The 144179-nt window shown below is 44.4% G+C and overlaps 1 protein-coding gene across 2 annotated transcripts; it reads right to left on the reverse strand.

Moving 5' to 3' along the window:
* Positions 1 to 2913: 2913 nt before the first annotated feature.
* LOC307222373 (tetraspanin-15-like) lies at positions 2914 to 104533 on the reverse strand. 2 transcript variants are annotated; one of them, XM_079987591.1, is made up of 8 exons: positions 104341 to 104532; positions 78178 to 78363; positions 48621 to 48695; positions 43902 to 43997; positions 33928 to 34041; positions 18209 to 18262; positions 17023 to 17139; positions 2914 to 3443 (listed from the first exon to the last, which is right to left on the reverse strand). In XM_079987591.1, exons 1-8 carry the CDS (start codon positions 104422 to 104424, stop codon positions 3213 to 3215), a joined length of 957 nt encoding a protein of 318 aa, XP_079843717.1. In that variant the 5' UTR covers positions 104425 to 104532; the 3' UTR covers positions 2914 to 3212. The 2 variants fall into 2 exon arrangements, with proteins under 2 accessions (XP_079843717.1, XP_079843718.1); XM_079987592.1 differs by lacking the exon at positions 48621 to 48695 and having other exon boundaries at positions 104341 to 104533.
* Positions 104534 to 144179: the final 39646 nt, after the last annotated feature.

The following is a 144179-nucleotide window of genomic DNA, read 5'->3' on the forward strand; positions in this document are numbered from 1 at the left end:
CCTTATATCCTTGGCATCTGATGGTGGGTGGGTGCCACTCTCAAGAAGGCCCTCTGCCTGGTTCTCTGGAACCTCACATCTTTCAGTGAGGGAACCACCAGGAGGCCCTTGGAGCTGGACCTCAGTGTCTGGGCTGAAAACACTCCTTCAAGTAAACTGGGCCTCTGTTGTAGAGCATCTGTTGTACATGCACAGGATCCCATGTTTAGTTGCTGGCACCTGTAGGTTAAGGGGTGGCCTTACCCCTCTGAAACAATGGAGAGCTGTTGCCAGTCTTAATATAATAATAATTTATTATTTATAACCAACCCATCTGGCTGGGTTTCCCCAGTCACTCTGGGCTGCTCCCAACAGAATATTAAAAATGTGATAAAACATCAAACATTAAAAAATTCCCTAAACAGGGCTGCCTTCAGATGTCTTCTAAAAGTCAGACAGTTGTTTATTTCCTTGACATCTGATGGGAGGGCATTCCACAGGGAGGGCACCACTACCAAGAAGGCCCTCTGCCTGGTTCCCTGTAACCTCACTTCTCACAGTGAGTGAACTGCCAGAAGGCCCTCAGTGCTGGACCTCAGTGTGTAGGCTATGCTGAGCTAAATGGACCAATGGCCTGATTTAATATGACCAGTGAGTGCCACTGCAGAGGTAGGATGAATCCAGAATTCCCCAGTCTGTGTTCAACTACTTACTCACTTGACCAGCATATAGCATCTGTTTAAAAGGGCCTATTTGCTTTATTGGGCACTGATCAAATAACACCAGAGTGTTTGTTTAGCAGTGCTATGTATGCTAGAACGTACCAGATGTTTTCCATAACTACAATAATTTGTTACTACAACTCACTGGGAAAGCCCAAGGCAAAGCACTTAGATCTGGGCAGGGATCCAAGATCTGGATCCAAGTGCAATTTAAATTAGCATTCTTGGTCTATTTAGACCCAGGGTTGTACCAGCCACCACTGCCCAGCCACTCAGGGACCTCCTGCTGCAACAAGCGAAGCTCCTTCTTTCTGTTCAGTCCCATAGCCTGGTGGTGCTGAGGACTTCTAAGAATGTCAGGAGAACCCTGCTAGATTAGACCAAAGGTCTAATCCTCCAGCCATTTCCACAGATAATGGCCAACTAGACGCCTCAATGGGGAGCCCACAGGCAGGGTGTGAGTGCAACTCTTGTGATTTCCAGAAACTGGTATTCAGAGGCATACGGTTTCAAAATATGGCTGTAGAACATAGACCTATTTTCCAGGGTTACTCCCAGATTTATATAAGCCATCCCATTTCTGATTTGATCCCAGAATGTCCCACTTGTCTTTAGGACGTCCCTATTTTCATCAGAGAAATGTTGGAGGGTGTGGAATTATGCGAACCCTGAACTAAGGAAATAAGTAACTATACAACCAGGGCTTTTTCAGCTGGAACTCACTGGTACTCAGTTCTGACATCTCTCAGGTGGGCTCCATTGTCATTATAAGAGGATGAAGGAAGTGTTCATGGTGAGTTCCGGCACCTCTTTTTCTAGAAAAATAGCACTGAAGGTGGTCCTGTAAAGGGAGGTGTTTTGTTTTGTTAATGTTTAATGTTTTTATATATGTTGGAAGCCAGAATGGCTGGGGCAACATTTTATCAGATAAATATTGTAGGGTGTGCTGGTAGTCATTGCAGACCTGATCCTCTTGTAAAGCCATCAAAGTCTGTGACTATCACTACACCTTATGGGAGCAAACTCCATCATTTAACTATGTGCTATGTGAAGAAGTAGCTCCTTTATGTCTGTTCTGAAGCTCCAACCGTGAAGGCAAACTCTTCCATTGCCTCCCAAGACAGATGGATGCCAACCAATGTGAATGTTCCAATAGTCAGCACCATTAGATAGCTCCGAATTCTAGTAATATGAGAGAATGAGAAAAACTGATTTCTGCCCACTTCCCCCAGACCATGCATATATTATGTGTCAAAGATGTTACAGTTAGAGCTCCACAGCAGCCCACATCAATGCTAAGCACAGATACACATTTGCTAACAACATTGCTGGTGGATGGCGATATCCCTAGAAGGTGTACATCAGTGGTGGACTGGTTGTGGGTGAACAAATTTCAACTTGGTGCAGATGAGATGGAGCTGCTGGTGCAAGGGGTCTCCCCATTCCACCGGTAAGCTGGAGAAATTCCTGCTCTGAATGAGGTCACAGTCTCCTGTAAGGATGAGGTTTATAGTTCTGTTAGGTCTTGCCTTATATTATTATCAGGATATCTTTCTCTCTCATAAAATGGTAGAGTTGGAAGAGACCCCAAGGATCATCATGTCCAAGCCCTTCTGAGGTAGCTCATTCCACTGTCAAACAGCTCCTCCCCTTGGAAAGTTCTTGTAATTTGAACCCATTGGTTTGGGTCCTGCCTATATATATAATATTCGATACACACAAAGACCAGGTCAGATCTGTGCTTAATAGATAACTACTCTGCACCTATTTGGTGGTTTGGGAGTGTGCAGCATGTGATTATTGCTGAGCTGAATCAGGGTCTTCGTTGCCAAGGCTGACACCCACTTTTTGCAACACTTTGTTGTAGTAAAATTGCCAGAGTGCCAAGAGGAAATCCCTTCGATGTTTTTTGGCAGCACAGTGACACCAATTTACATGAAGACATGCTTGTTCCTCAGTGATGCCCACAAAGGCAGATCTGATGACTATACAGCTATGACACCATCCTTATCCCTGGTTGACTGGGTTTATGTGGCCTTTAAAATGGTGTGAAGTCAGAGCTGCAGATAAATATAGGGGATTTCAGGGGACCAGATGCATCTGGGTGAGAAAAGAGGAGCATTTTGGAATTTTACACGGGATGCAAACATGTGCGACTTTCATGTTGTACCTGCTCCTACATTCCAGGATGCTTTCAGTGGAAGATATTGGATAAAGGCAGGAACATATTTTATTTCCAAAAAAGACATACAAAAAAAGTGTGGAATCATAAAATAATAAAAAATGCTATCTCAGGACACTCACCAAACCCAAATTAACCCACATTAACACCAACCAACCACACCCTTCTGAAGACTGTGTGAGATTTTAAAGACATAGCACCCTTTGTCATACCTACTTCTCGCTTTGCTAAATGAAACAAATCACAATGCTACCCTGCATCTACGGATGCACTAAGCCTTGACCAGACTCTCTCAGAAAGCCGGTCTTGCAGACAGTCCCAAAATACAATCAAACTTTACTCTGGAAGATGTCATCATTTACTGTGTCATCCTCTTTGTCAAGGACTGGTAAGTAGCCACCTTCACGGGGCAAACACCAGCACCAACCAGCACCAGTGAGGTCCAGAGAGGCAAAGTCAAAGTCAGCCATGTCTAGTGCCTTGAAATCCACAGTGTCCAGCCTGTAATGAATCTCGTTGAGCTTTTGCCAGTATAACCAGGCCATCACCAAACCTACTGCCTGCAAGAAAAGATGGAGACAAAATTACTTGTTAACATGTGTGCTTTAAAATACAATTATGACAGGGTATGTATGTGTACAGCCAGGGTTTCCCTAATACAACAGTGTGAGTATGCGTAACCCAAGCAAAGCTGCTTTGATAGAAGAACCTGCAGGGAAAGTTCACAGCAAGTAAGAACAGCTGTGTTTACCTTCCATGGTCCAGCACAGCAGCCAACGTGCAAAAGGCAATGGGTTCATTTGGGCACTCTAGGAAGCTAACCTTATTAGCAGCAGAGGTACCTTTAGTCGGTCCTTGCAAAAAAGCTAATGCAATTCTAAGGCTGCATCAGCAAAAGTCAAGTGTCCAGGTCAAGGGAAGTCATAAAGGTAAAGGTAAAGGGCCCCTGACAGTTAAGTCTAGTCGCGAACAACTCTGGGGTTGTGGCACTCATCTTGCTTTATTGGCTGAGGGAGCCAACGTTTGTCCACAGACAGTTTTTCCGGGTCACATGGCCAGCATGACTACACTGCTTCTCGTGAAACCAGAGCAGCGCACGGAAACACCGTTTACCTTCCTGCCGGAGCAGTACCTATTTATCTATTTGCACTTTGACGTGCTTTTGAACTGCTAGGTTGGCAGGAGCAGGGACCGAGCAATGGGAGCTCACCCTGTCGCGGGGATTCGAACTGCTGATCTTCCGATCAGCAAGCCCTAGGCTCAGTGGTTTAGACCACAGCGCCACCCGTGTCCCAAGGGAAGTCATAGTCCCACTCTATTCTGCCTTGGTCAGACCACACCTGGAATTCTGTGTCCAATTCTGGGCACCACAATCTAAGAAGGATGTTGACAAGCAGAGGAGGGCAACCAAGATGAGGAGAAACAGTTAAGGACTTTAAAAGTACAAACTTGAAGGCCTGATACAAGGAGTGTGGTGTGTTGCCCTTACAGAAAAAATGACTCTCAAATTAAGAATGGCAAGAAGAACAAAGCATGAAGATACCTTTGTGGGAGAATTGCAGATCTTCATTTCGTTCACAAATTCTCCAGAAAACCAGAGATCAGTTTTGTTTATACTAGCTTGTAGATCCCTTAATACCATGTTTTATAGATGCGTAGTTTTATTAGTTGTGATGTATGTGTGGGAATGTAGGTTTTCATAATGTATTTTTTTGGGGGTATTTGGTTTATTTTATTTAAATAAGGATCCTGCGCAGTGGAAGCTCATTTTCAAAAAGATTGCTCATATTGCTTAATCACTCTAAAACCTACAGAAGCCCGATATATAATATTAGATTGAAAAAGAACTCCCTTTATTGCCTCTGCCAAGAACAGCCCAGTTTATGATTCAGTCTGTTAACCGTCCCTCTGATGTGGTAGTGCACACATCCCAACTCCCTGAGCAGTGAGAGGTCGAAAGGCAGCGCCATGAAGGCTGTGCAGCATAAGCCTGCTTATATTTACTCAGCAGTAAGTCCCAATGCATTTAATGTAAAACTAGGGGTTTAGCAACTAGCACAAGCTGAAATGAGCCTGGTGGGTGGGATTCTGGCTCACACATCAACTTTAAACCATTGGGTTATGAAGCTGGTTTGTTCAACTAACTGCAGCTTGTAATAAATGACAATCTCTGGTTTGTATGAAGTAACAAGCCCGATTCCATGAAAGCAAAACTAACTTCTGTTGAACACTTTCCCCAAGGAGTAGGGGCGTGGAAGCTCAAGACTTGCTTGGGTTTGTAACAGCTAATGGACGTAGTATTTAACCATGGTTTACTATTACAGTGGTACCTCGGGATGTGAACAGGATCCGTTCCGGAGCCCCGTTCGCATCCTGAAGCGAACACAACCCGCATCCGCACGTCGCTGTTTCCGCGTGATGTCATTTTGACTGTATGCGCATGCGCGCGCAGCGAAACCCGGAAGTAACGCGCTCCATTACTTCTGGGTCTCTGTAGAGCACAACCTGAAAATACTTAACTTGAAGCACAATTATCCCGAGGTATGACTGTACATGCGAATGCAACTACTTGCTTCACTGGGATTTATTTCTATGACATCACATGAATGGACTGCTGAAATCACGTTGATGGACAGTTCTGTGGGCACAGTGGATCCCTGCACTCAGCAGAATTCAACACCCTCGCTTCCCACCAGCTAATGAGCAGGGAGAGCACAAGTTCTACTTGCTTCAGATGTGCACAGAGTCAGTCCTGTGGGGAACTAGTGCATGCAGTCTGTTCCTGCAGAAAGCTGTTCAAATCTGCTTGGTTTGGCTGTGTGCATCTGGCTGGACTGATCCCACCCGCCCATCCGCTGATCGATGAGGAGTTCAATCCTGCTTGGTCACTAGCTCCCTTCACCCCTGCTAGCCAACTTTGACAGGTAGGTGGACTCGCCCACCTCTCAAATCTTGCCCGCCTGTCAAAGTTGGCCTAGGTGCAGGGGGCAGGTAATTAAATATCTGGCGCATGGGGCCAAGAAGGTTTCCCATCCCTGTACTCCAGTATACTGTCAGAATAACTGTAATAACTACACAAGGTATAATCCTGCCCACCCTTCACCGTGTGATCCCAGGTTGAGTTGCAACAATTTAAAAATACAGTATTAAAATTAGGTAAAACTAAATGAGTAATAGTGCAATGCTATGCATAGGAGCCAACTCCTAGAGGCGAGGAATCTTTGCTCTCCCCAAATAAAATATTTGAGGGGGTCACTCCCCCCCCCCAAGTTGATGGGCATTGCCATTCAAATGGTGTGCATGCACTGCATCATGTGACTGATTACGCAGGGCGGGGCTTACCCCTCATGTTATGCATGTATAAAAAGGTAAAGGGACCCCTGACCATTAGGTCCAGTCGTAGCTGACTCTGGGGTTGTGGCGCTCATCTCGCTTTATTGGCCGAGGGAGCTGGCATACAGCTTCCGGGTCATGTGGCCAGCATGACTAAGCCACTTCTGGCGAACCAGAGCAGCACATGGAAACGCCATTTATCTTCCCGCCAGAGTGGTACCTATTTATCTACTTGCACTTTGACAGCAGTGCTTTCGAGCTGCTAGGTTGGCAGGAGCAGGGACTGAGCAACGGGAGCTCACCCCGTCGTGGGGATTCGAACCGCCGACCTTCTGATCAGCAAGTCCTAGGCTCTGTGGTTTAACCCACAGCGCCACCCATGTCCCCTATGTATGTATACTCTGATGTAAACCTCCTTGTGGCTTACTCACTGGTGTGCTTAGGACTGCAGTCTTTGGTGTAATGCTTGGGGTTGGATTATGGCCTGCTCAGCCATGAAGCTCACTTTACAGGGTTGTTGTGAGGATAAAATGGGGAGGAGAACCATGTGACCACCTTCAGGAAAAGGTGGTATATAAATGTAATATTTATTTTTTTAAAAATGTAACAAAAGCTCTGCTTCAGTGTATAATATGCCAAACATATTTGGCATAATATGCCAAGAGCTGAGGCAGTGTTGGGTACCAGCACCTAACTTATGACAGTAAAGAAGGATTCGACAAATTCATGGAGGATATATTATATATATTTGTGTGTAAACACATGAAAGCTCATACCTAGAAAGCTTATACTTAGTTGGCTTTGAAGGTGCTACTGGAAATATAACACACACACACACACACACACACACACTGGTACCTCAGGTTAAGTACTTAATTCGTTCCGGAGGTCCGTTCTTAACCTGAAACTGTTCTTAACCTGAAGCACCACTTTAGCTAATGGGGCCTCCTGCTGCCGCCGCGCCGCCCAAGCACGATTTCTGTTCTCATCCTGAAGCAAAGTTCTTAACCCGAGGTAGTATTTCTGGGTTAGCAGAGTCTGTAACCTGAAGCGTATGTAACCTGAAGCGTATGTAACCTGAGGTACCACTGTATATATATGGAAATATTCTTCTAAAGACTGTCTTAAGACAAAAAGACTTGATTCTCTTAAGGGAGTTCTTTTTGGATCATCTTTTAATAATTTTTTTAAAAAATCTTTCTTCTTGTTATTTATTACAGTGGTACCTCGGGTTAAGTACTTAATTGTTCCGGAGGTCCGTTCTTAACCTGAAACTGTTCTTAACCTGAAGCACCACTTTAGCTAATGGGGCCTCCTGCTGCCGCTGTGCTGCCAGAGCACGATTTCTGTTCTCATCCTGAAGCAAAGTTCTTAACCTGAAGCACTATTTCTGGGTTAGCGGAGTCTGTAACCTGAAGCGTATGTAACCTGAAGTGTATGTAACCCGAGATACCACTGTATTACTATGACAAACCAACATGGCTACCTACCTGAAACATGGAGGATAAGTTTGCTAGCAACTACTAGCCATGATAGCTATGCTCCAGTCCTACTGCTGGAGGCATTACGTCTTCAAAGACAGTATCTGTTTCTAGGGATCACAAGTGGGGAAAGCACAGTTGCAGGCAGGTCTTGCCGGTGGGCTTCCCATGGGCATGTGAGCACAGGATGCTGCGTGAAATGGACCTTTGCCCAGATCCGTCAGCCAGTCTCTTCTCGTGTTCCTGCGTTCCAAGCATAATAGGAGGACACAGACTCCTGAAAACAGGTAGCTTCCTATTATGTGGGCCGCTATTCGTAACGTAGATAACCGTCTGGAGAAGCGCTGACAGAGGCTGAGATTCCAGCAACTGCCAGATCAGCCTAAAAATCTATAAACGGGGCCTTTGTTATTTCAGATCGAGAGAGAGCTCAATATGGTATACTGTGAGCAGGAAAATGTATTCATTAGTGACAAGCGCTACTTCTTCATTCGCAAAGTGGGCTTATTTATAACTTTCCACCTGATATCTCCCTTGATAACGGTCCCAATGCAGCAATTGCAAGCAATATACTATAACAGAGAATGTGTTCTGTTCTTCAAAAAATAATCAGGTAGAAGCTGTTAGCTAGGAAACAGATGCTGATGATAAATAATGATTGTAAGAGCATTAATCAGCACCATCCTGTGTGCACTAGGAACAGCAGGCATTCAGGAAAAATCAGAGAAGTTGCTTGATTTGCGTTAACTCCTTGATCACTCCAATGACAGCTTATTTGCAGGAAAACAGCTTGAACCAAATTCAATGAAACTATGGCCTACAGCAGACACGTCTCTTCTCCCTCCCCCAGATATATTGTTTAAGAGTCACTGCCACCCATTATATGTGCGCTCATAATTTTAGCCCATAAAATTTTAGCTCATAATTTTATGGTTCTGAGATCAGAGAGGTTGTGTGCATGTCTGCATGTGTGTGCTTTAAAAATCTGCAGTGCCTCTTTGATTAGACAATCTTAGCCAGGGAAAAAATCAGTAAGTGTTCACATCAGTCTATCATACTGCCTTCAAGTCTCTTAAAAGTTGTCCTGTATCTCCAGGTAATGATGTTTTTTTGATGCCACCAGCTGTGATGAAGAGCAGCTATGGTGAAGTTGTTTGGCTCAACTTCATTCAGCTTTTCAAGCTAGTGAGGTTCACATAAAAGGCACCAACTATTTCTACTTACAAAGGGTAGTTGGGGATTTTCTGGTAATTGTCCCTGGAAAATCACCCTGCCTGGTTTTCTTTTTCTTTTTGCCTTAAAAACCTTTGAAAATTGCACTAAGTTGCACTGCTGCCATAATAAACACACCCCAAACTAAAACCAATCCCTGCAGCCTCTCATTCTTATAAAATACTGCTATACTTAGAAGCTATTCCAACTCTAAACCTCCGTGGGTAGCACCAGCAATCTGGATATTATGGTTGGTTGTACTCTATGTATGTTACCTTGGCAGAATCTTTGTTTTGAAAGATAGGATATAAAGAAACAAGCATCTGCATGAAAACCTCTACTTGCAACATAATTTTGCAGTCATAGATGATGACATTGTATTGCTAGCATGTCTATTTGCATACCTGCTGTTCTCCTAAGAAATTATTTCTGGTGTGGTAGGTCTTTGGAATCAGTAAGTTTGGTGCTGTGCTGAATTATCCAACAGGCAGACCACACATATAGTTAGGGATCCAGCAAAGCAAAAAAAATGAGAAAATTTTGAAAGAATTTGACATATTACAAATAAAGCGGCTAAGTATGAAGTAATCACCATGGGGAAAATCAGAACTCTGATTTCCTTATACTCCACACTCCTCCCACATTTTTGGCCCTCTTTTTATTACTAATATCCACCTAAACCAGGGAGACATTAACAAAATAATGCAAGAAAAATGGATCCTGTCATGTGCTGCACATGACATACATGCATGCACATTTCAGCACACATGTAAACTTTGTCATTTCAAAAAATAATTTTTTTTTGGTTTAGTATTGGTTTTATTTTGAATTACACACAGGGGTTGGGCACCACAATCTTTTCTGTGCTTAGGACCTCTAAAGGTCTTTATAGAGATTCAGGGCAGATAAAACAAAGTCTTCATGAAGTGCATAGCTAAATGATGGAACTTGCTCCCACAGAGGGCCGTGATGGCCACCAACCTCGATGTCTTTAAAAGATGATTAGGCAAATTCACGGAGGAGGAGAGAATGCTCTCAATGGCTAATAGCAATGATGGCTATGCTCTGCCTTCATAGCTGGAGGCAGCAATGCTTCTGAATATCAGCTGATTGAAACCGGAAGTGGGGAGAAAGAGAGAGTGCTCTTGCCTTCCAATTCTGCTTGCAGGTTTCTCATTGGGGCATCTGGTTGGCTACTCTTGAGAACAGGATGTTGGGCTAGGTGGGCCTGATCCAGCAGGCCCTTCTTAAGTTCTTATTTCTCAATTTGGCCCTGGCTTGGTGAGATGCTTTCACGCAACAGTCAGTTTTCAGATTAATACCAGAGACGGCTCCCAGACAGGATGGTCACTGGTGAAGATAGATTTGTGCAATGCATACAAGCTCAATTTGCTTGCTCAGAAGTACAGTGGTAGTTTGGGTTACAGACACTTCAGGTTACAGACTCCGCTAACCCAGAAATAGTACCTCGGGTTAAGAACTTTGCTTCAGGATGAGAACAGAAATCACGTGGCCGCAGCGAGAGGCCCCATTAGCTAAAGTGGTACTTCAGGCTAAGAAAAGTTTCAGGTTAAGAACGGACCTCCAGAATGAATTAAGTTCTTAACCCACTCTATCTGCGTGTAACAGTGTTGGTTGTGTTTTTTTTTTTAGCATAGCAATTCTCAAGGGTTTGAGTTGCCTAACTTTAGATTGAATAAAATAATTTGAATTAAATTGAATGAAGCTGTGACTGATGGACACACACCAACTGCTAATTTGCTCCAGGTGCTGTAAGTACAGCTAGAAATTAGCATTTGGCTAGAAAACACAACTGTCTCTATAATGTGACCACCCATCTACGTGGAGATGTCACAGCAGAGGAGAAACACCCACAGTGTGGTCTAAACAGGTGCATGCAAAATTGTAGTTTCTGCTTGAGGCATGTTATGTGCTCTCCATGAACAGCGAGAAAATGCAGTTTCCCTACTCAGGCTCTTCTTAAGTCTTAATCTGGCCCTGGGCTGGTGGGATACTTTCAAGCAACAGCCTGTTGGCAGATTAATGCCATTGACTCTCATGGCTCAGTTTAGCTACATTTGATTTCTAAAGGGCTCTCACAGCTGTTTCTTCAGAGCTTCTGAACTGTCACTTTCTTGAAAATTAGATTTATACCAATGGCGATTAGTGTCAATATGAAGAGAACTAAGTGACAAGAGCAATATTTATTAAGTTAACCTGAACAATTTCTGTTTCGTGTTGGCTTTGTTGTGTATAAACAATACTAATGACTTTCTTTAGTGCTAATCGATCTGGTAAACAGCCTTGTAAACTGAAATGGGTGAAGAGAAGAGTTTATATGAAGTGCTCTATCAATTAGACAACACTGTCTCTGTTAATTGCAAGGGAACATACAGAAGTCAGGAGATGGGCTGAACAATTAGCTGCTGACAGCCATATCCACTTAACTATGAATTAACAGGTGAATGTTTTCACTGACAAATCCATTTACACCCTGGAGAAGCTGGGATGCACTCTTATGATAGTCACTGAATTCTCTGTGATAGTTCAAGTGAAAAAAATGTCATCTGGTTTTACATTACCCAGTTAAAAATAAACAATGGTGTGTCGAGATGAGAGCTCTTAAAGGTACCATGTGCTCCTCTGGTCCCATTTTGTAAAGTATATGTGTGAGACAACTGCAGTAGTGCTGTGAACTGGGCTTGTGTATTGCAGGACATAGCCATAAGGACAGAAGAGCCTGCGGGATCAGGCCAAGGGCCCATCTAGTCCAGCATCCTGTTCTCACAGGGGCCAACCAGAGGCCTGTGAAAGACCAGGGAGCAGAACATGAGCAGAAGACCACTCTCCTCTCCTGCGGTTTCCAGCCACTGGCATTTGGAATCATTGCTGTCTCCAACTGTGAAGGCAGAGCAGAGCCATTGTGGCTGAATTTAAGCCATCCAAGTTGGTGGCCATCCCTGTGTCCTTGGGGAGCAAGTTTCATAGTTTGACTATGTGCTGCATGAAGGAGTCCTTTTTTTATATGTCCCAAATCTTCCAATTGTCCTAAATCTTCCAACATTCAGCTACACGGAATGTCCATGATTCCAGTTACAGATAGGTAGCCGTGTTGGTCTGCCATAGTCAAAACAAAAAAAATTCCTTCCAGTAGCACCTTAAAGACCAACTAAGTCAGTTCTTGGTATGAGCTTTCGTGTGCATGCACACTTCTTCAGATACACTGAAACAGAAGTTTCCAGACCCTTCTATATAGTGAGAAGGTGGGAATGTCCATGAGTTCGAGTGTTATGAGAGGGAGAAACAACTTTTCTCTGTCTACTTTCTCCATGCCAGGCACCATTTTTTAAACTTCTAGCCTGTTGTATCCCTTCTATCAAAGCGATACAAGGGAGCCATTATTGCCTGTGGTGTGCAATACACCACACTGCTGTCTCAGGTCAAACACTGGTGACAATGGTGAGAAAAAAGGCCCATTGGCTGTAGGTTCACCACCACTATTTTAAGCTGTATGTAGCTGTGGTGTAGTGGTTAAGAGCGGTAGTCTCGTAATCTGGGGAACCGGGTTCAATTCCCTGCTCCTCCACCTGCAGCTGCTGGGTGACCTTGGGCCAGTCACACTTCTCTGAAGTCTCTCAGCCCCACTCACCTCACAGAGTGTTTGTTGTGGGGGAGGAAGGGAAAGGAGAATGTTAGCCGCTTTGAGACTCCTGAAGGGGAGTGAAAGCCGGGATATCAAATCCAAACTCTTCTTCTTCTTCTTCTTGTGCACAGCATTTACCAAAGACATAAAACTGAAAATAAGGCAAGCTGCTGGGTTTGTTTGTTTGTTTTTAATATAACTACCTCCCCTTCATCCCTCTGCCCCACTGGTGGTAGCACCATGGGAAGTGCAGGGACTGGGGAAGGTTAGGGGGAAACTCGTAGGCAAGTTGTTTCTCTTCTCTTCTCTCTCCTACACTGTCCCCCACGATGGGAAAGCTCCAGGGGCCATCATAAGGCTCAAATACTGGCTTGTAGCTGTGGATTCTTACCAAAAGAGAACCATCTCCCTTGCAAAAAATTATGAAGGATGCCAGCATAATGGATGGGATCAGTTTGAGAGCAACCAATAGAGTAACACTTGCAATTCAACAGACCGCTGTGGGGAACAGACACTGTCCCCCTGGTTTTCACCTCCCTAACCACCTACCCAGTCTGCCCAGTTTGCATGAGTGTTACCCAGCAAGATGAACACTCTCCTTCACTTCCTCTAATTTTAGGGATGGATATTGATGACTTGGAGAGAACACAGACAAAAGCTTTTAAAACATTTTCTTCCTTTTTTGGTTTTGTTAACAGTTATACAGTCAAAGTGCACCGAGTCTTGTGATGTGTGAAGACCAAAAGGCCAGAAATTGTTTTTACTGTCCTATAATATTAATAAAGCATCCAGAATATGCTTTTCTCTAAAGCCATGCAGATTCTGGCTAATGCAGTGCAAGTTATTATTACTGCATCTGAATAATCTACTTAACAAAACTATATTGACATTTGAAAGAAGAGAGCTCAAGTTTGTTTATCTTGGCAAAACCATCACTAACAATTTTTTTGCTTAATGTGAATAATGTGTTTATTGAAGCAATGGACAGTTTTCAGTTTTATGAGGTGCTAAAGAGCATTCATTTCCTTCTTTTAAAACACTTTGTTTTTGTAAATGATATGCTAAGTGCCTCCCTGTCACTTAGCAACCTTCCCTGATTTTCAGAAAGTCTTCTTTGAGGATTATAAATGGATGTTAATCAGCTGGGGGGTTGGAGGGTTGCTATGGCTGGAGAGGACTTTGTGTGCTTCGAGGAAGAGAGACATTTCACCTGCTTATGTTAAGGGGAACAGAAGCAGTGAATGGGAGGAGGGTGGCATTCCCCTGCTTGATCACAGCAGCCATTGCAAAGGGAGAGGGCAGCGCCACAGGGGCTCCCTGCCAGCTCTGCCGAAAGACCCCCAACTCCTCCTCTCATTGAAACCTTTCTGCTCCAGCTGCTCTTCGAAAGAATTCTGTTACTATGAATCAGTGCCTGGGTTTTCTTTTTTCCTCTGCTCGCGCAGTCCCTTTTCCTTTCGTGGAATTCCGAGCAGGGACTGTCCAGCACTGGCATATATGTAGCCTGTCCTGGAGACTCTTTCTGGCTGAAGAGTGGGATAGAAATAATTCAAAAAGTTGTGATTAAGGGGCTTGTGTGGTACTGCCATGCACTCCACCAACTAGGTTATGCGATCCAATGCGGCCAGGGAGTGGCCTCACTGATTAGCTTCCAGAAAAATGCCAGCTAGCATTATGGCTTCCGTTTCAAACCAGAGCTCAACGCCAGTGCAGTCCATGGCTCTGTTCCCGAACTGCTCAGTGCTTGGAGTTCCCCAGCTAGGCTGGAGCCCTGGCTTCCCTCCGCACTCTAGTTAGCCAACCTGCAAGCGCCAATCCTGGTGCACCCAGCTGTGCCTTTTACCAGCTGCAACTGGTTTGACAGCTATGGCCATTCCTGGACTGGGAGAGCCTGGCCACAGTAGTTCACTGGTTATTTCAAGCTTGGATTACTGCAATGCACTCTGTGGGGCTTCCCTTGTGCTTGGTTCGGAAGTTGCAGTTAGTGCAAAATGCTACAGCATGATTGCAGCCCTGTTTAGGGAAGCTTTTAATGTTTAATAGGTTAATGTTTAATGTTTAATAGGAAGCCACCCAGAGTGGCTGGGGAAACCCAGCCAGATGGGCAGAGTATAAACAATAAATTTATTATTATTATTATTATTATTATTATTATTATTATTACTACTACTACTATTATTACTACTACTACTACTACTACTACTGACAGGAGTGAGGACTTGTCAGCATAGAACAACTGTGCTCAGAAATCTCGGCTGGTTTCTGATTTGCTACTGGGTCAAGTTCAGGTCGTTACTATTAGTATAGGGCCTTTAACAACTTGGGACCAGTTTACCTGCAAGATCGCCTTACTTCATATGCACCCATTCACTGCTTTGATCAGCAGAAATGGCTCTGTTTCTGGTGTCAATTTGTAAGAACTCCCTTCCTGCTTATGTCAGCCAGGCACTACACTGTACTGCCAAAAATATTTTTGCTTAGACAAGCCTACCCAGAAGCTTAGAAAGTTCATGCGAGTGTTAGTCAGTAATTTTAACTTTCTGAACATTTTAAATTATTGTTGTTAATTTTTCTTATTGATAATTTTATTGTTTTGTCGTTTTTTTGTCAACAGCTTTGTGGTTGTGGTTGTTTTTAGTCATCAAGCGGCGTATCAATGGAGACCACTCCCCATGCTTGCTCTGCAACTTTCACATGTGGAAACAGCTTAAGCTTCCACTCCCCTCTGATCCAACGATCTGCTTTGGATCCTGATCGCTGCCTGGCTTGGATTGTGCATCCCTGATGTGAGCTTCTGAATCTTCTCTCCTGCTAGAACATGAATCTGCTTTTGGCTCTGTTAGCATGAGGTTGACTCTGGCTATTCAGCCTAAGTCTCCAACCAGACTACCTGAAGACAAGACTGGCATCCAATGAATTCACAACTGTAGATGCTCAAAAACAGCCTTCCACAAGATGGTGCCCTCCAGATTAGGCTGCATCTCCCATCAGATCTACTCAGCATGGTGTGGACTGATGAGAGTTGCCATCCAAGACAACTGAAGAGGTTGGAGAAAGCTGCTCAACAAACTTGTGGAGTATTTGCAACCCTCCGAAACACAATACAAACCTCTGCTCAACTGGCTTAATATTTATTCATCACACTTATACCCCACTTTTCCCTTCAAGGAGCTCAAGATGGTGCACACACTTCCCCCCTTTCAATTTTATCCTCATAACAACCCTGTGAGGTAGGTCAGGCTGAGAGACAGTGACTAGCACAAGGTCATCCGGTGAGCTTCATGGCTGAGCAGGGACTTGAACCCTGGTCTCCCAGGTTCTATTCTGACACTCTAACCACTATGCCACAACTGGCTCTTTAGGATAGTTAACGACACACATGATGTGCGTGCTTGTCACCAACATCATCTTTCTTCATCAGTGTGAAGAGCCTGAAGCCTCTGACTCTCGTGTCCCAGTCCCTGTTGGATACAAAGGTCATGGCACTAGCTGACTGGAAGGAGTCTGTGGACACATTAAAAAAGGCTGTAGGGCTCCAACCACATACAGGATTTCCCAAGGCAGAATAAAGCAATATTATGACTTCCCTTGTGTTAGTTTCCTAGAGATGAAGAGACAGAGTGGTTTTCTGATATGTGTAACAGATTGGAAACACAACTGAAAGCTAATGAAATATGATTAATTCTCCATTTGTAACAGCCATGGCATAAGTGGCTGTTAAGCAGTAACAAGAGCATTTTTGGGTACATGACTGAATAATTTTATGATATATGAACCGGAAGTATGATAAATTATCTGCCCTGATCAATTATCTATGTATCTGAATATGCATTTAAAAGAGGTTTTACTGGATAAGAAGGTTAGGAAACTTGAGGTCCATGAGCAATGAAACAGAAAACAACAGCAGGAAGCTTTTGATTAAAGGTACAGGAGACCTACAAAACTTCAGCTGTGTTTTGCCTACCCACTCTGGATAGATTGGAGTGTAATTGGGGTTTACTGCAACCCATTTTCAGTGCCACAAATCAAGTTGAAAAAACATGGAAGGAAACTCTGGCAATTTTTCCATGTTGCTATCTGGAGTCTCTGAAAAAACGAGGTAAGGATCAGAATTCCAGAGAAAGAAATCAGGGGCTGTCAGTTAATGCAAATAGCCATACTGAATAATTTGGTGAGGGGCTGAGAGATTAGATATAGTTATAATGATTTTTTAAAAATAAAATAAAATCAGAAGTGGTTGTCCTGCATTTAATAATAATAATAATAATAATAATAATAATAATAATAATAATAATTTTATCAATACCCCAACCATCTGGCTTAATTAATGCAGAATTCTGTCTCTAAAAAAAGTATTTGGAATGTAGTTTCATGGTGATATATAGTAAATAAGTAATGTCTTCACCTCTGTTTTGGGGAAAAACACACACCTCTGAATAGCCATCCAGGAGCAACACATTGTTTACATACCTGTGGAAACAGTAGAGAGCAAACAATTCCAAAAGTGGCTTCAAAATTGTCTTTAAGCCACAAGCCGACCGCATGGATGCAGCCGCGTACGTGAATAGTGGCCACCAGCTCCAGGCGCTACAAAGAGAACAAATCACATTAAAGGCAATATTTTGAGTCTGAGTAAGTCCCTCAGCTCTCCTTGTAAATTACATGAAACTAACAGGGATCTCATGGGTCTACCAAAAACCAATTAGAATTATAAGATTTGATTCCAACATAGTGAGTCCAAAACAGCGTGCCTTGGAATCCCAGTTGCTGGGAATTGCAGGATGAGAGAGAGCTGCGGTTGAGCTCCATTCCTGTTTGTGGGCTTCCCCTGGGGGCACCTGGTTGGTCACCATGAGAAGAGGAGGCCTGATCCAGCAGGGCTCTTGTGACATTTTATTTTATTATAATTTTTAAACAATCAAACAACATTTCAAATTTAGCAATCATTCTACCTCCGACTTCCCCTCCCTCCATCCATGGTTCCCTAAAAATTTCAATTTATGCTGCATATTATAGTTACTCTATACCTTCACCTTATCTCACAATAAAAACAAAAATTTCGCTCCCACTGCTCTTCTTACTCAAATCCTATTTGTGTTCTAACTTTTTTACACTGAGTTTTATAAGTATTCTGCAAACATTTTCCACGGCTCTTCTTACACTCTTATTCCAGAAGCCAGCCAGATGCCGCAATGGGAAACTCACAAGTAAGACACGAGTTCCAGCTTATGATCCCTGGCACCTGGTACTCAGGAGGTAGCCCACAGGTGTTGGCAGCCTTGTTCCCCATGAATTTGTCTAGCTTGCATTTAATGCCAACCAAGATAGCTGCCCATCCTGTGGAACCAAATTCCACACCTGAACTATGTGCTGTGTGAGGAAGCCTTGCCTGTCACCTGTCCTTAAGCTCTCACTATTCGGCTTCATTGGGTGAGGACCTTGGTTGGTTCGACTATTACACAAGGGAGGAACAAAATGCCTCTTTATCTGCTTTGCTCCATGCGTATGTTTATAGCCTCCATGATGTCCTCTTCCCTTACTAAGCATCCCTTACTCCCCCCTCGTCTGCCCCACAAAGCACAACCTCCTCCCTCCACAAATGTCTGCTACCTAATGCCCGACTCAGCCCTCAGGTACCTTAAAAATATGTGGTTACCTCTTTATTTAGTGTCTTGTATCCACACAGTGTGTTAATGACTTCTCCTGGGGCCTATTAAGAGAGGAGGAAGAAGATCCAAGCTCAATAACAGTGCAGGTGGATGGTGGGAATTTGTTGTTTTTAAAAGTCACAAGAAAGGTAAAAGAGGGTAGGATTCTCTCTCTTTCTCTTAAGACTTTTCACCAGACCACAAAAATTGTTGACAAACCAAGCCACAAAGGAGTTTAATAAAGGCCACTCTCTGACCTTTTGAACACTTGCATTTGGAGAGTCAAAACTTTGCACTGAAAGCATTTCAGACTCTGCAGCAGCTTTTAAGATGGCTGGAAGTCTCCTTTAGATACTGTATTTTTCACTCTATATGACGCACCAGACCCACAAGACGCACCTAGTTTTTGGAGGAGGAAAACAAGGAAAAAAATATTCTGAATCTCAGAAGCCAGAACAACAAGAGGGATTGCTGCGCAGCGAAAGCAGCGATCCCTCTTGCTGTTCTGGCTTCTGGGATAGCTGCGCAGCCTGCATTCGCTCCATAAGACGCACACACACTTCCCCTTACTTTTTAGGAGGGAAAAAGTGAGTCTTATAGAGCAAAAAATACGGTATATTTGGGTCTTCCCTCTGGCACGTCAATCCCCTGACCCCCGGTTGTCACAGCGGTGGGGAAATAGGTATAACTGCCAAACATTTTGCAAAATTCCAAGAAGTGATGAGGGTGATGCAAGGGGGGTGGGGACAGCCTGAAGGTACATCAAGAGTACATGTGGAAAGGTGTCTTTTTTCAGCCTTTGCTCCATTTGCTAAGGTAGATCTATTCACTTCCAGTATGCCACCTCCATTCACAGAATCATCAAACTCCATCTACTCCAAACTCCTCCTATTCATTCAAGGAGAAGGCTGTCCTATGGCCACGTCTGCATTAGAAATTTGAACTATTATAACATAGAATCCTGGGAGCTGTAGTTTGTTAAGAGCCTAAGAGCAGTTATTAGAGGTCTCCTAACAACTAATGGACACGGGTGGTGCTGTGGGTTAAACCACAGAGCCTAGGACTTGCTGATCAGAAGGTCAGCGGTTCAAATCCCTGTGACGGGGTGAGCTCCCGTTGCTCGGTCCCTGCTCCTGCCAACCTAGCAGTTCAAAATAGGTACTGCTCTGGCGGGAAGGTAAACGGCGTTTCCGTGCGCTGCTCTGGTTTGCCAGAAGCAGCTTGGTCATGCTGGCCACATGACCCGGAAGCTGTCTGCGGACAAACGCCGGCTCCCTCGGCCAATAAAGCGAGATGAGTGCCGCAACCCCAGAGTCGGCAACGACTGGACCTAATGGTCAGGAGTCCCTTTACCTTTACCTTTAACAACTATTAGCATCCTTGACAAACAACAGCTCCCAGGATTCTCTGGGGGAAGCCCTTTAAATGTGTAGTGTGGGCCTAAGTAGCTGGGTAGGTGGTGAGTTGTGATTATCTCTTTTTTATTTAAACAATTTATATACCACTTAACTACAATAGTATCTAAGCGGGTTACAAAGATACTATACAAAAATATAAAGATCAGTTAAAAATACAAATTCCAACTTTAATTAAAATGCCTGCTGGAATAAAAAGAGTCTCCAGCAGGTGTCAGAACTTCTGTAGGGAGGGTCCTGCTGAACCTCAGCTTGAAAGGAGAGCCATAAAATTGGGCCCACAATGCTAAACACACAGCTACTAGCGGATATGAGCCACACATCTGATCATCTAATTCCTTATATCCCAGCCCAAAGAAATGCAAATTGCATCTTTTGATCATTTTCTTTCTCCTCCATGCCTTCAAGGCAGACTTAATTTTCATTTTCAGACATTGTCTTTCTGACAGAAAAGGTTTTCCATAAATAATGATGTGTGACGTCTTTGCATAATCCTGTATTCCTTTTGACTCTTGCGGAACCCAAGGTCCAGGAACTGAACACGCAAGTCATGACTGGGCCTCCAGAAAGCAAAGGAATCCCTTTCCATTGATTTCCTTTGTCAGCCAAACACATTTGTAGTAGAGCCAAACAGAGAAGTAATATCAGTCCTCCTCATAGTAAAACCGAGGAGTTCTGAAGAACAAAGAAATCTAGAAGTGATTTTTTCCCTTTTCCTTTTTACTAACCACCATAGAATATGATTGAAATGCTCTTGGGGCTAATGCATAAACGTGAAGTGACTGCGAATTTCTATCTGGGTTACATTTCAGGCAATTGTCCCTTGTCAATGGCATTTAAGCTAGAGGCAAAGAAGGGAGGTTTGGATCCCAAGGCCAAAATGAAAGCAATTCCATTAAGGTTGTATCCTAGCAGGGGAAAGTTCAGGCATTGGTTCAGGGTAATTGTTACCCTGGCAGTTGCAGTAACTGAAATGCTTTATTTACCACAGGCCACGGGTGATATTAAATATGAAAGGTAGCAATTGGTCGACTAAGAAGGTGGGAGACAGCAACACAACAGAGGTTTATAAAATTATGAAATGTGTGGAGAGATAAATTATTTCCTCATGCTACAATTTGCCACAGATGAGAAGTGAGCAATGGGGGGCCGCCAGAGGGGCATAAGGAGGAGCTGAGCAAGCATTTAGGGCAGCCTTTCTCAACCTGTGGGTCCCCAGATGTTGTTGGACTACAACTCCCATCATCCCTGAGCTCTGGCCTTGCTAGCTAGGGGTGATGGGAGTTGTAGTTCAACAACATCTGGGGACCCACAGGTTGAGAAAGGCTGATTTTGGGTTTAAGAGCTGTATAATGAGTATGGTGTCCCACACAGCTGGCTGTGCTGTCATGATGTTGCCCTCGTGGCAAGATGGTGAGGGAGGCACTCAAAACCAATGACTCGTCTGGAGGGAAGCTTTGAGAAGCAGACTGAAACCCTACAAACCACAATGGCTTCTCCTCTGCAACCCCCAAGTCTACGTCGGTGCCATACGAGATACCCTGTGAGAAAACAACTCTGGGTTCATCACCCTCCAGAGTTAATGCAGACCAGCTCAGACTCCCTCACTCATAATCAAATTGTGGATGACTTGATTTCTGAGGCAAAGGACAACATTCTCCACCCTCATTCAATGTACAAAAGCTGAGTAGACAGGCAACGGAACCTTGGTGACAGGCACAAGGCAGGGCTTCCAAAACAGGCCTTTTGCAGCTTTCTTCTCCAACATATTGCTGCTCTCCACACACCCTGCCAGCATCTGGCAACTAAAGTGTCCCCCCGACTAGTGGTAGGTCCTGAAAACTGATGCCTTGATATATACTGACCAGCACCAAGTATGGTGTAGTGGTTAGAATGTTGGGCCAGGACCTGGGAGCCTGACGGTCAAATTCCTACTTGGCCAGTCTAAGATACCTTGCAGGGATGTTGTGAGGATAAAATGGAGGGGGAGGAGAACCATACACTCCACTGTATGTTCCTTGGAGGAAAGGTGGGATATAAATGTAAAACAATAATAATATAGCACTTAAGACCTGAGGGTAGGTTGGTGTGACTGTTGAGAACACTGCGGTTGAGCAAGGGACTGAAAGGTGGCACAGGCCACCACATCCAGATGCTTATAGCCACTGTAGGGGTGGCCCTCCCTGCTCCCTGCTGCATTTTCCACATAGGATCTCAGGCACATAGTGCAAAACTAATCAAGCAGTTTGATTATATATTTTTCTCTGTGTAATGTGGTCTCCTCCCTAGGTCTCATATGTCAACATGGTGACTTGCTGTCTCCTTTGGCCTCCACACTCCACTCTCAAATATGTTGCAGTGCATGCAATGAATTGTTCAGAAAGTGCTCCAAGGAGCTGGTTTCTTGTCTGACATGACCAGCACATATACTTCAACAATACACCCGCCCCAGGCTTTTCTGGTTTCATGCCAGATGACAGACCTTCCAACTCCATTATTTTAAGTATAGTCAAGATGGAGTGACAATCAAACTTGCTTTTCAATTCTATAGAAACCAGATGTCGCACCTCAACCCAGCTCAGAATAGCATGAATGGACCAAATGGTCTTTCTGCCAGACTTTTAACCAGTGCTGTTTTTCTAGAAAAAGAAGTGCTGGAACTCACAATGAACACCTTCCTCATTCTCTTAGAATGGCAATGGTGTCCAAATGAAAGATGTCAGAACTGAGTTTTGGCGAGTTCCAGCTGAAAAAAAGCTCTGATTTGAACAATAGAGTCCTTGGGCCTTAGCACTGCCAGGGAGCAACAGGGAGACCAGCAAGCCTGTACTGTTCCCTCATAATGCATATCACCAGATATCATTTCCTTGGACACCAGATGCATAGGAAACTAAGATTAGTTCCATTCTATCAGCAGAAATGATGCTTCTTTGTTCTTTGGATTCCAAATGAGCATGTCCTTTTTCTTAATGAATCTCATTGCTCCAGAAAATTCAATAGTTCCAAACCTTTAGGCGAGCCAGAGTTATAGCCTCTGAAAACAAAAACCAAATAAAACTGCTTGTATATGCATCACATAAGGAGTTGTATACCAAATTTGCATATCATGTTTTCTTTTGCAGAAGCCAACAACCATCAGTCATGTATATGCATGAATGCAGGCTGTGTTTAATGGTTGTTGGATCAGTAATCTTCTAAATTGCATCTTCTAATGATACTTTGCTCACCTGGTGAAACACTTGGACTGGAACAAAGCTAGGCAACTAACTCATAAGCCACAATTTATTTGATCTCTGTGTGGGCATTCATTGCTAGTGATCACTGCCAAGTTCTGGAACAGATCTTGGACAACATGTACTTCCTTGCCATCAATTTTCACTGCTTTCTCTGATCTCAGAGTCACAGCTCTATTCTTCTTTAAAAAGACACAAATATAGGCTAATTTCCCAGTCATGTTCCTCAGTATTCATGAATCAGTATCCTGGCTATATTCACACCCATGCCACCCAGCACTTACTCTCACTCAAGTTACAACGTTGTTCTGGTTTTAGCATTGCAAGGATGGTCTGATACATCTTTGTCCATGCACAAACATGAGGACTCAACCTGCAGTTCCCTTGTGGAAGCAATTTCATCTAGAAGGGGGCTTGCCAGGAGCCACACCACACCCAAAGCAGGGCTGGCCCAAGATCAGAGTCCAAGCAAGTGGAGCACACAACAAAGAGTCAGGTGAGAGGCAAAGTCAGGGCAGTTCCGTGGTCATTTTTTACACAGGCAGGAGATTCAAAAGCAGGCAGAAGCACAGAGCCGGTAAATATACATTGTTCCAGAAGTTCTTCAAGCTCAGCACTGGGGTTTTTTAAACTGGAGCTGGTGGACTGAGTCATGACAGTAGGGGAGGCCACTAAGATTTTGCATGGACTCACTTAGGCACTGTCAATGACTAGATCTACCATAGAACCTTCTTCATACCACATCCTTATGCTAAGGCCCAGCTGTTCATCTCATGTTCCTCATGAAAGCCTGTGCTGGACTCCCAAGATTCTTCCCAAAGTGATAATTTATTCTGTCTACAAAGGGCCCTCCTGAAACATTGAGTAGAGTTCAGGTTTCCTTTTTGGAGGTCAGTCATATTCCGGAGATGAACACATAACTGCTTTGGTGAATTGAGTTTCATTTGCTGCTGCTGTGTGTAAATATAGTTTAAGACCTTTAGGTGTGTTTTTCTGCCCTGGAATGCAGAATTTGCAAAATTCAGCACTGTAAAGGACATCTTTCTCTTTCTCTTAGCCTCTTTCCTATCCAGGGGATCCACTGGTCACCAATGGAGGTGGAGGCCAGACCAAAGTTGGGGAGACTCTTCACCGAGCAGCTGCAGTTGCATATATCACCACATGGGGCAACAGTCAGCAATTCCTGATACCTGCTTCTTAATGGTACCACTTGCAAAGCAGTAAATTGGTGCAGTGGTACCTCTAGTTACAAACCTAATTCGTTCTGGAGGTCCATTCTTGTATATGATACACTTCAGTTAATAACTGAATTATTTGCACCCCCATTTTAAAATGGAACAACAAAAACCAAATTAACCAGAAGTGTACTTTAAGATTTTATTTCCCACCCCCCCCTCCAACATAGTTGTAGTCATATTCCAAAACTAGCACCTTGGTATAATAATAATAATAATAATAATAATAATAATAATAATAATATCTACACCCTTCCCATCTGGCTGGGTTTCCCCAGCCACTCTGGGCGGCTTCCAACAAAAGATTAAAAATACATTAAAACACCAGTCATCAGTATTAAAAAATAAAACCAAAATATTATTTTAAAAATATATATAAACCGAGGTTAGAATTTCTCATTTGATATTACCCAAGTATCTATATTTCAAAAAACAAATGAGGCATAACATGCAGGAATAACAAATTAACCCCCAAAGCCTCATTTGAACCCATAACTTGGTGTTCAGGAGGTCAATGTTGAACAGCTCATTTTTTCTGAACATTTTTGTATAAGACACATTTGCACTGTCATTTTGTCTTTTCTGCCCTGGACTATTGTGTTAAGGGCTAGTTCTGCTGTAAGGGTCTGATCTAGAGACAACACACTCCCCAGCCAGCTGTTATTGCAAGCCCATCAATTTGTTGGAGATCTCAGAAGACAAACGCAAAAATGTTTGAATGCACTACTGGTCTCAGGTGTTCTGTTTCCTCCAAAAAGATATTGCCTCTTATCGCCATTGTTAGAATGATGCCTTTAGGTGTGAGAGTCACATTAAGCAATGAAGTCCTTTACCAATAATTCTCCCTTCCTAAGTGCTTAGAGAAGAACACCCCAGAAAATAAGACTGAGCAGAACTAACAGAGTTACAAATTCCCTCAGTGGTACTCTGCTGCCATTCAGAACATCAATGGGCACAGCTGAAAAACTCAGATTTCCCTTCCATGAACAGTTCCAATGCCTTTAAATATATAATGTATCAATGAGTTTTAGATGTTTTAATCTATGTGTTTAATTAATTAATACGAATACTATTAATGTGCAATGCAAAAAATTCTTAAAGGCCTGGCAGCAAGGTGGCAGGCAGAATATTTTTATTCACTGATTTTCCAAGCGTGTGATTCCAGACAGCTAGCCTTGGAGAAAGGCATATTTCATGTCAGGGGGTGGGGGTTGGTAGAAAGAATACTGGATTGTCAAACTGATTGTATTGGATACCTAAGACTTGTGGACAAATTACTCATTTAAAAAACCCCAATTAGTTGAGGTCCTCCAGATTACAGTGGGGCCTCGCAAGACGGAAAACTCGCTAGACGAAAGAGTTTTCCGTTTTGGAGGGCTTCGCAAAACGAATTTCCTTCGCAAGACGAAAATGTCTTGCGAGTTCCTGCGGGTTCCCCCCCCCTTTCCCCAAGCCGCTAAGCCGCTTATCCGCTAAGCCGCTAAAAGCGCTAATCCGCTAAACCGTCAATGGGCTTGCTTCGCAAGACGAAAAAACCGCTAGACGAAGAGACTCGCGGAACGGATTAATTTCGTCTTGCGAGGCACCACTGTATATATTTCCCATGTGACCAATGGCTTTGAACGTAATCCATCCCAGATCTCGTGAATACATTTCTGTTCCTAGGAAGTGACTATTGAATGTCCTTGAAATATATCATACTTCCTCACCTGACTAAAGCCAGATATCATAATCGTCTCCTGATTCTTTTGGGTGATTATTTATTCATGCATACCTCTGATGTTTTATGCACATTGATCTGCATGCAAAGGAGTTAGAAGGACTTGAGTTCTAGCACCTCCATTAAGAAATACTCAAGGATGGTTTGGAGCGGAGGGGGTGGGGAGCCTTCCGCCATGTAAGCAACATTTACTTGTATGCCAAACCCAGGCTGAACATCATTTCAGGGAGAGAGAACTAGGGCAGGCAGTCCGTTGATGGAGGAGCACACTCTGTGCCAACACGGAATGCTTAAACTCTCTCTCCCCCGCCCTCTGCAAAGAGGAATCTGGGTACCTTCTGGCTGCAAAGTAGATAGTGGCTCACAGACACACACACACACACACACACACATGCACCCAAGAGAAATCCCAGCTGTTTTGTGATTACTTCTGAGGCAAGACAATGGGATCGAGCCGCCGTAAACAATCCAGCAGGAGCAAGGCACTTCTAGAACTGGAGAACTGAAGCAAATCATCCTGGCATTATTCTCCTCACTTGCTCTTCCTTGGTGGAGAAGGGATCCATGTTGTCCGCACAGAAAACAATTCAGGTGTCCCAGGATTTTAGTGCACTGTGACTATGGATTAGTGGGACATCCCAGGAACAAGAAAAGTAGCAGCAAAGACAGGCGTTTATGAACTCTATAGATGAAGTCATGTTTTAGCTAAAAAATGTGACCTCCCCTTTCTTAGTTTGGAAGCTTCCTGAAATTTGTTCTGCCTGTGCCATTGCAGATATAGGTAATAATTACCATACCCCTATTTCAGGGAGCAGGGCTGGTGTTTGTTTTATTTCTTTATTAGATTTATATACCACCTTTACCTTCCAGGTTGCTCACTGTGGAGCATGTAGTCCTCGTCCTCCCAATTTCACCCTCACAACGGTTCTGTGAGTTAGGTCAGGCTAAGAGATCACACTGACTGGCCCAAGGTCACCCAGCGAGTGCCATGGCTAAGTGGGGATTCAAACCCTGGTCTCTCAGATCATGGTCCAACACCCTAACCATTATGCAACACTGTCTCTCTGGATTTGAGAGGGTGTGGGTAATGCCAGCCTCCCTAATGTAGCCCAGTGCTGTTACACCAGATGGATGAGAACTTAGAGTAGAATGGGGGGGGGGGGGCAAAGACTGTGAAGCTGAGTTGTCCTCCATATTCTGCCCCCTTCCAATATTGGGATAGACTAAATCACTGCACAAAACACAGAGAACACCAGAGACAGTTAGTAAAGATGGCACTGAATTCTGCATTGCAGGGGCTTGGACTAAAACTCTCAGCGTCCCTCCCAACTCTAGTTCTATGATTCTGTTTTTCTTTTTTAAAATGGCTATATTTATCTGGAAGCATTGGAAAGAAAGCCATCCAGGCCAGGTGAAGAATGTAGCTTCAGAAATCAATTTCCAGCCCAATTCACAAGCCATTTAAACTAATGTGATTCAGTTTAAGTGCTATTTTTTGAATCAAATAAAAATAAGCACTCATTGCGCTTGCCATCTTGCAAGTTTCCAAGAATGAGGAGGCAGAAGCTCTGCCCCTGGTGATAATGACAAGTTAAATATGGCCCTGGTGGGATGCAATGCTTGTCATAATGAAAAAGCTTGTTCAATTCTTTCTGGCACATCTAGTGGATCTCAGTGTGGAAATTAGTTCACTCGCCTTTGCAGTAAAGGCCAAGGCAGGTTGCAGTGTAAAAGGTAAGTCCTCTCCTGCTCTGACAAGCCGCTGGTTTTGAAAAGTCACCAGTAAAAACAGCTGGTCGTGTTCTGAGAACGGTCACACAAATTATCTTTGGGATGTGAATTAATGGCTTCTATTTCAAGGGAGATATAATCCCATGCAGAATTTAGTTCACAGTGTCAATGGAGCATGTTATTTTGATTGCCCCATTTCTTTTATGGATGCCATGAAGCTTGGCCATCAGTCTGAGCTGAATCGGGAGCCGCTCTTAAATCTACAAGAAAACTGCAAGTCTGGCTCAGCTGCCCCTTCCTGAAACACAGAGTGGAGTGAAAATGCAACACAGGAATGCTTGGTGTTCCAGGAAGGGGCAGCTGAGCCACACTTTTGCAATTTCCCATCTAGCACAATACAGTGGTTACAGATGCTTCAGGTTACATACGCTTCAGGTTACAGACTCTGCTAACCCAGAAATACCATTTTTTTGCTCTATAAGACTGACTTTTTCCCTCCTAAAAAGTAAGGAGAAATGTGTGTGCGTCTTATGGAGTGAATGCAGGCTGCGCAGCTATCCCAGAAGCCAGAACAACAAGAGGGATTGCTGCTTTCATTGCTGTTCTGGCTTCTGAGATTCAGAATATTTTTTTCTTGTTTTCCTCCTCCAAAAACTAGATGCGTCTTGTGGTTTGGTGCGTCTTATAGAGCGAAAAATACGGTAGTACCTCAGGTTAAGAACTTTGCTTCAGGATGAGAACAGAAATCGTGCTCCGGCAGCGTGGCAGCAGCGTGAGGCCCCATTAGCTAAAGTGGTGCTTCAGGTTAAGAACAGTTTCAGGTTATGAACAGACCTCTGGAACGAATTAAATACTTAACCTGAGGTACCACTGTACGGTAGTATTGTCAACACTGGCTGGCAATAGCTTCCCAGGATTTCAGACCCAAAAATCTTTTCCCAGCCCTACCTTGAGATGCCAGGGATTGAATCCAATATCTTCTGCAAGCAAAGCGCTTGCTCTATTTTATTGATTTTTTATATTCATTCTTGCATATAAAGGTAAAGGTACCCCTGCCCGTACGGGCCAGTCTTGACAGACTCTGGGGTTGTGTGCCCATCTCACTTAAGAGGCCAGGGGCCAGCGCTGTCCGGAGACACTTCCGGGTCACGTGGCCAGCGTGACATCGCTGCTCTGGCGAGCCAGAGCCGCACACGGAAACGCCGTTTACCTTCCCGCTGGTAAGCGGTCCCTATTTATCTACTTGCACCCGGAGGTGCTTTCGAACTGCTAGGTTGGCAGGCGCTGGGACCGAGCAGCGGGAGCGCACCCCGCCGCAGGGATTCGAACCGCCGACCTTTCGATCGGCAAGCCCTAGGCGCTGAGGCTTTAACCCACAGCATATACACCCCACCTTTTTCTTCAAGGATCTCAAGGTGACATCATCATCAGTTATTATTATTGGTACCCCATCCATCTCATTGGGCTGCCCCAGCCACTCTGGGCAGCTTTCAGCATATGTAAAAACATAGTAAAACATTAAATCTTAAAAAGATTCCCTGCCTTCAGATGCCTCCTAAAAGTGATATAATTACTTTTCTCCTTGACATTTGATGGGACATCATTCTACAAGGTGGGTGCCACTACTGAGAAGGTCCTCTGTCTGGTTCCCTGTAGCTTCACATCTCGCCGGGTGGGAACCACCAAAAAGCCATCAGTGCTGGTTCTCAGTGTCCAAGCTGGAGACATGGTTTGCCCCCTCTTTAATCTGTTAATCCCCAGAACAACCCTATGAGGTAGGCTGAGGCTAGGCTGAGAGGCAGCAACAGGCCCAAGGTCACACAGGGAGCTTCATGGCTGAGTGGGGGATATGAACCCTGGTCTCCCAGGTCTGGGTTTGACACTCTAACCATCACAGCAGGCAGGCTCTTGGAAGGGAGCTTCCAAGTTCTTCTGAGGCACATCTAAAAAAATCCACTCCCCACCCGCATGAATGGAGAAAGCGGCCTTTGCTCTACCTTAGTATTGCCTGCACTGACTGGCAGCAGCTCTCCAGGGTATCAGGGAATCTCTTCCAGGCATATGTGAAGGTGCCAGGGATTGAACTTGAGGCCTTCTGTGTGCAAAGCAGATGGCTTGCCACTGAGCTACAGTCCCTCTTCTTAAATGAATGGGAGCAGAGTGCCATTCACTGCCCACAAGGGTGGTCCAGTCCTGCAACTGTGATGAAGCTCAGTTTGGAAGCAGGATCCCACCCCCAAACTGAGAAGGAAGAGGCTCCCTCTGTCTTCCACTCTGTTACACCTCTCCCACCACTAGACTGCCTAATGTCTGCAAAGCACGTGGATCCTTGGACAAAAGGTCTCACTGAACTGTACACAGCAATTGTGTAGCAGGGATCACGTGCACCCAGAGAACTGCACATGGAGGGGACTGACAATGGGATTTAAAACCCCAGGAATACCCCCCCCTCATGTGCCTTTCATGTACCAGCTTGGCACCCCGCCGCACTCTGAATCACAGAAGCTAAAACCCAAGGAAACTCAAAAGCAATGGCAGAGCTGTGCCGGCTCCCACAGAGAGGTGACAAACACAGCACTTTTTCAGTCAGCCACATACTCAGAGCTCTTGCTACTGCTAACCTCCATGGGACTTGATCTTCATTAATGTTGTTAGCCGCTCTGAGCCTGGCTTTGGCTGGGGAGGGCGGGATATAAATTATTATTATTATTATTATTAAACCCATAGCGTTCTAGCCTGCACCAAAAATAACTTTATCTTGGAGGCAGAGTGACCAAGTGATCACTTCAACTAGGCTGCGCTGGGTCACAGAATCATAGGCTTGGAGGATACCCCAAAGGTCATCTAGTCCAACCCCCTGCAATGCTCAAGAATCCCTGACAGGTGGCCATCCAACCTCTGGTTAAAATCTTCCAATGAAGGGGAGTCCACCACCTTCCCAGATAATCCATTCTACCGTCTAACAGCTCTTGCCCTCAAAAAGTTCTTCCTAATGCTTAGGTGGAATCTCCTTTCTTGTCATTTAAATCCATTGTTTCACTTCAAGCTTGCTCCATCTTCCATGTGGCAGCCTTCCAGTATTTGAAGATGACTCCCAGTCTTCTCTTCTCTGGGTTAAACATACCCAACTCTCTCCAGCACTCCATGTAAGACATGGTTCGCAGACCCTTCATCATCTTGGTTGCCCACCTCTGAACACATTGCAGCTCATCATTGGACACAATGAAGTTTACGTATTTTGGAGCATGGGGGTGGGGTGGGGGGACATATTTGCAGCCACATAGAAGTGCCAAAAATAAATAAGCAGTTTTCCTAATATGTACAAAGAATTAAGGAATAGAAAAAACCCACCAATAGAACATTATTGGGAGGGAAGTACAATGGTCCTGTGCTTTGAAAAACAACTTAAATCTATTTATGATGGGACTATAAACAGTCATTGACAAGTTTCCCCTGTGTAGTTCTGGGCTGCTTCATCACCATTCTCCTGATCATTGCAACTCCACGAGATGAGATCTTGCATGGAGCCCCAGACCAAGGAAGGTTGACAGTTATTTTGTGTTTCTTCCATTTGCGAATTATTGCACCAACTGTTGTCACTTTCTCACCAAGCTGCTTCGCAATAGTCTTGTAACCCAGTCCAGCCTTGGGCAGGTCTACAATCTTGTCCCTGACATCCTTGGACAGCTCTTTGGTCTTGGTCATGGTGGCTACTTTGGTGAACTGATCTGCTGAATTGATTGCTTCTGTCGACAAGTGTCTTTTGTACAGGTACTGTAACGAGCTGGGATTACAGGTAGGTGCTTCTAATCTCAGCTCCTTACATACAGTGAAGATACCAGGTAGCCTGACATCTGGCTGGTTGACAGGGGATCAAATACTTATTTCACTCATTATAATGCACATCAATCTCTGACTTTTGTCTTCTGGGTTTCTGGGGTTTTTCCTGTTGTTATTCTGTCTCTCACAGCTACAATAAACCTACCATTAAAATTACGGACTGGTCATTTCTTCGTCAGAGGGCAAACGGGCAAATTTAACAGGGGATCAAATACTCCCCCCCCCACTGCACAATACTGAGTGGATTTCAGAAAGTCAGTGGGGAATGAGTACCACATGGTCCAGAGGGTGCAATCTTAACTGGTTAATTTTGAAGGCATTTCTTGAAACAAAAACAAACCACTGAAATCTCTGTGGCTGGAAGTTTTTGTTTTGTTTTTTAAGACCCAACCAATTCATGAAAGGTAACGATATCTGCAGATATCTGGCAGGATTGTCTGAACTCCAATAACCCCTTTGGTAGAAACTCTGCAGCAACCCTCCCCTCCTCCAAGTATATCTTGCCTTGCCCTCAGGCGCCTAAGATCAGTCATTATATTAAAAACACAGTCTTATAAACAGCGGATAAAAGCAGCCAAGAATCAATAGTCATTCAAGGGGAAAGACTAAAACTATTAAAACAATGAAATGTCATTAAAAGCTTATGTGGATCACATCAAGTTCATATATATCAGCTTAATGTGCTTTGTCCCCACTTTGTCCCCAAAAGCCATCAGATGAAGGATTTGGAATTGTTTTCAGGAGGGTTTGGTGGCATGGTGTGACACAGAAGAAGGAAGCAATATTGAATACTGGATATAAAGGGACAAAGTGGCAGGAATCAGGCGGCTGCAGAGGAAGGGAAATGCCTCAGACAATGAGCTAGGCTGAGAATGTGGGGATCTTGGAGTTACTGGTTTCAGCATCCAGAGCTGGACAATACTAGGAGCAGCAGGACCCATCCCTTGTAAAAACTTATTTAATTCTGGAAGATCGATGTCACAGTTCATGGGGACAAATAAGTTATAAATACAGGTGAAGAGGGAAGGGGGGGGATACACCTGAACTGCAAAAATCTATTTAGATGCTAGTCTTTTGGGGGCAACTCACATTCACCAAACATGCTAAAACTTGACAAAGTTGCAGCATGTGATAATCACAGTCACTATGCCTGTTTAACGTCTCTCTCATGTATATATATTCTATGAACTGTATATGCATTCTATATGCATAGAAATAAGGCTATTGTCATGCTGCAGTTCACATGGCTGCCAACAGGTGGCCACACCAACTGCAGCATGACAAATGGCAAGCAGACAAGCAAGGAAGCAGCATGGGGGGGGCAGGAGGCTCAGGCGAGCTGTTTAATGGAGGAGGGGATGCCCTTTGCACAGTGGTTTAGCAAGCTGCTATGTGAAGCCCATCTTCCCTCCATTAAATGCAGGTGCAGCAAGGTTTAATGAAGAGGGTGGAGGCACCACATAAGGGCTAAGCAATTATGTGAAATGCCTCCTCTCTCCTTTAAAAGAATTGGGGTGAGCTGTGAGGAGTGTGTTGGGATATCAAGCCCTTTATCAGAGGAACTGGCAACAATCCTAGGCATCCGGCTTGATTCCCTGTTGACCTCCCTGGCTGCATTCCCCAGCAGGTGCAGGCAAGGTCTCGATCGGCGATTCTTCTCAAACATGAGAAGAACACCCCCCTCTTTCCTGCCCCCCCCCCCCCGGGCAGGGGAAAGAGATAGACAGAAACGTATTTACATGCCTTTATTTCTGTCTTTGCAGCGTTACAAAAAACATGACTGCTCTCTTCAAGCTCCAGCAGTGAAGAGACAAAAACTTCCTGTACTTCCTGTACAGCTCATATTACACTCTGAGGTAATTCCGGTGCTTCGCACTGTGAATTGACTGCCCCTCTGATTCCCACAGGCAGTCCCAACATGCTTACTTTTCAAGCTAGCACTTTGCAGCTGCATTGCATCCATATCGTAACAGAGAGGAGCAGGGAATAGGCAAGAAGGTGGCTGGGGTGTAAAGGGAAAAGGGTTCGGCCAGTTGTGTGGGAAGGGCAAATGGCAAAGCTGTAGGCAGAGTTGGAAATTGGAGCAAGACGCTGTAGTGCATCTGTAGTACAATAATATACAGGCAACTCCCCATCTGTGTGCGATCAACATGTGTGCGCCATTTTTGGCACTGCAAGGGGGCGGAACAGGTTGGCACACATGGTGCCTTGGAATGCAACTTCTGAAAATGGGGAGTTGCCTGTATTTATTAACCAACTGCCTCTCTCTTCACCCCTATCAGATTGGAGATGCTTCAGGGGGCTCTGTGGTTAGATGTGTATTGCTGGGGCTGTAACAGTACCTAGGGCTTCTGCCTGAAGTGAAGCAATGCAAGAAAGCCACTGAGCCACACCACCATCACCACCAGGAGTCTTCAGCAGGAGTGTTGGGTGCTTGCCAGTGACCCACAAAAAACTGTACCACTGCAGGAAGCCCATGACGTTGGAGAGAGGTCCACCTAACAACTTCCTTTTTCTTTTAGAAACTCACAGTTTGCACTTCTTTCATCTCACCTTCTTGATACAGCATGTGTAGGGCACCCCACAGGAGAGAGGACCGCTGCTGTTGCAGGAATGGTATGGATTCACATGCCAGTCTCTGAATTCATCGCCTCCGCAGCAGGAAAACTTGGGGGGGGGGGGAGAAAGGAGATAGATAATTGATAAGAACATGTGAAGAGCTCTGGGTGGATCAGACCAAAGGCCCATCCTGCCCTTACAGTGGCCAACCAGGTGCCCACTTTCAGAAGCCCACAAGCAGGGTACGAACACAATGCTCTCTTGACTCACAGAATTTTAGAAATGTGGAGTTGGAAGGGACACCTGGGGTCATCTAGTCCAATCCCCTGCAATGCTGGAACGAAAGCTAAAGAATCCCTGGCAGGTCGCTATCCAACCTTTGTTTAAAAACCTCCAATGAAGGAGAGCCCACCACCTCCTGAGGCAGCCTGTTCCACTGTCAAACAGCTCATGCTGTTAGAAAGTTATTTCTAATGTTTAATTGGAACTCCCTTCTTGCAATTTGAATCCACTGGTTTGGGTCCTACCTTCCAGAGCAGCAGAAAACTAGCTGGCTCCCCCCCCCCCCCACAAGTAACAGCCCTTTAGATATTTGAAGAAGGCTATCACATTGCCTCTCAGCCTCCTCTTTTCCAGGCTAAATATCCTCAAATCCCTCAACCTTGTAAGGCCTGGTTTGTTTGCGTGCTTGTTTTACATCTCAGGAACAGGAGGACCCAACAAGAAGCTTAGAGCCAGTGCTATTCCCTTGTATTCTGCACCCATGTTCAGAGGCAGCTGGCGATTATGAGGAGAGCTTTGTTGCCCTCACCTCTTGCTTGTGGGCTTCCCACCTGCATCTGGTGAGCAAGATCAAGATGCTGCACTAGGTAAGCCTTTTCATCCTCAAGCATCCCATCTCAGCTAACCTTTGCCACTGCTTATTTTATCATCATGGAGACCATAGTGGAATGGAGGCGGCTTTCTTTCTCTTTAGCAAATATCTGCAAAAATGTGCAGAACTGAATTTAAAATGGGGGGAAATGAGAAACTGAGAGAACTAAAACTACAAAATCCTTCTATCCTTGGTCTCCAGTGAGCTCTTCTCCAAAAGAAGTCTTCTCACCTGCCAAAAGAAGTGGGGAGCACATAACAGTATAATATATTTCAAGTACCATGGGCATGAATGGTGTTCCCAAGAAGAAATCCACAGCACTTAGTTGACTTGGCACTTTATCTGCACTTCAGTGAGCGTGGTTTAGATCAATTATATTCTGTACTGATTGTTTTTCCCTCCCTCCAGTCTTCACATGGCCTATCCCTTGATCTGGGACCCAGTTAAAGCCATTATCTCCTTGCCATATTCAAAAACTTTGCAAGGAGGTATAAGGGATCCAGAACTAGGGTTGCCACCCTTGTTCTGGCAAAATATAGGGCTGGGCAGGACGGGGGTTGGGGGCGATTTTTTTTAAAAAATCTGATGCTGAAATTACTTCAAAGCAATCTATTACAATCTATTGCTGCCTAACAGGATGGCCTCTCTGGAATTTGTCACATGCACACACAAATTTGTAAATCTCTTTGTGCTTCGCCACCCAGAGCTTAAATGAACAATCTTTCACACACATACAGTGGTACCTCTGGTTACGAAGGCTTCAGGTTACGAGCTCCACTAACCCAGAAGTAGCTGCTCCTGGTTGCGAACTTTGCCCCAGGATGCAAATGGAAATCGCACAGCGGGAGGCCCCATTAGCAAAAGCGCGCCTCATGTTAAGAACGGTTTCAGCTTAAAAACAGACCTCCAGAACGAATTAAGTTCGTAACCAGAGGTACCACTGTACATTTGGAGAGGATCCCTAACTTGGCCTAGAAAGTGGTGTGTGTGTGTGTGTGTGTGTGTGTGTGTGTGAAGAAGAAATACAGGACAAACTACATCCTTTATTGAATCAATACAGGATGTAGCGTTTTACACTGAAACACGGACGATTGATCCTCTATTATACAGGACAGGTGGCAAGCCTAAATGGGTGAACATCATTTGAGGCCGTTCTCCGTGTGCCTGCTCCACATGAGGTTCAGAGGGTGGCAACACAGGAACAGGCCTTTTCTGTGGTGCTTTAGACTGATTAAACAAACAATCTATGGCCTTTTAAAATGTGTATGTGGGAGAGAGCTTATTGGTTTGTTTTTGTATTTTGCAATGTATTTTGTGTTCTCATTTTGTATTTGTAAACTGCCTTGTGATCTTTGGATGAAGGGTGGTATACGAATAATAACCCCAGCTTGGTCCCCTCCAGACGGCTTGGACTACAACCTCCTTCAGTCTCAAGATCATATAGCTGTGCTGCTTGGGGCTGATGGGAGTCATAGTCCAAACTAATCTGGAGGGCACCAGGTTGGGGAAGGTTGCCTTGCGTCCTAATTTCCTTGCCACTCATCATTATGTCTTCACATCTGCAAAAAGAGGGAAATGTTTGCCTTCTCTCCTTTCCCCTCTCACCCCATGAAAATCCACACAAGCTAATAGCATGCAAAATCATTCATACTATATTGGTTCTCCGATTCACAGGGCTGAAATTAAATCTGCTTCATTTGCTTTGAGAATACATTATTTCTGCAGGCAATCAAGATATTTCAATGCTGGATGCAGAGACTTATCGCCTTCCACCTGTCTCTGTTCTCATTGGCCGGCGCTTGGGTACATCCATCCTCCTTGTAACTCACCTGCTGGGCTGCATTTAAACACCAGCAGTTTTATGGAGCTGGTGTAGTTGGGAAATTAGACTGAACCAGAGGCCTCTAGGGAGTATGTGGGAAATCAGCCACAGCGGTCACAGCAAATGAACAAAATGAGCATCCCTTTCTCCAGAAATGGTTTGTGGCAGGTAGATCCAGTTACGTGTTTCAATTCTGAAAGATAAACAGCTCACAACAGGCAGCAGACATTGGTGGAGACCAGCCAGTCTCCAAGGCATGTTTCCATGAGTGTATGAAGAAGTGAACCTATGGGACTCTGTTTGCAGGTGGTGAATTGGGGCAGCTGCTTCAGCTCCATTTGGGGGGACATGGTTCAACAGCTCTTGGGAAAGGACTGGCAGCTGTGGGCAGGTCTTCTCTATCCTCTTAAAAAAACAACAACAGCTGTGAAAGCTGCTACCTTCAGTGGTGCAACAGCATGAACAGTGCTATGGCCACAGCCTGCCTGCCTGCCTTCCTTCCTGAGCAGCTAAAGCTTTGCTGCCACCGCCACCCTATCTCTGTGGCCAGTAAGCCCTGTCCTGTCTCCACTGACATTGTTCCAAGGATGGAATTGCAACCCCTGAAACAGTCACCCCAATAGGAAAAATAGGGCAGCAAATTGGGAAATGGCTTTCTCAGTCCACTCCATCCTTGGACTTAATTCAAAGTGCCAGTACTGACCATTTCAAGCCCTTCACAGCCTGGGTCCCACTTAGAGGCTGCCTTTCCCTTTGCTCCGATGCTCTTCTAACTTTGTGCAAGGTGGAAATTGTCCCAGGGAGAAGCTGGACCTTCATGCCAATTGCCCCAAGGCAGTGGAACTGCTTCCTGGAGCACATAATTCTACTCTTTCTCATTGGGCTTCCACAATTGTGTGTGTGCAAAGCACATCTCTTCTGCTTGGTTTTTGGTTTGACTGGATGGTTTGCTTAGGTTTTTGTTGGCGGTGGTGCTGCTGCTGTTTTTTTTTGCTCCTTTTCACTAGTCTGTTGAATTTATTAAAAAAAAACATATTTATTTATTATGGTACCCCAGCATCAGTGCTGAAAAAGTGGTTGATAAATGTTTTAAATAAATAAAATGGCTGCAGGCTGGTCATCAGGGGGTCTGTTATACTGTCCTCTCCCTCAGACCGCACAGCCAAGGAGACATCCCCACAGCGCTCTGAAAGGGAGAATTACACAGCACAAACCAGAAAAGTGTCACAAGATGGATTTGGGGGTGGAATGAGGAGGGATGCGTTTGACACCCCAATCCTTGCCTCTCAATAAGAAAAGACATTTCAAATTCAGCCTGCTATGGACATGCACTGTGGAGTCTGCTTGATATGCAGATAAGAAGTCAGTCATCAAGGGAGACATCTCCCAAAATTGTAGCCATTAAACTGTCTGGATAAAATAAGCAGAAATCAAGAAGATTTATGGACTCAAGACAACCACTCTCTCATTGGACTATAATTTGTACTATTTATTGCTTTTGAAATTGGTCTTTTCCTTTCATACTTGGCTCCTCAGTCAAAGGAACTGGAGATGGCCAAGACCCTTTGCAAAAGAATGATCTTAAGAACTGCAAGAACCTGAGAATTTTGGTTTCAGATCTATACTTTATCTTCTTGGTTTTTCAAATACCCAAATGAACTTTGATCCCTGACCAGTTTTTCTCAATATTAAGTCTCAACAGGAAAGCAAATATCATTTTGTTGACATAAATCTGCTCACCCCAACCTGTAGCCGTTCAGATATTTTCAGCTATAACTCTCATCTTGGTATATTATTTGCACAAAGTCCTGCAAAAATTGATTGTATACCTATGAGACTTAGCTCCTGCATCTTGTGTTTCAAATCAGGGTATGTTTTCCCATTGATATAAGAATAATAATAATCTTGATTTATCTTACAAGTAAGCTTGTAAAATTATCTCTCTTCCATAGATGAAAGGATCTATTTAAGCAGAGTAAGCTGAAATGAATAGCAATTGTAAAGGTATTAGCCTTTTAACAGAAAACTAATCAAAGGCTTAAGCTGTTCCATATGCAATAAGCACAATTAAAAAGTCCCCAAATCTCCAGTTCTCCCAAATGTTCATTTTCTAAGCTTGAATTAGGAAGCCTGCTCTGCCCCAGAGTTTCTGCAGTACTCCTGTGATCCACACATATCTGGTACCAAAACCAATCTGGTGCCCTGTGATTAATTCCCAGTGTTCCCGGATGTGCTGAGTGAGTGCTGCTAAACAACAGGAGGTCATCTTTTAAAAAGCATATCACCCAGACCCAACTTGCAGCATTTCTAGCCAACAGCAACTCACACACCTCTGAGAAGTAGCTGCCACCATGGAAGTGGTTTGGACAATATCCCAGAAAAATCAGCTAGATGGGAGACCAAGAACATAAGAGCTATCCTGCTGGATAAGACTGGGTGGGTATCCTTCATGTCCAACAAGGGCCTGCCAGATTCCTCTAGGGAACTTATAATATGGACATAAAGGCAAGTACCCTTCCTGTTAGTTCTCTACAGCATCTAATGCTCACTGTCTTTGAATGGGGAAGGCTGCTTTGAGTTATCAGTCCATACTATGAAGCCTATGAATTGTGGGGGGCAAGAAAGGAAGATGCCCAAAGTAAATGAGACAGCCCGAGGCAACTTCTAGTCCAGTTCTCCAAGTCATCTCTCAGCAAGGAGATTCCCATGAAGAACAATGCTATTCCAATTTCTGGTGCAGTCTTGGGGCAACAGCAGGGTCTTCTCCAGCCAGGAGCAGCCAGGATTCATGGCAGTGGCATTGCCGCTGCTTCTTACCTGGATGGGGCAGGGCTGGGGTTGGGCGCCTCTGTGGGAGCACCAGATTGTCTCCATCATTGCTCCCACACAGTGTCCTGTCTCCCAGTTGCCGAAGAACAAAGACTGGACAGAAAGTTCTTTCCAAAAGCCTAAATGCTTATATTACTGTGGTACATGGGAACGGTTGGTTTAAGGCCCTTCAGAGGTAATCCTAAATACAGCTACAACAAAGGCAGGTTCTCTAGCTGGCAAGCTCTGAAAGTTGATATGACACTATCACAATCCTTGGCTTTCCTATAGATAGGAACAAGGAGGACTTTTCTTAAGGCTGTAAGCATTTCTGCAATCTCCTGCTACATTTGTGTTCCCTTCTCTTTTGACTCCTTCTCGACCTAGGTAACAGGACAGGTGTCTCCTCCCCCCCCCCAGGAGGTGGCTGGGACCATTGAAACACCCCTCTCTGGGCAGGCAGAGCTACTCCCAGGATAGGATGGTGCTGGAGTGGGCATGCCAGAAAGTGGCTCTGCCAAGTTTGGAGAGGGTAGCGGGAACACAGAGGGAGGTGACACTCATGGCTCCCATTGTGGGGATGGTGAAGGCAAGAGAGCAGCTGAGGAAGGCTGCTCTCTGCCGCAAAATCCTAGCAGATTCCTCTACATCCCTACTCTTGGCCAAACCTCCCTCCGCAGCGTTCTGACTTGGCCAGCCCCTGTCGCGACTGCCAAGGTAAATACTGATGGTGCTGCTGTCACCAGCCCATCCGCCACTCCAGCCTGCCTCCAGCTCCTGTCTCCATTTACATGTGCATATCCTGTTAAAATATCAAACTCTGCTCACTTCTGGATTCTGTCTCTTGGACATGCCAGAGTATGACAGGATGCTGGAGTTGGCTTTTATAAATAGGTTGTCACTGTCAAATTCCTGCATTGAGATTTTAATGGCTGCCATGGCTGTGACCAGCTGTTTAGAAGATGGAGATGAAACAGAACGAGCCACAAAAGGAGACAGAGGGAGCCATGCATCCTGCTAGCTGGACTGTAAGAGAATCGTCTGGGATGTGTGTTAAGGATGCATTTCAATTATATTCCCGAGGAAAATTCTCCTGTAAGATGCAGAGCTCCAGAGGTGAACCTATTGTCAAAGCAGTTTATATTTATGAGATACAGCAAAATAGTTTACTCAATTCAAAGGGTGAAACTGAATGCCGTTCTATTACTATTGTTCCATTACTGAAAGAATGTCAATTTGCCAGACTGAATCATCTCATTGCACTGGTTCATGCTAGCACAACAGTTTACTTGAATCTGACCCAAAGTTTTTAAAATAATGGGTGGTATTCAATAGGTTTTACTCCAGGTAGACCCACTGAAATGAATATGACTAAATTAGGTCCATTCATTTCAATGAGTCTACTCTGAGTAAATCTTAGTTGACTACCACTCATTATTTTTTTTATTTTTTTTTTGCAATGAGGCATTCCCACTCCTTTGATTTGTTAAGAAATGAGTTTTGGAATGCAAAGTACAGTGACCAGTTAGGTATATAAGGGGTTATTCCTACATTGCAGGGGTCAGCAAACTTTTCCAGCAGGGGGCCGGTTCACTGTCCCTCAGACCTTGTGGGGGGCCGGACTATATTTTGGAGAGAAAAAATGAACGAATGCCTAGGCCCCACAATTTAGAAGGCGATTGGGCGGGATCCGGCCCCCAGGCCTTAGTTTGCCTACCCATGCACTAGATGACCCTTTGGGTCTCTTCCAACTCTGCAATCCTATTATTCCATGAGAATATTCTAGGTATCCTTGTACACCAGCACCTTTAACCTAAGCCCAGTAGCTAACAGGCTGCCTGTGCGAGTCTTTCAGTAGTGGTGTGACACTTAAAGGATTACTGATAAGCAAATTGAGACTTCTAGTAACCGGCCTTGTTTTAGGAAGGCAGATTACCTCATCATCATCATCACTTTTAATTTGTATACCATCTTTCTATTTTACAATACCCAAGGCGGTTTACAAGCTGAAGAAATGAAGAATGTACACCTTATAACAATCCAATCCAATACAAAAAGATGATAATAAAACATACATTTAAAATAAGCAACTTATATCAAAGAAATATTCAACAATCCATTAGAATAGTATAGAATATTAAATATCAGCATATAAAAAATTAAACAGAAATCCACTCTTAACAATTATAATAAATAATTTCTAAACTATAATCAATAAAACAATGGCAAGTCACAGTGCATAAAATATACAATACAAATTGAGAAGCAGAGACTGGAGGGTGGTGCAAGGCAGGTGGAAGAATTCAAATTCTGCTCATTTGAAAAGAAGAAACTCCTCACACTGCAAGAAGATCAAACCTCTCCATTCTGAAGGAAATCGGCCTTGAGTGCTCACTGGAAGGACAGATCGTGAAGCTGAGGCTCCAGTACTTTGGCCACCTCATGAGAAGAGAAGACTCCCTGGAAAAGACCCTGATGTTGGGAAAGATGGAGGGCACAAGGAGAAGGGGACGACAGAGGACGAGATGGTGGGACAGTGTACTCAAAGCTACAAACATGAGTCTGACCAAACTGCGGGAGGTAGTGGAAGATAGGAGTGCCTGGCGTGCTCTGGTCCAGGGGGTCACGAAGAGTCGGACACGACTAAACGACAACAACAACAACAACCACCACACACACACACACACACACACACACACACACACTTGCATTGGCAATCACAGGACTTCGTTTTTCCACAATATTTGCTCTACTGATGAAAGATGAAGATGTCAAACTTTATCATGTACTCAAGTGGTAATTAATGATATACACAAGAGCAAAACAAAGCATAATGTTTGCTTAGTTTTGTTGGCCAGTTTTGAACACAGCAGCAATTGGCAGCTGCAAAAAACATTGTTGGAGTAATCTGGAACATTTCCTCCCAAAATGCTTGATTGGCTTATCTCTTTGTAAAAGAGTGAAGGAATAGTCACTGGGAGTTGGGATGGAGAAATCGGTCAATTTCAGTTTCTCTTGGTTTTTACTTTCCCCAGTTTTTAAGTCTGTTCCCTGAATTTCCATGTCAGCTTCCAATTTATGCTCTTGGAAATACCTGTCAGCATTCTAGTGCACATCTTTCCTACTGTATACATTTCTGTGGATAATCTTGCAAGCAATTCCCCCAACAATGTTTTTGTATGTTATTTGGATGCGGAGTGTAAGGCAAGGCTTAGTGTGGGCCCAGAGAAGTCCCCAGTTCACCTAATACACCCCTGGTGTGTGCACAGTCGACTACAACAACCTGGCACTGGGCTTAGAGGCCTCTAAGCATTAGTGGAAAACTGTGCACATCCCTGCCTCACCACACAACATTTGACGCCGCCTCTGTTATACCTGTGCTGGATACTCTACATGTGCAGAAAGCATTTCAGAGCCCAGAATGGATGTCAGAATCCATCCTAGATTGTACAGTCCACTCTAGAGGAACCAGCAGGACAATCTCCATTTGTTCTGAGGTCAGTCAAAACACCTTGTACACAGCCTGCTAATAACTGGGAGCGGCCGCCGAGACCATATAACACCGGTCTTGAAAGACCTACATTGGCTCCCAGTACGTTTCCGAGCACAATTCAAAGTGTTGGTGCTGACCTTTAAAGCCCTAAATGGCCTCGGTCCAGTATACCTGAAGGAGCGTCTCCTCCCCCATCGTCCTGCCCGGACACTGAGGTCCAGCTCCGAGGGCCTTCTGGCGGTTCCCTCACTGCGAGAGGTCACGTTACAGGGAACCAGGCAGAGGGCCTTCTCGGTAGTGGTGCCCACCCTGTGGAATGCCCTCCCATCAGATGTCAAAGCAATAAACAACTACCTGACATTCAGAAGACATCTGAAGGCAGCCCTGTTCAGGGAAGTTTTTAATATGTGACATTTTAGTGTATTTTTCATCCTTGTTGGAAGCCGCCCAGAGTGGCTGGGGAAACCCAGCCAGATGGGCGGGGTACAAATAAATTATTATTATTATTATTATTATTATTATTATTATTATTATTATTAACAGAATTGTTATTAGTTATCTATTCTAACCTCATGTGATGTTGGAAACATAGCTAAGGTTGGTAGATGGCCTTCCAACTTCTGTTTAAAAACTTCTAATGAAGGACAGTCCACCACCTTCCCAGGTCATCTGTTCCACTGTTGAACAGTTATTGCCGTCAGAAAGTTTCTCCTAATGTTTATTTGGAATCTCTTTTCTTGCAACTTAAATCCAGTTGTTCAGGTCCTACCCTCTGGGGAGCAGCAGAAAACAAGCTTGCTCCTTCAATGTGACAGCCCTTTAGAAATCAGAGGATGGCTCTCCTATCACCTCCCAGTCTCCTCTTTCCCAGCTAAACATACCCAACTCCCTCACCAGCCTTGGTTCCCAGACCCCACCCTACCCAGACCCACCAATACTTTATGCTCATACTGAGAAAAACAAAAACTTACCTTTTGCTGGACAAAGTCCAAAATATTCTTGAAGTCCAAATCATCATAGTAGTGTCTTATCCCATCCTGCACAGTGGAATGGAAAACTGAATTCATCTGGAAAGAAGCAGAGTCCCAAATGTGAGAAATGCTCTCCAACAACAGATAGGAGGTTAGCAAGGAAAGGCCTTCACACAACATTGCAAGGCGTGGTGCAATCTCCCTTGCAGGGACAACAAATGATGTGCTGTCAGAGCATCAGTTGCTAAACAACTCCCACCCTCAGAAAGGAGTAGTGCAGTGGTACTTTGGTTTAAGAACAGCCCCGTTTACGAACTATTCGGTATATGAACTCTGCAAAACCGGAAGTAGTGTTCCGGTTAGCAAACTCTATCTTGTCTATGAATGGAATCTGAACGGTGGAAGGGCCATGGCGGTGGGAGGCCTCATTAGGGAAAGCACACCTCAGTTTAAGAATGGCTTTGGTTTTAGAGTGGACTTCTGGAATGGATTAAGTTCGTAAACCATGGTACCACTGTACTGGCTATAGAAAGGCAGTGCTTTGAAATAATCACAGTCCATTTCTCTTTGACCTTTTAGACAACAAGCATTTTCATAAACACAACAGGAAGAGACTTGGCACTTTCTACAGAGATGGTGCCCTGAGGCCATCAGGGTGTATTCTTGGTGCAATGGAAAAGTGCTGGAGTTGCAAGTGCTCAGCACAGCTCCTCTTCTGACCAGGCAGAGACTTTGTTATGTGCCCAGTGAGATTTGTGGGGAACAGAGCCTGGAACTGAGGACAGACAACTAGAGGCAGGTAGCCTGCTGCCATTCTGCCACTGACCAGGGCCAGCATTGGAGGACCTGGGAAAGGTCTCAATACAGAGACCTGGACTTGTTCCCATGAAGCCCAAAGCCCAGCTGAGCTCTTATATTCCAAAACATGCCAGAGCCCCACCCAAAGAACTTAAAGCAGGGAAAGCTCTTTGGCCTGGAGCAATATACCATATTTTTCGCTCTATAAGACGCACCAGACCATAAGACGCACCTAGTTTTTGGAGGAGGAAAACAAGAAAAAAAATATTCTGAATCTCAGAAGCCAGAACAACAAGAGGGATCGCTGCGCAGTGAAAGCAGCAATCCCTCTTGCTGTTCTGGCTCCTGGGATAGCTGCGCAGCCTGCATTCACTCCATAAGACGCACACACATTTCCCCTTACTTTTTAGGAGGGAAAAAGTGAGTCTTATAGAGCAAAAAATATGGTATTTGTGGTGCTGTTCCCTTCAAAAACAGAAAGACCTGAAAGCTTTTCCTTTGTGAAGGGGTCTCCTTTGTGTTTGAAAAATGGGTCACAGGACACAGTGCCTCTGAAGAAAGCAAAGGGTCTCTCCTGTAACTGGGCACAACTAAGCAACTAAAACTCAGTCCCTCAAAGTTCTCATGTGAAGGACACCATGTTTTTTTTTTTTTTAAAAAAAAGACACCCATATTCTTTCAACAGCCTTGATTCTGCAAAAGAGCCTCCTCTTTCCATGACATCCTTGAACACATTTGTAAGAATCCACACACTGTAGATCCTGTGCTGCATTTTGTGTCCTGAATCCAACCATGAAAATTAAGAAAAATATGCAAATGAATAAGCAAAATGATGGTTGGGGGGAAGGCTGCTCTGCATGGGGCACTGACATTGCTTTTCAATTTTTAAGCAGTTGCTTTTGATAAATTTAATTATGCACATAGCAAAGTTTACTAGAAAAAAGATACATATAGAGAGAAAAACCCAAGATGGGTGCAATCAAAGATTCTTCCCATATATTCCTAGAGAACATACCCTTGGGGTTATTTTGATACGGCAGATGCTTCAAATTAAGCAGTAATTGAATCTAAAATGCATTTCACAAATACTTCAGAAGGTTCCTGCATCCCTCAAAGCTGAGCCCCTAATGCCGGAGGAGTTACTTTCTGAAGGAACATTTGCCATCTGACTTCTGACAAAGCCCCACCAGACACAAACCCCGAGAAATATTAATGAAAAGAAGCTGTTTGGGGTTTTGTTTTTTTGCTTAAACACACAAACTCACCAACTTACTTGGCCTAATTAATTCTGACATGAAAATTACAGAGGTTGGGTGAGCAGGAGAATAAATGTGAATACAAAGAAGAGGAATCTGACAGAGCAAAGAAGGCAGAGCCAGGGAGAAGTGAAGGCATGTCAAGGTGGAAAACACAAAGAATATTTTTTTATGAACCCCCCCCCCCAAAAAAAACCCCTGTATCCCAAACACAAAATGTCACGTTTCAACACTTCCATACTTCAGATGAGGCTGACAGGTATTCCCCCCCCCCCCTTAAATCCCCAACATTAACTTAAAGGAAAACCACATACAAAAAAATTCATAGCTGACAACCTTGCCAACCTTCTAAAAAGACAGTCAATCTCCTGCCCAAGCAGTTGACTCCCCCAGGGCAGTTCCTACATTCATCTGGAGAACAGAGCCATCACACATTTTGTTTCCTAGTCAGGCATGAACAGTGGGCAGCACAAAAGCTCAGTTGCAAATACAGGCTAGAAATCTGGATGGATGAGATTTAAAAACACAAGAACCTAAGTTGAGTCTGCTAAATCAGGACAGTGGCCAGTCTAGTCCAGCATCCTTTTCTCACAGCAGCCAACCAGATCTGAGCACAAGAGCCCTCTCACTTGCTGTGGCTTCCAGCAACTGGTATTCAGAAGCATTGCTGCCTCCAACCATAGGGGCAGATCACAGCCATTGTGGCCAGTAGCTATCTGCATGGGGAAAACCCTGAAACCCTCCTTGCTGCCTTTCTAGATGTGTATTCCCAACATGATGGGGCTTCTGAACATGGGAAGAGGAGCTGGCACCCTCCCACACTGCTTGCCTCACCTGAAGCAGAGCAGCTAGACTCTGGACTCCTGGACCTGTTTGCCACAAAATATGTCAGCTACCTAGAGCTATGTGGGGCTGGCTCTTAGTGCTGCCGCTTCCCCTCTCTAAGACTGTGTTTGTCATTAAAAATAAATAAATGCTGGTTAGGTAAAGGTAAAGGGACCCCTGACCATTAGGTCCAGTCGTGGCCGACTCTGGGGTTGCGGCGCTCATCTTGCTTTATTGGCCAAGGGAGCCGGCGTACAGCTTCCGGGTCATGTGGCCAGCATGACTAAGCTGCTTCTGGCGAACCAGAGCAGTGCACGGAAACACCGCTTACCTTCCCGCCAGAGCGGTACCTATTTATCTACTTGCACTTTGATGTGCTTTCGAACTGCTAGGTGGGCAGGAGCAGGGACCGAGCAATGGGAGCTCACCCCGTCGCAGGGATTCGAACCGCTGACCTTCTGATTGGCAAGTCCTAGGCTCTGTGGTTTAACCCACAGTGCCACCCACGTCCCAAATGCTGGTTAAATTTACATTATTTAATTCGGTTAGAAAGCTAGAGTCTGAAAGGTAAATTAAAAGGTGGGGGGAGAAGTAACACCTTTAAATAAATGTTATTAATTGGAAGGAAAGCGTCTATGGGATGCTAAGCAGCAAGACTGGTCTGCCTGGCAAAATAGTGTGTGCCTTGCACCTCTGTTTCTACAAAGGCAAGATGCTTCTAAAAACAATGAAAACCATCTAACGCCCTAAATAGGCACCAGAGAGCGTGTCCAGAATCTGACCAAATTAATCTAACAACTCTAACCTGCAGATTCTGCTGTTCAGTGCTCACCTCTGCTCTAGGCAAATAGATATAAAACAAGCCATGTAATTTGCAGAATTATTAAGGACTTGAGAGTGAAAAGCACCCTGTGATTGTTGCGGTCTCAGTATTTGTTACACACTTTGCATCCATGAGAACCTGAAGCTCCTTGAGAAGAACATAAGCAGAGTCTGGTGGATCAGGCCAGTGGCTCATCCAGTCAAGCATCCGCTTCTCACAGTGGCTGACCAGATGCCTGGGGGAAACCAGCATGAAGGATTTGAGCGCAAGAGCCCTCTGCCATCCTGGGGTTTCCAGCAACTGGGGTTCAGAAGAACTGCTGCCTCTGAATGTGGAAGGCAGAACGTAGCCATCATGGCTAGTAGCTACCAGTAGCCCTCTCCTCCTCCGTGAATTTGTCTTAGCCTCTTTTAAAGTCATTCAGATTGATGGCTCTCACTGTCTCCTGGGGAAGCCAGTTCCATGGTCTAACTCTGCATTGCGTGAAGATGGAAAACAATGAATGCAACTTATGGAGTCATTTTGAGCTTGGGAGTGATTTTGGGAGTCACGGCATTTGTGACACACTTTGCATCCATGAGGACTTGGGGCTCCTTGTTCTTTTTGTTGCTTTTAAGAAGGAAGATGGGTTTCCATGGGCAGGGCAGGTGCTGTGCTATGGAGCAGGATCTGTGCACCCCTGGTGGTGCAACACCTGCTGCTCCTGTCTATATCCTGGTGCCAGCCTGAAACAATGCAGAAATGATTTCTCCAAGTTCTGCAGTTTCATCGGGCAGAGATAAATTTCAGTCTGAAAGAAGAGGAGAACAAAGTGTGGAGAAAAGAGCTCGGCACTCAATCATACACCTAATTGCTCTGGCATGGCTGTTAAGTTATGCACACACAGAAAAATTACTTGGGTAAAAAAACAAACCTGCCAGTCCTTCTGAACATTCACAGTCCACTGAACAAGATGATCTCCAGTCTCTCCCAAAGGGGTCAAAACACACATTGTAATAACTCGTGTGGGAGGCTCACCTGCTTTTCAAAGATTATTTCGATACACAGCAGCAGCAGCTCAGTAATAAAGATGGCCAGCAGAACCCAGAAGAACTAGGCAGAAAAGAGAGAAGGGTGGGGAAGAGAAGGGGATTTTGTATTTCTTTAAAGGTAAAAGTAAAGGTACCCCTGACCGTTAGTCCAGTCGTGGATGCTTTAAGAGGTCACAAAAAAAAAACATGAATAATTCCCCACCCCTGATGCTATAAGTCAGGCCAACACCAAACTGGATGTCCATCAGTCCTAGCTGGCATGGCTGGCATCCTGTGGCCGTGCTGAAATATGAACTAGACACAGAACATTCTCCCCATCCCCCATCCCCTCTGGGGGGCAGTTCAGCTCCACACATTTCCCCTCCTACCCACCCTTGGCTTTTAAACCAGGTGACAGCAGAATAAGATAATTCAGCACGCAGTGTCAAGCCTTCATCAATGTGAAATAGGAGAGAGAGGGAGTGATGCCTGGTATGAAAACTGGGATGAAGGTAGGTCCACTTTCACCTGTGCAATGTTGGAGGACAGGGTTGTATCATCATTGTCACCCACCCAACCTGTACCAGCAGGTACAAGGGCATCTTACAATGATTTAAAATTCAGAATTAAAAACCATTAAAACAGATTACAGTCATGGGAATATAATGGGCTGAGAAAGCTCTCATCATGGGAGTCAAAGGCCAGGGAAAAGAGGTTCAGCACCCCTAAACTCCTCAAGAAGGAACTGGTTCCGCCTTCTTATTTCATCCTTGTCAACCCATCCCAAACATGTTGCTTCCCTGCCCCCCCCCCAATCCTTCCTGGGCACAGGCGGGGACATCATTTTATTTGTGTCTTGGGCAAAGCTTGGGGCTTCTATCCTCCCACCAGCAGAGGAGTATTTAGGAGAGCAAAACCATTTTGGTCCACTGGGCACAGATCCTCAGGGGCACTGCAATTATGATGCAGATTGAAAGGCAAGAGGTGGAGGGGGCGAATTTTGGCACTGCACAGGGTGCCACTGAAATTTAAGACCCCAAGGTCTGCCACTGCCATCAGCCCCAGCATTCTATGGTCACCCTGGTTGAGGGTGCTGGGAGTTGCACTGCAAAGGATCCACCAGGGATCCAGGTTGGGTATAAACTGGATATAAACAGATTAAGACCAACCAAATTGGTCACATTTTTCTTGTGCTTACATCAGACTAACATTCCTAAGAAAATGCAAACATTAGCACAAGCCAAGACACATAAATTAGGGCACTCCCAAGTTACCTTCCCATTACTGCAAATTCAGCATGCTGTGGAATGAAAAGAAACCTCCTACATAAAACCCAAAATGAGATGTTGAAGCACCAAATTGCCAGATGACACCAAACTGGGAGGGGCAGCTAATGCTGTTTAAGGCAGAATCAGGATTCAAAATCACACTAACTGGAGAACTGGACCAAAAATAACAACATGAATGTTAATAGGGGCAAATGTAAGGTTCTTAGGAAGGAAGAAACAGCTGCACAAATATAAAATGGGGGACACCTGTATTGCCAGTAGTACATGTGAAAAGGATCTAAGGGTCTTGGGAGATTACAAGCTTAACATGAATCAACAGTGTGATGCAGCAGCAAAAACAGACAAACAAACAAACAAACAAAAAACAGAACAAGGGAAGTAATAGTACTGTTCTGTTCTGTTCTGTTCTGGTCAGACCACAGATGAAGTCGTATGTCCAGTTCTGGGCACCACAATTTTAAAAGGATATTGACAAGCTGGAAGGGCGACCAAGATGGCCAGGGGTCTAGAAACCAAGCCTCATGAGGAATGGATAAGGGAAATGGGTGTATTTAACCTGGATAAGAGGAGAATGAGGGGAGTTATGGTAGCCATCTTCAAATATCAGACCATAATCCAGTAACAATACATATGGAAATTAAAAAGCAAACAAAGCTAAAGTGGAGGATGAACGATGAGATATGGAGAGACGACCAATGGGTGACGCAAGCAAAAATCAAGTTAGCGGAATTTTTTGAGATAAATGGGAAACAAAATACAGATATAAATGTAGTTTGGGACGCAAGTAAAGCGTACATGAGGGGTCTTGGAATACAACAAATGGCAAGGCTGAAGAAGATTAAAGACAATAATATCCAAGAGCTAACTAAACAGATAAGAATTAATGAAAAAGAGTTGATCAAAAATCCAAAAAGTCATGAAATATTACAAAAAATAAATTGCAATCCCATATCTCTAGTATATTAAATAAGGAATTAGAAAATAAAATTAAATGGGCAAAGCAAAGGTATTTTGAGTCCGCCAATAAGCCCGGTAAATTGTTAGCATGGATGGTAAAGGAAAAGCAAACAAGAAAAGTTATAAATAAAATTTTGGACCAAGGGGAGGAAATAACAGACCCAGTAAAAATAAAAATAAAATTCCTAAACTTTTATAAAGATTTATAAAGATTTGTATAAACAAGAACATTTAGAGGTTAATAAAATGGAAGAGTATTTACAACAAAATAAATTACCAAGAATTGAAAAAGAAGAAGTTGAGGCCCTAAACTCCAATATAGAAATAGATGAAATAGCACAAGTAATAAAAAAAATGAAGAGTGGCAAATCGCCAGGTCTTGACGGAATCACACTAATGTACCATAAGAACCTGGAAGAAGTAATCCTCCCTACATTACAAAGAATAATGAATAATATACTGGGAGGGAAAGATACACCACAATCATGGAAAGAAGCACTGATCACTCTAATCCCAAAACAGGAAGTGGACTTGACAGACATGAAAAATTATAGACCAATCTCCCTGTTGAACACAGAGTATAAAATCTATGCTGGGGTGATGGCTAATAGATTAAAAAAGATTCTAAACAAAATAATCAGCAGAGACCAGGCGGGCTTCTTACTGGATAGACATATAAAAGACAATACAAGAATAATAATTGATCTGTTGGAATATGTGGAAATGAAACCAAATAAAAAGATGGCCATGTTATTGGTTGATGCAGAAAAAGCTTTTGATAGAGTATCATGGAATTTCCTATTGGAAACTTTCAAAGGTCTGGACACAGGGGAGAAAATAATTAATGGAATTAGGGCGATATATGATAACCAAAAAGCAAAATTGCTAATAAATAACGAGATCACTGAAGAGTTCAGCATTGAAAGGGGGACAAGACAGGGGTGCCCTCTCTCCCCACTTCTTTTTATTGCCACCCTGGAACCACTTTTAATAGCAATAAGAAAGGATAGAAATATAAGAGGAATTAACCTAGGAACTTGATACTACAAAATTAAAGCCTTTGCCGATGATGTACCGTATTTTTCACCCTATAGGACGCACTTTTTCCCCTCCAAAAATGAAGGGGAAATGTGTGTGCGTCCTATGGGGCAAATGCAGGCTTTCGGTGAAGCCTGGAGAGCGAGAGGGGTGGGTGCACACCAACCCCTCTCGCTCTCCAGGCTTTGCTCTCACGTCCAGGCTTCGCGGACCTCTCAGCAAGCAGCAGGAGCCAGCACTGGGCTCCCACAGCTTGCAGAGAGCTGCCTGTTTGGGGGCTGGGGTCGGGGGAAGCTCGGGCGGGCCTCCTCGCCCCAGCCCCGCGCCTGGGGGGGGGAATAATTTTTTTCCCTTTATTTCCCGCCCAAAAAACTAGGTGCGCTTTATGGGACGGTGTGTCCTATAGGGCAAAAAATACGGTAATTGTAACCACTGAAAATCCAGTGGAAAGTATCCAAAAAACGCTTGCACAATTGGAAGAATTTGGGAAGGTCTCGGGGTTCAAACTGAATAAAGGAAAATCCAAATTATTAACGAAAAATTTATGTAAGTTGGAACAAGAGGAACTGGAAAATACAACAGGTTTAAAGGTAGCCAATAAGGTAAATTATTTGAGGGTTTGGATCACCAATAAGAATATAAACCTATATAAGGACAATTATGAGAAGACGTGGAAGGAAATAAAAAAAGAATTAGAGACTTGGGGAAAATTGAATTTGTCCCTGTGGGGGAGAATATCCACAGTTAAAATGATGGTATTGCCAAAGATGATTTTTATGTTCCAAACAATACCTATAATTAGAGGCGTAAAGTGTTTTATTTATTTTTTAAAAATAATTTTTTATTAAATTTTACACAAATATCTCCAATTAACAATACCCAATTAATATATTTTTCTCTTTTGGACTTCCCTCAGCTTCTCTGACAATCATCCGTATTTAAATTTATTATCTACGCATTCCCAAAATTAATATCGCCTTTTAAGATCCCTTTACAAACATATTTGCATTCTTGCAATATTCCTTATTCTTTCACAAAGCTTCTTTAAAACCCACTAGTGTTGTTTGCTCGTCACATACACTTTTCAAATACTCAGAAAATTTTCCCCAATCCTCAATGAACTTGTGATCTTGTTGATATCTTATTTTTTCAGTTAGTTTATCCAGTTCTGCATAGTCCGATAACTTCATTCTCCATTCTTCAAGCGTTGGCGTAAAGTGTTTTAAGGATTGGCAGAAAGACCTTGCCAAGTTTATTTGGCAAGGGAAAAAACCACGCATAAAATTTAAGCTACTAACAGAGTTGAAGGAAAAAGGAGGCTTTGCGGTCCCTGACCTTAAACTGTACTTTGAGGCAGTGTGCTGGACATGGATTAAGGACTGGATATTAATTAAAAACACAGAAGTCCTAGATCTGGAGGGATGGGATATTGTGTACGGGTGGCATGGCTACATAGGCTATGACAAGGTTAAATCCCACAAAGGATTTTTAAATCATATTGTGAGAAGGGCATTATATGAAGTATGGGAGAGGAGTAAAAAATCAGTAGTAACCAAAACACCATGGTGGCTGTCACCAATGGAATCTATGTCGGTTCACAGGATGAATATGAACAGCAATTGGCTAACATATAAGGATTTAGTAGAGGAAACAAGTAGTGATCCGAAAATAAAGAACCTAAGTGAATTGAAACAGAAGGGAATAACCTGGCTGGAGCATTATCAATAAAAGCCGCCCTTGAAAAGGATAAAAGAACCAAAGGATTTGACAAAAAAATATCCTATCTGGAGAAGGATATTTTATATAATAATCAAAAGACACTTTCTAAAATGTACAAACTACTTTTGAATTGGCAAAGAAAGGAGGAAGATATCAAAGAAATTACAGTAAAATGGGAGAGGGACCTGGGACATACGATCAAACCCAATATTTGGGACGAATTATGGACTAAAAATATAAAATTCACGGCTTGTTTCCTTATAAGGGAAAATCTTATGAAAATGTACTATAGGTGGTACCTGACCCCTGTAAAACTTGCAAAAATAAATAAATCAAACAATAACAAGTGCTGGCGATGTAAGGAACAGATAGGAACATATTACCATATGTGGTGGTCCTGTCTAGAGATACAAAGATTTTGGAATATGATTTATGAAGAGATAAAGAGATTGATAAAAACTACATTTAGCAAGAAACCAGAAGAATTTTTACTAGGAATGGTTTCAGATAATATTCCCAAAAACAAAACTAGGCTATTTATGTATGCAACGTCAGCAGCAAGGGTTATAGTGGCAAAACACTGGAAAGATAAAAATATACCCACTAAAGAGGAATGGGTAGTCAAATTGTGCGAGTACTTGGAGCTCACAAAGCTGACAGATGCAATAAGAGATAAATCTAAAAAGTTTGTGAAAGAAGAATGGGAATGTTTAAATAATTATTTAGGGGACAAGGGCTCAGCAAGAAAGATCTGGCTATGTTTAGAATGATGCCGCATAGATACCTGATACCAAGATGAGGGATTCCTTTGGAATGCAGATAGAGTTAATTGATAAGAATAATGATCTGTTGTGAGCTTGACGGAAGTGTGCAATTGATGAGCTTTCCTGCTTTGGCTCATCTTCCTTTTTTTTTTTTCTTTTTTTCTTTCCTTTTTTCCCTTTTCTTTTATATTTCCCATAGTTGCTTATGTTCTGTGTCATGTACTTCGATATTTTTTGTAGTTTCTTTTCATTACTATTAAGGAATTTTCCTTTGTAATTTTTGGTTGTTTATATTTATATGTACCTGTTTAAGCAAAATAAAAGCTATTTAAAAAGAAGAAGAAGAAAAAGAAACCAAGCCTCATGAGGAATGGATAGGGGAAATGGGTGTATTTAACCTGGATAAGAGGAGAATGAGAGGAGTTATGGTAGCCATCTTCAAATATCTTAAAGGCTGTCACATCGAAGGTGGAGCAAGCTTGTTTTCTCCTGCTCTGGAGGGAAGGACCCAAACCAACGCATTCAAGTTACAAGAAAGGAGATTCTGACTAAGCACCAGGAAATATTTTCTGACAGTGAGAGCTGATCGACAGTGGAGAAGTTTCCCGTAGAAGGTGGTGGACTCTCCTTTGGAGGTTTTTAAGCAGAGGCTGGATGGCTATCCATCATGGATGCTTTAGTTGAGATTCCTCCCTTGCAGGGGGTTAGACTAGATCATGGGTAGGCAAACTAAGGCCCGGGGGGTGGATCCGGCCCAATCACCTTCTAAATCTGGCCCACGGATGGTCCGGGAATCAGCGTGTTTTTACATGATGTGTAGAATGTGTCCTTTTATTTTAAATGCATCTCTGGGTTATTTGTGGGGCACAGGAATTCATCCCCCGCCCCCCCCCCAAAAAAATATAGTCCAGCTCCCACAAGGTCTGAGGGACAGTGGACCGGCCCCCGGCTGAAAAAGTTTGCTGACCCCTGGACCAGATGATCATCAGGGTTCCTTCCAACTCTACAATTCTATGGTTCAAATGTTGTTTTAAACTGCATTGACTTTGCCTGAGGAAACCTTTTACTCTTCACTAGCTGAATTCTAGCATTATCATGGTCGGAACAGGGAGAGCTGAAAACATTATTGCCTTCATAAGGCCATAGCCGTAACTTGGGCTCCAGCTTCTTCCTGGACTTGACATAGTTTACAAACTGAGAGCTAGTCTTGGAAGCAGACTCCCTCATTCTTTTCCTTCCCCTCCTCCGGCATTGAGTCACATTACATGATGTGCACCAATCACAAATCACAGCTCCCCTCAAAGCCACAGATCCGAACCATGTTTTGAAGAGAGTTTGCAAACTATGGTTATGAGGAAACAAGGTATCTGTAACAAAATAGCTTGTTAACATGTACAGTTATACCTTGGTTTTTGAACAGCTTAGTTCTCGAACATTTTGACTCCTGAACGCCACAAGCCTGGAAGTGACTGTTCTGGTTTGCGAACTATTTTTGGAAGCTGAATGTCCGACAGGGCTTCAGCGGCCTCCAATTGGCTGCAGGAGCTTCTTGCAGCCAATCAGCAGCTGTGCTCTGGTTTCCAAATGTTTTGGAAGTCAAACAGACTTCCGGAACAGATTCCATTCAACTTCCGACTGTACTGGAAAGCTGTACGTAACGCTGGACCAAGAAAGAGGGTAAAGAGAGTACATGTTCATTAGGCTGATTCTTAATTGTTATTTGCTTCAACCCCACTTGACAGTGATCCTGGCGTGACCTTCATATTTGGCTGGAACCCTCTAATCTTTGCATTCTTTTGTGACAAGAGACATCATCTTCTATTTGCTAAGGGGGCCAAATTCAACAGAGCTTCTTGGAGGATTAATTTGGCTCAAGTGCCTGGCAATAACGTCACCTGCTAAGTAAGGAAAAGAAATTTGGCTCAAGTTCAAAACAGACGAGATAGTTAATAAAGGGTTCAGCTACCAATTTATCACATTCTCAATGGGACAGGAGAACAGGAACAAATCCCTCATTACATTAAACACAAACTGCCATCCATCAGCCATCCTTAAGAAGCCCATCAGTTCCAGATTCAACAATAAATTACTGTTCCAGCACCGAGTTCGGGGCCAAAATTAATCACTTTGTGGTGCCTGCTTCCACAATAACCCAGGGAGAGTATTTTAACTGCTTGCTTTTAATTTCATTTAACTCGGATGGGTTTACCACAGGAGAAAAGAATTCAGCAACGGGGAGAGAAGCTTGTTGTCAGACAGAGATGCAACTGAACATGGCTCAAGTAACATTTTGATATGAGAGTAAAAGCTGTTGCTTAGCCTTGGAAAAGCATTTGTGTAAAGAACAGCAGGGGGTGGTCCCTTTACAGAACCTTCAGCTAGAAGCAAACTGGATGAAGGGCCTTGGAAGTCCCCAGTTCACCTCCAGCCTCCATTGGAGCAAGTTGCTCACTGTGGAGCTGGAAGCACCAGCCTATCTTGCTGTGTAAAAGGTAAAGGTACCCCTGCCCGTACGGGCCAGTCTTGACAGACTCTGGGGTTGTGTGCCCATCTCACTTAAGAGGCCAGGGGCCAGCGCTGTCCGGAGACACTTCCGGGTCACGTGGCCAGCGTGACATCGCTGCTCTGGCGAGCCAGAGCCGCACACGGAAACGCCGTTTACCTTCCCGCTGGTAAGCGGTCCCTATTTATCTACTTGCACCCGGAGGTGCTTTCGAACTGCTAGGTTGGCAGGCGCTGGGACCGAGCAGGGAGCGCACCCCGCCGCAGGGATTCGAACCGCCGACCTTTCGATCGGCAAGCCCTAGGCGCTGAGGCTTTAACCCACAGCGCCACCTGCGCCCCATCTTGCTGTGTAGGCACGTGCAAAAGCCAAATCAGAACAGCACATTCCTTTGTGGGTGAAGTTTGATACCATGGAAGCAAAGGTGGTTGGGGGACACAGAGACATACAGGGGACTTCAAAGTCTTTCTGAAGATACATTTTATTAAAACAAGGAATACAGATGCGAGTCTGGAGGAGGGTTCAGCTGTTGGCAACTCAATGCCTTTAGTGATGTTGCATACAAGGTGCTCTACATCCAGCAGACACAATGTCACACTGTGTTGCAGCTGTTGGTGCTTGATTAGACTGGTGTTCTTTTAAAGTAAATATTGTAAGTTTTCTAGTTCAGTTTGTCCCAGTAAATAGGCTGTGCTATTTTGTTCTTTTTGGATCTTCATGAAGGCTTCTGACATTATCATTTAAAGTGGTCTTTTCAACTTATTAAATGGATTCTGTAAATTTTTTACAGTGTCCCTGCAGAGTCTTCGACTCAGAATGTGTGCATCTGGGACCATTAAAAGCATCTTCAGAATCAAGACCAAACTCCTCTCCCTATTTAAAACCCGTTGCACCCTTGTACTTTTTCCTTGCACCCATTCCACAGCCTTCCCCAAACCTGAAGCCCTTCGGCTGTTTTGTGCTAAAGGTAAAGGTAAAGGTACCCCTGCCCGTACGGGCCAGTCTTGACAGACTCTGGGGTTGTGCGCCCATCTCACTTAAGAGGCCAGGGGCCAGCGCTGTCCTGAGACACTTCCGGGTCACGTGGCCAGCGTGACATCGCTGCTCTGGCGAGCCAGAGCCGCACACGGAAACGCCGTTTACCTTCCCGCTGGTAAGCGGTCCCTATTTATCTACTTGCACCCGGAGGTGCTTTCGAACTGCTAGGTTGGCAGGCGCTGGGACCGAGCAGGGAGCGCACCCCGCCGCAGGGATTCGAACCACCGACCTTTCGATCGGCAAGCCCTAGGCGCTGAGGCTTTAACCCACAGCGCCACCTGCGCCCCATCTTGCTGTGTAGGCACGTGCAAAAGCCAAATCAGAACAGCACATTCCTTTGTGGGTGAAGTTTGATACCATGGAAGCAAAGGTGGTTGGGGGACACAGAGACATACAGGGGACTTCAAAGTCTTTCTGAAGATACATTTTATTAAAACAAGGAATACAGATGCTAGTCTGGAGGAGGGTTCAGCTGTTGGCAACTCAATGCCTTTAGTGATGTTGCATACAAGGTGCTCTACATCCAGCAGACACAATGTCACACTGTGTTGCAGCTGTTGGTGCTTGATTAGACTGGTGTTCTTTTAAAGTAAATATTGTAAGTTTTCTAGTTCAGTTTGTCCCAGTAAATAGGCTGTGCTATTTTGTTCTTTTTGGATCTTCATGAAGGCTTCTGACATTATCATTTAAAGTGGTCTTTTCAACTTATTAAATGGATTCTGTAAATTTTTTACAGTGTCCCTGCAGAGTCTTCGACTCAGAATGTGTGCATCTGGGACCATTAAAAGCATCTTCAGAATCAAGACCAAACTCCTCTCCCTATTTAAAACCCGTTGCACCCTTGTACTTTTTCCTTGCACCCATTCCACAGCCTTCCCCAAACCTGAAGCCCTTCGGCTGTTTTGTGCTAAAGGTAAAGGTAAAGGTACCCCTGCCCATACGGGCCAGTCTTGACAGACTCTGGGGTTGTGCGCCCATCTCACTTAAGAGGCCAGGGGCCAGCGCTGTCCTGAGACACTTCTGGGTCACGTGGCCAGCGTGACATCGCTGCTCTGGCGAGCCAAAGCCGCACACGGAAACGCCGTTTACCTTCCCGCTGGTAAGCGGTCCCTATTTATCTACTTGCACCCGGAGGTGCTTTCGAACTGCTAGGTTGGCAGGCGCTGGGACCGAGCAGCGGGAGCGCACCCCGCCGCAGGGATTCGAACCGCCGACCTTTCGATCGGCAAGCCCTAGGCGCTGAGGCTTTAACCCACAGCGCCACCTGCGTCCCTTGTTTTGTGCTAGGCCTGCCATTATCAGCACCAGCCAGCTAGAGATCTGCAGAGCAAACAGAAGGCAATAAGGGGAGGGCAGCCAATGCAATGCTCTGGGATGCCTTTTCTAGCCCTCTCAAGTCAAGTCACAGGCAACAAAGGCTCTGTGCCAGCAAGGCAGACCCACAGCCATGGATTGCCCCCTACAGTTCCACCCACTGTTTTCAAGAGGAGAGCTGGACTGCTCAGTCTTCATTCAGCTGGAGGGAATCAGACATGCTGCTGCCACTTTAACTGTGGGAATTCACATACGAAGCTGCCATTGGTCCATCTTGCCGAGCATGGCCTCCACTGATGGAAAGGAATTCTCCAGGGTCTCAGGAAGGGATCACAGATACATCAACAAAGGGCAGCCTAACTCATGGGTCACCCATGTGGCCCCTGCACGCACAAATGTGCCCTCAGAGACCTGCACTGGTGTAATTGATATACAGCTTTTTTCAAGTCTGATTTGGTGGGACAGGTGTGTGAGAGATTGAGTGTGTGTGAGAGAGGGGGGGGGGGTTGGGGGTGGGAGAGAGAGAGACTCTCTGTGCTTGTTGGTTGTACCTGTGTGCATGGTACCCACAACAGCTCCTTCAGTTTGCAAATGTGCCCCAGTAGGTTGACCTCTGAGATTGCAAGCCTCACTCTGTACTGACTTCAGGCCCTTAACCTTGGTACTTCTCACTTATTATTTGCCCCCTGCAACCACTTGTATGTTACATGATTATATGTGTACTCAATTTGCATCTAGCTTCTTTGCTAAACAGATACAGATCCCATCTTTTTTCAAAAGTGGTGGAGTACTTGTTTTCTACACAAAGGTGCCAATCCCCAAAATCTCCAGATATGGGTCAAATTCAAGGGCAGGCTGTTTCACCTTGCTGAAAATTGGGGCATAATTTCAGGAGGGTTGACTCCAGGGACTATTTCATGATGCCTCCTTGGAAAGAAGTGCTTACGGCAGTGACAGGGACCAGTCTTTCCCCACCTGGCATGTTCTCTGGCCTCAGAAGTGGGGGGGGGGGAGGTTTTGCCTGGTGAGCCACCATCCCTCATCCCTGGACCACCCAGGTCAGAAGTTGGGCCTGGGAGATACCTGGTTTTCAACATAATGATTTTTCACCAGCTAACCATCATGATATACAAGCAGTATATCTTGATGTCTGAAATAAGGAGGGGTCACTGGGCTGTCCTTCCCAGCAATGTGCAGGATTGTGGTGCCTCAGCTGAGGGAGGGAGGGAAGGAAGGAAGGAAGGAAGGACAGAAGGAAGGAAGGAAGGCACAGACAGAGGGGCAGCACTCTTTCTTAAAGCACCAATATTGTGGTTTAGGGGAGGTGCTGAGGCTGGCACTGTTCCGCCATAGGAGGGATTGGGGAGGGGAAATGCAGCTGAAAGGGAATGCAGCCAGCTAGCCAGAGGGAGCCAGCTGTGACAGAGCATGGTCCATCTCAGCACTTCCCGCTCTCCTCTCCTTCCTGCCGCTTGGAGGGAAGCAGCCAGCCAATCACACTTTGGGGGAGGCAAAATGGTTTTTGGAAGGCGGCAGCCAGCAATCAGCACACACAGGGACAGGACTTCTCAAATTGCTTGCAATTATACCACCCTGTGGCATTTTGAAGGCTGTTCACAATTCATTGCCGGTTAAATATAATGAAACGGTTATCATGATGTGGGCTTCAAACTGGTTTTGAATGATGCCTACACAGGCCTAGCTGGGGCTTTGCTCTAGTCCTCTGACCATGCACTCCTCACTGGCCCCCTGCCACAAGAATGAATGGCTGCAGACCTGAGCAATGTCCCTTTAAAAAACAGGCAGTTTCTCCCCAGACCAGCCAGCCTTCAGAAGGCCTCAGGATGCTTCACGGTGCCCCTTGGGTGAGTACCAGCAGCATCTGCCAGAGTGCCCAATGCCTGCTGTTATCTGGCATGACCTACACTGACTTAACGTATTAGGCTCAAGCTGAATTAAGGCCACATTCACACCATACATATATGGTGCCACTTTAAATAGTCATGGCTTCACCCAAAGAATTATGGGAGCTGTAGTTTAAAGGTGCTGAGAGTCATCAGGAGACCCCTAGTTCCCTCCCAGAGCTATGGTTCCTAGAGTTTCCTTTGATGTAGGGTTAGTTGTCAGACGCTGGGAACTGTAGCTCGGGGAGCAGAATTAGGAGTTTCCTAATAACTCTCAGCATTCTTAACACACTACAACTCCCAGAATTCTTTGAGGGAAGCCATGACTGTTTAAAGTGGTATCACAGCAGGAGTGCTGGAATGGCTCCGCTGGTGTGCTTGCACAGAGCCAGCCTCACCCTGCCTTAAACAGGAGTTGCATTTCTTGTGGGAGACTATTGATGTGGCTCCATCACACCATTTCTGCCCTTTCCACCAGTAACATGGTAAGCACATCCTTAGTTTGGGGCCCAAACAGTGGCTGACTTGAAACACATTTTCTCAATTCACCACTGAAGAACTGGGTAGCAATTTGGGCAGGTTCTTCTCTCAAACACACATCCCTTCCGTAGAAGCACATGGCAGCACTCACTTCATGAGAAAACAACTTCAATCCAAGGAAACTGAAGCTGAGTAAATTTCTGTAACCCCTGGAGTCTCTCACTGCTTGGAGGTTGGGGTGCTGTGTAACAACACTAATATAAGAAGCCCAAGAGACATCATCTGAGACTGATGACAATAAGGTACAAATTCAAATATGGATGTGGAAAGGGCAGTGAGATCTTTCCACAACCAAGCAGAGAACAATGGGTGTTTATACTTTCAGCTGCCTTGAAGGATCAGAATCCTGTCTCCAAGATGTGCTTTAGATTTGAAAAGGTGCCTATCACTAGCTCATTTCTGTCAGGCTTGTCTGTTACTACACTTGACTTGGCTGTTGCAGCCTTTAGAAGGAATATTTGAGAGCGAAGGCAGGCAGGCAGGCTGCTGCCCATTTGCATCTCACAGATCTCCACACTGAAATAACGAGTGAGGAACACTTTTCTCCTTCATTACACATTTGCAGCTGGAGGCCAGCTAGAATGAAGGAGGCGGGCCACATCAGACTGACACCAAGGACAAGCAATGGAACTCTAAAATCCATTATTTATGAACAAGACACCGTGCTGCTTGCAGAATCCAGATTCTCACAAGGTAGGAGCAATCCCATGACTTTACAAAGATCAACCACCTCTGAGATTTAACAACAAGATCAACTAAAAATCTAGAGACACATCTTGTGCTTTTTCACGCTGTCCTCCTGTGTGTTGGAAAGGATTGCTTCACACAAAGTAAGAGCCAACTCTAAAGAAGGAGTGGGAAAACTTGGGGCCCTCTGGGTATCGCTGGACTACAATTCCCATCATCTCTGAGCGCAGGCCATGCTGGCTGGGGCTGGTGGGAGCTGGAGTCAAAATCTTCTGAAGGGCACCAACCTGGTTGGTGAAGGCTGTTGCCCTGCATCATAAATCAAGAGACCCAAGGAAGCTGAGGCCGCCTTGACACGTACCCAGAGAGATGGAAGTTACTTAGGAACATAAGAAGAGCTTGTTGGTTTCGGCCATCTTGTTCAGCACCCTGTTCTCTCCGTAGCCAGTCAGATGCCTGTGGGAAACTCCCAAGCAGAACCTGAGAACAAGAGCGCTTTCCTCTCTTGTGACTTCCAATTACTGGTATTCAGATGCATTACTGCCTCTAACTGCGGGGGCAGAGCATAATAATCCTGGCTGGCAGCGACCAAGAGCCCTCTCCTCCATGAATTTGTCTCAGGTTACATACGCTTCAGGTTACATACTCTGCTAACCCAGAAATAGTACCTCGGGTTAAGAACTTTGCTTCAGGATGAGAACAGAAATTGTGCGGTGGCAGTGTGGGGCCCCATTAGCTAAAGTGGTGCTTCAGGTTAAGAACAGTTTCAGGTTAAGAATGGACCTCCGGAAAGAATTAAGTACGTAACCAGAGGTACCACTCTAATCCTCTTTTAATTCCAAGCTGAAGGCCATCAGTGCCTCCTGTGGAACTAGCACCTTAGAAACCAACTAGGTTCAGCCCTTTCTGTGTCCCCTGTTTTATGACATAATAGGCATCACTGAAACCTGGTGGGATAAGTCCCACAACTGGAATGTAATAATGGAGGGATACAATCTATTTCAGAGAAACAGACCAGACAAGAAAGGAGGAGGAGTGGCATTATATGTCAGGGATGTGTATACCTGTGAAGAGATCCAAGATTTAGAACCTCAAAGCCAAAGTGAGAGCATTTGGGTCAAAATTAAGGGAGAGAAGAATAACAGAAGAATAACCTCATTGTGGGAGTTTACTACAGATCCCCAAGCCAAACGGAGGACATAGATGATGCCTGCCTGGAACAGATGGCCAAGCATGCAAAAGGAAAGGAGATAGTAGTAATGGGGGACTTCAATTACCCGGATATTTGCTGGATGTCAAACTCAGCCAAGAGCATAAGGTCAAACAGATTCCTCACTGGCCTTGCAGACAACTTCGTTGCCCAGAAAGTGGGAGAAGCAACAAGAGGAACAGCCATTTTAGATCTGGTCCTTGTTAGGGTGTGAAACCTAAGACGCTGGCAAGTTAGCAATGTCATGTGACTTTAAGTAGTCAAGCTCGTTAAGTTGTTAAGTTGCTCAGTATATAAAGAGTGTTTGTCTTCTGTGCCTTGTGGGGTGTGAAGCAAAATGTCTGAAAGCTCCGGAGGTGTTTCTGTTATCTTTCTGCAATAAACCTGTCTTTGGAAAGACAGGCTTCCCTGTGTCGTTATTTCCTTGCTGCTAAGACTCTGAAGCTTGTACTGCAACAAGAATCTCTGCACTGGACTTAATTAATGCTCTGCAAAGAGAACTGTTGCTGGTTGCGCAGCGGAAGCGTTTACTGGACCAGTACACAGACTCTCTTAGGTTATGGATCCTTCTACGTTTCTACAGCTGTATTGTGTGCAGAGAAAGTGAAAGCAGCTTTCAGATGAGAGAAGACCGGCTTGGTCGTAAATCCAGCTCTTAAAGGAACTGAGAGGCTGCAGAAAGTTGAGAGAGCTGCGTAAGTGAAGATTTACAGCTTCATTAGGCTGCAAAAGGCTAGCTTGACCTCCCGTTGTGTTTTTGTTTTGTTAATAAAAACAGAAGACGGTGGTAGGTTGCTAGTGAAGAGACGGAGGAAAAAAAGTTTAAAAGGCTTCAGAGGAGGCTGGAGGCGTCTGAAAAGTGAGTAAAACAAATCCCAAGGGGAAAGAGAAGCAAGGGCACACAGAGGGAGTAGCAGCCGACCCCAAGAATGGCAGTGGAAAATTTCCAGGTTCCCTTTACAAAGTTGAACTCTGCTAATTACGTGCAGTGGTCTAAGAGGGCTCAAGTCTGGTTGGAAGCCAAAGAAGTGTGGGCTGACTATGTCCAGAGGCGAAAGCCGTTTGTGGCTGTTGCAGCAGATGCCACAGCAGAGCAACAGGCTGCTGCACATGCTCAGAACAGGGAACATGATAAAATGGACACTAAAGCTAGATGCATGTTGATGGTATCAATAGACGATTCCCAATTACCTCATGTGGAAAATTTAAGGTCTGCATTTGAAATTTGGGAAGCTCTTAGGCGAATTCACCATAGAGCCACCATAGAGCGTGGGGGAACTAGCAGGCAGAGCTGTAAGGAAGCCTCACAAGTGTCTGCTATGGCCAGCAAGTCATGTTTTCGATGTGGCAGCAGGTTTCATTTGATAGCAAAGTGTCCAGAAAAGCAACAGGAATTTCAACAGTCCAAGGCCAGTTTCCGGAGCTACAGGGGAAGACGAAGTGAGAACTACAAGAATCAACGATCCAGAGGGGGAGCAGGTGCTGATAAGGGACTATCTGCAATGGCAGCACAAAAGAGTCCTAAAAGGAACCAACAAACCTTGAAGTGGATAATTGACAGTGGAGCAAGTCACAATTTAGTTCCAGCGACATCTAGTGGCAGCTTGATGAACTGCAAGACATTGCCAGTTGCAAAAACTGTGACTATAGCAGACAATAGTAAACGAGAAATGAACCTTAAAGGCACAATTTATGTTAATTGTTTGCAAACTAACCTTCCTGTTTTCGTTCTTCCAGGAATGAAGAATGGACTTTTGAGTGTGTCATGCCTGGTAAAAAGTGGTTTTAAGGTTGAGTTTGAAAATGATGTGTGCACCATTTCGAAACAGGGGAAGAAGCTAGTTAAAATTCCCTGTGAGGATGGGCTTTTTGTTTTGGATGAAGAGCAGTTAGCAGCAGGTAGATGTTCAACAGGTGAAGCGCAAGCTAAGTGTGTAAATAAGGCTCCTCATACAGGTTGTGCACATCTACTACACAGAAGGTTAGCTCATATATGCTTTAAGTATGTAAGCAAGATGCCAGATTTAGCTGAGGAGTGTAACATTAAACCCTGTCCAAATTTTCTGGATTGTTGTGCTTGTAAACATGCTAAGGTTAAGACATGTAACTATCCTAGATCTGATAGAGTAAGCAAGAAACCCTTTGAACTTGTGCACACAGACGTGTGTGGCCCTATGCCAGTCAAATCGCTTGGAGGTGCGAGATTTATGCAAATTTTGGTGGATGATTTTTCAAGGGCTAGTTGGGTTTTCTTTCTGAAAGAAAAATCACAAGCAGCTTCCATCCTGATGGATTGGATTGAAGAAGTCGAATGTAAATTTGACACCAGGGTGCGTAAAATACAATCAGATCGTGGTGGGGAATATGTGAACCACACGCTGGAGACGTGGTTAAAAAGGAAAGGTATAGTTCATAGACTTACCAATCCCTATTCACCACAGGAGAATACAGTTGCCGAAAGAAAATTTCGAACATTACAGGAAGCCATTACTGCTTTGCTGTTTGATTCTGGACTTCCACAGCGGTTTTGGGCTGAGGCTGCACTGTATGCGAATTATACTTTTAACAGAGTGTACAATAGCACAGTAGGCAACACTCCTTACTTCATGCTATTTGGGAAAAAACCAAAAATTGATCATCTAAGAGTTTTTGGATGTCGTGCTTATGTGCTGGTGCCTAGGGCACAACGTAGGAAAGGCGATCCTAGATCTAAAGAAATGCTTTTCTGTGGTTATCAAGCAAACACAAAAGGTTGGAGATTTGTGAATGTAGAAGGCAATCAAACAAAAATCACAATCAGCAGAAGTGCAGAATTTTGTGAACAGGATGGTTGGAATAAAATTCATGGAAATCCTGACATACTATTTGATGTGGTGAACAGTAACAATGAAACTCAGGCCCCAGGGCAGGTATTAGTTCCAGAACAGGCTGAGGAGTTTGAGTCTGAGGACGAGGGTGAGAAATCGCCCAGTTCACCCAAGTCTGTGAAGTCAGAATCTTCTAGCTCTAAAAGTTCACCCGTACAGCAAGAGAGACGTGTAAAGTCAGAATCAGAAAGTTCTTCAACTACTAGTGACAAACAGGTGATGACTAGTGATTCTGGGTCAGAGGGGGAAACTGAAGGAACATCACAGGAACCGTTAAGGCGTTCCAAGCGTGCCAACAAAGGTATACCTCCTGAAAGGTACCAAGCTATTAGTGTTTGGGCTGGTTTGGCAAATTGCGAACCTGAAAGCTTTCAAGAGATTGAGCAATTACCCCAGGAGGAGGCCAGTAGGTGGCGTGAGGCCATGCAAAAAGAGTTGAATTCTATGAAAGAACTGGGTGTGTTTTCCATCACTAAACTGCCAGAAGGTACCAAGACAGTAAGTTGTAGGTGGGTGTACAGTATAAAGACAACAGCGATGGGGAAACCAGAGTACAAAGCAAGGCTTGTAGCTCGAGGTTTTACGCAAAGAGAGGGGTTACATTATTCCGAAGTCTATGCACCCACTTCAAGGAGTGAAACCCTTCGGGCACTATTAGCAGTTGCTGCTCAGAAAGGGTTCAAAGTGAATCAATTTGATGTCTCTACAGCTTATCTTCATTCAGACTTGGCTGAAGAGCTCTATATGGAGCTACCGCCAGGATTGAAAGTTGGTAAATCAAATCAGGTATGGAAACTACATAAATCTATTTATGGACTCAAGCAATCTGCTCATAATTGGAATGAGTGTTTGAATGACGTTTTGGTAGGCATTGGTTTTAGCAGGAGCAAGGCTGACAATTGCTTATATTTCAGAGGTTCAGGAGATGCCCAAGAATCTTTGCTTGTTTATGTAGATGACCTGATTTATACTTCAAAGACACAAGAACAAGTAAAAAAACTAGCCAAAGAGTTAAATAAACACTTCAAAGTTAAGAATCTTGGTGATGTGAAAGTCTATCTTGGTGTTCAGATAGATAGGACCAAAAATGGCAGTTTTCTACTGAATCAAAAAGGCAAGATATTGCAAATGTTGAAAAAGTTTGGCATGACGGAGTGTGCAGGTGTTAGAACACCAATGGAAATGGGTTTTGTAAAAGACAATGAGTTCAAGGATAGTGCTGAATTCAAGCGTGCTGAAATCTTTCAGTCAGCACTGGGAAGCTTACTTCATCTTTCGCAATGGAGTAGACCAGACATTGCTTACGCTGTTAACTTACTCAGCAGAGAAGCTTCAAAACCTAGTGTAAATGCATGGAAAGGAATTCAAAGAGTGTTAAGATATTTACAATACACCAAAGATTTTTGCCTTGAATTATCTTCTGAAGGACAAGCACAGATTACTTGTTGGGCAGATAGTGATTGGGGAAATTTAAAGGATAGAAAATCAGTGTCTGGCTGTGTAATAAAATTTGGTAACTCTCTGATTGGGTGGAGATCCAAGAAACAGAACCTGATTGCTTTGTCGTCAACAGAAGCTGAGTTCTGTGCCTTATCTGAGTTATGTAGAGATCTAGAATTTTACAAATGCTTGGCACAAGAGATGTATGAAAAGGCCATCACTCCAATCACTGTATGGGGTGATAATCAACCGTGTCTTAAGTTAGCACAAAATGGGCAGTTTAAAGGTCGTACAAAACATTTGGATATCCGCTTTCAAAATGTTTGTCAAACGGTAAAAGCAGGAATTGTTAAATTAAATTACTGTCCCAGTCATGAAAATCAAGCTGATGGTTTTGCAAAACCGCTTGGGTTTCAGCGGCATGAAAACTTTTGTGAAGAAATGGGTCTGAAGTAATTTTGTTTTTGTATTGCCAGCGAGAGGGGGTGTTAGGGTGTGAAACCTAAGACGCTGGCAAGTTAGCAATGTCATGTGACTTTAAGTAGTCAAGCTCGTTAAGTTGTTAAGTTGCTCAGTATATAAAGAGTGTTTGTCTTCTGTGCCTTGTGGGGTGTGAAGCAAAATGTCTGAAAGCTCCGGAGGTGTTTCTGTTATCTTTCTGCAATAAACCTGTCTTTGGAAAGACAGGCTTCCCTGTGTCGTTATTTCCTTGCTGCTAAGACTCTGAAGCTTGTACTGCAACAAGAATCTCTGCACTGGACTTAATTAATGCTCTGCAAAGAGAACTGTTGCTGGTTGCGCAGCGGAAGCGTTTACTGGACCAGTACACAGACTCTCTTAGTCCTAACCAATGTTGATGACCTGGTTAGTGGGGTAGAAGTGGAAGGATCATTAGGCGCGAGTGATCATGCTCTTCTGAAGTTTACTATACAGCGGAAAGGAGCAGCCAAGCATACTAGGACTCAATTTCTTGACTTTAAGAAAGCCGACTTCATAAAACTTAGGGAAGTGCTGGGTGAGATCCCATGGACAGTAGTACTAAAAGGAAAGGGAGTTCATGATGGCTGGGAGTTTGTTAAGAGGGAGATAGTAAAAGCACAACTTCAGGCAATACCAATGAGACGGAAACATGGAAGGTGCCTAAAGAAGCCAGGGTGGCTATCTAAAGAACTTTTAACTGAGTTAAGATTAAAAAAGGATGTGTACAAAAAATGGAAAAGGGGGGAAACCACCAAAGAGGAATTCAAACAAATAACCAGCACGTGTAGACACAAAGTCAGAAAAGCTAAAGCACAGAATGAACTCAGGCTTGCTAGAGAGGTTAAAAGCAACAAAAAAGGCTTTTATGGGTATGTTCGTAGCAAAAGGAAGAACAAAGAAACCGTGGGGTCACTCAGAGGAGAAGATGGTGAAATGCAAACAGGGGACACAGAAAGGGCTGAACTCCTCAATGCCTTCTTTGCCTCAGTCTTCTCCGATAAAGAAAACAATGCCCGACCTGAAGAATTTGGAGCAAATGATTCAGCAGAGGAAACACAGCCCAGAATAACTAAGGGGATAGTACAAGAATACTTGGCTAGTTTAGATGTATTCAAGTCTCCAGGGCCAGATGAACTGCATCCAAGAGTATTAAAAGAACTGGCAGATGTGATCTCAGAACCACTGGCAGTCATCTTTGAGAATTCCTGGAGAACAGGCGAAGTCCCGGCAGACTGGAGGAGGGCAAATGTTGTCCCTATTTTCAAAAAGGGGAAAAGAGAGGACCCAAATAATTACCGCCCAGTCAGTCTGACATCAATACCAGGGAAGATTCTGGAGCAGATCATTAAGCAAACAGTCTGTGAGCACCTAGAAAGGAATGCTGTGATCACCAATAGTCAGCATGGATTTCTGAAAAATAAGTCATTTCAGACTAACCTGATCTCGTTTTTTGACAGAATTACAAGCCTGGTAGATGAAGGGAACGCAGTGGATGTAGCCTACCTTGATTTCAGCAAGGCATTTGACAAGGTGCCCCATGATATTCTTGTAAAGAAGCTGGTAAAATGTGGACTTGACTATGCTACCACTCAGTGGATTTGTAACTGGCTGACTGACCGAACCCAAAGGGTGCTCATCAATGGTTCCTCTTCATCCTGGAGAAGAGTGACTAGTGGGGTGCCACAGGGTTCTGTCTTGGGCCCGGTCTTATTCAACATCTTTATCAACGACTTGGATGATGGACTCAAGGGCATCCTGATCAAATTTGCAGATGACACCAAACTGGGAGGGGTGGCTAACACCCCAGAGGACAGGATCACACTTCAAAACGACCTTGACAGATTAGAGAACTGGGCCAAAACAAACAAGATGAATTTTAACAGGGAGAAATGTAAAGTATTGCACTTGGGCAAAAAAAATGAGAGGCACAAATACAAGATGGGTGACACCTGGCTTGAGAGCAGTACATGTGAAAAGGATCTAGGAGTCTTGGTTGACCACAAACTTGACATGAGCCAACAGTGTGACGCGGCAGCTAAAAAAGCCAATGCAATTCTGGGCTGCATCAATAGGAGTATAGCATCTAGATCAAGGGAAGTAATAGTGCCACTGTATTCTGCTCTGGTCAGACCTCACCTGGAGTACTGTGTCCAGTTCTGGGCACCACAGTTCAAGAAGGACACTGACAAACTGGAACGTGCCCAGAGGAGGGCAACCAAAATGGTCAAAGGCCTGGAAACGATGCCTTATGAGGAACGGCTAAGGGAGCTGGGCATGTTTAGCCTGGAGAAGAGGAGGTTAAGGGGTGATATGATAGCCATGTTCAAATATATAAAAGGATGTCACATAGAGGAGGGAGAAAGGTTGTTTTCTGCTGCTCCAGAGAAGCGGACACGGAGCAATGGATCCAAACTACAAGAAAGAAGATTCCACCTAAACATTAGGAAGAACTTCCTGACAGTAAGAGCTGTTTGACAGTGGAATTTGCTGCCAAGGAGTGTGGTGGAGTCTCCTTCTTTGGAGGTCTTTAAGCAGAGGTTTGACAACCATATGTCAGGAGTGCTCTGATGGTGTTTCCTGCTTGGCAGGGGGTTGGACTCGATGGCCCTTGTGGTCTCTTCCAACTCTATGATTCTATGATTCATTTTGGTTGCCCTTTTCTGAACACTTCCCCAACTCTACAATAGTGAGGTGACCAGAAATGTCATCCAAATGCAGCTACGGCACGGATTTGTATAATGGCATTATGATACTGGCAGTACCTTTCCTAATGATCCCTAGCACAGAATTTGCTCCCCTCACTTCTTCTCACTGACAAAATTTCCACCCAACCCCAAACTGTCATCCTTTGTTACATTAAACCGACCCTCCTGCTTGGCACACACCTCCTTCCTCCCAAATCTGGTTCACTCCAACTGGACCGAAAGGGGCACAAGAGAAAGCTCACCTGGAGGCAAGCAAGGCAAACACAAGGCAGCTCCTGAAGCCTGCCAGCTGCTAAACAGCAAGAGCATCTTCCATCTCATCAGTTCTCCAGAAGAACACAGTGACAAAACATGTCACACACAGCTCTCCTGCGGCTGCCGGGAGATGCAGTCACATCATCTCCACAGCATGTCAACAAAACCAGCTCAAGGAACCTAGTCCCCCCACCCAACACAACTGAAAGCAGAGGTTTGCAGTGTATACAAACACAGCTCAGCTTGCAGTGGAGCAGGGATGCTAGGAGACAGGAGGTGAAACAACCTCTTAGTATTGCTTACAAAAAAGGGAAAAGCAACAGCACAGAAATTGCAAAGCACAAAACACATTTTCAACATTTTTTAAACCTGGGTTCTGGTGCTGGTCACTTTTCACTAGCATTGCTGAAAATTTCTCCTGTGTTTCCTCCTCCCACCCCTGACCATTCTCCATCATTTAATGAGAACATAAATTTAATTCAAAAATAATCAAAGGGGAGAGAGATAATGAATTCATGTTCTGGGTAGGCTGCAGTGTGTTTGTTTTGAGGTGGCCAAGAACTGTAGAGTTGGAAGGGACCCCAGGGGTCATCTAGTCCAACCCCCTGCAATGCAGAAATCACAGCTAGGTGTTTTTCTAGAAGTGAAGCAAGTCCCCAAAGTGTTATGTCTCCAATATTCTCCCCACCACCACTCCAGGCCTTCTCAAATCGGTCCATTTCAATGCTGCAGCTTTTAATTATTGTTGGCTTCACGTTTTTAACACTGTTTATTATTTGTAGTATTATTTATATCCAATTTTTGTACACTCAGTAGGTATTCTTTAAATGCAAAGTGATTCAAACATTCTGAAATAAACAGACTCTCACACACACTGGCTTTTTTTTTGCTGCTGCAGACTGGTCAGTCTGGAGGACTTCCTAAGGCAGAGCAAGGATGTTGCAAGTAGGGACAGACAGCAGCTGTTTCCCAAATAATGCAAAATACTTCACCTAATTACAAGTAGGTGCTGCTGCTGGGGTTGGCGGGGGTGGCGAACTGCTGGTTATCACCAGAGGTTGTTAATGATGTTTGTCTTAGACATGACAAAAATTCCAGGAGCTGGTCCTTGTTCTGCTGCTCAGCAGTGTTAGTCATATTCAACGGCTCAGCAGCGTGGGTACCAAACAAGACCGACTCCAGTCATATACTGGCTGTGGAGGTGATTGTGGTGATCTAGGGAGCAGGGCTATCTGGAAGCGTTCTAGAGAGCCCACTCATGCATTTGGTATCCATGGTACTGAGTGGCCACACAAGGCAATCATGTTCTCTGGATCCTAACAATAAATGGAATGGACAACCTCAGCAGGTGGTGGACTCTCTTTCGCTGGAGGTTTTCAAAGAGAGACTGGATAGCCATTTGTCAGGGCTTCTTTAGCTGTGATTTCTGCATTGCAGATGACCCTTTAGGTACCTTCCAAGTCTACAATTCTATGAAACTATCAGCATCAATATGTCACAAGGACTGGTGTGGCTACTGGCATTTCGTTCGTCACCATATGCATATGTTTGCCTTCTATAATATTGCAATAAGAAAACCCCAAGCTGAGTAGTCCAAAAATTGAAATACCAGACACGGCAATCTTAAAGAGTTTTGTCAGATAGGCACAGAATATAATATTAAAGAGAACATGACAAATGCCAGTGTCATTCATAGAATCGCTCAGGCTGTTCCAGCAGCAGCGCTGACAAAAGGAGAAACAGCAATACCCTAAAAAAATTCAGTTTGGAAGTTCAATCTTATTTTGTAATGTCAGAACAGATCTTGTAAAAACACTGGGCAAAATGGAAAGCCTCCCCTGGGAGACTGCATTCCAGCATTTCATTTGCAAGGTTTGGAACTGAGAGTGGATTTAGCCTAATCCAAAAACAGTCCACCTTTGAGCTGTGGCGGGTGTGGATCTAGCCTTAACCAAACACAACCTAGGTGTGAGGGATGCCAGGTGTAACTTGTAACTCACCACTAATGGATCACTCGCCTCTCTCACGCAGCCACAGTACGGCTCACCAGTTTCAAAACTGCCGGAGGTGTGTGTGGACACAAGCAAGAGGATATCACACATTTGTCATTGAACTGACAAAAACTTTCAAGTCTTTCTGACATGTTAGAAGATGTGACTTGGAACAGCCAAGAAAGATCACCATAAGAACATAAGGTGAGCCATCTGGATGAGGCCGGCGGCCCATCTAGTTCAGCACCATGTTCTCAATGGCCAAGCAGCTGCCTGTGTGAAACCTTCAGGCAGGACCCAAGCCGAAGAGCGCTCTCCCTTCCTGTGGTTTCCAGCAACTGGAATCCAGAAGCGCTGCTACCTCTGACACTGGTGGCAGAGTACACCTGTAATGGCTAGTAGCACTCAATAGCCCTCTCCTCCATGAATTTGCCCCATCGCCTTTTTAAGTCACCCAAGTTGGCGGCCATCACTGCCTCCTGTTGGAGCGAGTTCCATATTTTAACGACCTGCTGAGTGACAAGGGAAGCTCTCCAACTATTTTCCACACCAGGGTTTTACACTCCCTTCTTGCACCCTATTTACTAAGTAGCACCCAGACAGTGCTCTGAATGCTGGAAACCCCAGAAGAGGAGAGGGCTGTTGCACTCAGGTCCTGCTTTCAGGCTTCCCATGGGCATCCGGTTGGCCGTCATGACAACTGGATGCTGGACCTGACAGGCCACTGACCTGACCCAGCAGATACTTGTGGAGTAACTCTACGTTATACCAGGAGTGGTGGGTATTAGACCCAGGGGCTGAAATCAGGGCAGGGTTTCAGAACTAGCCTGCTCCTCCTCCGGTCAAATGGTCAAAAGAGGGGACATGGAAGAAGTTTATAAAATTATGCATGGCATGGAGAAATTGGACACAGAAAAGCTTTTCTCCTTCTCTTGTAACACTAGAATTCGTGAACATGAAGCTGAAGGTTGGAAGATTCAGGAGACAGAGCTAATTTATGGAACTCACTCTCACAGGAGGCAGTAATGGCCACTAGCTTAGATGGATTTAAAAGAGGATTAGTCAAATTGATGGAGGAGGAGAGGGCTATTGATGGGTATTAGCCAGGATGGCTCTACCTCCCCGGCTGGTGGAAGCACTGCTTCTGAATCCCAGTTGCTGGAAACCACAGAGGGAAGAGGGCTCAAGGGGTCAAATCCTGCTTGCTGGTTTCTCCCAGGCATCTGGTCGTCCAAGGTGAGAGCAGGATGCTAGACTAGATGGACCACTGGCCTGATCCAGCAGGCTCTTCTTTTGTTCTTATGAGAAAGATACTGGGAAGAGAAGGACTCTGTTGTCCACAGGAAGTGGTTCTAACTGGTGGAATCCACACCGACCACAGTAGCCAGAGCAAACAACTGGGGAAAGCTACCTCCCACTTGAGAAAGCCTTTAACCCCACAATTCCTGTGCGGCAAAACAAAGGCCACCTGTAGAGTCCCAAAGGATTTGCTGTCCCTGAATGAGTTCTGAACCTTGCCTTCTCCCAATAAACCTAAAATACAGAGATGCTGAATATCCATTGGAGAGTGCCCTTTGCCTCTCTGCTCCGGGTTCACCTTCTTCCAGTCATAACATACGGGAGGGCAAGAGCTGAGGTCTCCATGACATGGCAAAAGAATCCTGCTCAGCAGAAGAACAATCAGACTTGTGTAATGAAGACAATAAATTGAGAACAGAAGGAATTTGAGAGGAGCACATCAAGGGTTGAGCATCATCCACTGATGCCCCCATCAGATTTCGTTTTTGAAAATACAAGGCCTTGCTATTCCCTAAACATATCCATTTCATAAGCTGGAACTATGAATACCCTGGTTCCCCACCTGCACCTAACCAAAGCATCCTGGAATTATAATTTGCCAGAGAGCCCCCAGAACTGCAGAGTAACAGTTTCAAGGGTTGGGAGGAGGAAGAGGAGGAGAATGGCTATTAAAGTTTTCATTCAGGCTTATAGGAAATGACAGAAAGGAAGCACTTCCTTTTCTCACATCTATTGTAACATTGGGGGGGGGGATCTGCACCTGCCCACAAAAGAACATCAGGCTGCATCTGTCTGATTTCGCTCACCAGTTCCCAAACTGTGTCAAAACAGCCCCAAATTCTGCCACTTAGCCCTGGGGCGGTATTTGTCATCACCCGCTATCTTGGTTATGAAACAGTTTTATTAAACCTAAGACTTCCCGCAAAGGCCACTGAGAAATGCTACCCTTCCATCCTCAGCCAGAAAAATGCTTTTGTCCCTGTTGTTTAACTACGAAGCATCTGCCAGCTGTTTCATTCAACATCCTATTACACAGAGCAGACAGGAGCCAAACCAAAGGGGGTGTGCGTGTGTGCCAGTTGTTCTGAAATGCCTGAATGCAGAAGAAAGACACCATAAGAATGGGAAGAGGGGAAAAGCATCTTTCTCCAGCTGCAATCTGACGAAAGGCCAGCAAGAAGACTCCATTGCCTGGGCTTGTACTTCTAGGGCTGAGGAAACAAGGCCCTCTCACCTCGTCTGCTGGTGGCAAAATGGAAGGAATTTGGGGGCACCTTTCTCCCTGGTGGTGATGGAGTGGGGGGACAGGAAGAAGTCAACGTTTGGGGGTTGGGTGCTTCCTGGTAAACGTGGGGGCACCCTCCCACTTCTCACTTTGAAGCAAAATTCCCACCCCCGCCCACGGCTCAAGTGGGCAGGAGCCACCAAGTTCCCTCACAATGTCTCACCTGAACAGCACTGCAACATGGAACAGCCATGCTCCAGCCAAGACTTTGCAGGGGGAATATGGCAGCCTGCCTGGTTTCCAGTTGCAGCAGCCCCCAGCCCATTGAAGGGGGGGGGGGACGACTTTGTTGCAAAGCAAACAGGGGCCAGAAAAAAGTTTGTAGGATGAGAAGGGAGAAGATGGAGCCACTACAGACTGGGGTTTTGTGTTTGTGGGAGTATTCTGCAACATTTTATTGATGTAGTTATTGATGCAGTACAATAGAGCTGGATGTATCCTGAACAGATCAGAAATTATTCCACTGACTAATTGTTTTGTTCCTAATGCATTATTATTGCATCAACAAGAAGTTGCAGAATATACCCGCAAAAAAACCTCCCAATACTCTGGAGGGGGTTCTTGTTCTTCCTGAAAAATCATAAGAATAGAATAGTTGGAAGGGACTATGAGAGTCATCTAGTCTAACTCCATGCAATGCAGGAATTGTTTTGCCCAAAGTGGGGCTTGAACCCACATCCTGAGATTAAGTTTCTTGTTTTATCAACTCCAGACCCCCCCCCCATCTTCCCGAGGAGTCAGAAAAAAGTTCTGAAGGACGAGAAGGGAGAAGATGGAGAAAGAAGCCCTCATTCTGTCCAATTCTTAAAATTAAATTTCTTTAAAATATTTTCCTCTGCACTTCATATGCAAAAATCATTTAAGAAACCCCACAGATGTTTATCCAAGAGTCATCCCTTGCACCCAAAAAGCAATTTGGAGTGAAAATAAATTAAGATTCACATCAAATGATGTTTACGTGGGCAATGAAGCAAACCCCTGTAGATGCTTCCCATCTTTTAGAGGTGCTCCTGTTGTGAGGCAATTTAGCAGCACATTTGGGGCTCTCAAAATAACTATCTGAAGCAAACAGAATAGGGTGGCATGCATATTCCACAGCAACTGGGGCTGCTTAGAGGTCCGCCATATTGAATCAATCACACAAGTTACTTAAATCCACCCATTTCAGTGGATCTACTTGGAGTATGACATGTCACCCCAAATCTCCCCATATAAAATATCAACCAACACAATAATAAAAAAATAGCAACAGTAAAACATTTCCCTTCCAAAACCCAATTCTGTCTTTTCCCACACCTTTGCTAAAAGCAGTAATGAATAGAAACATTGTTAGAGCCCACCTAGGCAAGGAGATCCACAGCCATGGTGCCACTGCGGAAAAGGCTGAATCTCTCGTGCCCAACAGCCTGACTTTTCTCTCCCCTCCTCACATCACCCATCTTGGCAGGTTTAACATGGGTGAAGGTGGTCCTTCAAGTAACTTGACTCCAAACTGTTAGGGGCCATAAATGTAACCAGCAGAACTATGAATTGAACCTGGATAGCCTCTTAGACAAACAGAATTGGTGCAATATTGTCTGAGCATTTGGCGCCTGTCGACACCTGGCCCATGCAGATCCTCTCTGTGCCCACTGAACTGTCATATATCAGAAGGAAGGAGCAGCAGTAAATTCTCAACACCTTGAGAACTACTAACTGTTGAGGGAGTTGGATATGTTTAGTCTGGAGAAGACTGAGATGACAGCCACCATGGAATATCTGAAGGGCTGTTACTTGGGAGAGAGCACCAGCTAGTTTTCTGCTGCTCCAGAGGGGAGGACCGGATAGCTCAGTTGGTTAGACCATGGTGCTGATAACACCAAGGTTGCAGGTTCGATCCCTGTATGGACCAGCTGCATATTCCTGCCTTGCAGGGGGTTGGACTAGATGATCCTCAGGGTCCCTTCCAACTCTACAGTTCTATGATTCTATGATTCTATGAAATCAATGAATTCAAATGACAGAGGGGAGATTCTGACTGAACCTTAGGAAGAAGTTTCTGATGGCAAGAGCTGTTTGGCAGTGGAACAGAATCCCATAGAAAGTGGTGGACTCCCCTTCATTGGAGGTTTTTAAGCAGAGGTTGGATGGCCATCAGGAATTATTTAGCTGTGACTCCTGCACTGCAGTGGGTTGGGCTGGATGACCCTTGGGGTCCTTCCACCTCTGCAATTCTATGATTCTATGAATTTTAGAGCTGGAAGAGTTCCAGGAGTGGAGGAAGGGGGAAGCAGCCTTACTGTTTTCAGCAGCGTCCGGTTGTCTCGGAGGGAGCCCACCATCCCAATGAAGGAAACAGCAAACATTGTTATGCCGAGGAGGAGAAGAATCAGTGCTGGTGCAAGGAAGATCCCTTCCAGGGTCCGGTGCTTCTGCCTTTCCACTTCGGCATAGATGCCAATGCACAATATCACGAGGCCAATGATCTGCAAAGAGGAAGGAAGGGGAAACATCTGTCACAAGGTTGTAGGGCTTTGGGAGTGAATGCCATTAAGAACATCAGAAGAGTCTGCAGGATCAGGCTATTGCTGCATCTGACTGTGGAGGCAGAGCAGAGCCACTGTGGCCAGTAGCCATCGATAGCTTTGCCCTCCATAGGTTTGTCTAATCCTCTTTTAAAGTCATCTAAGTTGGTGGTCATCACTGCCTCCTGTGGGAGTGAGTTCCATAGTTCAATAAGGTCTATTTTATCTGTCCCAAATCTTCCAACATTCACCTTCATTGGATTTCTAGCATTATGAGAGAGGAAGAAGAACTTTGCTCTATCTGCATCATTTTATAAGCTTCTATCATGCTGCCTTATTCCAAATCTCTGGGGCCTGATGGACTCACTTCCAAATATTATAAAGCTTTAAAGGAATGGATACTACAACCTTTGAAGGAAGTTTGCAACGAAGTTCTTGAGGGGAAAAAGGCACCTGAAACGTGGAAAGAGGCCTACATCACGCTTATACCGAAGACAGAGACTGAGAAGACCCAACTTAAGAACTACCGCCCCATTTCTTTACTAAATGTGGATTACAAAATCTTTGCTGACATTTTAGCTAGAAGATTGAAAAAAGTACTGACGGGGGAGATTCATAGGGACCAAGCAGGCTTTCTCCCGAGAAGACATCTATCAGATAATGTAAGGAATATAATAGACATTTTGGAGATGTTAGAAGTTAATATAAACACAAAAGCTGTTTTGATATTTGTGGACGCGGAGAAAGCCTTTGACAATATTTCTTGGACCTTTATGAAGAAGAATCTCCAGGGCATGGGGGTAGGCCAAGGGTTTGAAAATGGTATAGGCGCAATATATTCTGAACAAAAGGCTAAACTTATAGTGAACAATGTGATCACAGAAGAACTTAAAATTGAGAAAGGGACACGCCAGGGGTGCCCAATCTCCCCGCTACTCTTTATTTCGGTCCTGGAGGTTTTGTTAAACATGATAAGAAAGGACTAGCTGGTTAAAGGGGTTCAGGTCGGAGCGAAACATTATAAATTGAGAGCTTTTGCAGATGATTTGGTACTTACACTACAAGAGCCAGAATCTAGTACTAAAAGAGTTTTGGAACTGATGCAAGAATTTGGTCAAATGGCAGGATTAAAATTGAATAAATTAAAAACTAAGGTATTAGAGAAAAACTTAACAGTTATTGAGAAAGAGAAGTTTCAGAATGAGACAGGTTTAACTGTGGTTAAGAGTGTAAAATATTTGGGGATTAACATGACAGCGAAAAATATCAATTTATTTAAAGATAACTATGAGAAATGTTGGAAACAAGTGAAAAAAGATTTAGAAATTTGGTCAAATTTGAAGCTTTCCTTGTCTGGTTGAATAGCAGTTATAAAGATGAATGTATTGCCTAGAATGTTGTTTTTGTTTCAAACTTTGCAAATTGTGGACAAGATGGACTGTTTCAAGGGTTGGCAGCAAGATATTTCTAAATTTATCTGGCAGGGCAAAAAGCCCAGGATAAAATTTAAGATCTTAACTGATGCGAAGGAAAGAGGGGGATTTGCCCTGCCAGATTTGAAACTTTATTATGAATCAGCAGCATTCTGCTGGCTAAAGGACTGGCTGCTTCTCGAGAATAATTTTTTTGGGTGGCATGCATATTTGTGGTATGACAAGGTTAAGGCTCATAGAGGTTTTAAAAACCATATGGTCAGGAAAGCATTGTATAATGTCTGGATTAAATATAAAGACTTGCTGGAGAATAAAACTCCAAGGTGGCTGTCACCAATGGAGGCAAAAGCTTTGAAAAAACTTAATATGGAGCCTAAATGGCCAAAATATTGTGAAATTTTGGAGCAGGAGGGCGACAAGTGGAAATTGCAGAGTTTTGAGAACTTAAAAGATAAAGTGTGAGACTGGCTTCATTACTATCAAATAATGGAGGTCTATAAGTTGGACAGGAAAATTGGCTTCCAGGTGGAAAAATCAAAACTGGAAACAGAGTTGTTAGAATCCAAAACTAAGAATTTGTCAAAAATGTATAACTTGCTGTTGAAATGGAATACACAGGATGAAACAGTTAAATCAGCTATGATTAAGTGGGCATAAGATATTGGCCATAACATTATGTTTGCTGACTGGGAAAGGTTGTGGACCACCGGTATGAAATTTACGGCATGTAATGCCCTGAGAGAGAATATAATGAAAATGATCTATAGGTGGTACATGACCCCAGTCAAGCTTGCAAAAATTTACCACTTATCAGACAACAAATGTTGGAAATGTAAAGAAAATGAAGGTACATTCTTTCACCTCTGGTGGACATGCCCAAGGATTAAGGCTTTCTGGGAAATGATATATAATTAAATGAAAAAGGTATTTAAATATACCTTCCTGAAGAAACCAGAGGCCTTTCTCCTGGGTATGGTAAGCCATGTGATGTTAAAGAAGGACAGAACTTTTTTTATGTACGCTACTACAGCAGCAAGGATTCTTATCGCAAAGTATTGGAAGACACCAGATCTACCCACTCTGGAAGAATGGCAGATGAAGATGACAGACAATATGGGACTAGCAGAGATGACTGGCAGAATCCGAGACCAGGACAAAGAGACAGTGGAAGAAGATTGGAAGAAGTTCAAAGACTACCTTAATAAACATTATAAAATTAATGAAGGCTAAAAAGATATGGGTTTAAAAATTAGTGGTTTGCAGGGGCGTTGATTAAGGGGAAAAAAAATAGAACTACTAAAAACTATGGGAAAAATGGGAATGGATTTGCTGATAAGATAAATGAGATTAGGATACAGAAGGGGGAGGTGTGAGGAGGTCGGTGAAATTAGGTTTAGGAAATAAGGTTTGAACTTATACTTGTTTTTGTTTTGTTTGTTGGTTTATGTATGTTTTTATTGTTGCTTGTGTTTGTGTTTATATGTGTTTATTCGAAACTTTAATAAATATTATTTAAAAAAAAAATATCATGCTGCCTTATTCACCTTGTCTTTAAACCTAAAAACCAAAAACGCTTCAACCCTTCCTCATAGGGGAGACTTTCCACCCTCTTGATCATTTGGTTGCTCTTTTCCGAACCTTTTCCAACTCAGTGGCAGACCTTGGGGTCTCAGGTTTCAGCGCCCCCTGTGTGATGCCATAATTAGGTCTCCCTGCATCTCACACTCCATTCTAAAGCATTGTTGTGACATCCCCTGTGGTGGCAGTGTGACCAAACCAGTCATGGTCCCCTAAATCTGCCTCTGCCCAACTCTACAATATCCATTTTGAGGTGAGGAACCCATAACTGTACATGTTCTGGAGCCAAGACAAAATCGCCAAGTTCACTGTTCTGGCTGCCCAGCGCAGTTCCACTTCCTCTTACATCCTGACCTGCCTAAACCGAGCAAGAGAGGGAGGCAGAGAAAGGATTCAGAACAGGGTGGATTTGATTTAAATCACTAGTCAGTAAGACTTGATTTAAATCTTTTTCTTTTCTTTTTTTACAGAAAGACTTGTTCTTGTTGGTATAATCTTAATATTTACAACCAGATCAAGGTTTCATTTTTGGAATAATATATTTTCAGAGTAGTTTTTTACAGTTATATCAAAAATTACTGATTTGGTTATACTATTAGAAATACAGACAGATAATTTTGAAATTACTGTGAGGTTTAATAAGTTAACTGTTTCTATTTGGACAACTTTTCTGCTGTACTTTATTGAAGGAGAAAAATAATTATTTCCTTAATAACAATTTAAACAATTTATTTAACTAAAACAATAACATTATAGCATATGTATCCATGTTTGTTAACTGATGTGGTTAAACGGTTTTAAAAAAACAAAAAACTTTGAGTTTTAGCACACATGAAAAACGTAAAACAAATCCTTATTTCCCGATGAATAGCCTTTGGACTATAATGTAACTTAAATAGAAAACTATCTTTAGAAAGATTTTCCCTCCAAAAGCATTTTATTTTAAAAATCCAGTTTAAATAAAAGAAATCTGATTTAATTTTAAAAATCTGATTTTTTAATATACTTTTTTAAATCATTGATTTTTATCCACCCTGGTTCAGAAACATCATGAAGGGAGGAGGAAGCAGGTGCCCATGTGACCCACTAGGCATGCTGAACCCTGGTCCTACTGCGGAGACGATGCAGGTTCCCTTGTACACACCTGGCAGCATGGCTGCTATAGGGGTACAAGATGGCAGCTGCTTTGCCCTTTGCCTCAGCACCACAAGCAGCTGGTGTTGCAGAAAGGGCCTGAAGTGCCACTGAGTTGCCTCGGCGCTCTCAGTCTGTTTGGGAATCTCGGGGAGATGTTGGAAAGCTCCCCCCCCCCCCCAGGTTGCATGAATTAATATTTTAAATGCTAGAGACTGTGTGGCTGAAACTCGAAGCTACAGGGGCTGACAATGGAGATTTAGCTGGGATGGGCTACCGGGAACTATCTGGAATCAAAGTCATTTTTAGCTTGGCCACCTGGGAAAAAAAATAGAGGGGCACAGGAGGAGGAAAGTGCCTCACTTGGGAATTTCTAGGTACCAAAGCATCTTTTGGGTCAAGCTGGATGCACAGTTCCATTAAATGCCTCTAGGCTTTGCCCCACTTCTAAACAGGGATACCCAATTAGGGCTGGTGCCATTATGCATGGGAAAGGGGGTGTCAATCCTTTTCCCCACAGTACTGATGAAGCCCCCTTCGCAGTGGTATCGGCCCTGCAAGGGAGGCTCCAGAAAGCGGCTGTTTAAGGCAAGCAGCTGCAGGAGTAGAGGAGGCAGCAGAGAGGGAGAGACCTCATTCAACGCAATTTGCACTGGGACTTTCTCCTGTAAAACCTGAGTCACACTGAACAGCAAGAACCTGCCCCCCCCAACCCTGCAGCCTTAATGTGCATCTGTGCTAGCTTTTTGTTCAACACTTTGCGTGACCTATTGGAGCTGCAACATTGAGCATGGAAGAGTTCCAACAAGGTTGGAAACAAAATATTTTAAAAGGATGAACCAGAAGGTTAATGAAGTAATTGTTTTAATAAAAAAATTGAGATGAACAAAGAACAGCTAATTAGCTTCCAAAAGGCTACAGACATTACTCTTATTCATGGGATATTCACAGCTCACCTGCTGCCCAGTTCTCAAAAGCAAAGCAAAAATTATTGCCCAGTTTAAAATACGGCAGGACATCCCCAGCTCCTGGATACTGCAACTGGCACTCAGGACAGACATCCGCTTCATCAGCAATGTGTGACACATTTTTCATTCCGTCCCTTTTTCTGGCTTATTCTGTCTCCCTTGCCGAAACCCTCAAATTTGTAATGGCTTGAAGCCTGGAGTGCCAGAGTTGCAAAGGCAGTGCTGGGACACCCTCAGTCACTTACAGCAATGAGAGAACTTTTTGAATTTGGGAAATATTAAGTGGAGTGCAAACAATTTGAGGTGCTTGCAAAACACTCACATAGCCTGCTTGGGGATGGGCACCTTGGAGAGAGCTCTATGATAAGCCCTGCATTGGGAGCACCAACATTATCCCATTTCAGTTAAAGGCATGGAACTACAATTGTTCATTAGCAAGAATACAAAAGGAAGATTGTCTGAAAACTTGGAATGGATGGAACTGACTCCTCTGAGATCATACACATCAAGCTGGTCTTTGAGAAAATGTTCTTTACAAGAATAATTCTACCATAGCCACCATTATTGGAATAACAGGCCTCTCTTGACTTGAATAAGGCATATTTTGAAGCAATTTGTTACAATCTGATGTGTTGCCTGCACATCTGTCAAGTCTGCTTAAATCTACCCCTGTATGTTGGCACCAACTGAAGCTGAATTTTTTTCCTCACACATGCCTTACCCATTTGTCCTAGCCTGAATTATCAGGAAGATGCTCTAAACAGCCTTCCCTGGTGCCCTCCAGATGCTGGCTGAGGCAGATGGGAAGAGAGAGTCCAAAACCTCTGGAGGGCACCAGGCTGGGGAAGGCTATTCTAAAGCCTGGCACGGTCACCCTCAAGGATGCATTTGATCGATCCAACACTCTGCTTCCCACAGCAGTGAATCAGATGCATACTCAGGAAGTAGATGGTGGCTTGCCTGGTTTGTAACCATCACCTGGCTCCCAGATATTAGAGTAGAGAAGTTGCATGTCATAGCTGCCAAGACGATTTTTTTTACTTGTTCATATCCCATGTTGAGTAGGATCTGCAAGGTGAAGCCTAGAGTTGTCATTGTGTTTATCACTGTGCATTTACATGTCACTTGGAAACCATCTTTAATAGTTAAGAGAGCAAGGCCACACGGGATGAAGCATAGTCTTAGCCAGTAATTTGGTGTGGCGATCCATACTCTGGCCTCAATTCTTACAAATCCAGTTTTGAGATGTATGGTAGCATTGGAGACGTGTTTGGGAACTTCAGATATTTGCCCACTTTTCTCAAAGGCATAGTAGATGGAAAGAATGCAAGTTCCACAAATTTCTGTTCAAGAATTAGTTCTCAAAGCAGTTCACATAGGAAAATTGAGCAACAATTAAAACCTCCTTAACAATCACAGTTCTAAGTTTCCACCTCAGTGACCTCTGAACTCTTCCTTGAGTGTTTAGCACTGGAACTAGCAACTGCTCCACAGAACTTGGCTTTTGGATCTTTTTGTGGCTGGCTGTTGAAGCCCTGGGAGGAATGCTGGGATGCACAATACCCCACCACCACCCTCTAGTTGCCCTGCTAGGCTCATAGTGCTCACAGAGGAGTAGCTCTGTAGGTACACTCATGAGCACCAAGCCCACATAAGAAGACTATGGTGCCATAAGAGGGCAAAGGGCTTTTCTTCCGGTGGGCAGATACTATCAATTGATTTTGGCTCTCAGAAGGCAACATGTGGGGTGTTCTTGAAATGGCCAGGAAGCTAGAAGAGCAACTGGGCTGGGGGTGTCTGGGGTGAATACCAGACCTTCATGGATAATCTAGAACTCTCTTCCCAGTGCACCTAGATTGCACCACCTCTCTCTCTCTTCCTCATTGTACCTTCTGAAATGTCACTACTTCCTTGCTTTCTTTAGCTCAACCTTAACTACATTTTTCTTCTCATCTTCAATTGAAATGAAGCTCAAGTAGGTACAAATTGATTAATTCATCACATCCACACATCCACACACACACACACACACAGAGAGAGAGAGAGAGAGAGAGAGAGAGAGAAAGTTTGGATAAAAAGATTCTCAAGGCAGGAACATTGGAGGAAGACTTTTCTCCATTTGCTACATCTACAGCATTTGCTCTCGACTCTCATCCCAACAGCGATTAAGTTGATGGATGACAATTGGCCTCCTTCACTTGCATACATCTGACTGAAACTGGCAATTTGCTCTGAAGTGCCGTGCACTGTCAAAAAACCATGTACTTTATGTCTATCATCTCTGAACTGTGGTAATGAAGAAGGGCAAATGGGTTGCCTTTCAGCCATCTTAATCCAGCAAAGAAACAAACAAAGCAATGGAGCTTTGGACAAACAGCTTTCTAAGACTTCCACAAGCACTGCAAGAAAGAACCTCAAAGTAAATTCCAACACTCCCTCAGCATCTTGTATACAATTTGGCTAGTATTTCTAACAAACCTGTTCAATTTCACAAGGCCTGGAACATCATCTGCGCCTGGAAGGTCAACACCAATAAAGTCTTTGTGAACATGTGTCTGTCACCAGATTAGCTATCAGAGGCTCACAGGACACTTGTAGGCTGTCACTATTTGCAGAGGGGACCCACAAATGCACATTGTGCAATTGAAGTGGATTTGATCTTGCACCACAAACCTGCTTCCAAAAGCAAATGAAACAAAACATTTTGCAGGAAGGAGAGTGACAGAAAAGTGCACTGGAAAGTGTGGGGTGATAATGGCTGGACATGAAGCTCACCATAAAACAAACCAGAATGTATACTCAATAATTAACAGTGGATGTCCTTTAACATCTTCAGACATTTTGTGCAAACAAAAGTGGATGTATCAGTTGTCTGGATGCAACCACAGAGGCAAGTAGCCAGGTAGGACTAGTGGCCCCTCACTATCAGTTCAGCCTCTCAAGAAGAAACAGTTTGACAATGGAATTCTGGCCAGTGAAGAAATAAGAGGGTGGTTTTTTTTACAAGCTGTGGCTGCAGTGAGAGAGAATCTGTTCTGTCTACGAAAGGCCCTAGATTTAACCCCCAGCAGGGTTAATATGACTGCTAAGAATGTGAATTTATTTAAAGATAATTATGAAAAATGCTGGACAGAATTGAAAAAGGCTTTAGAAATATGGTCAAACTTGAAGCTTTCTTTGCTAGGCCGTATCGCTGCTATAAAAATGAATGTATTGCCAAGAATGTTGTTTTTGTTTCAATCATTGCAAATTTTGGATAAAATGGACTGTTTCAAGAAGTGGCAGAGAGATATTTCTAGATTTGTCTGGCAGGGCAAGAAGTCCAGAATAAAATTTAAAATACTAACTGATGCAAAAGAAAGAGGTGGATTTGCCCTACCAGACCTTAAACTTTACTATGAATCAGCTGCATTTTGTTGGCTGAAAGAATGGCTGCTTCTTGAAAACACAGACATCTTGGATTTAGAAGGTTTCAATAATGTATTTGGGTGGCATGCATATTTGTGGTATGATAAGGTTAAAGCACATAAAGCGTTTAAAAATCATATTGTTAGGAAAGCATTGTTTAATGTCTGGACAAGATATAGGGACTTACTTGAAAATAAAACCCCAAGGTGGTTGTCACCGATGGAAGCGAAGGCTCAGAAAAAGCTCAATATGGAGGCGAAATGGCCGAAATATTGGGAAATTTTGGAACAAGAGGGAGATAAATTAAAATTGCAGAGCTTTGAAAAACTAAAAAACAAAGTGCGAGATTGGCTTCATTATTATCAAATAATGGAGGCATATAATTTGGATAAGAAAATTGGCTTCCAGGTGGAAAAATCAAAATTAGAAACTAGATCCCAAAACTAAGATTTTGTCAAGAATGTATAACTTGCTGTTGAAATGGAACACTCAAGATGAAATGGTGCTGCTATGATTAAATGGGCTCAAGATGTTGGACACAACATTATGTTGGCTGACTGGGAACAGTTATGGACCACAGGTATGAAGTTCACGGGATGTAATGCCTTAAGAGAGAATATTATGAAAATGATATACAGGTGGTACATGACACAAGTCAAGCTTGCTAAAATACATCATTTGTCTGATAATAAATGTTGGAAGTTTAAAGAGACTGAAGGAACATTCTTTCACCTTTGGTGGACGTGCCCAAAGATTAAGGCTTTCTGAGAGATGATCTATAATGAAATGAAAAAGGAATTTAAATATACCTTTCTGAAGAAACCAGAATCCTTTCTCCTGGGCATGGTTGGCCAATTGGTGCCAAAGGATAGAAATTTTTTTATGTATGCTACAACAGCAGCAAGGATACTTATTGCAAAGTATTGGAGGACACAAGATCTACCCACCCGGGAAGAATGGCAGATGAAGGTGATGGATTGCATGGAACTGGCGGAAATGACTGGCAGAATCCGAGACCAGGGAGAAGAGTTGGTAGAAGAAGACTGGAAGAAATTTAAAGTCTATTTACAGAAACATTGTAAAATTAAGGAATGTTAGAAGGATGCTGGAATGAAGCTATGTGGTTTTAGCAGTAATGTTATAAAGGATTAAGTAAAAACGGATTGTTAACAGGTCGGAATGTAAAGTTACAATATATTAAGATAAATTAGTAAGATAAAAACAAAGAAGGAAAGGATTTGCTGAAACAACTAATGAACTAGATTACAAAAAAGGGAGGTGTGAGGAGGTCAAGGAAACAAGCAAATGATAGATAAGATATGGTAAGATGGATTTGTTTTTAATTGCTTTTTATTTATTTATTTGTATTTTGTATTTTCTGTTTTTTCTTTTTCTTTCTTTTTTATTCTTGTAATTTTTTGAAACACCAATAAATATCATTAAAAAAAAAAAGATTTAACCCCCAGCATCTTCAGGTGGGGCTGGGAGAAACCAGGAGAACTCCAGCTAGCCAGTACAGACCCTCCAGGTGTCCCTAACTTCCAGGAACAGTCCCAGATTTACAGAAGCCACCCCGGAATGTCCTGCTTTTCCTTCGGACGTCCCTATTTTTATTGGAGAAATGTTGGAAGCTTTGTGCTGTGTGGACAATACTGAGATTGACTAAGGCAGCTTCCTGTATTCCTTAGAATAAGGGCGGGAGGCTCCTGATGGCAGGCTTACTCAACAAGTCTGCTGGTAAATGAAAACACCACAAATCTCTGGTATTCTCTGCTCACAAGAAACTGAACCAGCATAGAATAGAATCATAGAATCATAGAGTTGGAAGAGACCACAAGGGTCATCGAGTCCAACCCCCTGCCAAGCAGGAAACACCATCAGAGCACTCCTGACATATGGTTGTCAAGCCTCTGCTTAAAGACCTCCAAAGAAGGAGACTCCACCACACTCCTTGGCAGCAAATTCCACTGTCAAACAGCTCTTACTGTCAGGAAGTTCTTCCTAATGTTTAGGTGGAATCTTCTTTCTTGTAGTTTGGATCCATTGCTCCGTGTCCGCTTCTCTGGAGCAGCAGAAAACAACCTTTCTCCCTCCTCTATGTGACATCCTTTTATAGATTTGAACATGGCTATCATATCACCCCTTAACCTCTGCCAATGTGGTGCCCTCTAGATGTTGTTGGACTACAACTCCCATCAGGCCCCGCCAGCACATAGCCCAGGCCTACTCCTAGCACCCCCCTAGGCAATCCCAATGCTCCCCAGAGGGCGCTACAGCCCACTTTCAGAACCACTGCAATAAATGCAAACAGGATGTTTACCATAGGCATAGCCAGGATTTTTGTTGGGGGGGGGGGCAGAACCTCAGTTTTGTATTGATTTTGATTGATTTTGATTTATTTAGGGTGGCAACTGCTCCTTGCTCCCCCCCCCCCCCGGCTACACCCATGACATTTACCCGCCTGACTAGAAATGGCTTGCAAGGGGTGTAGAAAGACAGATAAGCTGGAATTCTGCAGAAGAATCTTTCAGAGACATTAGGTGCCAGAAAAGGACAGCATTCCCTGCCATGATTGTACTCTAAGTCAGCCTTGCCAAGGCTAATACAGGAGCACAAGAACACCAGTGCGTGGCCCATTCTGAAAAGAGATGTGCCTTACTCTGCTGCACTGCACCCGTCTGCTGCGTTTTAATTCAAGTACAAGCCAGCTAAGTAAATCATAGTTAGCAATTAGTGACATAACATACCACAGGGAAGGATGAAATGGTCTTCTGCCCAGCAGATGCCAGATAAATTCCATTTTTAAAAGGTCACTTATTTTGACCAAGCAGCAGCAATTAACTGGCCATGCCTAATTAAATGGGCAGCTTTCGCTTTCTCTCTCTCTCTCTCATTTTGGCTACCAGACATCATGCTCTGCATCTCTCAGAATGTTTTCTCTAGACTAAAACACCTTGGGATGTGGTATGTGACTCTTGTCTCTGCAATGACTGTGGCTGCACAGAAACTCCATCCCATTTCAGCCTTGCTGGTGCTCTGCCTTACATCTGTCCTGTGCAAGTTTTATTTTAAAGGACAAGAAAGAAAGAAAGAAAGAAAGAAAGAAAGAAAGAAAGAAAGAAAGAAAGAAAGAAAGTCTACATCTAACTTGTATGCATTTTGAATACACACAGCCCCTGCCCATTTCACATTCCACATAAAAGTGTATGTGAAATATACATTTGTGTGCACCCTTTTTGCACACCAAAAGTGCACGGCAAATCCAGGTAAGTGCACAATCTGGTTGGGAGCTGCATTCTAATCTGCAAGCAAGTTCAGAAGCATTGGATCGGCCTGGTCTGCTGAAAGAAATAGGCCCACAAATGTCTCCTTCAGAACTCTGAGCCCTCATCTATATAAACTGCAGCACAATATGCTCTAAAAAGTTGCACCAATTAAATCTGAAGGTGGAAGATGGGCAAAGTTACATTTTTTTTACATTCCCCTTAAGAAGAACAAGATATGAACTACCTGCAAGTGGAGATCTAACACAGAATGGAAGAGGCTGGGTTAAAAACTACCTTTCTACCTGCAAGACTTAACCCCCCCCCCCAAAAAAAAACCGTGTATGGCAAAAGTTTATTCTCCCTTCTCACCTGACACAGACCATCCTAGCACCCTAGTCTGCTGCATGTATAAACCAATTCTAAGCTCCTACAGAAGTTTTAGTTAGACCCATAGCAGTTGCCAGGGCATTACCCACATTCACCTCTACATAGTTCCAGCCTTATTTCAAACATCATGATATATCAAAATATTGTGACGTTTATCTGGTGATATATCGTGATATGGAAAACCAGGTATCGCCCAGCCCTATAACGTGACCATGTTGATGAAGGGTCTGGAAACCAAGCCTCATGAGGAGCGACTGAGGGAGTTAGGGATGTTTAGCCTGGAGAAGATGGAGTATGATAGCCCTCTTCAAATATCTAAAGGGCTGTCCCATGGAAGATGGAGCAAGCTTGTTCTCTGCTGCTGCAGATGGTAGGACCCAAACCAATGGATTCAAATTACAAGAAAGGAAATTCCTACCAGACATTAGGAAGAACTTTCTGACCGTAAAAGCTGTTTGACAGTGGAACAGGCTCCCTTGGAAGGTGGTGGATTTTCCTTCATTGGAAGTTTTTAAGCAGAAATTGGATGGCCATCTGCCTGCAGGAGGTGGGACTAAATGGCCCTTGTGGTCTCCACAATTCTATGATTCAAATTCCCTTGTGCATGGAAATATCTCTTTACCTGTTCAGTACAAAATGAACCATGAAGCCTCCTCAACGTCAGGAACCACAGGGAAGCTTCCACATGCCAAATGTGCCTAGAAGCCCCTGCAGACTTCTGTGCTAAATATGCAAAGGTCTGAAGATGACTCTTGAAATGCAGACCTGTTGGGGAGACATGGCCCCAAACCGTCACCCCACTTTAAGTTGCCGGGTGTTCAGGCAAACACCTGAACAAGGCCACAATGGCTGTAACTTGTACCCATGATAGGCCTGAGGGTGGGTGCTGCTGCCAGGATGGAAAGGCCACCTATCTGCCACATATCCACTAGGCGTCCAATCTGGTGGCTGCTTTGGGTTGGAGGAGGAAATTACTAGGAGTTTATCTCAGTGAAGACCTTACTTGGAAAATAAATACAACCTAGGTGGTTAAGAAAGTCCAACAGAGACTCCATCTCCTCAGAGTATTGCGGAAGAATGATGTCAATCAACATTTCATGATCTCCTTCTACCGGTCCACAATAGAAGGTGTCCTTTCATACTGCATCACAGTGTGGTACGCTGGTTTGACATCAACTGATAGGAAGTGCTTACAGAGGGTGATGAATACTGCACAGGATATTATGGGCTGTCCCGTGAATCCGCTGGATGAAATAGCGGAAGAACGTTGCCTCAGGAGAGTGAGGAAAATTCTCAGGGATGATTCACACGGTGGCCAGCAGTTTCTTGATCTCCTGCCCTCAGGCAGAAGATATAGAAGCATGATTAGTCGCACCAACAGGGTAAAGAACAGCTTCTATCCGTGGGCTGTTAGGCTGCTGAATGAAAAGAGAACAACAGGGCAACTGACTTTTGGGTTTGGTGGGTGTACGTCAGTAAACGAGGGGAATTAAGACTAAGAGAGCTGAGTGGGGGAGAGCTCGTGTAATCTCACTGTATACAAGTTGTACAAGTGACAATAAAGTATTTCAATTTCAATTTCAATCTCCACTAAGCGTTCAATCTGGTGGCTGCTTTGGGTTGGACGAGGAAAAGCAAATGGAAAGACTTAATGGCTCAGTCCAGACCAAATGGCATGGGGCTCTGGTGACCTTGGGGCAAGGCAGCCTCCACTTCTGATTGTGGATGTCTAGGCTGGGGTATTCAACGAGGGCCAGGGGGTCCAAGGATCACATCTCACCTCAGCCACGAAGCTCACTATGTGGCCTTGGGAGAGACAGGCCTCCTCAGCCATGTTCTTGCACAGGCAAGACTGTGAAGGCAAGACTGACTGGGAGCCCCAACCCATCCACTCTGAAACACCTTGGAGGGAGGGCCAAATGAAAACACAATGAGAAGAAAATGACTCTGAAGCTCATAGCTGGGGCTGGCTTGCTACGTTTCCCACAAGCCTCCTCCCTGCCTTAGATTTTCTACAGCGGAACTTTTCTACGATGTGAATTTAATTAGTGCTCGGATGTCAGAAGAACGATTTGGAAGATGTTGCTTCTCCCGGCACACACTCCATTATACTACTCCTCATAAAAGTTTGCCAGTAAACCTCCATAATTGCACAGCAGTTGCACAGAGATCTTATTTTATGTATTGCGAACAGAAGTTGCAGCAGCCTTCCAAGGCAGGAGATATATCACATTCATGACAAGATGCTGGCCTGCAGCAGGTTTCAATTTCCCTTGTCGCAAAATGGCAACTTCTGTGGAATTAACCAATCAACATTTACCTGGTTCTGGAAAGCCATCCTGTTTAGCAACCAGAGCTGTTGATGTTGCTGCTTGTCGTTCTCAAGTTTTGATTGTGTCTGTTGTGTTTCTATGATACTGACAGCCATCTTAGGAGGCCTATGCCCATCCAACGGTGGCACATAAATAATTTTATAAATAAAACTAAAACACAACTGCAAGGCTTATCCAAAAGCCCAGAATTCAGAATCATACGAACACTTTTAAAAAAACACTGTTAAAGCCACTAAAAAGTTGACTAACCCAAACTTCACAGTTGCTATTGAAAATCACTCAAGTAAAATTAAACTGTACATACCATTTTAAATGCATGATAACCAAGCATTGTATGCCAGGGATGGAGAAGAGGAGTAAAGAAGAGAAGAGAATATGGATTTTTTTGCTGTCAGGGTCCTTGCTCTTAGCTAGCTGCATGGCAGGCAGCTGATTCAGCAGGTGAAGCTTTTCTGCCCCAAGGTCAGAAACAAGAGCTGTATCTGCTGAATTTCTGCCTGCCTCATAGGTCAGTGGGGAAACAACAGCTTGATGGCTTCCGACCATTAATATCAACAGAGCTAACACAATGCAGTAGCTCATATGTAGCTGATACAGCTGTTAAGAGTAGAATTATGTTCAAATGCCTTTTGCTCCAGTTACCTTCCATTCCAAGCAACTTCCTGGTTCACAGTCCAGTCTCTAGGCCACAACACAACACATATGCAGCCACTACAGATACTTTGCTGCATTCCTGAAGGAAATGCAAACCAACCTTGCAGAGCTCTGTACAGATGAGACATGGGCTGGGGGTAGTGAAGTGAACTTTCCATGTTCTCAGCTTCCCAGTTTGATGGATTGCCTATATTTCTTTCTGAATACACATGTGCACACATGCATTCTCCCTCACCCTCAGTATTTAACTCTGGCAATCTCAAATGGTTTTTTAAAAGCCTTTCCCGACAACCATTCACAAGCTCTTTAGCCACCTTCCTTGCTTTCAAGCAGCAGCAATTAAGACCCAGGGCAGGAGGGTTTGCTCTCCAGGCACCTCCACTCATTGGAAATGCTGCAGCTGAAAGTTGCCAGCAAGCACAAGTGGATCCATTGCCTCACAGGAAATTCCTCTTCTGGAATGCTACAGGCCTGCCCAAAGTTTTCCTAACCTTAACCCAAGAATTAAGCAGCATTATATTATAATCCCATCCTCGTCGGTGCATGTTGGCAGTTAGGGTGTCTTTTTGGGACGCGGGTGGCGCTGTGGGTAAAACCTCAGAGCCTAGGACTTGCCGATCGTATGGTCGGCGGTTCGAATCCCCGCAGCAGGGTGAGCTCCCGTCGTTCGGTCCCAGCTCCTGCCCACCTAGCAGTTCGAAAGCACCCTTAAGTGCAAGTAGATAAATAGGTACCACTTTATAAAGGTAAAGGTAAAGGTACCCCTGCCCGTACAGGCCAGTCTTGACAGACTCTGGGGTTGTGCGCCCATCTCACTTAAGAGGCCAGGGGCCAGCGCTGTCCGGAGACACTTCCGGGTCACGTGGCCAGCGTGACATCACTGCTCTGGCGAGCCAGAGCCGCACACGGAAACGCCGTTTACCTTCCCGCTGGTAAGCGGTCCCTATTTATCTACTTGCACCCGGAGGTGCTTTCGAACTGCTAGGTTGGCAGGCGCTGGGACCGAGCAGCGGGAGCGCACCCCGCCGCAGGGATTTGAACCGCTGACCTTTCGATCGGCAAGTCCTAGGCGCTGAGGCTTTAACCCACAGCGCCACTTTATAGTGGGAAGGTAAACGGCATTTCCGTGTGCGGCGCTGGTGCTGGCTCGCCAGAGCAGCTTCGTCACACTGGCCACGTGACCCGGAAGTGTCCTCGGACAGCGCTGGCCCCTGGCCTCTTAAGTGAGATGGACGCGCAACCCCAGAGTCGGACACGACTGGCCCGTACAGGGAGGGGTACCTTTACCTTTACCTTATATTATAATCAGCAACAGTCATCTGTGAAGAGGAGAAAGCAAGCAAATTCCTTCCCACAGCACCTGCATGGGGTCATTCCTCTCCTCCTTAATAATAGTAATAAAACCAGGGTGGATTTGATTTAAATCAAATCGATTTAAATCACAATTTAAATCACTAGTCAGTAAGACTTGATTTAAATCTTTGTCTTTCTTTTTTTACAGAAAGACTCGTTCTTGTTGGTATAATCTTAATATTTTCAACCAGATCAAGGTTTCATTTTTGGAATAATGAATTTTCAGAGTAGTTTCTACAGTTATATCAGAAATTACTGATTTGGCTATACTGTTAGAAATACATAGACAGATAATTATGAAATTATTGTAAGGTTTAATAAGTTAACTGTTTGTATTTGGACAACTCTTCTGCTGTACTTTGTTGGCAGGAGAAAAATAATCATTTCCTTAATAACAATATAAACAATTTATTTAACAAAAACAAAAACATTATAGTATATGTATCCATATCTGTTAACTGATGCGGTTAAACTTTTTTTAAAAAAACAAACAAACAAACCTTAGACTGAGTTTTAGCACACATGAAAAACGTAAAAGAAATCCTTATTTCCTGATGAATAGCCTTTGGGGTATAATGTAACTTTAATAGAAAACTATCTTTAGAAAGATTTTCCCTCCAAAAGCATTTTATTTTAAAAATCCAATTTAAATTTTAAAAAATCTGATTTAAATAAAAAAATCCGATTTTTTTATTTTTTATTTTCTAAAAAAAACATTGATTTTTATCCACCCTGAATAAAACCTTACCCCTCCCTAGGGATGAGCAAACATGTCATTTTCAATTTCTCATTCTTCCAGTCTTAAGTTCAGCCTTCCACATTGCCACACCAGTTAGCAATCGTACCGCACAGTCACATCTTAGGCAATGGTTCTGTCCAAGAACCATATATGCCATATATGCAGAAACGCATATACATATACACAAACTGCCCCTTTGGAACTGCCTCTGCATGAGCACCCCCAGCCTTACAGGGCCAGCGTGCTTAGTGGGACACACACACACACACACCCCAGCAAGGCAGACAGCTTTAAAGCATTTTTCACGCTGGGTTTGCTGGGATAGAGAATCAATATGAATCTGCTTGGGCACTAGCCAGCGTTGCCTCTGGCACATCTGAACAGACATCAGCTGTAGTAGATAGCGGAACATTGACTGCTGGCTTCTTCACAGGTGCACCTCCATGAACAAGCTGTGTGGGTTTTAGGTAATATCGCAGCTACAGGGACTTGTTTGTTAAATATGGTGCACTTGACCAACTTTTGACTCTGCTTGATGTTCCCGATCCCTAGCTGTGGCTCCTGGTTACCTCCACAATGTAACCTGGACCCTGACAAACCACTTGTTGTAACCAGAATCCTGCACCACCCACAGAAGCTGCTGAGCAGATCTTGCCCACCTTGGTTTGCCTATTGCACGAACCATGGCCGTGAAGTTTTGGCTAACACACACTTGGCTATTTCTTGACTGGTGGTTTGAATGACAAAAGTGAAACAGAGGTAAAAACAGAGCTGGTGCCACAGATAGGAAAGCTCCCGAGCCAGTGTGGTGTAGCCAGTGTGGAGAGCCAGTGTGGTGTAGTGGTTAAGAGCGGTAGTCTCGCAATCTGGGGAACCGGGTTCGCGTCCCCGCTCCTCCACATGCAGCTGCTGGGTGACCTTGGGCCAGTCACACTTCTCTGAAGTCTCTCAGCCTCACTCACCTCACGGAGTGTTTGTTGTGGGGGAGGAAGGGAAAGGAGAATGTTAGCTGCTTTGAGACTCCTTAAAGGGAGTGAAAGGCGGGATATCAAATCCAAACTCCTCTTCTTCTTCTTCTGAGCTGTTGGGAAATTCCAATGGGGAGTTATAGGAAACAAATGGACTTACACACAAGTCCATTCACTGGTGGCCTTAAGCACTGCAAACCATCTCGGCCTCAACTCTACAGAGGGTGATGATGACACTGACCTACAGGTTTGCTGGATGGATAAGCATCTTAAGTACATAGAGCTTTTAGGGGGAAAAGCCATTACTGAAAGTACCTATGATAATTAGGGCGATTCTATGAGATGTAAACAATGTTAATGTCCATTGGGATCGCTGGTGCACTTATAGGCATTATGGATTGAAAGTTTCAGAATGCTAAATTATATTTTGCCCAATATTCACACCATAGATGCTTACTAATTGATTAAATTTATAGTGTAGAATTTCACTTTCTGCTGGTTGTGTTTATTATATTTAAACAGAAGAGGGAAGCAAAAAACCCATCACAACCTCTGAAAAGATCCTTTTCACTGTCCTGTCAACTGCACACACACACACACACACACACACACACACGCAACAATCACCAGGAAAATGAAATTCCAAGGTAACAGAATGCAAATGAAGTTCTCTGTGCAACAGTGCCCCACTGACCATGCTGAACTGCTCAAAACCACTGTGCAAACCACCTGTGGAACAGAGAGCATGTTTACATGATCAGAGGCTTATGTGGAACTTTCTTCCATTAATGCTATTCCATGCCAGTGTTTGATAATCTGCAGTAAAACAGATGTTTGTTCAATTGGCATCTCTGTTTTCTGTGAGAGCTAATGCAGCATTCTGCCATTATGTGGTGAGCATGTGTGCACACACGTGTGGGGTTTGTGCCTACATGTGTGGGTGCTAGAGACAGTGGACACAGGGTGGACAAAGACGCTTTGGTGATGCCCACTTTCAGATTGTTGCTTTTTGAACACTGGCCAGCAGAAGTGGAACAACTGATTGGTTCAAAATTGGGAAAGGAGTATGACAAGGCTGTATATTGTCTCCCTGCTTATTTAACTTATATGCAGAATTCATCATGCGAAAGGCTGGGCGGGATGAATCCCTAGCCGAAATTAAGATTGCTGGAAGAAATATCAACAAACTCAGATATGCAGATGACACAACCTTGATGGCAGAAAGTGAGGAGGAATTAAAGAATCTTTTAATGAGGGTGAAAGAGGAGAGCACAAAATATGGTCTGAAGCTCAACATCAAAAAAACGAAGATCATGGCCACTGGGCCCATCACCTCCTGGCAAACAGAAGGGGAAGAAATGGAGGCAGTGAGAGATTTTACTTTCTTGGGCTCCACAATCACTGCAGATGGTGACAGCAGTCACGAAATTAAAAGACGCCTGCTTCTTGGGAGAAAAGCAATGACAAACCTAGACAGCATCTTAAAAAGCAGAGAAATCACCTTGCTGACAAAGGTCCATATAGTTAAAGCAATGGTTTTCCCAGTAGTGATGTATGGAAGTGAGAGCTGGACCATAAAGAAGGCCGATCACCGAAGAATTGATGCCTTTGAATTATGGTGCTGGAGGAGACTCTTGAGAGTCCCATGGACGGCAAGAAGATCAAACCTATCCATTCTTAGGGAAACCAGCCCTGAGTTCTCACTGGAAGGACAGATCCTGAAGCTGAGGCTCCAATACTTTGGCCACCTCATGAGAAGAGAAGACTCCCTGGAAAAGACCCTGATGCTGGGAAAGATGGAGGGCACAAGGAGAAGGGGACGACAGAGGACGAGATGGTGGGACAGTGTTCTCGAAGCTACCAGCATGAGTCTGACCAAACTGCGGGAGGCAGTGGAAGAGAGGAGTGCCTGGCGTGCTCTGCTCCAGGGGGGTCACGAAGAGTCGGACACAGCTAAACGACTAAACAGCAGCAGCAACAGCAGTTAGCCACCTAGGTTCTAAATACTTCTCTGTTGCAGTTTCTCACCACATTGAATCCTCAGAATCACTTTGTCCAATAAAGCAGATCCATGCCATTATTCACGAAGTCACAGAATGTGAATGTTACAAAGCCAGCTGAGAGAGAAAAGGCACCTTGACATGTTCCGAAGTACAGATAGCTTCTGCAGGTAACCAATCAGGCAGTGAAGCAGGCCCATGTATCCGTGGTACAACATCATTCTCATTTACTTCTACTAAAGGATTCAATAAGATTGAATGGGACCTGACTAGAATTTTCTCTTGAGGCAATACATTCCTCATGGAGCAGATTTCAAAATTCAACTACAGCTCAAGGTACAAGTAGAATTATTAGGAGCGATCACAAAGAAGTACAGCATTTACTCAAAGGCTTCTGTTCCACTCCTTACCTGCATCCTTTCATGAAGTTCATGCAGACAAGCCTGTCATACTATTAAGCTTTGTACTATTAACAAAAGCTTCTTTGTCACCCATCCATATCAAGCAGTGACATGAATAACGGCATACAGCTGGTTTTACTGAACAGTGAGCTTCCGAAGAATACCTCACGCTTGCAAGAAACAAGAGACTTGCAATTTACAGAGGAATGTTCAGAGGTGGCCTTCTTGACAAGGAGGGCACGACACCAGTTACTCTACATACCACTACCAGCTCACCTCCAAAGTTTTTACAGTCTCAACCAGCAGTGGACTGATTTATAACTGAAGTTTGTGATCAGCTGGCAGGCATGAAGCCGCCTCTGGACTGAACCACTTCAGTTTGCAGGGGAACAAATGCGTGTTTGGGTACATTCTGCTTGTGGGCATCCCATTGGCATCTGGTTGACTGTGGGAACAGAGCACTGGCCTGACTGGGCTCTTCTAGTGCTCTTATGCTCATCTGCATGAGACAAGCAGGTCAGGGAGAAAGACTAGCCTATCCGCCTTCCAAAATGCTCGCTTCCTCAATTTGTACCCATAGTGGCTGGAGTTAATCCAAAGCATCTGGGGGGCACCAGGCTGCCTGAATTACACCAACCTTGCAAAGGTGGGGCAGTTAAACTAGCAGGAAAAAAGCAGGGAGGGCAGGTCCACCTTCCAGTCCAGAAGCCAAGGAGGTGATAAGCCTCAACAGCTTCTGAAGGAAACAAGCTTGCTCAGCACCTCTTGACAGATTCGCCTCCCTGCCTCTTCAGCCCTACCAGACCCATCAGACAAAGGAAGACGTGATGTCCCCACTGTGGAAGGACGTGTGGGTCCAGAATTGGGCTCCACAGTCACTTACAGACTCCTTGTTAAAACCGTGTTTATGGAAGACAATCTTACTCGGCTACGAGTGATCCCCAAAGAAGGAGAAGGAGGAGAGGCCAAGTGCTTTAGCCCAGTGCTCCCTTGTTAATTTATGGAATAGTCCAGATTACTTCTTGATTTATGGAGGAACAGCTGGAGGGGCTCAAACCTATGGGGAGCCATGACCCTTCTCCATCTGGAATCCCTGATGTGCAGCCCTCATCCTTGGGCCATCAGCAAAGGGCAACCAAAAGGAGGAAGAGGATGGAAAGACTCCCCAATGAAGAAAGGTTGAAGCATTTGGGACACTTTAGAGAAAAGGTGAGTAAGAGGTAACATGAAATAAGTTTTTAAAACTATGCATGGCATGGAGAAAGTGGAGAGAGCAAAGTTCTGCTCCCACTCTTGCAACACTAGAAATTGGGGACATCCAACAAAGCTGAACGTTGGGAAGTTCAAGGCAGATACAACCAAGTTCTCCTTCACGCAGCACAGAGTTAAACTATAGAGCTCACTCCCCCAGGATGGCCACCAATGTAAATGGGTTTAAGTGCTATCCGTGGCTGAAGCTGGGATGACTAAGGAACGGCTAAGGGAGCTGGGCATGTTTAGCCTGGAGAAGAGGAGGTTAAGGGGTGATATGATAGCCATGTTCAAATATATAAAAGGATGTCACATAGAGGAGGGAGAAAGGTTGTTTTCTGCTGCTCCAGAGAAGCGGACACGGAGCAATGGATCCAAACTACAAGAAAGAAGATTCCACCTAAACATTAGGAAGAACTTCCTGACAGTAAGAGCTGTTTGACAGTGGAATTTGCTGCCAAGGAGTGTGGTGGAGTCTCCTTCTTTGGAGGTCTTTAAGCAGAGGCTTGACAACCATATGTCAGGAGTGCTCTGATGGTGTTTCCTGCTTGGCAGGGGGTTAGACTCGATGGCCCTTGTGGTCTCTTCCAACTCTATGATTCTATTCTATTCTATTCTATTCTATTCTATTCTATTCTATTCTATTCTATGACTATGCTCTGTTCCCACAGATGGAGGAAGTAATGCTTCCAAAACCACAAGAGGGGACAGTGCTTGGATCCTGCTTGTGGGTTTCCCACAGGTATCTGGTTCACCACGAAAACAGGGTGCTGAATTAGATGGGCTCTTGGCTTGATTACGTTCTTATGTCCAGTGAGGAGGAAAATGCACTCCACACCTGATCAGAGGCCATTTATCCTTTGCCCTGGCATTGAAACTGACACCAGGGGCAGAGGCAGAGAAAGGTGGGTGCAGTCCACCCCAGGTGCCATCCCTGAGGTGGGGTGGCTGTGAGGTTTTGACCAGCTTCTGCCCATCTGAAGCTGATACAGGCCCGTCTTATTTTGAGCCCAAACAGAGTAGTCCACACAGCGGAATGAAAAGCGGTATGTGCCACATTCTTAACTTTATTTACACTTCTATGCTGAGAGAATAAAAACATGCATCTTGCCTCTGCGAGAGCAGAGAAGCAACTCCTCTCGGAAACAAAGAACACCAAGAGAGCAGTGAAAACCAGAAAACCAGTGAACGTCACATCCAGTCTCCCATTCCCGTGGGAACCCAACAGTACTCTGACTGTGGAATGCAAAACAATGTCCCGTGACAAGCATTTCGCTGCACAGTGAAGGAAACAGAAACCAACAGTGACATCGCCACCCCACCCCCAACACTTGCCGCTGTTGGCGCACCCCCAGGAGGCTCGCAGCGGTTGGCGCACCCCCCCCAGGACACGCCCCCCGCATCCCTGGGACGCTTGCCCCGCCTCCACGCGCAGCTAGTCCTGCCCCCAGAGTGCATGCCGCTCTGGGTGCCGGAGCAGCTAGTTCCACCTCTGACCAGGGGCAAACATTGGTAAAATTCGAGTGCAAATTAGATCCTGGACTTTCTTTACCAAAATCTTTGGCAAAGAAAATTCCCTTCCTTTGATACCTCCAGTTGCCAGAAGGAGGTGTACAAGACACTATCCAACCACCTTAGGGACTCCACTCTGATTTGCATTACGTGAAGCAAAACTCAAATGTTGCAGTATGGTCTGAACATACACAAAGTTAGGCATGATTTTCTCAGCCCGTCTGTCGTTCTCCCCCAACAACTGGTACTCAGGATACTGCCCCTGTACACAGTTCCTTTTAGCAAAAAGCCCCATGAATTTTAAAACTTTTTCAAGCTCTCTAAGCCAGTGGCCATCAACACAGCTTAAGGCGGCAAATTCCACAAGTTATTTATGTATTGTCTGAAGAGGAACTGGTAGTTACACCATTGTTTTAATTATGGTTCCCCAGGCAAGGTGGGGCTGTTCTCCCACAAGTGCATACATGTTCAGTCAGAGGCTCAACTGCCTAAGAATCAGTCTAAGCTTTTTCCTGCCAGCCTTGACTGGGGTTTTTTGTTTACCTGTGTGGGGACCTGGAGATCTAAGTCATGACCAAACTGCATTTTTACTGGAGATTACATTGGTGCATTTTATTATGGTACCCTCTCTGATATCACATGGTGATGAAAGGTGAATTAGAAAATACATTAAATAAATAAAAATAAAAATGAGCAGCTTTCCTTATAATGAGCTGGGAAAATTTGTGTTAGTGGAGGGGGTGAAACTGTGGCCAGCCGATCAAAGAGTAACTCATTTATTACAAAATACATTTTTTGTGGACGTGCAGGGTTAACCTGAGCTGCAGGAATATATGCACACACCAGTACAGTGGTACCGCTGGATGTGAATGGGATCCATTCCGGAGCCCTGTTTGCATCCTGAAGCGAACGTAACACACGACTGTGCGTCTGCGGCATTTCGCCGCTTCCGCGCATGACATCATTTTGAGCGTCTGCGCATGCACAAGCAGAGAAACCCGGAAGTAACGCACTCCGTTACTTCCGGGTCACCGCGGAGCACAATCCGAAAATGAAGCGTATTCATCCTGAGGTATGACTGTATATGTGTATAATAAAGGAAGGGTCAGAATGCAGAGGTAGAGAATGCAGAAGTTGCCTACACTTCACAGGGAGGGCTGGAATAGAAGTAGCACCACTTCCAGCGAGTGTGGACAGTGCTGTGCTAAACACACCCAGTGGTCCACTTTGGGGTGTTCACATCAGCGTCTTGAAATGCAGGGAGGTTATTTCTTCCTGCTGTGCTTCAAGCCACATCTGCATGGCACTGTTCACATCAGAGAAGGGGTGGGCAAGTATTCACTGGATGCACATGAGCTTTTTGGTTCCCCTGCCCTTGCAACATGCCCACCCCCCCAAAAAAATCCTATTCAATAAGCTATCATCTGCATAAGCAGGACAACTGTTAGGGTATGTTCAGATTACAGTGGTACCTCAGGTAACATACACTTCAGGTTACAGACTCCGCTAACCCAGAAATATTACTTCAGGTTAAGAACTTTGCTTCAGGATGAGAAGAGAAATCACGCATCACGCGGCGGCAGCTGGAGGCCCCATTAGCTAAAGTGGTGCTTCAGGTTAAGAACAGTTTCAGGTTAAGAACGGACCTCCGGAACAAATTAAGTACTTAACCTGAGGTATCACTGTACTGTTTATTCCACATACAGTTTTCTAGTTAGATTGCACCTGGGGTTTTTTTTGGGGGGGGGGGGGTTGAGGAGAAACCACATCAGGCAGCAGTATTTTCCAAGAAGCAACAGGAACCTTCTGGATTGTGGCTAATGTCGTGTAAATGCAGCCGCCCAAAACATTCCTGTTTATATCTTTCTCATAAAGAGCTCAAACTGGTGATACTTAATTCTACTTCTCACAACAACCCTGTGAAGTAGGCGAGGTGGGCAGGGAGTGACTGGCCCAAAGGGAGCTTCATGGCAGGAGGGGATTTCGCCAACAACGCAGAACGTGGACATATTTCTGCTTCGGTTTATTGCTGATTTTGATCTTTTATAAATGTTTCCAATGGCTGCTAACCGCTTCTACCAATAATGTTTTCGTTTTATTCTTGTCTGCAAAACAATCCAACAGTATATAATTCTAAAGAACAGAGAAAATCAGCGCAGCTTCCAAGCCAGCCGTGGGAACGCACTGGCTGCCCGCGGTCTAAGGCCGCTTCTTTTCTTCTGCCCCCCTGCGATGGGGGCCGGGGGGGGGGGCAGCGGCGCCAGAGGCCCGCAAACAAGATGCTGGAAGATGCAGAGCCCAGAAACCAAACCCCCGGGGGCTGAGAGGCGGCGGCAGGGGCGGGGGGCGCATCTACAGCAAAGCCCCCCCCCCGCCCCGCCCCGCGCGCTGCAGGCTGCAACGGAGGAGCGGCCTGCCCGAGACAAAGGGCTGAGTTTGGTCCCCGCCCGCCCGCCCGGCGCGGCGCTGAGCGGCCCTGCGGAGCCACGAGGCGGCGGCGGAGGAGGAGGAGGAGGGCGAGAGCCGCCCGGAGCCCGGCGCCGAGTCACCTACCGAGAAGAGGGTGGCGTACGCTGAGAGCGCGAACTTGAGGCAGTAGTAGTAGACGAGCGAGTCTCGCCAGCCCTCGCCGCCCATGGCTCCGCCGGCGCGCCTTTCCGGGGGAGGCCGGCCAGCGGCGCGCCTCCATCCAGCCGGGAAAGGGACCTGGGTCGCCGCCGCCGCCGCCGCCCCCTCGCCCCCTCCCGCCCCGGCCGCTCCACTTTCTCTTTCGCCTCGGCAGCCGCGCGCCCCGCCCACTTCCGCCCCGCAAAAGGGAAAGCAGTTAAAGGGCCCGGCGCGGCGGGTCCCTGGGCTCCCTTGCGCCCTTGGCCCTGAAGGCGCAGTGTCGGCGCTACCCGCCAAAATAGGCGCAGAGTGAGAAGGACCGGGAGCTTCTCTCCCCACGAAGCACACACAAAAATCAAGTTGTGTTTTGTGCCCTCTGGAACTTTTACGGGTTGCCTGCGTTTAGCCTTTCAATTTTGACACCACCACAACAGTGTTTCAGCTACACTTTTATGCAAGTTCTGCTGGCAGGCGCAAATTTGTGACGCGCTCTGCACTACACGTGTAGATGTCCAGAGAAAAATGTCTGAATGTGAATGGCTCCATAGAGCAAAGGGTCTTTACTTGGAGGCTGTCAGGGATGGTATTAGCTATGTTCCTTCCTGATGGGAAAATTCCCACTAGAAGGCCACAGAATTATCTTCAAGCAGCAGGTGAATACAATGTATCAGTTGAAGATGGTTGCAAAAAGTCTGTGCTAGAACAGCCACATCTTCCTATTTGCACTTTTGTCTCTCGGTTTTGCGTCCACTCTGGAATGAGGTTAGTTTTCCAATAAATTGAATCTGATGTCTTTCATTTACTTCTATCCGCGCAACGTTTTTCTTTGCCTTGCTCAATCTGTTTCAAAGACCAGCACATATTTCCTGGGTTCATAGTTACATAAGAAGATGCCTTCTAGCAAGTCAGACCATGTTCCTTAAAGCTCAGTGTCATTTGCTGAGCGGCTAAATCAGCAAAATGCTAAAGCCCTAAGCTATGTCAGCCTTAAGAGCCCCATACCACTGCCCTCCCTAAAATGTGCAAGAAAGGACAATGCAAATAGCAACTGAATGGCAAGAATGATCTAGCTGCGGGAGATAGATAGATAGATAGAGGGAGGGAGAGATTTAAAAATGCAATATGACAAATGATTGTGAAGCCATTAGATATTTATTTCTCCTATCAGAGCAATAATGTCTGTTTTAGAGCCTATTTTCCCTGTTTTTTACTTTTTATTTTTTAAATGAATCATGGTAAGGCTTTCAGGGAGGAGGTGTACTGTATTTAGATGTCTTTCATAGTCTGATGGCCTAAACAATAGATTATTTAGCTTTCCCATAAATCTAGCACTACTGGCAGTAACTCTAGAGGGTCCTGGGACAGAGGTCCTTCCGAGCCCAACTTGGAGATTCTACAGCTTGAACCTGGCACCTTCTGCATGCCAAGCAAGGCACCCTCCACCAAGATTTGCCCCCTGGACTTTTCCCCTGCAGGAAACAAGGCATTGGTAGTACTGAGTATGCTGCAAAGGCATGAGAAACTCAGATTCCATTTTTTATGTATATGTCAGGTTCTCTAACAAATCAGAATTGGTTAAAGAACACGAAGCAGAAAGCAGTAATAAACAAACATTTCTCATAATGCAGGTGTGTACCTTCAGCAGTCAGTATTGCAACCTGGGCTTTTCAACATAGAATCATAGAATCACAGAGTTGGAAGGGACTCCAAGGGTCATCTAGTCCAACCTCCTGCAATGCAGAAATCTCCGCTAAAGCATCCATGGCAGATGGCCAACCTCTGCTTATAAACCTCCAAGAAAGGATAGTCTACAACCTCCCGAGGGAGACCATTTCACTATCAAGCAGCTCTTGCTGTCAGAAAGTTTTTCTAAATGTTTAGTCAGAGCCTCCTTTCTTGGAGCTTGAAGCCATTGGTTCGAGTCCTACCTCCCAGAGCAGGAAAAAACTACCGTATTTTTTGCTCTATAAGACTCACTTTTTCTCTCCTAAAAATTAAGGGGAAATGTGTGTGCGTCTTATGGAGTGAATGCAGGCTGCGCAGCTATCCCAGGAGCCAGAACAGCAAGAGGGATTGCTGCTTTCACTGCGCAGCGATCCCTCTTGCTGTTCTGGCTTCTGAAATTCAGATTTTTTTTTTCTTGTTTTCCTCCTCCAAAAACTAGGTGCGTCTTGTGGTCTGGTGCGTCCTATAGAGCGAAAAATACGGTAGCTTGCTCCATCTTCCATGTGACAGCCCTTAAGATCAGGCTTGCTCAAACTCGGCCCTCCAGGTGTTTTGGGGCTACAACTCCCATCATCCCTAGCTAGCAGGACCAGTGGTCAGGGTTGATGGGAATTGTAGTCTCAAAACATCTGGAGGGCCTTGAGGAAGCCTGCTTTAGATATTTGAAGATGGCTATTATATCTCCTCTTTTCCAGGCTAAACATACACAGCTGCTTCAAGTGCTCCTCATAAGGCTTGGCTTCAATAATAATAATAATAATAATAATAATAATAATTTATTATTTATACCCCGCCCATCTGGCTGGGCCTCCCCAGCCACTCTGGGCGGCTTCCATAAAAACCAAAAATACAGTAAAATATCACACGTTAAAAACTTCCCTAAACAGGGAAGACCCTTGATCATCCTAGTTGCCCTCTCCTGCAGACATTCCAGTTTGTCAACATCCTTCTTAAATTGTGGTGGCCAGAAATGGACACAGTATTCCAGGTGTGGTTTGACCCAGGCAGAATACAGTGGTACTATTACTTCCCTTGAACTGGGCATTAGACTTCTGTTGATGCAGCCTAGGATAGCATTCACTTTTTTTCCTGCTGTTGAATTACACTGTTGATTCATGTTAAGCTTGTGGTCCACCATGACCCCTAGATCCTTTTCACATGTAATCCTGGTAAGCCAGGTGTCCCCCATCCTATATTTGTGCATCTGGTTCTTCCTGCCTAAGTGCAGAAACTTACATTTGTCCCTGTTGAAATTCATTTTGTTAGCTTGCACTCAGTTCTCCAATCTTCAAGTTCTCCAAGTTCATAAATGTACAGAAAAGAAAAGGTTGATCCCATGGGGCCTCTCCAGGTAGGGTAAATATATATATATATATATATATATATATATATATATATATATGGGTGGCAGGTGTATTCTGCAACATGGCATTGATACAACACACTAGAATGAGGTTTACACTGGACCATTTCACTTTCTTAGTTGTTCTGCAATGCTTTCCTACTGTTATTACATTACTGCTTTCTGAAGGGGCACAACAAATGTGGGGCAAAAAAGAAGTAAACTGGAAGATTTGTGATGTAAAAGGATTTCAGCAGGAAGTTACAGGACGTACACTGATTAGAAACAAAGCAGTGAATCGGGCTAGGGAAGAGGCATAGGTGTCTCCCCTCCTCCATGGTCTCTCAGAACCAGAATAGGCATGAAGCAGGAGGAGCAAAGACAGACATGCAGGCACAGTCTCCAATTGCTCAGAAAAAACCCTGGGGAGGAGGAGACATAGGGGAGGAGGGGAACATTAGGCTTGGCAACTGATCAATAAGGCAAGACCTACCAGGGAAGAGTTCCTGTGTTCGTTAGGCCTGTACAGACCCTGTTCTTGCTAATAAAGAGTTAACTCCAAAGTGTGTGGTGTGATTTACTGCTGGATTGCTCCTGCCGCAGGAGGTGTGGATGAGGTCTATTCCTATTGGAATCTGCAAAGAACGAATGCCTCAAGCAGGGGTGCCAACTTGGATAAAATATGGGGTGGGCAGGTAATCCCAAGATGTGGTGTGCACACACCATTTGAATGGCAATGCCCATAAACTTGGGGGGGAGCCCCCTCAAATATTTTATTGGGGAGGCAAAGGGACCTTGACCCCTGTGAGTTGGCTCCTATGGCCGCAATCATTCTCACCTGGAGCAAATGGATTTGTATGGAGTATGCATCTCTCTTTTTCAGGAGACAAAATTCACTCACATTACCTCCTCTTAGGCAACTAAGGACTTCACCTGAGAGGGAAAAGGCAATTTTCATCAAAATGAATTTGGACTGGATGAGCATATTAAGGGAATAACACCCACCTAGAAGATATCACTGGAAATAGCAAGTTTGCCTTTTCCCCTTGTTGTCTAAGAGGAAGCTGGCATCATTGCAATGACGCAAGGATTATTTAGGGCTAGTTTCTTCTACTTAAATGCTACCTTTGGGGAGGGGACAGGAGGGAGAAAAACAAGCTCAGCTAGATTTCCTTTAATCAAAATGTAATTGTAGCTTTCGGTCAGGCACAAGACTGTCCCTGGCATTCACAGGCAGAGTCTCAGGCATTTGATCAGTAAGTGCCACCAAGCCTGGTATAGTATATGGAACAGTTTGCTATCTGCACCTGGCATCCAGGTGTAAAGGAGGAAACAACGGGGGACTGTGTTGCATTTGAAGGAAATGCTGCATGTGTGATGCCACCTGACTATGGATGTAGACAGTGATTCCTAACAGAAAAAACAATGGTTGAAATGGGCAGCGGGTGGCACCTTGTCAGATCTGAATTCTGCTGAACTGTGAATGAACACACAGCCTTTGTCCCTCCTGGCTCAGCACATGTGGAGGGAATGTCCTGTACAGTTTTGCTGAGATTTCTCTCTTCCCTCTCTCTCCTGTGCAAGGTCCCAGAGCCTTGGGAGGGACCAACAGCACCGTCTCCTAGCAAGCTGGAATTGAGAAGCAACAGTGACCACGGCTGCCAGTGGAAATCAGACTGCCTGGCACACTTGGGGAGGATGCATCCCCTTCCCCTCGGCCTCGGTCCTGTATACCTGAAGGAGCGTCTCCACCCCCATTGTTCTATTGTTCTGCCCGGACACTGAGGTCCAGCGCCGAGGGCCTTCTGGTGGTTCCCTCACTGCGAGAAGCCAAGTTACAGGGAACCAGGCAGAGGGCCTTCTCGGTAGTGGCGCCCGCCCTGTGGAACACCCTCCCATCAGATGTCAAGGCAATAAGCAACTATCTTATCTTTAAAAGACATCTGACGGCAGCCCTGTTTAGGGAAGTTTTTAATATTTAATGCTGTATTGTTTTTAACACTGGATTGGAAGCTGCCCACAGTGGCTGGGGAAACTCAGCCAGATGGGCAGGGTATAAATAATAAATAAATTATTATTATTATTATTATTATTATTATTATTATTATTATTATTATTCCCTCTGTCACACTCTTCCACATCACCCAGAGGGGTGTAGTGGTTTGAGTGCTGGGCTAGTGCAGCTGGGAGATCAGGGTTCCAGTCCCCACTGAGCCAGGCACTGCCTTGCCCTACCTCACAGGGTTGTTGTGGGGATTAAATGAGGGGGGATAGAACCATGTACACCACCTTGAATGTCTTGGAGAAAAGGTGGGCTATAAATTGCAATAATAAATAAGGTGGGTGGGTGAATGACTTGAGCTTGCTTCTTGCCCCATCACTCACCTGCTAGCTTGGCAGGCATGGGAGAGGTGTGGGTGGGCCTGGACTCTGAGTAGTAGGGGGGACCCACCAAGGGCATGTCCCCAAAGAATCCTGGAAGCGAAGCAGTAATTTGTTAAGGGCCTCCCAACAGCTTGGTGTAAGTCAAGGTGTGAATGTGACCCTAAAAAAAGCAGCTCCCCTGACTTTCTAAATGGTCAAATGCCATGCCAAAATTCAAAATGAGAGGCTTCCTGCCCACTCCAATGATTAAAAGTGCTCCCCTTACCTTAGTCTTCATTGCAGAAAGCAAAAAGAGAAGAACTTCAAATTTATTTTTAAATGACTTCCCATTAATTCCACTTTTATTGCTTTTAAACCTCAGATGGCAGAAACACAACCACTTTTGTTCTAACTGAGTTTGGTAAAGTTATTTCCAATCCAATGATCTTAAAAAATTAGTCATTCTAGGATATATATATATATATATATATATAGTTGGAGTCTGAGCTTTATTGGCTTGCACATTTTGGTCAGAGTAATATGAAGCTTTGGTAGATAAAATCTGAATACTTCTGATCCATTAAAGCTCAGTTATTATATTAAACTGTGAGACAGAGTAACTACTGTCTGACTTGAATGGTGCATATTGAGTTTTTGTAAGCTCTCTAGTGGAATACAAACGCAAAACAGCTTCAAAGGTGTAATTCTATGCAAGTTTCCTCTTGTGTTCAGGCAGTGAGCCGTGTTCCAAGCATCTTCTTCTGGTGCCTGGTGATGAGTCATTGACAGGGTAACAAGGTGGACTTCCCTGGGGAGAAAGTTTCAGAGCATCAGCCTGGTCATGAAGAATGGCTTCTCCAGAAAGGACTGGAGACACTCATCATGCCATGCCCCTCCCCGACCCATTTCCCTACAAGATGCTTCAAAAGGACACCATGGTATATGTATTGAAGCTGCTCAGATATCCAGATGTTCCTGGCCTAGATCATCTACCAGAGTGACTAAGGTGCTGTCTGGGCCTGGAGCCAGATTAAAATGGATATAATTTTAATTCATGGAGGAGAAGGCTATCAATGGCTACTAGCCATGATGGTGATATTCTGCCTCCACAGTTGGAGGCAGCAATGCTCCTGATACCAATTGCTGGAAACTGCAGAAGAGGGGAGGGCTATTGTACTCAGTTCCTGCTTGCAAGTGTCTCTTCAGGACCCCTGGTTGGCCACTCTGAGAACAGCATGCTGAACTACATGGGGCACTGGCCTGACTGAGCAGAGTTCTTCTTATGTTATGAACCACTGATTCCTAGCACACACCTTTCCCGTTCTCTTCTCTAACACTCTTATGTGCATGTGCGCACCCACCATCTATCACAGTCTTCCAGTCGCTGTCCCATCCACTCTGTGACTTTTTCTCCATCTCTGCTCCCTACTGGCTTGCTCTCTCCACAGCTTCCTTACCTGCATTCCATCTTGGCTTTCAAGTCTGGGATGGGTCACATGCTGCTGTCAGGTCTCCCAAAGGCATCTGATTGGCTGCTATGAAAATAGCATGCTGGATGAGAATGGGCCTCTGGTTTGATCCGGAAGGCTTTTCCTACATTAATATGTTCAGTGATGAATAGGCACCACCACCGTTACAGCCTCACCCCAGCTCCCCAGAAGGCTCCTAGTGCTTTCTCATTACAAGGAAAAATAAAACCCTGTAGTAGCTGTGCATTAGACCATTGCTGAAAAGAACATGAAACATGATGTTCCTACGGGTGAGAGGAGATATTTGCTCTTCTAGGTTCCTGAAAGGGGGGGGGGGAAGTGAGATGAGGAAAAGGGGTGTTTTGGATCTAGGCAGGTTTGCTACTCTAATTAAGAAGAGTGCTGAGCTAAAAGCATTTAGTGTTTCTAGCTGTCATCAGGAAGTATTTATGAGTAGGAAATATGAGGTTGCTTTTTTTCCAGAAGATGCAAGTTACGAAAACCTAATGGCTCCTGCTTATACAGAGTGAACAACTGCAGAGAACAGGTAACTAATCAACTCCATTGCCTTGAGCCATCTTGGTTGCTCTTTCTGAGATCTTGCATATATGATAGTGTTATGCTTTTCCTAATTCTCTGAGTGGTGAAACAATCCAACAACCCTTACCCAGGTTTGGTTTTCTGTGGAATGAGGTATTTGGAGGTTTATTGGCATTTTATAACAATGTATATACAGATGGGAGGCACACAGCTTAATCAGGCCTCCAAAATCCTTTGTCTCAGTGTTAGGATGAGACCCTGGGGTTGTAAAGGACAGCTCAATGAAGATGTTGACCTACTGGGTAGCAGCTATGAAAAAGGCAGATTCCATGCCACGGATTATTAGGAAAGGAGTTATAAAACTGCCTTCCAACTTTTGCAGAATAAGTTGCTTGCTAGGTGCTCTCCATGGTGCTGCAATGACCAACATGAACTTGCTGCCTTGCTCTGTGGATTCCTGTGCTGATCAGAGCAGCACAAACCCTGAGGCCCCTCAGCTGATATAACTTCATTAGAGGTCTGCACCAAAAACAACTTAAAATGCATTGATTCAGCTGTCAGCATTCTGAATCCCTATCCATTTAGCACATTTCTCAAGATGAGTCTCTGATTGGCTCAGCCCCTTCCTGCAAAGATCCCAGAGGTCCTTGCTACATGGACATAAAGATGGATGGTCTACTACTAGAATGGAATGTTTAGAAGATATTATACATCAAAAGTAAAACCACAGAGGACAAGTTTAAGGATATAAATTATTGGCCACACTTTGTTAATTCGTCATTTGGCTAACAGCTATCAGTCATTCCCATAATTTCTGTGTCCCTTTATCTCAAAAGTGACATTTTACCTCTGGGCTGCCTCCGAAACCAAGCACACACCACCAGCATCTGTAAGTGGTTTCCCCCATCACACCACTTACAACAGAGCAGTCATGAAGCCCAAATGTCCTCAGTATATTCTCTTTCCTGCAGCATATTTTCTTCCATAACAAATATTGCTTTGACATGAGTGGTTGTGCTATCAAGAGGCCTTGACAAAGTCTTCCTGACATTCTAATTTAATTTCTAAAATTAAGAGTAACAATGTAACTGGTAAGCCATCAGCTAAGACAGCAGCTCAGGGATATATATGCTGCTGCCAGACCTCTTTGTATGGATTTTGTTTCCAAATAACTAATTTCCCTTCCATTACATTTTTGGCACTTGATTGCTATATTAGAAGAGGCAGTGGGTGTTAGTAGTACATGAAAATACAACAGACAATTTGCTAGTAATTTCAACACCCTGGTCAGGCTACTGAGTCTACTCCTCCCTTTCCCTCCCCAGGGGAAAATAAAAATCACTGAAATTTGAAATAAGCAAAGGAATTTAAAACAAAAAACAAAAACCCAAGTTAAAAACCCCATGTATTGCTGGTGGAGAAATTTGGTTCAGGTTGGATTTTATTGAAAACGCTTCAGATGACATCGAAACTATCTCCCCCAACTTGCAACAATGCATAATATGATGCCAATTTTTAGCCCCTGCCCAGGTAGCTGCTGGGTAGATGCCCCCACCATCCCATTCTTGTTACTGCTTGGCCAATCTCAACCCCGGATGGGCAATATTAGGATGGCAAGGGCAATAACCTCTTGTCCATCATGTCAAGGCAGCAATGTAACAAATGTGCTATGAGCCCACTGTACTATCTGGCCTGGAGGTTGGATTGAAATAGATTGAATAACATTTTTTTATTCCTTTCCAAAACATGATGCAAATAATAATTCTTTTAGAGGTCTGTACAACGAGGTGGAGGGGACGCGGGTGGCGCTGTGGGTAAAACCTCAGTGCCTAGGTCTTGCCGATCGTATGGTCAGCGGTTCGAATCCCCGCGGCGGGGTGAGCTCCCGTCTTTCGGTCCCAGCTCCTGCCCACCTAGCAGTTCGAAAGCACCCCTAAGTGCAAGTAGATAAATAGGTACCGCTTTATAGCAGGAAGGTAAACGGCGTTTCCGTGTGCTGCGCTGGTGCTGGCTTGGCAGAGCAGCTTCGTCACGTTGGCCACGTGACCCGGAAGTGTCTTCGGACAGCGCTGGCCCCCGGCCTCTTAAGTGAGATGGGCGCACAACCCTAGAGTCGGACACGACTGGCCCGTACGGGCAGGGGTACCTTTACCTTTTACCTTACAACGAGGTGGACCTGAACTGGAGACGCACAGTGAAAATGGTTCTTCTGTGTATCAAAGGAGCCTGTCCAGGGCCTGAGCAGAAGCTGGCCAGCTCCCACCCCAAGACAGGAGGTCTCTGTGAAGAAAACCCCAGCCTGCTGTAGAAACATGTTCTGCCTAATGCCTTCGATCATTTAGCTTTTATACACAATGGGACAGGCTAGACATAAATCCTGGCTTCTCTTATCCACAGATCAATCTGGCCCAGTGTGGGGCCCTGCCTGTGTACTGACAACAGCTGAGTTAAATGAAGTGATTAGGAAGAAGGAAGAGGCCCATCGGCCAGGCGGTTCTTCAGGCTGAATTTGAAAGATTTCCACCTCCCTCTTGGATTATTTTCTGAGTGCTTTGCAGGCAGAATGAGTCACTTCAGGAGGGCTCCCCTCACGCTGTGCTCAGGAAAGCATTAATACCAGTCATTCAGATGCTTAGAAGAGATGCCACAGTGCCAAAAAGCTCTGTTATCTTGCAGAGGAAAAACAGTGGCATTACTGTGCAATGATCAGAGACAGGGGTGCCAACATGAATAAAATTGGGGGGGGGGGGACAGATAAGCTCCGCCCTGCATAATCGATCACATGGTGTGATGCGCACATGATATTTGAATGGCAATAATTTTATGGGGGGGCTGGAGACCCCTCTGCCCTAGGAGTGGGGCACACCAAGGAAGGCTCCCTGCTGGAGGCCACCCCCTCCTTCCACAATGATCACACACTGCAGAAAGCACTTCATAGGCCACAATCACACCACGCATTTAAAGCACTATCATGCCACTTTAAACAGCCATGGCTTTTCCCAGTGAATTCTGGGAACTGTAGTTTGTTTAGGGTGCTGAGAGTTATATGGAAACCCCTGTTCCCTTCACAGAGCTGCAATTCCCAGAATTCCCTGGGAAGAGGGATTGCTTATTAAACCATTCTGTAATGGTTACACCAGAAGGGACATGGGCTCCACTGGCTTTCACACCATCCAGGTCAAGTAACAACCGGTCCTTTGTGAATCATTTTCCTATACTTTGAACTTAATTACCAGGATAGTTATTTCATTACCAGGAGAGGTATTTTCTCTGCTCACCAAAGGAGCAGAAAAATATGTGCATATATACACAAAATTTATATACCTTTATCCCACCCTTCCTCCAAGGAACTCAGGGCACCAGCTAGTGCCCTAACCCATTTGCCCTCACAACAACCTTGTGAGGCTGGCTATGCTGAGAGACAATGACTGGCCCAAGGCCACCTGGTGGGCTTCATGGCTGAAGAACTTTCCCCTTGGGGGATTACTCTAGGGGCATCAAAGTTGAACATCAAGGACCTGAATGCAATCCAGATCTAAATTGACTCAGTGGGGCTGGGGACTGCTGCCCTGGACCTAAACAATGCAGAAAAACACAATGATCTGTGATGGTTTGTTTCACCTGGCACTACATGGGAATGCATACTTCTGAACTCATCTGCCAGAAATGGGGAATTTTAATAATTTCTGTAGGCACACAGAAAGCCACCAGTTCCTGCTTCTGCTTCCCTTACACCAAATTAACTTTTGGGTGGCAGAAGAGATGGAGGACTGGAATGAAGGCAAGAGAGGCTTCCAGAAGCATCAGAACCAGGCTGAGTTAATAGAAGTCAGCCAAATGCGAGTGTAAGGTGACCAAAAGAATCTCTCTCAACTGTGTGTGGGGGCAATAAAATGGCAAATGAAATTCAATGCAAACAAGTTATGCTCGTTGGGGCAAAAATATACCCCAATTTCACATATAGGCTCATGAGGTCTGAACTGAAAGGAGTGATGGCCCCCAACTCGGATGGCTTTGAAGCAGGATTTGACTAATTCATGGAGGAAAAATATATCCAGCAGCCTCTAGTCTAGTCCTAATGGTTGTGTACCATCTCCAGCATCAAAGCCAGTAGACCTCTGAATGCCAGTCGCTGGAGGTCTCAAGTGGGAAGAGGGCTGTGGCACTCCTGTGTTGCTTATGGGCTTCCCATAAGTATCTAGTTAGCCACTGATTCAAAGATCCCTTTTGATAAAGAATGGCTTTGCTCACTTCTTGCTCACAAAACCACACTGAACATTTTCATAAAATTAATTTAGAATTCACAGCAGCGTGTGTGCCTTGGTTCTGCAGGGGGTGTAACAAAAAAATGATTAGTGGTGGGGTTGTATTAAGGTAACACAATTGTAGGACAGTTTTTTCAGAGATTGCTAAAATCACGGGTCAAAAATTGGCCAAGTCAGAGCAACTGGTGTTACTAAATTTATTTTGTAGAGAGAAAAAAAGAGACTTATACTTTAAATCTTTAATTGGACTTTTATTGGTGCCAGTGAGGTTGCTAATTGCTAGATTTCGGAGGGGATTTGTCATTGATGGTGTAGGGCTGGAAAATCTGGCTAATTGCCCTAAATTAAAAGCGTAATGAAAACTGTGAAAGGGGGTGTGTGTGAGATGTAAAGACACATTTGCTATGAATAGCTTTACAGTATTGCTTACATGATATCTACAGTAAATGAAGCAGGGAACCCCATCGCTTGCAGGATTTTTTTGTTGGTTCAGATTTGATATTGTAATGTCTCCTTTTTTTGTTTTTGTATAATCTGGAAAGGAATTTAAGACATATATATTATTGTTTGCACCCTGTTGCATCCTGGGTTTTGTAGTGGAGGTGGGCTACTTGGTTGTAAATATTGAAAACCTCAATAAAAGACACTTATTTTTTTAAAAAAGAATTCATAGATGTGTGGGTGTGTACCTTCATTCCAACTGTAAAATGTTGCCTGATTTATTATGCCATTTCATTAGCCCTGCTTGAAATGCAGCGCTGGGACTTGGAAGTCAGCATATGGACTTAAAAGTTTCATTTTATTAAAAGGGTTTAAAAACAAAATTGAAGTGACTTCTGCTGTTATGTTCACAAGGCACTAAATTTTATTTCAAAGAAAAGACTTAACTGCTGTGTCAGAGTATTGTGTTAAGCTAAGCAGTAACACAGCATACTGGTATACATTCATTTGCTGCTTATCATTTTTAGCAAAGGAGAAGTTATGCCCACATTCAGACAAAGAGCTGAAACTGAGACCCAAACTGCTCAGGGGCGCATTCTGCCCATGTAGCTAACACGCCTTCCAAGGCAAAGGGTTTTTTTTGGGGGGGGGGTAGGTTGTCCAAGTGGAATGTTTGACTTGCTTCCCTTTGAACGTAGACCCTCCACTACCACTCCACAAACTGCTCTGGAAAATCTCTAGAGTACCATGGGATTGCTGCTGAAAATGGCAACTGCGTGTTGAGGCTATCCCTCCTCTCCCTTCTGAACACTGGCGCCAACTCCAGGGGGCCCTGGGGGTATGGGTACCCACAAAAAAATTGTTGTGGGTGTTCATCGCCCATACCACAGGACCTCCGATGTGACTTCCGGGGCTTCCAGGCACCGCTGCGGCATGCGCGATGTAACGTCACGTCATGACATCACATTATGTTGCGCATGCCACTGGGCACCCATAATCTGGGTGGCTCTGCTCCTTCTGAATGCCAATTGTTGGGGGTCACAAGTGAGGAGAGGGTTGTTGTGCCCAGGTCCTGCTTGCATCTGGTTGGCCACTATGAGAACAGGATACTGGACTAGATGGTCTGATCCAACAGCATCCTTCCTATTTTCTTAACCCCTTGATGTGAAGGGTTTCCTCAGTAGCTCTATATTAATGTATGTGAGAACTATTTGGTTTAAAAAGTAAAAATTGGTTTATAGCAGAGTTAAAAGTGCTTGGAATTTGGAGCTACTCAGTCTCACTACCACTCATTCTGTCTCAGTTGCACACCACTAGCATTGCTTAAGGGCAGGTGGCAGGTGGTGCTGTGGTCTAAACCAACAGAGCCTAGGGCTTGCAGATCAGAAGTTTGGCGGTTCGAATCCCTGCAACGCAATGAGCTCTGTTGCTCGGTCCCTCCTCCTGCCAACCTAGCAGTTCAAAAGCACATCAAAGTGCAAGTAGAGAAATAGGTACCACTCCGGTGGGAAAGTAAACGGCGTTTCCGTGCGCTGCTCTGGTTCGCCAGAAGCGGCTTAGTCATGCTGGCCACATGACCCGGAAGCTGTACGCCAGCTCCCTTGGCCAATAAAGCAAGATGAGCGCTGCAACCCCAGAGTTGTCCACGACTTGACCTGATGGTCAGGGGTCCCTTTACCTTTACCTAGCATAGCTTAAAAGAATAAATAAAATGCACAGAGGTCCCATTTGTTCTTACAGTTTCTTCATATTTCTAAGGATGACTTCAGATTCTAAGACTACATAGTACAAGCTAGTTTCATGGTTGCTTCATGCAGGAAGAGAGGCATTGGGGGGGGGGCAAGATAAAGTGCTGGAGCTTGGGATTTTGGAGGGAAACCACAAAGTTTATTCCTCCCTGACTATCTTTTAGTCCCAACGCTGATGACTGCTCACTGGAGGCGTGGAAAGCTGCTTATACCCAAAAGAACCTTGGGGGGAAATTTTTGCCAGTCCCATTGAAACTGTTTCTCATTAAATTCTTCAGATGTTCTGTCTAGGAATGGGCCTCCAAATTCCCTCAATATTTCATTTAAGGTGAAAGGTGATAGCAGCTCTAAGAAAAACAGAATAGCAAAGAATTTCAAACAATGAGTAGATGGCTAGAGGATGAAATGGAAACTAGGAAGATGAAATATTGATGTCTTCTCCACTCAGTCCTACTAACATTCATCTAATTACAATACTACAACCCATCCTCCCCAAATCTTTGAGGTTGGCTTCTATTAAGATCTGTAGCTTTTTGAAGCCAGTGCAAATATTAACAGAAAAAGCAATCTTCTCTACTGTGTTGTTCAGCTTGCTTTCCCACTTGCTCTGGATATTTAATAATCTTGATTGCTTCCTTCTAAATAGATTTGGTGCATTTAAACCTTGCCTCTTTAACCATTGCCAAGCTAAAACGATTAAGCAAAGTTAGTTAACAATCTCATTTCTGGATACAAAGTTGATGATCTACCGGTAATTAATGTGGGCAAATTAATGAGAAGAGGAAATGGCAAAGGTCAGAGAGAAGGATTTATTATTGTTGTTGTTGTTGTTGTTTAAAGACCAGGCAGTGCCATTTTGACAGTCCAGTGTGGTCAAATTAGGAATGGGGAGAAATTAGCTTCAGTTCAATTTAGATGTGATTCTAACTCCTTTACACAATACATGAACCCAAACGCAGCTGTCTTTCAAAACACACATTTGTTCAAATTTTGAAGTGCAGTTCTTCCACCAAATAACACATTCAAAAATGCATACTTTAGGAGAAAGTAAGGTGACACTTCAGAAGGCAATATGAGACTAGGACATGAACCACACCCTCCTCATCTGGATTTGGGCCTGAACGGTCAAGGAAAAACGTGGGTGCAAAGAGGGTAAGTCCTTAGCAAGTACAATTAGTGACATTGAGCAAGATCAGCAATGGTTCTTGCTTACAATCAGCCTTAACCTCCAGTTGCCAAATTTGTGGAATGCAAGTCAATGTGAGATAGCCTTGAACTAGGTTATTGAATAATAATGAGGAGCGCCTAGGGCTGTCCAGGAATTTGTGGAAACCAAAAACTATTGTGATTTTTAAATGGATGCAATTTGTGAGTTTGAACCTGTCACACTAAAAATCAGGCGAAGCCAAACCAAGTCAGGTTTCAGCCTGCTATTTTGATTCAGAATGATGCCCTGCATCCCACTGTTGCCAAAGACTGCTTTCCCCACCTTGGGAACCTCCGTGCTGAGTTTGAAATTGATGCAGTTTGGAGTTGTCATGCCCAAAATTGGGTGAAGTTATACCAAAGTCACATTTGGGTCTGCCATATTCAAAAGGGGAGCCAGCCTCCCAACATTAACCAAAACAGCCAGTCCCAGCTCAGGAGCCCTCGTGCCAAGCTTGGTGTTCCTAGTTTGAGAGGCAGTCAAGCTTTTCAAGTCCAAAGGGAGAGACTAACCACTTTCCAAAATGTATTGTAATAGATATGTGGGTGTTAAATGTCGGGGTTCAGTAAACGTTAGAATTTAATTGGAGCTTGCACGTTATATACACCTGAGTCTAGTTATTTCCCAGTTCTAAGAGAGATACAGGTGTGCATTTAAGTTGTTGGAGTGTAATTCTCATGTGTGAAGGCTAATTAAGTCAGACCCGTGTGCTGGACTGTGTGCCAGATGTCTTTAATCCTGTGAAATCAACATGGGTTCAAAGGTAATGGAGTCAGCCTAATTTCCTTTGAGATGAAAGCCTGGGGGTAATGAGCCATTAGCACAACAAAGCATCAAAGAACTAGATGTGAGGATGCAGTTGAATGAGGTCTCTGTGTTAGAAAAGGGCTTAGGTTAGCAAGGCTAGAACAGGTGGTATGTGACTCTGCTTGGGGAAAGGCAAGCTGCAGGGGAAGGATGCTACTGCCTTTGAAAGAAGCTGGCATTGCTTTGGATGTAATACTCGGAAGCCCCTCCTCAGCAGGCTCAGGCTGTAAATGTGTGTAAATAAACCATATATCATATATCATAGAAATATACTACATATCATATATCATAGAAATAAACCACATTTCATAACCAGCCCTGAGTGCTCACTGGAAGGACAGATCCTGAAGCTGAGGCTCCAATACTCTGGCCACCTCATGAGAAGAGAAGACTCCCTGGAATAGACCCTGATGTTGGGAAAGATGGAGGGCACAAGGAGAAGGGGACGACAGAGGACGAGATGATGGGACAGTGTTCTTGAAGCTACCAGCATGTGTTTGACCAAATTGTGGGAGGCAGTGGAAGACAGGAGTGCCTGGCGTGCTCTGGTCCATGGGGTCATGAAGAGTCAGACATGACTCAACGACTAAACAACAATCATAGAGACACCACAGTCTTTGCTGTGCCTCATTTGTCCAAAAGGCATGCCGGCAACTGCTGGAATCTCACACCACTCATGGAGATTGGAGAGGTGTGGAAGGGCTTTGTGTGCAACAAGATAGCAGGCTAATACTGATTTGAGACTTACCACCTGCCCAGTTCCATGGGAACTTGAAACTCATAGCGGAACATGGTTGTGTGCAAGTCTAGGACCTTGGACAGTTCCAAGAGGGCCCTGTGGACTGAGGCATTCTCCTCCTAAGGCAGCTGCAGAATATGTTGTCTCCGGAGGGAACCAGAGTCAAGTGAAGCCTTAGTTAGGTGGACAAGACCTGGAGTAGGGTAGGCTCCACCATCCTGGGAGGCCGGCTCACAGGCTAGTTAAAGGTCCTCACCTTCTTTTCTAGTCTTCTTGTTCTGCAGTGCTAGGGAAATCATTATTTCAGGGACACATCCTCTAGTGGCAAAGCTGTATCTTCTGGCTGGGAGGAGCTCAAATAAAATACAAATGGTTATTCCCCCCGAAGAAGCATTGGAGTCCTCATGGTACCACCTATGCACACAAGAGAGGTGTACACTCAAGTACAAAAATGTGCAAAGGAAAAGCCTATGGAGAGGAACTCTAAAATGGCCCCATAATATTTCAATAGCATGGAGTGTTAAACGAGTAAATGGTGAGCATTTGTGACCATGACAACTGGGTTGTGGAGAGGAATAGGATTGAGTGGTTGGAACTGGAGGACATGTGAATACATTTCAAAAGCAGAAAGAGCCATATGATTGTCTGGATACATCAATTTATGGTTCACACCAAGACACTATTTTTTAATGTTCCCACAGATGGAAGAGAGTGTTGTTCCTAGACATATGTGTCAAATGAAAGAATTTTAAGCTGGGAATGGACACAGGTAGATCCACCCCATCCTCACCCCCACAAAAAACCCAACACCCCCAAAATGAGAGAGGGAAAGCATTACAGCCAAGGGTGGACTGAGCATGCTCATGCATGCCACATGGAAGAATGTTTCAGGTATTACTTGCAAGTCTTTATTTTCAGGTTATTCCCCTATACTGAGGTTGAAATGATGATAAAATGTGGGAGGTGTGTGAGCAATCTTCTGATATTCCCCCCCACCCTGAAAAACAGAAGACAGAGAGCTGTGAATAGGACTGAAGAAGTGGCAATGCTGTGTGTGTGCTTAACCCTTACAAGCTTTACACATCAATCTTCTGGCCGTTTATCCCCCTGCAGGGTTTAAATTCAAGAGTATCTCATTTATTTCCACCTCTGTGAAAGCTTGGGAAGTGGCTTTGATCCAAGAAAAACTGCAGGGAAAGGTCAAGCATCCTCTCCCTGCTGCTGCTGTTACTGTGCCAATGAAATTTTCATCTTCTCCCTCCTGTGACTTCACTCCAATTAAAAGGGGGGGGGACTCCCCAGTGGAGATGGATTGTGGTTCTCCTGTGCTTAGTTTGGCTCTGCGTCACTTGCTTTCCCTGTTGGAGGTGGAAGCAAGCAGATCTCATTTTCAATGATTATTCACAAGAGACTCTAAGATCTCTGGCTCCCATCTTACCTTTGCATTCAGTCTAATGAACTGAGGCACCAAGACGAACCGCTTCCCAAAGCTGAAAAGGAGCTGCACGTGCTGCGCTCATTTTGTGCCTTTTGAAGAAGTGACTACCCAGGTGTGTGTTACAATGTCACTTGATTGAAGTATGGCAGCTGAATGGCCAGAAATCAATGTCTTGATTGGGATGTAACTGCTTTTCAAGAGCAAAAACTTCCAAGCAACAGTAGAGGCAAAGTGTTCAAAATATATTGCAGGAGATGCCCTGCTCTGTGTGAGGCCCAGATGTTTTGTGGACCTTTGCAGGAATAAAGATGATAGCTGCTCCATATGCTTGTGAGACTGGGGGTGGCGGCTCATTCAGGTCTCATTGCCTGTGTAGCAAAGGCAGATCAGAGGCAAAGGAAAGGTTAAAGGTGGAATCATCCTAGACATTGTGACCTGCCATGTGATCTTCAGATGAAGGGTGGTATACAAATTTTAATCATCATCATCAACCCAGGCATGTGTCTTTATGTAGGAGATGAATTGAGGATTAAATCTGTAGATTAAAATTTAAGCCTCCTATCCCATGTATGTGGGAGAAATACAAAAAGCAGTGCCGTAGCTACAGCGGTGGGGTGTGGGTGGGGGGGTAGGACAGGCTAGCCAGTTTTTTTGACCCAGATGAAGCCTACAGGGGGGCACCATTCAGGCTCCCAGCTTCTCTCTCTCTCTCTCTGTGTGTGTATGCAAATGTGTGGGGGTCTTTGTGTGCCAAAATGGGACTTTGACCTGGGCGAAATAAAGCCTAGTTTCACCCCTGTGAAAAGGAAGTGGGCCGTGAAGCCTTTTTAGAAGAATAAAACACTTATATGGTTTGCAACTTACTAGAGTTTAGGAATATGGCAATTATACCTTTTTATCCCTTTTATTTGTGGTCTGCTGACTTCTCCTCTTCACACCCATTGCAGAGAATAAACCACAATTTTTAGGAAGATAAAAAAAAAATAGGTCTATTTACACTTCAATGCAGGCAGCAAATATAATACAGCTAAGAAAACTTCTGAGATACAAAATACAAAAGGTGGCTTCAGAGCAGGCTGCATGTGGCTGAAGAGGCAAGGTTCTGAGAGAGCTGGATTTCATGCCGCTGTCCTGTGCTTGCCTGTTTTTTCTTTAGGGGGTTTGCCGTGGGATTGTAGAATCCACACACACCATGCCCAGCCTAGCATTTGAACAGTCCTACTTCCTATACTGACCAGGTCTGAACCTGTAAAATAGCATGATGCAGTGCATTACTAAAGAAGAAACTCATTCTAGCCTTTGATTCATTTACCTTCAGTTATTAAAATGTAATCTCCTATGGGTGGCTCTCAAACTTGAAAATTTCTCTCTTACCCACTGCCACTTTTAATCCTGCTCATAGCTTCCCAAACCCCACCTCCAGCAGTTGCTGGTCTCCTACTGCAAATTCTTCTCCCATCCATACTCATGTGGCCTTTTGCAGCTACTGTATTTGCAAGCTGGTTGGTAACAGCTGTTTCGTCATTTGCACTATTGCAGGCAAACATTCAGAACTTTAATCAGTGCTTGCCTCTAAAGCTCCAGGCAGCCATCTCAGAACACCAGTATAATTGCCTCTCCAAAGTCTCTTTCATTCAGCTGTGTACTAAATGCCCTAATTCATTCATTAAACTTGCATGGCAAAGAATGTCAGGTTTGGAAAACATTGTGGAAGGGTCTGTGTTGGGGACCTGCTTTAAAACACTCAGAGTCATGATTTGCAGTATAAGAACCAATTCATTCATTTGCTTCCATTCCAGTTTGGAATGACTTGGGCAACAAATGGAAGAACATGGCGCTTGGTCAAAAGGAAGATTAGGGGGTGTTAGGTACCAATGAGAAGAATGGCTTAAGGGAGAAAGTACCGTACTTTCCCATATATAAGACTATGTTTCTTTACTCTAAAATAATGTCCAGAATCTGGGCTCGTCTTATACACGGATAGTATCTCCTCCCATTTTCTTAAATTGGAGTCCCCAAAAACAGGGGGCATCTTATACATGCAGCCGTCTTATAGACGGAAAAATACGGTACTTCTTCACACAATGCATACTAAAACTGTGGAAATTGCTCCCACAGGACACAGCGATGGCCACCAACTTGGATGGCTTTAAAAGAGGATTAGACAAATTCATGGAGGAGAGGCAAAGTGTCCTTTTGTACACAAACATTCCAGGCACAGGGTAGAAGCGAGTCCTTATTTACATCTGATCCCTAAGAGCACAGAAGAAGAGCCTACTGGACCAAGATAATGGCTCCTCTTGTCCAGCATCCTGTTCTCACAGCAGACAACCATCTCACTTAGTGGCTCAGTTAGTGCCAGCGCCTTCTGTCAAGAGCTTGGGTGTAACCTTCGATGCCTCCCTTTCCATGGAGGCGCAGGTTGCAGCCACAGCAAAGGTGGCATTTTTCCATCTCCACTGTATCAAGCAGTTGGTCCCTTACCTTTCTCGCCCTGATCTGGCCAGAGTGATCCATGCGATGGTCACCTCCAGGCTTGATTATTGTAACTCGCTCTACGTGGGGCTGCCCTTGAAGATGACCCAGAAACTCCAGCGGGTGCAGAATGCCACGGCAAGACTCCTTACGGGGTCCTTGCTGTGGGATCACAGTTATCCAGTGCTATACCAGCTACACTGGCTCCTGGTGGAGTTCAGCGTCAGGTTTAAGGTGCTGGTTTTGACCTTTAATTTTTTTAAAAAAATAATATTTATTAAAGTTTCAAAAACGTTACAGAAGTAAAAAAGAAAAAGGAAATAAAAAAAGAAATATACAAAGTACAGAAAAATAAAAACAATTAAAAACACTTCAATCTCTCCATGTTTTGTCTTTCATTTACTTGTTTCTCTAACCTCCTCACACCTCCCTTTTTTGTATTCTAATTCAATTGGTTGTTTTTGACCTTTAAAGCCCTATGCGTCCTAGGACCCTCGTACCTAAGGGACCACCTCTCCTGGTATGCCCTGCGGAGGACCAAGGTCGAGAAATAACAACACTTTGGAAGTCCCAAGCCACAAGGTGGTCAAATTGGTCTCAACTAGGGCCAGGGCCTTTTCAGTACTGGCCCCGACTTGGTGGAACACTCTGTCACAAGAGAGTAGGGCCCTGTGGGACTTGACAGCTTTCCACAGGGCCTGCAAGTCAGAGCTGTTCCACCTGGCCTTTGGTTTGGATTCGGTCTGACGCTTTTGTTTCCCTCCCCTTATGGTTTTGATTTATCGGCTACTTTAAAATGAGGCTGCATTTTAAATTGCATTTTAACCTGTATTTTAAATTGGGTTTTTTTCCTATTATATTTTTACTGTAATTTTATGGTGTTAGCTGCCCTGAGCCCAGCTCTGGCCGGGGAGGGCAGGATATAAATAATTTTTTTATTTATTATTATTATTATTATTATTATTATTATTATTATTATGCATGTAGGAAACCTGCAAGCAGGACCAGAACACAAGAGCTCTCTTACCTCCTGTGGTTCAAATGGTATTCAACAATATTCCTGCCTCCAATTGCAGAGGCACCAAATAGCTAGTAGCCATCATGAGCTCACTCCTCTATGAATTCGTCTAATCATCTTTTAAAGCAATTCATGCTGCTGACCCCAATGCCTTCTGTGGGAGTCCACATTTTAACTATGTACCATGTGAAGAAGCACTTTCTTTTATTTGTCCTAAAGCAGTGATCCATCTTTACAAAAAGACCACTTGCTGTAGTTTATTTTAAACCTGATGAATTCATGTATATTTTAAACATGGTGAGATTAACAAACAACAACATGCAAGCCTTTTTTCTGTGTGTCTTCCTTCACTTTGCCAGACTAGCTAAGCCTGAATTGCATCATAAGCCAGGGAGACTATCTCAGAGTCAGGGATAGTGAAGATCTGATAGCTAAACCACATTTGACACATAGCCAATCTACAACGCAAGAGATAATCAGTTTTGCTCAGATGGCATGTCAAGAGTTGGGAGCTGTAACTGATTTAAAAAAATCTTTAGAGAAATAAGGTAATGACTGCTAAATACATGAAGGAGTTGATGTTGCTCTTTTGCCATTAGAATTATTGGAGTGTTGAAATAAGCCAGGGCTTCAAATCTGTATCTTAGACACACAGGCATCGCCTCCAGCCAAGCCAACATATTTGATGCCAACGCAGCCTTGATGTTTGAAATTCACAGACAGATTTAATGCAGCTTTGGATGGGCAAAAGCAAGGGGGAAATGGCTTGATCTCTATCTAGACCATCTTTCCGCTATCGTACCCAGCAAAAAAAACATTTTGTCAGTGCTAGTGGAAATACAAAAGGGTTGCCAAAACTGTGCAAGATAAGGCACGAGTGATGAAGGGGGAAATGCAGATTGGGCAGACTTTGATAATATGGTGCCCTGAGTGAGGGCAAAATTTGGCACTCTCTCCTAAATATTTCTTATTTTCACAATAATTCATTTTGGTAAAGTTGCTTTTTTATGGATCTTATCAGGAGGAACCCATATAAATACAGATGTTGTTGTTGTTGTTGTTGTTGTTGTTGCTGTTGTTAGTCTCCTTGGCTCAGCACCCTGCGCAGAGGAATCTGGCGCTGATTAGATTGATTCCAAAACTGGAAATAAACCCAAACAAGAGCCAGTATGCACATGTGGGTGAGAGAGGAGGGATGAGAGAAGGCAGATTCTAAGGTTGTGTATGCATTAGGTACATGCTTAGAACACAGCTAGGTCATTCCTTTTTCTCAATTCAGTTCAAATCTAATGGGGGGGAACCTCCCAAACCCAATATTTTATAGGAAATGACAGGGTGGCTATGGGTTGTTTCACATCATATGCACACTGCTTCCTGAATGTGTGGTGGGAATATACTGGATGCAGAGAAAGAGTGTGTGTGCAAAGCCCTTCCTGAACTTTTCTGTGTTCTCTCTCTCTCTCTCTCTCTCTCTCTCTCTCTCAGCATACAGGCACTATCTGCTCTCCTGTTAGGGCTGAACCACAATGAACCAAAAACAAACCCCTGTGTTGCAATAAGAACCAATCACAACAATACAAACACAACACGTAGGCTAATAGCTAATAGAGAATATATAATAGAATAATAAGGTAAAGGGACCCCACCCCTTCATGGATCACTGCCTTGCCATGGTGAAGGGGCTTGAATAACTCAGAGAAGCTATGAGCTATGCCGTGCAGGGCCACCCAAGATGGACAGGTCATAGTGGAGAGTTTTGACCTAACATGATCCACCTGGAGGAGGAACCGGCAAGCTACTCCAGTATCCCTGCCAAGAAAACTCCATGGACAAAGACAACAGGCATATAAAAGTTATGACTCTGGAAGATGAACCAACCCCTCAGGTCAGAAGGCGTCCAACATGCTACTGAGGAAGAGCAGAGGACAAGTACAAGTAGATTCAGAGCTGATGAAGTGGCTGGGCCAAAGCCGAAAGGACGCTCAGTTGCGGATATGCCTGGAAGTGAAAGGAAAGTCCAATGCTGTAAAGAAAAATCTTGCATAGGAACCTGGAATGTAAGAACCATGAACCTTGGTAAGTTGGATGTGGTCAAAAATGAGATGGCAAGAATAAATATTGACATTCTGGGCATCAGTGAACTAAAATGGACGGGAATGGGCGAATTCAGTTCAGATGACCATCATATCTACTCCTGTGGGCAAGAATCCCGTAAAAGAAATGGAGTGGCCCTCATAGTCAACAAAAGAGTGGCGAAAGCTGTACTGGGATGCAATCTCAAAAATGATAGAATGATCTCGATATGAATCCAAGGCAGACCTTTTAACATCACAGTAATCCAAGTTTATGCACCAACTACTGGTGCTGAAGAAACTGAAATTGACCAATTCTATGAAGATTTACAACACCTTTCAGAAATGACACCAAAGAAGGATGTTCTTCTCATTATAGGGGATTGGAATGCTAAACTAGGGAATCAAGAGATAAAAGGAACAACTGGCAAGTTTGGCCTTGGAATTCAAAACTAAGCAGGGCAAAGGCTAATAGAGTTCTGCCAAGAGAACAAGCTGGTCATCACAAACACTCTTTTCCAACAACACAAGAGACGACTCTACATATGGACATCACCAGATGGGCAGCATCGAAATCAGATTGATTATATTCTCTGCAGCCAAAGATGGAGAAGCTCTATACAGTTAGCAAAAACAAGACCTGGAGCTGACTGTGGCTCAGATCATCAGCTTCTTATAGCAAAATTCCAGCTTAAACTGAAGAAAGTAGGAAAAACCACTGGGCTGGTAAGATACAATCTAAATCAAATCCCTTATGAATACACAGTGGAAGTGAGGAACAGGTTTAAGGATTTAGATTTGCTGGACTGAGTGCCTGAAAAACTATGGATGAAGGCTCGCAACGAAAACCATCCCAATGAAAAGGAAATGCAAGAAAGCAAAGTGTCTGTCCAACGAGGCCTTACAAATAGTGGGGGAGAGAAGGCAAGCAAAGTGCAAGGGAGACAGTGAAAGATACAGGAAATTGAATGTAGATATCCAAAAAATAGCAAGGAGGGACAAGAAGGCCTTCTTAAACGAGCAATGCAAGAAATAGAGGAAAACAACAGAATGGGAAAAACCAGAGATCTGTTCAAGAAAACTGGAGATATGAAAGGAACATTTTGTACAAAGATAACCATAATAAAGGACAAAAGTGGTAAGGACTTAACAGAAGCAGAAGACATCAAGAAGAGGTGGCCAGAATACACAGAGGAATTATACCAGAATTATATGGATGTTTTGTACACCCCAGGTAGTGTGGTTGCTGACCTTGAGCCAGACATCCTGGAGAGTGAAGTCAAATGGGCCTTCGAAAGCACTGCTAATAACAAGGCCAGTGGAAGTGATGATATTCCAGCTGAACTATTTAAAACTTTAAAAGATGATGCTGTTAAGGTGCTACACTCAATATGCCAGCAAGTTTGGAAAACTCAGCAGTGGCCAGAGAATTGGAGAAGATCAGCCTACATCCCAATCCCAAAGAAGGGCAGTGCCAAAGAATGCTCCAACTACCGCACAATTGCACTCATTTCACACGCTAGCAAGGTTATGCTTAAAATTCTACAAGGCAGGCTCAAGCAGTATGTGGACCAAGAACTCCCAGATGTGCAAGCTGGATTTCGAAGGGGCAGAGGAACCAGAGACCAAATTGCAAACATGCATTGGATTATGGAGAAAGCTAGAGAGTTCCAGAAAGACATCTACTTCTGCTTCATTGACTATGGGCAGTGACAAGATGACATTGACATTCCATCTCCACGGATATGGCATTTGTTGCCAGAGGCTGGCCAACCATCCCCCAGAGGTGCTGCAATTGCATCCTTCAGAAAAGACCACCAAAGTCTATTTCCAGTTATATGATTTTATGCTTGTATATGTGAAGTTGATGTTTTTAAGTGGTTTATTTGCCATTTTAAAGCCCATTTCCCCGGTTTGAAGAGATCACTTTGGAGCACCTTGCAATCCCTTAAATGATGTGGTGTCTTATCCCCAAGTGCAGATCATTTATGAACAAGCTCCAATGGATTTCAGAAAGGATCCCCATGCAGAACTTCCATGTTCAGAGGCAAACAGGAGGAATGGAAAAAGAGGCTCGACTGGCATTTAAGAATTCAATTGTGGCTTTGTTTGTTCTTTGTTTACACAAGTGATAAAATTGACCCACCTGCTTCTCCATGTTCTTTAAATTTTGATGTGACTGAGAAATTGTTTACTGTAGAACAGGGAATTTGAGGGCAGCCTCCAAGTTATGAGTTGTTAACTTCTGGATAAATATCCACTCTGTACCTTCAGCCCTAAAGACATTTATGGCATGTTCATTCACATCTCCATCTGCCATTGACCTGCAATCTCCTGCTCTGGGTCCAAGCCAGCTCAGCTCAATTAAATCCTCTTCTATTCATCCTAATGCGTTAATTACATTACTGCAGTAACTTGGGACACAAACGAACATTACTGTGGATATGTGGGATATGGGCCTCCCACCACTTTCTTTCAACACATTAATTGTAGCAGGGAATTGTTGCATACAGCAGAATAAATTTTCAGATTAATTATCTTGCTCATTGTCGAAGAATAATGAGCTGTGTGTACATCTGTCTTGCTGTTCCTCTGTCACTTACCAAGCCACTGTTATAGCAAAAGGCCGCCTGCCTCTTGCAGAACAGCTCTTCTTAGCTTCCCAGTTTGGGATTGCTGTTGTACAAATCTATGGTACAACTGCATTCCAAATAATGTGTGCAGTTCTGGTTGCCTCACCTCAAAAAGGATATTGTAGAGTTGGAAAAAATTCAAAAATGCGCAACCAAAGTGATCAAGGCTGAGGGCCTTCTGGCGGTTCCCTCACTGTGAGAAGCCAAGTTACAGGGAACCAGGCAGAGGGCCTTCTCGGTAGTGGCGCCCGCCCTGTGGAACGCCCTTCCAGCAGATGTCAAAGCGATAAACAACTACCAGACTTTTAGAAGACATCTGAAGGCAGCCCTATTCAGGGAAGCTTTTAATGTTTAATAGGTTTTTGTATTTTAATATTCTGTTGGAAGCCACCCAGAGTGGCTGGGGAAACCCAGCCAGATGTGCGGGGTATAAATAATAAATTATTATTATTATTATTATTATTATTATTATTATTATTATTATTATTATTTGGAGAAAAAGGGAGAGGTGACATGATATAAGTTTATAAGATTATGCATGGCATGGATAAAGGTTTCTCTCTCTCTCTCTCTCTCATAACATGAGAAGTCATGGACATGCAAGGAATCTGAATGTTGTAAGATTCAGAGCAGATAAAGGAAAGGACTTCTTCACACAGAGCCTAGTTAAACTATGGATCTCCTTCTCACAGAGGCTGTGGTGGCAACCAGCCTGGATGGGTTTAAAAGAGGACTGGACAAATTCATGGAGGACAAGGAGTCTCTTGCCCAGTCTCTTTTTTGCCCTCACAATTTTCAAAAGTGAGAATTAAGTGTATCTCTAATGTTCCAAATTATCTGTATCTCTCTGTGATTAGATCCAATATTTCAGATTTCAGAGAATGCATGGCGGTTTCAGAAGGGAGGCAGTGACACCGAAGTGCAGAAAATATGGTGAGGAGAATCATAAGGCAAGCGTTCCAGCTCCTCCCATAGGTATCATTTAGTTTGTATCCACTTACCATATACAGGATGTATATGTAACTTGTTTTCCAAGAGAACCCAAAGAAGTGAGAATTGGGCTCTCTGTTTGTAGAGCATTTCAAATAAGCAGTTCACCTACTCAGTCAAGGCAAAACATAATCTTTTTTAGTTCCTTCACAAAAGAAGAAAATATACTGGTATTTTTATTGAAGTGTTTGTTATTTTGAAAAGAGTTAACAAACATGAACTTCCTCTTACAAAGAAATACATCTACAGCTGCAGATCAATGCAGTAGACAAAGCGAGGCTCTTTTCTGGAGTGCTACTTAGGATTTCAAAATATCTTAAGGTTGCTAAATAATTAAACTATCAAGTGCTCAAGAGGCTGAGGAGTTTTCAAAAGCCTCATATGACAACTCAAGGAAAAATCAGCCCGTCACGATGCCTTAGACAGAAGAGTGCAAAGAGCTCTCCTTTGCGGTGATAACAAAAGCTCAGGTTGGACGTAATGCTGAACCATTAAAGGTAAAGGTAAAGGTACCCCTGCCCGTACGGGCCAGTCTTGACAGACTCTGGGGTTGTGCGCCCATCTCACTTAAGAGGCCAGGGGCCAGCGCTGTCCGGAGACACTTCCGGGTCACGTGGCCAGCGTGACATCGCTGCTCTGGTGAGCCAGAGCCGCACACGGAAACGCCGTTTACCTTCCCACTGGTAAGTGGTCCCTATTTATCTACTTGCACCCGGGGGTGCTTTCGAACTGCTAGGTTGGCAGGCGCTGGGACCGAGCAGCGGGAGCGCACCCCGCCGCAGGGATTCGAACCGCCGACCTTTTGATTGGCAAGCCCTAGGCGCTGAGGCTTTTACCCACAGCGCCACCTGCGTCCGCTGAACCATTATTTGACACTAATTGGCTGAGCCTGCTCAAGCCTTGGACTTGGGCACTCCCTGTTCTGCTCTCCTCTGTAGCAGCTGCAAGGAAAATATCAGAAATGCCAGGTTCTGTTTTCCAGTGAACCTTGAGCTTGTGATTTCATCTACACTGGAAACTGTACTGTACTGGAAACACAGGTTAGTGTTCCAGGATCAGAAACTAACCATAGTTTGGCTCTGGATTATTTTATCAAACTATAGCTTACACCAGAAGTGGGCAACCTGTGGGTCACAGACAGCCTTCAGCCCAATTTCAGGCATCACTTGGCTTGATTTCAATAGCTCTCTGCAAGCAAGCAATCCAGCCCTCTCTTTTGGTGGAGAGGGGTGAGAAAGAGAGAGAAGGGCTGTCCGAAAAAGAGAGAAGATTTGGTAACTTAGTGGGATGGACCAATGGTGTGACTTTACATCATGCTTCTTCAGATGTTTGCATAATTCATGCCACATTATTAACAGATCTATGAAAGGAAACACCATATTTGGAACAATGGAATGAGCTGGGAAATGTGGATATTCCCCTATTCAGTTATGCAGTCTTACATTCTGGTTAAGCAAACAGCAAATAAAATGACCACCTCGCCAGGGCTCTAATGTGCCATGAGGATGGAGGTTGTTTTGTTTGATCAATGTTTTCTATGCAAGGTTGTTACAGAGACAGAACAAGCCGGGACTGTTCTCCCTATCTCTGCTGCTTTTATTAAAGCTTCAAGAAGCGAGTTCATTTCCATCCGTGTCTCTGGGGTGAGCACATCCTTTGAGCTTGGATTGTTTTCTTCCTCGGCTGCTAAGGAAGGATTCCTTTTTTCATGTGTGCTTTTTGTATATGTTTCTCTTTCCACATGCATTTCTCTATATTAAATTTTCATTATGTCTTTTATCAGAGGCATCAATCTCCCAGCTGCTGCTATCAGGATGGCTTTTCATTTCTGAACTAATGGTGGAAGGAGCCTTTATTGTTCCCCTCATCCTTAGGTTTCTCCCCAATTCATTTCTCACTTAGATCAGAGCAAAATATGGCTGAAAGAGGGATGAAGAAAGAGGATGGCTGCAAGAAGGCATAGAAAGCTTAGGAGCAGAAATTAATGTTACATGCCACTCCAATATCTGGGTGGTGAGACATTACAGGGGTTCCAAGAACTTACTCAAGGTTCAGTTTCCTTGGAATGAAGGTCAGCAGAGACTATGGTGTCTTTCAGATATATGGTTTTATTTACACAATATATACAACCTGAGCCTAAGATGGAGGGGCTCGCAGCGTTAACGCCCCAAGAGATCTTGCTTCTCCATTAGTCACAGCTTGGATCTGCACAAATGAAGCATGGATTTCTCTCTCCAGCTTCTCAACCTGCAGCCTGCTTTTAGCTCAGCTCTTACCCAACTATCAAGCCTATCAGGCAAGGTGGCGCTTGCTAAGCCCTAAGGACCACTTCCCTTAAGCTCAGATCTATACATGATCCTTTATTGAAATAAGGGAGCTTTAGATTTACTTTCTCAAAGCACACTGGAAACAGAGTTTAACAAAACCTTGTGGGATACCCTAGAGCACAAGGGTAGCTTAATAAGCATGTAGTATAGCATGTGGGAAACACTTTAGTACAATTTCTAGAGAAATAACATTTTTAAACTGATTAAACCACCAATGTATAAATGGGTTTATTTGAGAAAAGAAGGGGAAAGGGAGAACAACAGATAATATACAGACATTCCAATAAACAATAAAGAGCCAATTAACTCTTTAGTGTTCCTTGTAGAAAAGATGTTCAAACAGAGCATCACAAGGTATTTTGATCACCTGATTTGAATGGTTCCAAGGAGATAAGTAGAGGAATTTGAAACCAATAAAAGCTGGCTTCATTTCTTAGATGGAATCAAAGGAGAAAGAAGCTCCATCTCTCCTGTCACTGGTCTAAGTAGCCAGTCAGATATTTACTTTGGAGGCTGATTCAACCTTCTGAAGGATAGCCAGTTCCGACCAGCCAAGTTTTTTATTATTATTATTAAGAATTAAACTGGGGAAATGGATTGGGAATAAAATCTCAGGATGTTTATCAATTCAGGAATGGGGTGCCAAGCCCCAGGTGCTCTATATGGCACTGTTGGTCTACAGAGGAATCTTGGGGTGGGGTGATGTTGTCAGGGGTGCAGTCGACATACCAGCCTAAGCTGGTAAAGGCACTACACCTAAGCACTTCTGCCAACTGTTCTTCCACAGAGAGCACCAAATGACCAGAATTGTTTCTGTCCCATATCCAGATTGGAAACGATATAAATACTCAGTTTCCTCCAAGATAACCTGCAATTGAAGGGCTCCATAACCACATGACCAGATAGTGTCCTAGCTACACCCATCTCTAACTAACAAAACTATACTATCCAAATCAGCATGAATGCAAGCCATTTTACCCAAACAGTGCCATGCAAGCGGCTCACACCCAGCCTTTGAGGATTCAAGCACATCCACATTAAGGAGTCCAGAAGAAGCCTCTGGGCCGCTGTTCCTGCAACAGAAGCAATGAAAATCAATAATCATCATACAGTAAATATAAATTAATTTCAGTTTATGATTTCAGCAGCAACACCAAAAAATCCAGCAGTTAAGGGGTAATTATCATAGAGGAAAGGGAAGCATCTTTAAAAGTATACATACAAAGGAATAAAATTTAAGGGGATTCAGACATTCACCGGGCAAATAAAAAAGGTACTTTGGCTGGCACCAGAGAAGGTGCCAGGCAACCTTTTTTGGAAGGGCATTGCATCATCAGAGCAAAGGGTTTCAAGGGCTTTGAGGTGTCACTGTCCATGGTGCTGCTTTTGGAGGATTTCATAGTATGCCTGTTGCTCCCTTAGGAGGTGCAGAGGATTGGTGGGCTTCTGGGGAGATAAAGCAGAGCTTCCAGATTCCTTTAATGCGATATTGAAAGCTCCAGTCCCAGATATAGCAGCGGACCACTTGTCGTTTTCCTCCTCCTTCAGTGGGAGTCATCCTCAGAGTCTGTTTCAGGTGAACCCCAGGGTCCCCAGGATGTGTCGCTCTGGCTCAGTGTCTTTATTAAATAGGTCCAGGCATTGGTGTACAGAGGGGGGGGCAGAGGGAGTGCACCGCACCAGGTACCATTTGGGGAAAGGGTGCCATTGTGGCCGCCCCCCGGGACGTGCACCAGCCACTCCCCCGCCTGTTCTCCGCTCCGGGGGCTGCAGCATCTTGCTCCGCCACTGGGTCCAGGGACTGAGCCACAAACTTTGCCTTTCTTGGAAGAGGATTTCTGAATGTCTGTGTCTGCCTGCCAGTGAGCATGAGGCAGAATCATTTCTGGACACTGTTTTTCAGCCTAAAACAGGCCCCTCAGGAACAACATCACTTTGGAGAAATGTGTTCAAAATATGCAGAGCCAAGAGGTGCATTAACACCATTTGCATTAGCTTATTTGGGAGATAGGGGACGCAGGTGGCGCTGTGGGTTAAAGCCTCAGCGCCTAGGGCTTGCCGATCGAAAGGTCGGCGGTTCGAATCCCTGCGGCGGGGTGCGCTCCCGCTGCTCGGTCCCAGCGCCTGCCAACCTAGCAGTTCGAAAGCACCTCCGGGTGCAAGTAGATAAATAGGGACCGCTTACCAGCGGGAAGGTAAACGGCGTTTCCGTGTGCGGCTCTGGCTCGCCAGAGCAGCGATGTCATGCTGGCCACGTGACCCGGAAGTGTCTCCGGACAGCGCTGGCCCCTGGCCTCTTAAGTGAGATGGGCGCACAACCCCAGAGTCTGTCAAGACTGGCCCGTACGGGCAGGGGTACCTTTACCTTTATTTGGGAGATAGCTCAGGTCAGCTTTTTATCCAAAGTGTCAAGGCTCCTTTCCAGTCAAGGAGATTTGATTGCACATAGCCTGCATCACACCAAGTGTCTCATTATACTTAACTGCAGTGTGATTTTGTAGCTTGATTTCTTCCTGTTGGTATATTAAACATTGTTCCATTCTTGGCTCAGAGCCATATGTTCTAAATTATCAAGTGATCTGTGATGCTAAGGTAATTTCCTCTGACACTCAGGTAATACGTTTGTTGTTGCTGCCAATGTGTTTGGTGGGTTTCCCACCTAGTAGGCAGCACAAGTTGTTTGATTAGACCTTCCTCCCCTCCATCCAGGTGCACTTGTCACAATGTTATGTTTCATTTCACTTTTAATCAAAGGGCAGGTAAAGCCAAGAGAGGAAGGTTGCACATTCCTGGGTTTGTAAATACTATTTCTAGAATTTCTGGGAACTTCTCTGTATGCACATTCCCATTTACATCCAATGCGTTCCAAGCACTGGTTTGGAAAGCAGTGAGCACAAGATGTTAGCCACAATCCATATCTATTCTGAATCTACCTATCATATTTCTTAGGAAATATTGTGTTTTGATGCATTTCCTCCCAAAGCAGTTTCAATCCAAATGGAGGAAAAGAGTGACTAGGGTGTGTTTTAAGTTGGCAATATGTACACAGCTATTGTTTCCATAACTCAGGGGTGGGGAACAGGATCTAGTGGGAAGGCTGGATCTCTAACCCCCCCCCCTCCCAAAAACCCCTAGACCAATTTTGACAGAGGATAGGGCTAACTCCTGGGAGGGGTGGCTCAAACTGGGAGGGGTGGCTCAAACTGGGAGGGGGGGGCTAACATCCCAGAGGACAGGATCACACTTCAAAACGACCTTGACAGATTAGAGAACTGGGCCAAAACAAACAAGATGAATTTTAACAGGGAGAAATGTAAAGTATTGCACTTAGGCAAAAAAAATGAGAGGCACAAAGACAAGATGGGTGACACCTGGCTTGAGAGCAGTACATGTGAAAAGGATCTAGGAGTCTTGGTTGACCACAAACTTGACATAAGCCAACAGTGTGACGCGGCAGCTAAAAAAGCCAATGCAATTCTGGGCTGCATCAATAGGAGTATAGCATCTAGACCAAGGGAAGTAATAGTGCCACTGTATTCTGCTCTGGTCAGACCTCACCTGGAGTACTGTGTCCAGTTCTGGGCACCACAGTTCAAGAAGGACCAGTGCTACCTAAATATTTTGGGCTACAAATTCCATCACTTCTCACTGGGGCTGATTGAAGCTTTGGCCCAAAATACCATTATCTGGAGAGCACCAAGTTGGTGAAAGCTGATTTAAGTTATATAATACATCTAATTTACCTATTTTTCCCAGTTGGGGATAATTTTGTATTCTGCCCAGAAGATAGATGAGAACTGTAAGCAGGTTGGTAAGCAAATTACAGAACAGAGCTTGGAAACAATTGATCCAGTGATCCAGAGCCAGTGTGGTGTAGTGGTTAAGAGTGCTAGACTCGTAATCTGGGGAACTGGGTTCGCTTCCCCGCTCCTCCACCTGCAGCTGCTGGGTGACCTTCGACCAGTCACACTTCTCTGAAGTCTCTCAGCCCCACTCACCTCACAGTGTGTTTGTTGTGGGGGAGGAAGGGAAAGGAGAATGTTAGCCGCTTTGAGACTCCTTTGGGTAGTGATAAAGCAGGATATCAAATCCAAACTCTTCTTCATTCTGCTGTGGCAGAATTATCTACAACTGTGGAAAGGAAGAGAGTCACCTCCTTACACAAACCCCTGTAGCACAGAAGATGGTGGCAGTTTCCACAGTAAAAGTGTGGAAGAAGAAATGTAATTCCTTCCAGATGCCCCATTTCACCATAGGATCGGTCTTGTTCCAGCATTCAAAGGCTTTCACTGTGTTCTCACAATGTTTGTTGGCACCAAAATACCAGGCTGTGCTCCCCCCCCCTTAAATCTGGATTTATCCTTTCTGCAGAAAATTTGATAAGTTATACAAACAAAGCCTGTTGCCAACAATTCATTTGTGATATCTGAATGACTCACTTGCAGTCTTAAGCCTCCCTCTGGAAGCATCCCAAGGGCCAGAACTGCAAATCCTCAAGCCTAGTTCTGCTCTCTCACAACTGATTGGTCAATTGGCCAAAATCCTCTGAAGTGTTGACCCAAAGTTGAGCAGGTTCTGTCTGCCTCTGTGACTGCTCATACAATCATTTATCCTGCGATCCTGCGATAACAATTATATATATATATATGTAGAAGGAGATTGGAAAGTGGTGAAAAGGAGTTGCACAACGACCCGAAAGGCTGGAGGAAATCAAGGAAATGAGTTTTTGCTGCCAAACTTGTTTTTATTATCTAAATGCCCAACAACATAGCCAAAAAAAGCACTTGCAAAATCAGAAATGGGCGTCTTTTTGATGAATTGGTCCCCATTGTTTGGTTGTATAAATAGGGAAAGTTATATAAGCAGTGCTGGATTTACGTATAAATTAAACAAGCTATAGCTTAGGGCCCCACTCTCTTGGGGGACCCCCAAAAAAATTAAAGGGGAAAAAACCTGGATATACATTTCCAAGTATAAGAAAAATATAAATAAAATAAAACCTACATACTGTTGTTGTTGTTGTTTAGTCGTTTAGTCGTGTCCGACTCTTCGTGACCCCATGGACCAGAGAACGCCAGGCACTCCTGTCCTCCACTGCCCCCCGCAGCTTGGTCAGACTCATGCTGGTAACCTCGAAAACACTATCCAACCATCTCGTCCTCTGTCGCCCCCTTCTCCTTGTGCCCTCCATCTTTCCCAACATCAGGGTCTTCTCCAGGGAGTCTTCTCTTCTCATGAGGTGGCCAAAGTACTGGAGCCTCAGCTTCACAATCTGTCCTTCCAGTGAGCACTCAGGGCTGATTTCCTTCAGAATGGAGAGGTTTGATCTTCTTGCATTCCATGGGACTCTCAAGAGTCTCCTCCAGCACCATAATTCAAAAGCATCAATTCTTCGGCGATCAGCCTTCTTGATGGTCCAGCTCTCACTTCCATACATCACTACTGGGAAAACCATAGCTTTAACTATACGGACCTTTGTTGGCAAGGTGATGTCTCTACTTCTCAAGATGCTGTCTAGGCCTGTCATTGCCCTTCTCCCAAGAAGCAGGCGTCTTTTAATTTCGTGGCTGCTGTCACCATCTGCAGTGATCATGGAGCCCAAGAAAGTAAAATCTCTCACTGCCTCCATTTCTTCCCCTTCTATTTGCCAGGAGGTGATGGGACCAGTAGCCATGATCTTCGTTTTTTTGATGTTGAGCTTCAGACCATATTTTGCACTCTCCTCTTTCACCCTCAATAAAAGGTTCTTTAATTCCTCCTCACTTTCTGCCATCAAGGTTGTGTCATCTGCATATCTGAGGTTGTTGATATTTCTTCCGGCAATCTTAATTTCGGCTAGGGATTCATCCAGCCCAGCCTTTCGCATGATGAATTCTGCATATAAGTTAAATAACCAGGGAGACAATATACAGCCTTGTCGTACTCCTTTCCCAATTTTGAACCAGTCAGTTGTTCCATATCCAGTTCTAACTGTAGCTTCTTGTCCCACATAGAGATTTCTCAGGAGACAGATGAGGTGATCAGGCACTCCCATTTCTTTAAGAACTTGCCATAGTTTGCCATGGTCGACACAGTCAAAGGCTTTTGCATAGTCAATGAAGCAGAAGTAAATGTCTTTCTGGAACTCTCTAGCTTTCTCCATAATCCAGCGCATGTTTGCAATTTGGTCTCTGGTTCCTCTGCCTCTTCCAAATCCAGCTTGCACTTCTGGGAGTTCTCGGTCCACGTACTGCTTGAGCCTTCCTTGTAGAATTTTAAGCATAACCTTGCTAGCGTGTGAAATGAGTGAAATTGTGCGATAGTTGGAGCATTCTTTGGCACTGCCCTTCTTTGGGATTGGGATGTAGACTGATCTTCTCCAATCTTCTGGCCACTGCTGAGTTTTCCAAACTTGCTGGCATATTGAGTGTAGCACCTTAACAGCATCATCTTTTAAAATTTTAAATAGTTCAGCTGGAATACCATCACTTCCACTGGCCTTGTTATTTGCAGTGCTTTCTAAGGCCCATTTGACTTCACTCTCCAGGATGTCTGGCTCAAGGTCAGCAACCACACTACCTGGGGTATATGAGACATCCGTTTCTTTCTGGTATAATTCCTCTGTGTATTCTTGCCACCTCTTCTTGATGTCTTCTGCTTCTGTTAGGTCCTTTCCACTTTTGTCCTTTATTATGGAAATCTTTGTACGAAATGTTCCTTTCATATCTCCAATTTTCTTGAACAGATCTCTGGTTCTTCCCATTCTATTGTTTTCCTCTATTTCTTTGCATTGCTTGTTTAAGAAGGTCTTCTTGTCTCTCCTTGCTATTCTTTGGAAATCTGCATTCAATTTCCTGTATGTTTCACGTTCTCCCTTGCATTTTGCTTGCCTTCTCTCCCCCGCTATTTGTAAGGCCTCATTGGACAGCCACTTTGCTTTCTTGCATTTCCTTTTCATTGGGATGGTTTTCGTTGCTGCCTCCTGTATAATGTTACGAGCCTCCATCCATAGTTCTTCAGGCACTCTGTCCACCAAATCTAAATCCTTAAACCTGTTCCTCACTTCCACTGTGTATTCATAAGGGATTTGACTTAGATTGTATCTTACCGGCCCAGTGGTTTTTCCTACTTTCTTCAGTTTAAGCTGGAATTTTGCTATAAGAAGCTGATGATCTGAGCCACAGTCAGCTCCAGGTCTTGTTTTTGCTGACTGTATAGAGCTTCTCCATCTTTGGCTGCAGAGAATATAATCAATCTGATTTCGATGCTGCCCATCTGGTGATGTCCATGTGTAGAGTCGTCTCTTGTGTTGTTGGAAAAGTGTGTTTGTGATGACCAGCTTGTTCTCTTGACAGAACTCTATTAGCCTTTGCCCTGCTTCGTTTTGATCTCCAAGGCCAAACTTGCCAGTTGTTCCTTTTATCTCTTGACTCCCTACTTTAGCATTCCAATCCCCTATAATGAGAAGAACATCCTTCTTTGGTGTCACTTCTATAAGGTGTTGTAAGTCTTCATAGAATTGGTCAATTTCAGTTTCTTCAGCACCAGTAGTTGGTGCATAAACTTGGATTACTGTGATGTTAAAAGGTCTGCCTTGGATTCGTATCGAGATCATTCTATCATTTTTGAGATTGCATCCCAGTACAGCTTTTGCCACTCTTTTGTTGATTATGAGGGCCACTCCATTTCTTTTACGGGTTTCTTGCCCACAGTAGTAGATATGATGGTCATCCGAACTGAATTCACCCATTCCCGTCCATTTTAGTTCACTGATGCCCAGGATGTCAATATTTATTCTTGCCATCTCATTTTTGACCACCTCCAACTTACCCATGTTCATGGTTCTTACATTCCAGGTTCCTATGCAATATTTTTCTTTACAGCATTGGACTTTCCTTTCGCTTCCAGGCATATCCGCAACTGAGCGTCCTTTCGGCTTTGGCCCAGCCGCTTCATCAGCTCTGGATCTACTTGTACTTGCCCTCCGCTCTTCCCCAGTTGCATGTTGGACGCCTTCCGACCTGAGGGGCTCATCTTCCAGCGTCATAACTTTTATATGCCTGTTGTCTTTGTCCATGGAGTTTTCTTGGCAGGGATACTGGAGTGGCTTGCCGGTTCCTCCTCCAGGTGGATCACGTTTGGTCAAAACTCTCCCCTATGACCTGTTCATCTTGGGTGCCCTGCTCGGCATAGTTCATAGCTTCTCTGAGTTCTTCAAGCCCCTTCGCCACGGCAAGGCAGTGATCCATGAAGGGGTATACTGACATACTGTTAGGTAAAGGTAAAGGTACCCCTGCCCGTACGGGCCAGTCTTGACAGACTCTGGGGTTGTGCGCCCATCTCACTTAAGAGGCCAGGGGCCAGCGCTGTCCGGAGACACTTCCGGGTCACGTGGCCAGCGTGACATCGCTGCTCTGGCGAGCCAGAGCCGCACACGGAAACGCCGTTTACCTTCCCGCTCTAACATACTGTTAGAGCTTAATAATTATTTCACTATTAATATACTTCTTAATTTTATTTCACTATTAATATACTTCTTCTTTATTGTACTTCAATTCAATAATTACTTTGATAAAATACATATTTTGTTATGTGCAAATGGCTTTAGATACCTATTAGGTAAATAAATTACCATATAGCATATATTCAACACAAAAAACAGTGACAATTTGTTTTTGACAAAGGACAGCTGGACATAGAAAGGGCCCCATTACCTTCAGTAGCTGAGGGCCTCATCAAACCTAAATCTGGCCCTGCATATAAGCACTTCTCCCATGACTCTTGTTAGAGGTTGGTTCTATAGACTCCTTTTAAGAATTTTGCTACAGGTAACTTCATCTCTGTAATTTGTTTTTTGTACTGAATATGCTCCATGTATGGTTCTGTTATTATTTGTATACTTATGCGTTAGTGTGTACATAGGAATGGGCATCATTTGCATGACATCTGCGTGCCTTTTGTGAAGCCTTCATTGCCGACTCCATTGCTTCCTCTGCTGCAGGATATTTGCAGAGCCGTCTTTCCCATAGGGTTTAGTGGTGTGTTGCGCCAGGGCGCCGACCTCTCAGGGGTGCCCCAGTGAGTGGGGGAGCTACGTGGCTTTGCTGGCGGCCTCCTCTTTTCCTGCACGCCTGCCAGCTGCGCCCCATCAACCATATGGCTGGCAGGCGTACAGCTTCCTTCCCAAGCCTCTGCGGGGATTGCTCTCCCGCACCGCCATAGGGGAGAGTTGCCCCCCCCACCCCCCCGATGGCTGGCAGTGTGCAGCTTTGCCCCCCCATCCATGGTAGTTTGGGAGCACTGAGAGGAAATTTGCACCCTGGCACCACATCTGCTAAAGACGTCCCTGGGTATTTGTTACATCTGAGGCATAGTAGCAAACGCCCTGCAGTATCAGAGTCTTGCTTTTTTGATTGAATCCTTCTTGTGAGTTTCCCACAGGCATCTGGCTCGCCACTGTGAGATCAGGATGCTGGGTTATGGGCCAGTGGTGTGTTCCAGCTGACTCTTATTATGTTCGTATCAGTCTGCTGAGATGTACAGAGGAACCCTCAGCTGCAGGATTCTCCCTAAGTGGGAGAACAGAGTCCCCAAACTATAGAGAAATAGGAAGTTAGCCCCGGAAGGGCAGGTTGGGAGCCCTGTAAGCAGGGCTGCTCTGAGCTGGGAGCTGGGAGGATCTGAGCCTTCCTGCTATTCCTTCTCCCCACCTGCCAACTTTGGCAGGCATTTATTTCCCTAGCAAGGCATGAATTAAGAATAAATTATTGTATCAATCGGAAGGCTTCCCATGACTCCAAAAGTATCACTAGAAAATACTTTGGCTGAAATATGTTTGTGACTGCGGCTTAGATGGCTATAAAAATGGCACATGGACAGAAACACTGAGCACTTAGCTGAAAATAACAAGAAATACATTGATTAAACAACTGGTAATTACAACACCAGAGACATTTACAGTCTCATCTGAACAGTTTGTCCAGGTTAGTCATTTATGGATAGGGCCCATCTTTTCACCATCATTTACCAGTCTTGTTTCTGGTAATTGTTTCTTTGATGGTCCTTGAACCTTCCTGCCACACCAGGCTGGTGCACCCTGTGAGAAGCACTGGCTTAGGAAGGGACTTGGAAGCTGAATTTGATATGTTAGTGCTTGTTTGGTTTGTTGCCATGTATTGTTATTTCATTGTTTTTACTACTTTATTT

The sequence above is a fragment of the Podarcis cretensis genome (genome assembly GCF_951804945.1).
Source record: "Podarcis cretensis genome assembly, chromosome: 8".
In the NCBI taxonomy this organism is placed as follows: Eukaryota; Metazoa; Chordata; class Lepidosauria; order Squamata; family Lacertidae; genus Podarcis; species Podarcis cretensis.

Coding starts and splice junctions, on each gene's coding strand:
- LOC307222373 (XM_079987591.1), bottom strand. CDS start 104,424: ATGGGCGGCGAGGGCTGGCGAGACTCGCTCGTCTACTACTACTGCCTC. Junction 18,263..33,927: donor ACACATGCTGTATCAAGAAG/GTGAGATGAAAG, acceptor CTCTCTTAATAG/GCCCCAGGAGAAGTCATTAA. Junction 3,444..17,022: donor GCTCTCTACTGTTTCCACAG/GTATGTAAACAA, acceptor CTTTTCTTGCAG/GCAGTAGGTTTGGTGATGGC.